This window comes from Lepisma saccharinum, chromosome 5 (genome assembly GCF_977018435.1).
Source record: "Lepisma saccharinum chromosome 5, izLepSacc3.1, whole genome shotgun sequence".
Taxonomy (NCBI): Eukaryota; Metazoa; Arthropoda; class Insecta; order Zygentoma; family Lepismatidae; genus Lepisma; species Lepisma saccharinum.
Window position 1 is genome coordinate 38,379,225 of NC_139233.1, and position 144,179 is coordinate 38,523,403.

Below are 144,179 nucleotides of genomic sequence, written 5' to 3' on the forward strand. Positions count from 1 at the left end.
ATCCAAAAATCTCTCACATCACAAAATCTTGAACTCGAAGTCGTACTACATTCATTGAACATGGCATCATATAGCATCCAGTTGATTTAGTGTGCCTTGTTGTTGCATTTATTCTAGGTACATTAGAAAATATAAGTGCCAAAATGAAAATATAAGTTTACAGATCTACTTAATTATCTTTTTGTGAGAAGTTTTATTAAACTGTCAGAAGATGCAAATATAACCTATTTCAAAGTTGTAATAAACCATGTAATATTTGTGTTAATTTATTTAATGTTTTTCTGAAAGTTAAAAAATAAATAAAATATTATTTTTCACTTCACAAATTATGGTACCTGTGTGTGAAATGCATTGAATGAAACACTTCAAAATTCTATGTACATTAGAAAAAGGTCTCCAAATAGGGCATCATGTAACAAAAAAGGAAACTATTGTGAAAAGACCTTCTTCCTTTGCTTCATTACTAAATTTTACCTTCTACTAAGACAATATATTGGAAGAATATATTTTACAGATTTATGATAAACAATGTCAATTTTTTTCAATTGCCCAATGTTATCACACTGTTCAGTTTATGCTCTTAACTGATACAAAAGAGAAAAATACTTAACCGCAATCACCAATGTAAATATAAGCATTGAAAATAATTGTTGGTAAGAAAAAAGAAAAGTTAGTGTTTGGTAAGAAAAAAGAAAAAATGTTGGAAAGAAAAAGCATTAAAAAAAACTACTTGTTACCACTTCTGCATGGTGCAATAATGAACTGATGTGGTATTATGCAGTGTCAATGCTGGACAAGTATTTAAAAGAGGTTGGTGTGTATGACTCGCATAGCTTCCAACATCAAATGGCACACATAAAGACCATGATCATGTAGAACTATTCTCAGATTCACTGATGAAATCATAGCTTTGATTGATTGATTTTATTTTACTTAGAAATCATAACAGCAACCAGAAAATCAACTTTTACCACAAAATTTAGTGCTGAATTATTCCAAATTCTACATTTAGTATAATTTTCTGGAGAAAAAGTCTCAGATGTTATTCTGTACACCATGCAAGGAGACTGCAATCATGTCAGCATCAGTGATTTGGGGTCTGGTCTTGACTAAATTCTACCTGATATTTTCTGATACTGATACAATAATAACCAGTGGTGCAACAGCTCATTGACGTTGTGGACATACCTACCGACTGCCGGCCTCACTCCCACCTGATCATCCAACCAGTTATGGGGTGACGTGTGGGGTCAGCACGATAAACCACAGTTGTTATCGTAGGTTTTCATGACCGGGTTACGCTACTCTCTAATTTCCTCACGATGGTGGGTGGCCACCGGTCCCATACATAGGCCGAAATCCCAAGAGAAAAACTGTTACTCTTCCCCTAGAAGACTCAGAACTGAGTGTGTCCCGTAGCCGGAGCCCAAAGCTAAAGCATGATGCCTTAGACCACACGGCCACGATGTGGGGCGACACTTTTATCAACTAATAGAAAATTGTCACATATTAATAGGTAATAATAATAATAATCTATGGTGTATCAGGCTGCGAGGACCAGCCTCATTCACACAAGATGTGATAGATCATCTGACCAGTTACAGGATGAAATGTGTCAGCACAAGGAACTCCCAGTCGTCGTCGTATGTTTTCTATGAGCGGGTTATGCTTCTTATTGGTAGCTTCCCAATTTCCTCACGATAATGGGTAGCCACCAGTCCTATATACAGGCTGAAATTTCAGGACAAAAGTTGTTACAGTTGCCCCAGAAGACATGAAGCTGTGCGTGTCCTGTAGCCAGAGTGCAGGAGATATATTAACAGGTGGTTTGATATATCTGCTAACCTAGTTACTGGTTATGTAACTCATGGTAGGTCCAATTTATGTTAACACCAAATTAAACTACAATTCCACTAGAATTAATGCATTTATATTATTCTTTCTTATGTCACTTAACAACAGGAAGTCATCAAAATTAACACATATGTACAAAAGTTCATTTCCGTTGTATTACACAAATGTAATTACAAAGCAAAACACATTTACATTAAAAATCAGCCCTCTACTCATTTCATCACTATAAAATATTTGTAATATACAGAAACCTACTATGATCCACTTTCAACACTTGCATCTTTTTTCCTTCTCCTCTTTGCTTTGGGCACCGGGGAAATACTTTGGGTGACAGTTTGATGTGTTTTGCATTTTTTTGGTGATCTACGTCTTCTGGTATGACGACTGCCCTGGGCCACACGGAATGTGATGCACTGAAAGGGAATTTCATGTCATCAAACTGTAAATGATATAATAATCTACTAGTACTGGCCAATAAAAAATTATCTGTGTATCAGTTTGTTAGTACGATTGACAATAATTTTATCGATCCAATATATATAGAAATACATGATAATTTAGTGCCAAAATCTTCCATTTTGTTACTTTCTACATACCGTATTTACGCGTGTATAATGCGCACCCTGGTTTTTGATGGAAGAAAAGTGACAAACAACTATATCTCGTATATAATGTGCAGTACAATCCAGTTTCAAGAAATGGATTTCTTAGTTGTAGGTTGTAAAGCTGTTGCTATGCCGATCAACAGTGAATGAAATCATACCTATTGAATGAGTCACCTGTTGCTATGTGGACCAAGAGGAGAATATTCTCTTGTGTAAACAATAAGTAACCAACCCACGCCACCTCCCCCCTTTCCCTCCACTGTGTTTAGCATCCCAAATTTTTTACTCTTTAACCACCTGATTTATTCTGTAATAGTCAAAATTAACTTATGGATTTTCAGTGCTCAAATACTTATTTTCTATTATTTCTCACCCAACAAATACAGCTGATGCGCAGCCCATGTGACGGGAGGTGCATTCTCGAATTCTGCCAGAATGATACTGTTTTTCTTGGTGTTGCAGAACATTACATTACAAAGTGAAAAATTGTGGACATGGTTTTGCTCATTTCCTCTTCACTTTTTCTAAAAAGAACTTCAAATTATATGCTTTTTCCATGACTAACGTAACATTTATAGGAGGCACTTTCAGGACCCTCAAACTAGCAGTTAGCAGCACAAGCTTTCTTCCATTAAGGCATTTACACACTCTATATATATAATATTATTTGGCCAGTAATGCATTTTAATTATTGTTTTCTCTTTCCTTATCTTTTCTTTGATCCAAAGTACCATAAAAATCAGAATGTTCCTTCATCTTGTGATGAACTTATTTCTACTGCATTTCACATTAGTGTCACTATCTTGAATGGAATACTGTTGCCATATTTAGTAACTGCAGGATTTAAGCTTTACAACGATATATAACATGATAGGGTTCCATAAACATGAAAAATCAATGCAAGTGTCACAAAATCATGGAATGACACTGTACGGTTTCATGTTGGCTGTCCAAATTATTCCGTGCATGATATGCACCACAGTTTTTGGAGGCAAACATTTTAGAAAAAAGTGTGCATTATACATGAGTAAATATGGTATATAAAGGTATTACTTGTACATGCTGGTGTTGTGACTTAAATGTCTCAATACTCTGAGATTCATTAACTCCAGCTAAACCTACTGCAGTTACATACATTAAGGTAGTCAATGAACCATTTAGGTTATTAATTGGTAGGACTATTGGTAATTGGTATCAGTAGGGACTAAAAATTTCAGCCTGGCGACTGTGATCCTTTGCTGTAATATTGCAGTTTCTTAGGTTAGCATGTACGAAATTTTGAAGATTAAGTTCAAATTGCAGTACAGCATAAGATAACAAATGATTTTTTTTTATCAATGTTGTAAACATTCCATAGAATCAGTAACAATTTCTTACTCTATGTCCTCCAACCCTCCTCCCCCCATTTCGCACTTTTTCACATGATTTAGTGATGTTTTGAATACGGTGATGCTCAGCTTCTTATTGATTGACTGATTTTTGATTAATTTGCTTTATTCTACTTCGCTTTTTGTGCCACTTTTGGCTAATTTGCAAAGATGATGGTGAATGATGAAATTGATGAATGAAAACTCACAAATATCCATGCCCAAGCCGGGATTCGAAACCGGGATCCCTGTAATCGTAGCACGATGTGCTAACCACTCCGCCACAGGTGCCGGCTCAGCTTCTTATAGTATGCACAATTGCTAGTAGGTGGTTTCCTGGCACCTGATTTTCAGAGCTAGTGCCTATTTCTGAAGAAGACTTTTCGAGCATTGGGTATATTTGATATTATTATTATTTACAAAAAATTTCACAACGGCCCATTCCTACTCTCTAGAGTGAATTGATTTTGTTTTTAATAATGCAAAGCTAGTAAGGCTTTAACCTCATAATTATTATCATGTAACCAAATAAGTTTGGAAGATTTTGTTTTGTAATTAAAATTACACATGGGTGAAACAATAGCACAAAAGATTTATTTATTGGATCCTTCACAATCTACAATTCTTTCCTGGTCTGACGGAAGTTTGCACATCCATTTTTATAAAATAATTATCTTTCCTTTCTAGAGATAAAAAGTGAGCCATTTTTACTTCTATTGGAACTGTCTGCTTGTCATATGATTAAGCAATGCCAAAAAAAGGTATGGTAGTCGCACTTAGAGCATTCAGTGAATATAATGAATGAGGTAGTCTCTCACATCCTAATGAATCTGCAGTGTGACGTTTTGCATTGTCATGGAGGATTATCACTTTCTTCCACAAATCCTAGTTAAAATTGATGCAAATGTAACTTTTTAATTATTAAACATTTTGACACAATCTCACAGATCTCTCTATCAAGCATTATATAAAGAATGTAATACAATGTTAATTAGAACAAATGGTTTCATTTTCAATTTGCCTATTAATCCACGATCTGTCAAAGATGAGGGCAATGCTCACTTTAAATTTTAATTAAGTGTAATTTTAACAGTATTTAAAATATTTGCCTGTGGTGCTCACTAGCTGACTTTTAGAGTGCCACAAGTGACCCAATCACATTCTAATGAGACGATTCAAACGGCACTATGAGAGAGATCATTGTTATGGAAGGAGTGCTGTCAGAGTGAGCTCACCCACGACCAATTACATTAATTTACTTTATTTATATTTGTGCATTATTTAGTCAATAAGTCCACGCTGGTTCTAGTGAGTTTTCGTATCTACATGTTTTTGTCGTGTTACTAGAAAATATGAAAATTGTCTAAGTAATTTTATATTGTATTATATTTGAGGAGCACAGACTGAACTGCCCGAGAGTTCTTCAGGGCAACTTTTGTTAATGCCGAGAGATTTTCACTTCAATGATTTAATACTCTGTTTAAAAACAATAAACATTATTGAATAATGTAATAAAAAGCAAGAGAAATAATAAACAGATCCTAAAAGTACAAAAAATTATGAAAAGATTCTCTTAGGCTATCGACCAGGTGATTTGTGGAAAAGATTCCAAGCTTTAGAGAGCTAACGTCACTCTCATCTACCCCAAGCTCTCGAAAGCTTGGAATCTTTACACAGCTCACCTGGTCGATAGCCTGAGAGAATCTTTTCATCATTCGTCGCCAGGAAAGTTTCAAGTCCTACTACAAAAAAAATATTTAAAAAACTAAAATGCCATGAAATATGCCTGAAAAGCAAGAGTAAGCGCCATGCTCACCCTCAACCAACAACATGACTCAAGTGAGTGCGACCAGTCCAGGGTTAACAATAAATGTTCACAAACTATTGCATTGTTACATGTGACTACATAGACAATCTGCAACCATTTAAGGAGAGTTGGCATATTTAAAACATTTAAAACAAAGTGCTCTAAATATGTTTGTTCACACTTATTTAAACACATTTTGATACATGATGTTTGATAGTTTGTGGTTATTTGCATGTTTTGTAACTATGGCCTTTTCATTCAATGCGTGTCATTCTGTTTATTCTGCATAGAAATATGTTCAGTGGCTAAAATGTATATTGAATTAAGAAATATATTGTGATGAATACCTGTGGGTCACGTTCAAAACACCTGGCTACGTTACTTTTATAGGTGTTTAAATTATTTTAAAAATTGAATAACTACATGGATGAAACGGTTTCATTCCTCACTTAACACACTACAAAATGTGCACATTATTGTTAATGTCAATATTTAGTTGCATTCACGTTAAAATGTCATATTAAAAAACAGAAAAAAAACCCACAGTAGCTACCATGTGGACTCAGTGGGGCCTGGCAACTGTGGATTACTTGAAGCTTCTCGAACAGCCTACATGCGAGATTTAAGACTAACATAAATGTGTATTTTAAGAAGTTAGTCAAGCGTTTATTTTATAGTAGGAACACAGCCCATCCTTGGATGATTAACAGATTCCTTATTAATCATTATTCTTAGAAAATAAGTCTTCTTGGCATTATGTCTTAAATGTTTTATTTGTTTGAAACAAAAAAATGTTTGTTTTGCTTCTTTTAAAAAGAAAACAAATTTTGCCAACCCTGCACTTAAGGCGAGGAGGGACAATTTCCCCTAGGTCTTTCTCACTGGGGCAGCTGCCAATCACTGTTGCCAACTTCGCTCTTTTGGAGCCCGATCTGGCTCTTTCATGCTCTCGTTTGACTGTGAACTGTGGCACCCACCCTCTGCCCCACCATGATGCCACCACTGGCTCCGGCCCATAAAGACCAACCTTTGCCATGAGTGTACATTTTGCACGTGATGTGATATTCATATATAGGCTGCATCACCCACCCCCTCTTTCCTCCACAGGTATTTTTATATATAGCGATGTGGCTAAGGTGAAGATGACAATATTATTATCCGGAAATCCCTTATTTTCGATTTCATATGAACATCATTGGATTATTCAGATGGGCGATGTCGCCAAATCTAGGCGGTGAAAACTAAGAATAACTTCCCATCACTTTAAAGCGAACGGTAATAGCAGTGCCCCCACCCCTCTGGCACCTAAAATTACCCTAGGAGGCACTTTATGCAGCCTTTGTTAATCTAGCTCCTTGAAAGTCATCTTTAGCTTTATTAATGGTGAAATGTAGCTCTTTTATGCACATCAGGTTTGGCAACACTGCCAGGATGGCCGTATGAGGCAAGAGAAATGCATTAGGTTTATGGGACCATTATTTTATTCGTTCTCTCAGGAATATCAAATATCCAATGTCGTAGAAAAGTACATGGACAGAAAAGGACACGTTGAACTATGTCATAGTAGAAGGAAAAGTCAAAACTCGCATTTGATTAGCCGTAATTTGAAGTTGAAGTTAATTTCCCATAAGGAATACATGGGATTCTGTAAATACTTATTAATCATATTTTTCAAACATCGTGTCTAGCTTACTAATCAACTTGAGAAACAGTTTCCACTTGCAACATGGAGAGAAATTCATACTCTCTTGCATACTAAACCCTTTTTTAAATAGCAGTGCCCAATCCAACGATATTGAAATAAATGCACAACTAGTGCGTAATTGTCCCTCCTCTTAAGTAAATAAATTACCGTATTTACGCGTGTATAATGCGCACTTTTTTCCAAAATTTTTGCCCTTCAAAACTGGGGTGCGTATTATGCACGGAATAATTCGGACAGCCAAAATGAAATCACGCATTTTTTTTTTTTACTATGTCACTGCGTATAACATGTATATATCTACAGATTGCCTTTCTTTAGCAATAATAATTTTAAAAAATAACTTTTTAATGCGAAATGGCCGTTTTCCATGAGTTGTCACTTAGTAATGGAAAGTTTTGCGACATCGAGAAAAGCAGCACCCGTTCTAGCGGCATTCAAGCACGCGCCTCCCGTCACACGGGAGACGTATCAAGCGGTATTTTTCGCGGGAGAAATAACTTCCACAAAAATTGTTTTCGCCTTAGACATGGTCATGAACAGAGATCGGGCGAAAAATACGTTTTTTGCACTCATTCCCTTCAGAAGCACTCTACCGCTCGCAAGTGGGTCTGATCTAAAAATAAACACCAGACCACGCTTCAGTTATATCCAATAGCACTTGACCTCTGCCCTCCCCTCCCCCCAAGCGTACCAATGTTACCCGCAGCCGACGGCTGCTACCCAACATGCCAGGCTTGTTTTGCCATTGTCATTTCGTTTGCTCTTGGATACATGAGAAGAGATCGAATATGCTTGGATGTTATTTTAAATCGACTTTGTAGCGTACAACTTCCGGTAACCGCTTTCATTCAAAACATATTCTTTGTTCACTGTAACACTTCATAAAGAAGTGAAACTGTTATAGATAATCAAAGCCACATAGGCCAACTAAAGATCGTCAACACTCTTAATGCATTTTCATCCAGGTTTCCGCAAAAGTTCACTTCGATCTTACTTGCATCATAACTCCCGTTTACCACTTTCTACATTTTCATGACTGTGCCGATGTCGTAATATTTGCCAAAACTGTTCCGTCGGCAGAGTGACTTCTCCCGCTTTTCTTCTCATCAAACGTTTATGGGGGGGGGGGGGGGGCAATGCCGATTGTCTTCTTGCTCGTGTGTGCACACAGGCTGATTACAGGCAAGGGTGGAAGTGGACCGCTCTTTCTTTCCTTTGACTTCTAAATTGGTCAACCAGTTCTGGATGCATTCTTGAAAACGAACAAAAACCATAGGACAAGTATAAAAAAAATTATAAAAAAAAATGGCCCCCTACCCAGCTTTCTTCGCCACTGGTCTGCACGGCAATGTAATAATTGCAGAATTCAGGTCCTATTTTTTTCTTTTTTTTTAATGCTATTGTATTGAAATATTGCCCGTATTATTGTCTGTTGCAAGGTAAAACGTAAAGAAAGGGTTTATTCTTTCTTCTTCACACAGCTGATAAAAGTTCAGCCTTCGACAGTTGCGTTATCTTTGAAATACGGAGGATTTTCCTTGACCACCTGTTGTTCGAACTTCCAGCCGGTCGCCTTGTTTTTACGCTGCAACTGGCGCCAGTGTTTTGTCTAGCGTCTGCGAAGTTGTCACTTGTGGATAACAGCAATGACTCATCCAGCGCGAAGGCAAGTCATTGTTTTGTATCTCGCAAAGCTGTTTTGATTTGACGATAACGAAATTCGATCTTCAGAAAGAAAAAGGAGAGTTAAAACAACTTCATGTTCTGCGCCTTTATCTTCAGAATCTCAATGTGTAAGCTGCAAACGATTTTTTTAAAAAATGCTTAATGTATAAGGTGACACAGATTATCGTCGATTAACGTGAGAGTAAATAAAGATCTCCCATTTTGATATCTGAAAATGCGCAGGTTTCATAAAGCTTGTTTTGAGTTCATTTTATGCTTTTGGGCTAATCGGGACTAAATATACAGTTTCACTTTAGTGAAATCTAATTCCAAACCAAAATGATTATCGAGTGCGACACTGTTCAATGTGTCTTAGAATACGCATTGGGTGCAAATAGATCGCAAGTTGCCCGTTTCCTTTTTCAGGCTGGCTTACAATGCAAGTCGAGGAAAAGGAAGGACTGCTCCCTGGAATGGGGGAGGGGGTGAATTAGAAGTTGGTCGAAGGAAGGAAAATTACATTTTTACGACGTATTTTACACAGCCGAACCAAAACGAAATTTACAGCCCCTTTTTTTTGTGCCTAGAAAGGTGAGATCTTATCTTACCAGTTCATCTTGTAACAGACAATGCTCTAGTAGACCCGTATTAAATCCAACGTTCATTCTGCCCGATTATCTCCTAATAATAGTTTTTGGTGCAAATTCCAATAACAACCCCTTCGAAATAACTACCTTTTTCCTGGGAACTATGAAAGGTCGTTGTTTCGAGAGTTGACTGTAACAAATATGAAGGTAAAATAATTACGTCAACACTTACAAATAGAAATAATTACTGTATATTTACTGCGCTATTGCGGCTTGACTCACGTAAATAAATAAATAACGTTTACACTTAATTTCGTCATTCACTCCCAGTTACTAATACAAGCAGTCTGAAATGTCCTCACTTCCATCCATCTTGTTTGATATTCCCGTTACCTTAAAACTTTTGATCATCATTTCAAGTGAGATGGAGTTCCATGCCTAACGAACACATTCACAAACAATCGGCATCGACGCACGTTTCACCCTCCCGCTTGATGCGAGTTCATGCTGACTTGATGTCATCCATCTATTGTAAGCATCACGCACTGCGACCTTGAACGGGTGGTTGATAACTTTGCTCCCTCCTCTCCTATGAAAAGGCCAACATCTGGAAGTTCAAGGTCGCGTGGTGAATGCATCAGCTACGAAAGCAAGGATAAGATTGTTTTTATGATCTACTGATTAATTTTAAATGAAATACGTAAATGTTAGTCTGACGCTAAGAAAGCCATTTCTGGAACCTGAATTGTACTGCGCATTATATACGAGATATATTTTTTTGTTGCTTTTCCCCATCAAAAACGAGGGTGCGTATTATACACGCACGCGCATTATACACGGGTAAATACGGTAGTTCAGTGGTTATTTGAAACCTGTGTGCAAGTGACATGTCATCTTGGAATTGTAGCAAGTCTTTTCTAAGACAGATGCTCTTTCTATGAGGGCAAATCGAAAAGTCTTTGCCCCAATTTTTTTCAGCCAAAATAACAAACATGCAGGGAAATCAAAATATAGGAATTGTTCTGTGTACCTTGCACTATCTTTCCACATAGTCACCACAGCGGTTCAGGCATTTGTCCCATCGCACCACTAGTTTGGAGATGCCACTGTTGTAGAATTTGGTAGGTTGATCGTGGAACCACCGTCGGACAGTGGTCTTCGCTTTGTCGTCGCAAATGAACCTCTGCGCTGCCAGGAACTTCTTCAGTGGACGATATCGTAAACACTGCCATAAGAAATGGCAAACTCCTTAAAAATGTTCTTCAGATGCACACAACGATCCGCTTTCACCATTGCATCCACGTGGGCAATGTTTTCTGTTGTGAGCAAGGAGCTCATTGTCATGAAGGTCTTCTCAGCCATTCGAACTCACAACACCACCACCGCACACTTCTCAAAGTGAGACACTTGTCCCCATACGTCGGCTGAATTTCCCTATGGATCTTGATGCGCATTCGCCCCTTGTTCTATAGAAAATGAATAACACTTCGCTGCTCATACAAAGTGGACGTGTTGAGTACTACAGCCATCTTTGCAAACTGACAGCAGCACCGTGCCATGGAGCAGCCGAGAATTAACGCTGGGCCGTTCCAAGAAAAAAACTATTGCATTGAATGTATATCTCGGTTTCTCAATCACACTAATATTTTGGCTGAAAAAAAAATAGGGTCAAAGACTTTTCGATTTGCCCTTGTACATCTTCTCCATATTTTAAATGGTTCTTTTGCAGCTTTTAAAGAGAGTTCAAATTCATGCAGCAAAAGTATAGATTATGCTAATTTGATGGAACACTTTGAGGGAGTGAAACTCCACTGAAGGAACAGTGCTTATCAAGTCAGATTGTACTGATTGACCGAAAGGTGTTCGTGAATTACTTACTACCACACAACACAATTCATGGGAAAAGTGTATGGAAAAATATTGAACTTTTTTTACCTGGTATAATGAAAATAAATATAAATGTGGACACTTTCTTGCATATAAAATTTCAACTATATCCAAGGCATGATTAAACAAGAATTTGCAATTACAGGCTAAAAGCTTTACCAATAGTTTGTAAACTTATTCCCAAGTACATATTTCTTTATTGAAATTTATCAGACAAGTTATGTTTGTCCTTTCATATATATGCACGATTAATTCCACTGTATATCTTCTGACAGATGACAAAAAAGAATAATAATCATTTTCTGAAGCTATTCATCTCACAATGTTTATGCGACCTATTAACAAAACTACCTAAATATATAATACCTGTTCATCCAGAAAGTCCATCAATTCGTTCATCTTGAACTTCAGTCCATTGGCTTTCAATGTAGCATGAAGTTCTTCTATCCAAATGGGCTCATACTGCAAAACTTTCTTATGAAGGTCTGGATTGGTTTCAATTAACTTCTGCACAACTGTTGGGAGATTTTCTGAAGATGCTGAAACAAGAAGAAGCATGGAAGAGGTGTTTGACTGTTTGCTGCTAAATTCGACAACCAAATTAACTTCAATGTCATGAGGACAGGAAGGTATGCAGTTAATGCAAAACAATGATACTTCATGCCATGTGTTCGCCACACCATTAAAACCAATATGAAATCACAGCATGTACTCTTGTTTTGTAGTCCTCATTTTTTTAAACTCAACCTGATTAAAATACCAGACATAGTAAAAAGTTATAACCCATGGCATAATAGCACATTGAGGGTTCGGGCCTCCCTACCAACTGCCAGCATCACTCCCACCTGATCCTACTCAGTCACTCACCCGAGATAAGATATCATCCAACCAGTTATGGGGTGACGTGTGGTCAGCACAATGAACCCCCAGTCGTTGTAGGTTTCTCCTGACCAGATTATGCTACTCATTTGTAGCTCCCCAATTTCCTCACGATGGTGGGTAGCTTCCGGTCCCATCCATGGGCCAAAATCTCAGGAGAAAAATGTTATGCTTCCCCCAGGAGACTGAAACCTATGGGCGTTCCATAACTGGAGCCCAAAGCATGACACCTTAGACTGCACAGCCATGGTGCGGGAGAATAAAAGGTTATACTATGTAACATTTCACAATTCTTCCTATAGATAAAGATTCTCGTGTAATTTTCACTACTCTCCAATCTCCTGCAGGGTGTCTACAATTTCGTAAAAGCAAAATTCCCTGACTTTTCCAGGTTTTCCAGACCAAGTCATAAGAGCAATTAGTATACATGGACATGTCTGGAAGATCACAATATTTTAGCTAAACAGTCACACTTAGAATACCATTTCACCAAGATTTAGAATATTAACTTCACATGTAAAGGTAACAATGAGAAGAGAAACTCAACAGTAATTGGCTGTTGGATAGAGGTGGAAGTAAGTATTGACTAATGATGGACAAATAATTCTTTTTTGTAAATAATCATAACAATTATAGCATAAATAATACATAATTATGGTACAATTGAGTAATATATGTATTAATCGTAATAACTATGTAAATTCTAATAGCCACTTATTGTTGTAGAGTTCCAGATGAACATAGATCAAAATGTGACAAATTTCCTACATTATAATTTGTCTACAACAAATTAAAAATTTCTTGCTTCTCATTTCTTTCTTTATTCAAGAACCTATTTTTAGTGCACTAATACAGAAACACAAGAAATTTCCCTGACCTTTCCAGGATTTCCAGACTGGTAGACACCCTGTCCTGTTATCCTCTGATATCTAGATTCAACTATAGAAGACAAGGCTTTGAAATCCAACACCTACCTTTCTGTGATATAGTGTTCTCTTCTGAATCTGACATCTCATGATACAAGCTTTCTTCAAGCACCGAACCATGCCCACTCGATGTGCTGCAGGGAGGAAAAGATATGGTTTTATTTTAACTATGACTGGCACATGATTTCTAATAAAATAATAATTATTGAAAAAAAGCACCTGCAGTGTTATATTGTACTACTAGCATATCAATATAATGATTATTGTCCAAAATATTTTGACCACATCAAATGGTTTCCATCAGACGAGTGTCAAAAATATTAAACTGTCAAGTATTAAGCTGATCACAGGTTAAGTTTTTGGTATTTCCTCTCCTGACACATATTTTACAACCATATTATTTTATTTGATGTTTTCTTGTATAGAGCTTTAACTCATGAGTTGTAATCTTATTTTTAACTTTTGATCTTAGTATCTGTTACATGCATCATCATCATTATTACTATTATTATTATTATTACAGTTTCAGGTACTGATATCCTGCATTTTTCTTCTGTGATTTTCCAAAATAATGATTGCCAGACTGGATGTAATGGTTATGAATATTTGTTTAGGTTATACTTTGTGAATAAAATATTTAAAGATTCTTTTATTTTCAATCACTTGGCACTTTTTATAACACATTCCTGATATCTGATTTTAGTTTTAACAAATTAATTGCTAAGAGGAAATCATCATTTATACTAGCATTCTTCATTTTGTATGCAACTCAAACTTAGCATTTGTAAACATGTGGCAATAAAAATTACGAAGTTTTGTATAATTGTTAAAATGCAGCTTTAAAAGCAAGTTATCCAACTCCGGCAGCATCAGAATGGGAATATTTTGTAAGATATATGAAATTAACTGAACCAATGAGCATCTAAGTTTTCACAATGATACACTGTAAATACATTGTGGTCTGTATCCTTAATCCAAATAAATAATTTTCTGTCAATCATAGCAGTGTGTCACTGGAATTGACAGAAAACAAGAATTTTTCCACTAGTAACATGAGATTATTATTATTATTATTATTATATTATACAAGACAGGTATAACTAATTAAATTCCAGCACTACCTACTCTATTTAAGTCACATTAAACAAAAAATTACCTCTCCTGAGAAGATGGCATGGTTTCTGCATCAGAGTCACTCTCCACATTTTGTGCTGTTATTTGCTGGCTTTGTTGAACCTTCTTTAACTTTACAGCATTTTTCTTTGGCAATTTGGAAGTTTTCGCACCATCCATATGTGATGTTTTCCGGGAGCCATCTTTAGCCGATTTATCTTCAGAACTTCCTGAATGAAGTTCACTGTATATGTGCCTCAGTATCAGTTTTGCTTGTCGTCTTTTTAGGGGCTTCAGTCCATATCTCTTTAACTCATTCTGAAATAATAGCAATGAAAAATACAATGAATTTCAAGTTGTTATGAAAAATACAATGAATATCAAGTTGGTATTTCCCTCATAGCTAAAGAGGTTGCTGGTATTATTATTGTGCATCACCAGATTTTCCATTCAATTTTGCAAAACAAATTAACAGACAATTTTAAATAAGATTCCATTCGGTTGTGCTTTATGTGCCAATAACCAAGTTAAGTGTTAAATGCACTTATTATTCAATTCAATACCTCAAGAAGCTGTTTCTGAAACACATGGAATTTATATTCATTCCAGAATATCAAGTACAAAAAAAAAGTATCACCTTTATAAACTTACATTGTACTAACTTGTTATTAAAAATAATTCAAACTCACCTTCAAAACAGGAGTTGGCATGACACTATAATCTGGAAGAGGGGTTATATCCTTGCTGTCCATATCATCTGGGGATGAAACACTACAGTGGCCATTATCTTTGGTGGAAAAATCAAGTCTTGGCTCATTCTCGGCTCTCCAAAACAGGCTGTCATTCAATCCTCTCACCTCAGTGATAGGGGTTGATGTAACTTTGCCTCCTGTTAACATTTTGGGCGATGAATCTAGTTCTTCATTTGAACTATTACTGTTCACGTCAATTGTTTCAAGTTCTAATTCCTTCGGCAATGGATGAGATTTATGCAACTTTGGGCTTCCATACAATAGAGGTGTTGATTTCTTGGGTGTTATCTTTGGACTATTAACAGGAGTCTTCGCAGGGCTAATGGTGGAATGGTGGATCACGATATCAGAATGTGGACTGTTAACTTTCAGGGAAGAGGCAGGAGATGAAAGTGCTTTTGAGGTATCACAATTATTAAAATTTGCTGGATCACAGTCATAATCTTGGAAATCATCCCATACACTACTAATATATACAGAATGTTGTGATATATTATTATTATCTAATTTTTGGATACTTTCATCAGGATTGCAAATACTATTGTTTCTATCTGATATCTTTAGTGAGTTAGCATTCTTCATGCTTCCTTCTTGCGACACATTCGACTCTCTGCTGCTGTCATCCAAAATTATGGGTTCAACTGCATCATTGCAATTACTTTTGATTTCTGAACATAATGATGATTTTAATTTAGGACTACTTTTAGCACTATTATTGCTGTCATCTTGAAATTTGCAAATATCTGTAAGATCATGCTTTGGAAACTTGCCAGTTTCCTCCTCCATGGAAGTCAACAAAGAGTTATCTTTGGAACTGTTCTTAAGCGGCAAATCTAAATGTCCACCTGTTGATTCGCTTACAGTTTTATCCAGGTCATCGCAATATTCTTGCTGGAATGATGAATTGACTTGCTTCTTCTTGATGATGGTGCAATTGGGTGATTCACACTCAGAACGTTTTCTTTTCTGAGCTACAACCTGTTGAGATAGTGGCAACAGTTTGGAAATTTCTTTCAAGTCTGCTTCCTTCTGAGGGGGAGAGTTTGTTTCTGGTGAAGAAATTTTGCTGCTCCGACTGCTTGGTGTGCTATTTTGACTCGTTGTTGGTTCTTCTGGTGATAACAAGGAGATTACTAGATTCTCCAATGAACAAACAGGTAAAGGATTATGACAAGTACTATCTTTTATAGGGGATGCTATTGTATTCCTTTTTGTTGGAGTTGATCTTTGGGGAGTTGAGAAATTAGATTTGCAATTTGGTGATGGTTTTCTATTATTCTCTGGGCTTTCATCTACTAATACTACAAGATTTCTTTCTGCAACTTTGCTCCTTTGAGAAAATAACTTAGATACTGCATCTTTCCTCAATAAAGTAGTGTCATTAGTGTTCAGCTTGCTAACCACATTTCCATCTTCACAATCACGATTCAAATTACTACATTTTGGTGAAACAGAGATTCTATGTGGAGAATGAATATTGTTAACAGACTTTTTCATGTTTCTATCTGGTGAAACTGAGCTTTTATGTGGAGAATGAATATTGTTAAATGACATTTTCATCTTTCCATCTGGTGAAACAGAGTTTTTATGTGAAGAATGAATATTGTTAACTGACTTTTTCATGTTTCTGTCTGGTGAAACGGAGCTTTTATGTGGAGAATGAATATTATTAACTGACTTTTTCATGCTTCCGTTACATTTTGTATCCATGTTGTTCCTTACGTTTATAAGTACCTTAAGATACTGTGTCAGATAATTTACATCGTACTGCTGTGCCAAATGGAGTACTTCCAAAATATCATTCTTGCTCATTTGAAGGAAACGATCTACTACCCCACAATACAAGTACTGGACAAATGCAAGGGCAGACGTAAAAGAAGTTTCAATCCAGTTTAATATATCTACCACTTTCTCATTCTCTTCACTTTCCTCTTTTATCATATCCCGCAAAATCTGCGGGCAGCGGACATACAGTACAAGTTTATGAGCGAATATTGTGTTATCGTCTTTAACATATATGATGACATCGCTCATTGTTTTCTTGTTCACCATTAGCTTCCAGTCGTTTACTAGACCGCTCGCAACGGCTTCACAATTTGTGGTGTTCTTTGTGGGACTGAAAGTTAAACTTCTCTTCACTGTAGATTTTCTTTGCTTTTGCCAAGAATTTGGAGTTTCTGGACTGGACTTCACAAGAGAATTATCTGACCTTGACCCATCTTCGGCTAACTTTTCCAATACAGCTTGTGTACACAGCTCCTGAGACTCAAACTCTTTTCTTGGAGATGATCTGACCTACAAGAAATAACACAATACAAATCTTTAGTATTTGTATTTCGATTACTTTGATTACCAGTATTTTACATTGATATTGATTTGTTGTTTTAAGTCCACTTTATGCACAGTAAGGCTAATCGGGACTGGACCTACAGTTTAAAGTGGGATCCGAAACACTTGTGCCTCCACCGGGCTCCGGTATTTTACATTGCTATAGGGTAATCACAATGACAGGAGCTAAAGTGAATCAGAGCTTCTAACAGTTGGTAACACTTTTACAAGATGGCACATTGATTAAACTTAGATTTTAAATAGCTTTGGCTAATTGCCATGATAAGGATTAGATGCTGAAGCAACGCCCATGTCAAGACTTGAGCCTGAAATTTAATTTAATTTAAGGTGATATTACAGTGCAGAAACAGCTACAGTGAAACCCTCATTTCACATTTTCCACATTATACATTTAATCTTCATGATTCCGATAGAACAAAATATAAAATTTACCAAGATTTTACATTTTCACGGATATTAAGTTTCTTCACCTTGATCCCCTGAAAAGCATACAATAGGGATTCCACTGTATGTATAATTTAATAATAATAATAGTAATAATGATAATAAACAAGCTCTCAACAAATGTCTCTCAGACTACAGAAATGTTAATTTATGAAGTACATATTGCACCCCTTGTAGCAAACACGGCACACCACCTTTAACTCCATTAAGCCTTGTTTCCATGATTATGAAAAACTAAATATGCTGACCAAGGCAGTAATTTATTTTATTAAAAACAACTTTCTAAATAGTCTGGAGGGAGTAATGTTTGTGTATATATATTACCCTTCTTGTTCTATCTGGTTACTTTTGTACTTGATACAGAGTCTGAAGAAGACCTTGCTAGAAGGTTGAAACGTTACGTTAGTTTATGTTTTTAATAAAATAAATTACTGCCTTGGTCAGCATATTTAGTTTTTCACACCACCTGCATCTCCATATTCCAGCAATATGGTGCAGCTGTATCTAATAAATGTATGGAGGTAAAACACCCATATGCAATTGTGTTTCATGCATATGCAATTTCTGTCTTCTCTGCCACTGCATTGTAGCATATTTTCATGAAATAAATATTGCATTGTAATATTGAGCCACCTTATAGATTAATCACAACAATTAAACATCAATGTAAATATTGTCAGTGGTCTAATGAAACGGGCAAGAAAGAAAGAAAGGAAGTTCTTTTTTTATAGGGTTTATTACTCTTATTTAGCTGAGGTAAGTCACAATGTGCATGCATATTGACCACTTGTAATGTGCCAAGTAAACAAACTTTCAGAGCTGCTGTTCAACATGCCATATTTCTTTTTTTTGGGGGGGGGGGGACTGATTTGATTATTAAAATGAATATTGGTGTGTCATCACACTGAGGATATTTGCACCCTTTATCTGACACAGCTCCTTAATAATGACAAAAATAAATTTGAATCAGCAAATTGAAATACGTAAAATTATCAAAATGAACTTGTTAAGCTGCGAAATGCAATTTCCTGGGTGTACTGCATGGAGAAGAGGGCCTTCAAAGATCTTTTGGATAAGGTAATAAATAGTTATAATACTCCAAAAGTGTTCAATTCTTTTGAAATTGCCCTGTATGTAATTTCATGCTATCTACAAGGAATTTAAGAAAAATTATTAAGAAATTAATTGCCATTATGCCACAAAATTCTTCCACCAAACCATAACAGTTTCTTTCAGTTCCATACCAAAAAAATATCTCCACTTTATGTAGTGCTTAATGCACAAGAAATTAAATGGAGAAATTTCTTATGCTATTGAGGGTTATTTTTCAATAAGACTTCAACAAATTTAGATGTATAACTTACTGGTGACTTCTTCCGTCCAGCCACCTGTGAAAGGTGTTTCAGTTTGCTCCCAGCGGGCACTTTGCAGGGGGAAATGAAAGTTGACAAGGAACTCACATAATAATTCGCAGAATTAAAACTTGAAGGGGAGACAGATGCCAAATGCCACAAATTACTTTCCTGCAAAATATACATCTATTAGAGAATAATTTGAAGTCAGAGCACATATTATTTCGTATTAAATTAAACTTCAATAACCATAAAGCATGGTTGCTCCTCAAACATGGTGGTTCTTAGTAGCCTTGCTGCATAAAAAGAGCCATATGATACGATATATGCCTGAGTATGACGTCACAAGGTTTTAACTTTGATCATTAATAAAGTAAAAATGGCATACGATATATATATATATAATTTTTATTATAAAGCTTTGTCCCTACAGAATTTTTTATAATTCTTTATTTACTCAACCCTGGTATAATTAATTAATTCATATCACAAAATAGCATAATTTTTAAACCTGTAAACCAATATGTACAAAAATTATTGCTATATTACAATTTAAAGTTTCACAGCAGGTAGGTGCCACTATACTGTAGTCTGCAGCCAGAGACTGTAACGGTATGAAATATTCAGTGTCGGTAGGTATAATCATTATGTGGACAATATAACTATTTTTAGAGGAATATACCACTGGAGGTCTAAAAATGTGTGTTCTCAGATGCACATGACATTAGGATAAAGTAAACCAAACTCCATGATGCAACACCACTTTGAGAGCCAATGTCTGGAAAGTTGCATTGCATTAGGTGAGGGGTTAGGGTATCAACAAGTATCACCACCACTGTTTTCTGGCTTTCTATTGGGATCACTAAACTAGAACACTAACCATTTGGTAAAAGAGAAGACCTACGATCATACTGTGTAATGATAATTATAATAACTCACTGTCAAACAGACTCTCAATTGAGGTCTCCACTGAAGATAAACAATTACTTTTATTCATAGTATTAATGGGCAATAAACATATTTTATAAAATAAACAAAGTAGTCAAAGAACAGCACACTCAATTCATGTTCTGTATATATACACACAGTGAAACAATCGTCTATAACTTTCTTGCTTTATACATTTTGCATTTCTGGTTCTAATGAGGTAAAATGTTATAAAGTTTCCAGATTGCAGATTTTCTTGCATTATAAATTCTACAGACACAGTCACTTTTAGCTAGCCATCAGTCTCTTAAAATGTCAACTTAATGTACATTTTAAAAATATATGTATATCCAAGCATAGAATAGAAAAAGACTGATTAGAGTTATGTATTTTCATTAACTTTTTCAAAACAAATTTAGTTTTCATTTATTGCTCACAGCTGTGTTAACCTCAAAACTGGTTTAGAATCCCAGAACCTACCTTGTGATAATATCTCTTCAGTCCACTTGATTTAAGTGCAATCGGTTTTGTGGATGAAGATGGAGCTGTTGCCGTATCTAAGTTGTTGATATTGTCATCCTCCTCATCACCCATTAAAATAATTGCTACTTTCTCGGATATAAGCTGTTCTCGCTCCTCTTTTGTTCTGGTCTCAAGAATGTATGTCCTCTTCTTCTTTTTATCTCTGCCTGCCGTTTGCTTAGCTCTTGATGGCGGTACACTATGAGCGACTACATCTTCCCTCGTGGTTGCTTCTTGCTTCTCCTGCTCCAATCTCCTACTCTGTACTTCATCCTCAAGGCCCATCTCGAGCAAGTTGTTCTCTTCCTTGTGCTTCTCTTTCTCGTGAGCATCTTTTAATGATGCAGACAGAGCCAATGCTAACTGCAGATCGTAATCTTTGATCTTGCAGCTTTTACTTCCTGCTGTTGGATCCTATTCAGAATAAACAATGAAAAGTACAGAACTGTCCAAAAACCTGCATACAGAAATATTACAGAAGTACAGCAGTCAGCTCACAATAAGATCCACACACGAGGGGAGAGGGGGCACAGGGGTAAAGGGAAGGACCGGTTCATTTGCAGATTTTAGGGGTAGCAGACAGACTTCCGCTGCAGTCAGTGTCTTTTCGGAAAGTTGATTTGTGTCAATCACACAGAGTGAGTCTGCGGCAACAGGTTGCTGTTCCTTTTTTCCCCAAGTGTGCAGAATAGTTTTGTATTTCTTATCCTGTATATTGTATATTATTTAGACTTATATTTCAAAGAAGTTCAAGAAGAATATACGGCAACAATTTGCGTCGCTGCACCTGTTACAGCAAGGCCTGCATGTGTTTCTGACTCAGGGTTCAGTCCCCTAACTCTAATAGTGGAGTCGCCTGTCACTACGTCACTTATTAATTATAACAGTAGGTTAAAAAAATGTTTATTATATTTTTGTTCTTATGTTTAATAAGTAGAATCTATTACTTCCACCCGGGATCACCTGAGCGGTCAGCTGTAATGGTATGATTTTATTATTTACCAATATCATGGACAGTGTTCCCACTCATTTTGCATACTGAATTTCAAGCTAAGAGCAAAATATGAAGAAGCTGTTTCAATAGAATAACAATATTAAATATGTTAACTCACGGCATTGTGATGGAGTAAATATCACAGACAGACATTTTTTCTGCAGTCAACAGTAGCAAAGAGGGAGACTATTTTCTTTACCCTGAAGAGATAGTATGAGGAGAAGCCATTGGGCCTAATACAAGGAAAGAGTGGAGAAAACCGGGGCAAAGAGTACTACAGAGTTGTTATTCACATGGACATGACTGTTTAGGAATCACAATCCCATTCAGGTCTGGTGATACAGACCAGTGTTGTCATATCAGATCAGCAGAAAAGAGCTGTATCTTGCCTAAAGTGGAGCTGTTTCTCTGAAGAAACTAGATTTATGAAGGCATCATAACCTATCGTTATGCTATGACCATAGCATTGTCCCAGACAGGGATTCTGGATTATATTCTATTATCTAAAGGTGTCCACTCACATGTAAGAAGAGTGAGCTACAATTTGATGTTTTGTATTCACACTCAATGCAAGCAGTTATTGAATGTCCCTTTTGCTTTTCTTGCTGTTTTCAGCCTGTTGTGGTTACCCTAAGATGCTATGAAGCTAGGTATCCTAGGTTCAAATCCTGGTTGTGCTTATTTCAATGCCTCTTGCTCCTTCTATTTAATCAATGCCTCAATTAACCTAGAAGGGGTGAAACAATATGTAAAATACAGCTGTCAGAAATGCATAATCTGCAAAGCCAAGCTGAATTTACGGATACTTGAGAGTGGTCAGGTGCAGTGCCATTTGTGATTTGGGCAAATATTGTTTCAAAATCAGTATAGCTAACCTTCCCTTCGAATTGAGCATTCTCCAATGTGATTGAGCATGCTATAAACAAACCTAACGTCACTGTAAGTGCTGGCTGTTATCTGCTACATTCTGTTCCATCTATTCCACTGGTCAAATCCAGTGAAATACATGGGCTAGGGTCATGATATATGACTACACAAAAGGCAAACTGTGGGGTTCTTGTTCTTCCTCTTTTCACCTCAATTGAAAAACCGAGATGAAGAATTAACAACAGGACTTTTTTTAGTTTGAGGAATTCCTTCTACGGATGTTATGTGGTTCAGTCACTCAGGGTACAGGCCAGTAACAGTTTTGACACTACTGTGTAACTATATGACCTAAAGACAAAAAGGGTGTAGAAAAATATTGCATTGTCCAAAGAATGTCAAGATACAGAAATAAGTTGATAAGGTTCTCACAACTACCTTGGAAAAAGACGGTGTTCTTTATAAATAACAGCTCATACTTTTGGTCTTCGTTACCGTATTTACTCATGTATAATGTGCACATTTTTCCAAAATTTTCACTCCCAAAAGCTGTGGTGCATATTATGCATGGGATAATTCGGACAGCCTCCATGAAACAGTACAGAGTCATTCCATGATTTTGTGCACTTGCATTGACTTTTCATGCTTACAGAACCCTATCATGTTATATATCGTTGTAAAGCTTAAACCCTGCAGTTACTGAATATGGCAACAGTATCCCCCAAGATGGTGACACTACTGTGAAATTGCAGTTGAAATAAGCTTATCACAAAATGAAGGAACGTTCGGATTTCTACGCTACTTTGGATGAAAGAAAAGATAAGGAAAAAGAAAATAATAATTAAAATGTATTACTGGCCAAATAATATTATATATATGGAGTGTGTAAATGCCTTAATGGAAGAAATCTTGTGCTGCTAACTGGTAGATTGAGGGTCCTGAATGTGCCTCATATAAATGTTACATTAGTCATGAAAAAAGTATATACTTTGAAGTTTTTTTAGAAAAAGTAAAGAAGGTATGAGCAAAACCACGTATAAAAGTTTGAAGGCCATTTCCAATGATTTTCCCTTTGTAATGGAATGTTCTGCAACACCAAGAAAAGCAGTGCATGTGCCGTTTTGGTGGAAATTGAGCATGCACCTCCCGTCACATGGGATACGTATCAGCAGTATTTGTTGGGCAAGAAATAATAGAAAATAACTTCCTGAGCACTGCAAATCCATAACGTAATTTTGATCTCGCTTTCTACTATTACAGAATAAATAAGCTGGTTATAGAGTGAAAGCTTTGGAATGCTAAACACAGTAGAAGGAAAGGGTGGGGGGAGGGGCATTGGTTGGTGACTTATTGTTTACACAAGAGGAGTCCACATAGCAACAGCTTTACGACCTACAACTAAAAAAACCATTTCTTGGAAACTGGATTGTACTGTGCTTTATATAAAAGATATAATTTTTTTGTCATTTTTCCCCATCAAAAACCAGGGTGCGCATTATACATGCAAGCGCATCATACACACGTAAATAAAGTAATTCAAGTGGTACAGAAACAAACAAACAAAATAAAAATTAAATATTCATTTCACATTAGAGCTGAACAGATATAAAATTTTTGCCAACATTGATAACCAATATTTTACTAGTCTATATATATATATATAAATGGATGTATGTGCGTGTGTGGGTGTGTATTTTGTTTGTTCCGGCATAACTCTCGAACGTCTGGAGCAATTTCAACCAAACTTGGTACACTTATCACTTGCAATCTGGAAATAATACTTTTGGGGTAAGACACCCGTGGCACCCCTAGGGGTGACATGTAAAAATAATCGAGAACCAATAATATTAAATTCCGTGCGAACAGACATCCGTGACTCTATGAAATCCGCACAACGATAGTGTTGGGTTGTCTAACATTCAGGCTGTGCTGCGAATGGAATCCATAGTTTTCGTGACACTCCCAATGCGGCTCAACTCCAAGTTCATCACCTATCGGCATGGGAGGGGGGGGGGGTGAGAGGGGGTGAAAAATAAAATGCCACAAATGACCTAGATTAGTGTCAAATCCATAGTTTTCGAAGTCTCTAAACTAATTGGTGACGTTCACGATGAAATAAAATTAGTTACATTTTACACTATAGTTAGAATTCATTATTTTCCTGGCTAATAGAAGATTGGAGGAAATAAATACCTGGGCAATGCTGGGTAATCAGCTAGTCTAATATAAAATAAGAACATGAAATGAGTTTTACGTTTCAATAGGAACTGTGAATTTTGACTTTTACTTCACAAAACCAGAGGATACAATTTATATGTTTACATTTATAAAAATTAGGGATGGGATAATATTTTGTTGGGGTGATGGGAAGATAATAGTTAACTCTTTTTATTTAATATTCAATAATAGATTAATTGGTACTCTATCAGTATTGCTCAATATAAGCATATCGGTGTATCTGTAAAATTACCAATTACTTTACCGATCTGATAGCTATATCTATAAATATCTTATAATTTAGTGCAAAATTCTGTCATTTTGCTACAATTTTTACGGACGATCTTCATGCCCTACTTTTAAAAAAAGTAATGTCTAAATATGTAACTTCTTTGCACTGCCGTCAGTTGGAAACAAATTTATTAAGGAAATCAACAAACCATTTAGGTTCTTCAAGGACCATTTGAAATTTTATATCGGATTGGTAGAATATCAGTTATTGATAAATTCTATTTCGGTACTTCATCAGCCAAACTTTCATATTGGCCCATCCCTAATAAAAATAATAACAAAATTGCAGAATTTTTGTACAAAATTACAGGCTATTTTCAGACACATCAGATTGGTAAAATTATTGGTTATTTTACCAAGAAATTAATAAACCAATGCCAATTAATGTATCATATTTGTACTCCATATCCATTTTATAAGATTATTGATTAGTCACCATACACCAATGAGCACTTACCTTTCTCTTCACACTTTTCTTTGCATCTGTTTCCTCTTTCGGTGCCACAGGTAGCCCTAAGGCCCTTCTCTCCTTTGCTTGCTTTTCCTGGAGCTGTACAGCTTCTAATAATTTCCGAGTAGGTACCTTATGTTTAGCAGCACATGCCTTCATGTGGGATATTTTAGATTCACTGGTCTGAAACTTCTTCCAGCATAGTGGACACAGCAAGGTGGAACCTCTTTCTTGGACACCTGAACCTCCCACTTTGTCATTTTCGTTCTCCCTCTCCACTTCATCGTTAAGTGATGAAGATGGCAAAGATATATTTTCTGAAACCTCACTCTTAAGTCTGCTTTTTGCAATTTTCATATGGATAAACTGTTCGAAAAAGCTGCTGCTTGCATGTTCTTTAGTATTTGATGCATCTGCAGTGGAATTACTGGAAGCTGTAGCTGGTAAGCTGGGCTCGTTATCAGAAGTAAACTTACTTTCATCTTTCTTTACTAATTCCTCATTCTTATTAACAAGCTTATCATGCGTAGGTGAAAGTGAAGCTTGACACTGAGGGACAGAAGAATCACTCTTCTTTGGGGAATCCAACTTACTACCCTCATTATCAGCTCTCCCATTTCTTGCAATAACTTGACAACTTTTAATTTGTTCCTTCCTCCCGAACCTGTAGGGATAATAAGAATTAACCACTGGAAAAAGTTAAAGAAAGTTTCTCATAATTGTATTGAGGCATGTGACCACCACATGTCTCTTTGATGTTACCACTTCTTGTAAGTACAACCTTCTCGAAGGGACAGTGGTGGTCAGTGGAAAATTCACTTCTGTACAGACATACAAGCAGAGGTGACTGCAATACAAAAAAATGTAGAAACATCATAAACCTAATTCCGAACTATGTTCCTGCTGTTCACATGATATAAGTAGGGGAAGTACTGTGGACAGTTTTTTTTAACTTTTCCACAAAAAAAAAAACTTTTTCTGTGTGCTTATTTTTATGCTAAACTTTTTTAAACGTGTACATTAGTTGATTTTCACTTACATGGTGAAGGCTCAAAATTATACTATAAAAGTTTGAAAATGGATGGTGAAATGTATCCAGGGACCAACTCCTGAACTAATATTATGGCCCAAGAATGAACCTGTCATTTACTGGGTACCCTGGAGATGAGAGTGACGTTAGCTCTCGAAAGCTTGGAATCTTCTTCAGAACTCCCCTGGTCAATAGCCCGAGAGAATCTTTTCATTATTCGTCCCCAGGAAACTTCAAGACTTACTTACTGTAATTTACTATTGTATTACTGCTATTTTTTAATGTCTTTTACATTCTTTACAGTCAAATTTATAGGAGTTTGGTAAAGCTCAGGTAAAACTTAAAAGAAAATTACTTCCTGGAAAAGATCACAATTTGTCACCTTGTCCTCCTCTCTTATCCTTGAAACCAGGATGTCTACCAGTCAAGAAAGTCAGGGTGGTAAGATAAGCTGGATGAAGGGACAATTTCAAATATATGGAGACGACAACACGAGCCACACATAAGATTATACTGGCTGTGAGTCAGACAGCAGAGCCTCACTAGTTTGCCAAATGCAGTCCAGGATGGATTAGTAAATAAAACAAGTCTATTTTCAGTTCTCATCTTTACTGGCATTTTAGTAGGAGTTTTTCACTGCATAAATATTTATTTTCTTAATTGCTAATGTCTAAGTTTACCTAAGTAGTGGTCGTATAAATAAAGGTTAGAAATACAAAAAATCTCAAGAAAAAGTCAAGAATTTTGGATTTGTTATTTGGTAGACACCTTGTCAACTGTCCTCATGAGCTGCATCAACACCAAAATTTTAGGGCTCCCATCAGCAATAGATCCCAAGACTTCTTCAGGCAGTTAATAAATCATCTACATGGGATCTCTAAAATGATTAAGGTATAAACACAAACAAACACTATGTCCAGGCCTAGGATAAGTATTCTACACCACAGCAAAATATATTAATATTTTCAAAAAATATATATGGGTCATTCCACATGAAATCACCCAATTGAAAGACAAAAAGTTGCTTCACAGTCATGGATTTGCTTCATATTTTTTTTTACTGATAGATACTTGGTCCAATATGACAAATATGTAATATTAGACTAGTCCAACAAATATTTTGAAAGTTACGAATTTTTGAAAATTTGAAGATTTTCAGAAATTGGGTGGATGAACAAACGCACCATGTGACACAAAACATGTCATATCTCAAACTATGTGGAGTATTTTGATGATTTAGGTATTTTAGGAGAGGAGAAGGGAAGTCCTAACAGAAAATTACTATATTACCACACTTACCTACTCATAAAGTAGAAAAATCTTTAAATAAAGTAAAATGTTGTGATGAAAAAACACTCCACTTCAGGTAATTCTTTGATAGGGAGTCTCAGGTTTTACTACAATGAAAATTGCTACACAGCATAATCAATACATGTCAAACATAATATTAAAAAATCAGGAAGGTAATATTTTTCATAGGAAATATATCACAGGTTTCAATACAAACAGGCATTATTTTTCTAAAACTTGACTTTGTTTAAAAATGCTGGCCATTTTTTTGTTTCATGACCGGGTATTTTTGGCCTTTGCAGAATTATGATAGAAAACTGTGGTAAACAACTTTGTCTTCAGTACATTTCAAGCACTATTTTATGTTTCTGTGCATTTTTGCACCCTCTCTAATGAAAATGGCTCAAATTTAAGGCCAAAATTGATATTAAATTTTGAACAAGAGTCAAAGTTTAGATTTTTTTAGTAGGGAAGTAATATATTGTAAGAGCTATATTTTTCTTTTAGATAAAACATATGCATCCAAAGTTTTGGCAGAAAATATTTGAGCTCTGCTTCTGGTTTCTTCTTCTAGTTAAAGCTCTTTGAAATTGCTCGATTTTCTTTTCTTTTTTTAAAAATTTCAGCCCCTATTTCTGATGGAGGAACTAAAGAAAATGATATTTTCAGCATAAAGTGTAAAAAAAATCAATAGTCTATATATTACCACTTTCATAATATAGTCACTTTCTGTTAGGACTGTCCTTCTCCTCTCCAACAATAACCTAATTCATCAAAATACTCCACATAGTTTCAGAGATATTACATGTTTTGTTTCACATGGTGCTCAACTTGCCAGAACGAATCACATAGAACATTTGTGTGCATGCCCGACCTATACGACTCGGTGCTGTCCTTGAAATGGTGACGATCAAATCTTGGGGAGATTTTCTATCAATTGAGCATTTGCCCAACAACATAAAATGTATAGTTCTTTCTTTATAAGCATATATTTTTGTATACCTCTAGCACAGAAACCCTGTATATTCATATATACATTTAAAATTCAGGTTTTTTTTATTTTACTCACAGCACATATTTCTTATTCACCTTTGAATTCAGTGTCTCACTACCATCATGCACAAAAAAGTAGTTTCTTTTGGAGAATCAGTAACAAGGAATTATCTACCACTTCTGCTCTGTAAACAGAATGATCTTTATTAGGGGCATCAGAAGAAGAGTAAAGTTTGTGAATGAGTGGAATTAACATTTGAAGTATGCAGGACATGAATCTGTGAATTTCAAGTCACATGAAGTAATAACTGTTGCAAAATTTTGTATCAAAAAGTAGCTTGCAGAAGTTGCTGGAGGTGTTTTTCCAGTATGAACCAAAATAAAGTTTTATATAATGAAAACAAGGGAACTGTAGAAATAATAACAATGTAACCTGTTCTTCCTAACCAACTCAGCTAAGCATTTTGAAAGGGAATAACATTATCTTCACAAAAATGTTGTACACGCATGAAGAAAACAAAAATGTAGAAATACTTGAATGATATTTTCAACACAAGTATATGGAATACATCAAGAAAACTGAACTCAATTCTGCAAATGGAACTCAACGTATGCCTGTTTAGTATGTGCATTTAGCCAAGCAATCTATTCACGTGATGTCAAACAGGTACATGCAAATGAACAGATTAGCAATGTGAAATTGAGCCAATTATTATTTATATTAATAGCTTACAAAGTAATTGTCTATTCCTGATAAAAACCTGTCACAACTTACCTTGAAATCTGTGATGAACTAAAACGATTTTCACTGTCCTTATCACATTTTAAAGCTGCAATTTGTGAAGAAGCTGATCTGACACCTTGAGTATACGATTTGCTAGACAGTTTACTAAGTTTTAATTTTCTGGACAATCTCAGCTGCCTTTGACTGAGAAAGTCCGAATCATCAGGTTCCATTATGTCATTCTGTTGTAACTTCTCTTAATTATTGTCAGAACAACATTCTACAAACTATGAAAAAATGCACTATGTTCTGCTTTGTACACATCACTTAATGACTGCCACTATCTTCCGCTTCTTTCATTTTCATTTCAATAGTATCTGCTCTTCTCTTGAATTGTAACTGCATCAGCATTTTTCTGTCTATATCGTCTTCTGATGCTGCAAGGAATTTTCCTTCCGCAGCCCTTTGTCTTATTTCCTTAGAGGTTGGTAAAAGGAAACTGGAATAACAGAGGACATTTTGTAATCCATCACATTAAAATACCCACATCTAAAAGAAAATTAAATGAAACTACAGTTACTTAACCCAATATATATTTTGGGGGAGTAAGGGTGATATGTTCCAAACATGTATCGAAATTCATGATATGAAAAATAAACAAACTAAGGTGCTCTGTTAGAACATATACCAGGTTGAGTCAAAAGTTTGTTTGTTTTCTCGCATGGGAAACAGAGAAGCCAAAGAAAAAGCCTGGAAAGCCAAGCGAGCACCTCACGGTGGGTACATGACTTGTACGCCACCTGGTACGTACATTCACACAAGCACAATGGATTTCGACAGTATGCCACGGAGGTCGATAAATTGGCCGTGCATATCTTCTTAAAACATTATTGGAAAAAAAGGGGTGAAAGCTGTGAGAGAAATTTGTGTGGTGGAAGGTGAGGGCACAGTGAACATTAAGACAGCACAGAAATGGAGGTTCTCGTCTGGGGACATGAGTGTGGAATACAAACCCCGATGTAGGAGACCAGGTGCCATGTATGCAGATGCCCTCCTACAGCCGATGCAAGCGTCAGTACACAGCAACTGGCATGACTAGTTAGATCATCCCAAAGCACCGTGGTTCGCTCCCTTCACCAAAAGGGTTTTGTCTCTCAATGGCCTCAACTTGCTCCCCAAGAGTGGTTGCGGTTACGGCCAGAACCAATGCAACTTGTTCAAAGGGGACGGTTTGAAAGGAAGCTCATGTTGTGCATATGGCAAAATATCTATGGTCCAGGGTTCTGGGAACTCATACCAGACAATCGTGCTGTCAATGGGAACCTTTACACTGTACAACTGCAGCGGATCCATGATGCTATGCTCCAGAAGTAACCAACATTGATGCGTAGGAAGAGAGCCTTGTTGCAGGTCGAAAATGCTCAATGTCACCGGTCACAAATTGTTGCCTCAACTCCCGTACAGCCCTGATCTCGTGCCATCTGATTACCATTTGTTTCACTCTCTCTCGCATTTCCTGAAAGGATGACAGTTCGACACATTGGATGATGTGGAAACATGGGTGTGTGAGTATTTGGCCTCGAAACTAGCCGAATGGTATCATCGTAGGATCGTGGCTTTCACGGAATGTTGACAGAAGAACATACTACAGAATGGCCTATGCTTTGCCGAATAAGTCCGATGCCATGCCTTGTGTTTCCAGTCTCAACGTCCATGTACAAAAACGAACAAACTTTTGACTCACCCCGGTATGTGCATAGTTAACCAGTTTTTACTTGGTAGAGCATATTTTAACAATTTTAATCATATTCCAGCATATTTTCACTCTTGCAAGGTATACTTAACTATATCCAACATGAACTAAATTTGGTTCTCTTGTGTCATTTGAGGTAGAAACAACCATTTCTAAGTGCAAGGCTATGTTGGCTGACAATCGGATGTCAATTGAACAAGGAAGATTTAAATCAGGTGATTTTCTTTAATCACTGATTTAAATCACTTTAATGAAATACATTTCTAGATTGATTGATTGATTTGGTGTTTTAAGTCCACTCTATGCACAGTAAGGCTAATCGGGACTGGACCTACAGTTTAAAGTGGGATCCGGACCACTATGTGCCTCCAAAATAATTTATAGAATAATGTATACGGATTTTGTATGTATCAAAATCACTTTTGGTGAAAGTACACTAATCTTGCAATCATTTTATGGTGTTTATTAGGCACTAAGAAAGGAAAAGTAAGGAAACAAAATATATGTACTGATGGGATGAAGATCATACAAAAGGAAATGTAATATGTAAACTGTAAACATGCTTAAATTTATCTTGATTTAAAATTCAATATTTTTTATGGGCAAAATATGGCTAACATTTTCAGTAGAATAATGTACAAAATACAGCTGACCCCTCAGGAGCAGATCCCTGACGGAAGTAAAGTAACGTAGTGGGAGGTGACTCCACTATTAGGGTCGAGGTTGTGCACCCTGAGTGAAAAACACATGTGGGCTCGCTGTAACCGGTGCAGCGACGCAAGTCGTTTAGGGTTACCAGAAGTTCTCTTTTAGCTGGACAAATCCTGTTTTTCGGGTACAAAAAATGCTCCCGGCAGGTTTTTAAGAAAATTTGGAAATACCCAATTTTTTGGTGTGTAGACAACTGATTAACTTCAAGATTAGTAAAAAAATGTTATTTGTAAATAATTGTTAATATTGTTTAAGTTTTCAATTTCAAAGTAAAGAAATACAACACTCTCAGTTGCAAGCGCAAAGAAAATAAACTTTTCTTGCAACAAAGAAAAATTGTTGGACCTTCGCGTCTCTTCTGTTGTCACCGTCGCGCCACGTGTTTTTGATTTGAAAGCATTTGTGTTAAATAGTGTCATTATCAATAAACTCTAAATAAATATGGCAGCTGATATTTTACAAACTACCATTAAATGTTTTTAAAAAATCAAATGGAAAGACTGTAAAAAATATTTTAAGTTACAATTATCAATCCAGAATGTTTTATTTTCACTGGAAGAAAAGTTACTGAAATCATTATAGTTTCATTAACACACTCAATAAACATTTCCATAGTAGGTTCATATACACAGTATCAGAAACAGAAAAATGTATATTTATATGTAATTTTTTATTTGTTTTAATCAATCTGTTCAAACATATATTCTATGCAATCACAAGTATCCAGACAGACTGCGAAACGTGTGTTTATCATAGAGGGAGACACAGTACTGCAATCTACCGCATGGAACACATGGTCAGCGATTTCAGTAGTCTGCAGACAACGCGAGACAGCAGTATGGGACAGTCTGAGGAACTAACGGACTTTCAACATGTCAGGTGCCACTTGCGTAAGAAGTCTGTGCACGAGATTTCCATCCTCCTAAACATCCCCAGGTCCACTGTTTCCGATGTTATAGTGAAGTGGAAACGTAAAAGGACGTGTACAACCCAAACACATGCAAGCTGACCTCCTTTCCCTGCCGTCGAAGACCTGTTTGGGGATGACCATTGTGCCTTTCAACACGACCATACTGCAGGGCTTGTGGGGGAATGGTTTGACGAGAACGTCTCACTTATGGACTGGCCTGCACTGAGTCCTGATTTGTATTCTGTAGAACATCTCTGGGATGTTTTGGAATGCTGACTTCGTGCTAGACCACACCGACACCTCTTCTAATTTTCGCTCTCCATGAGGAATGGACTGCCATTCCCCAGGAAACCTTCCGCCACCTGATTGAATGTATGTCTGTGAGAGTGATCGCTGTCATCAAGGCTAAGGGTCGTATTGACTGCCAGTGTTCCCAATGGAGAGCGGCCCAAACTTGTACTTTATTTTCAGGTGGGTGTCCGGATATTTCTGATCACATAGAGTATGTATGTTATCAGAAAACTCACAAGCAATTTTACAAGTTTTTTTTTAAAAAAAATCCAAAAAAATCATGATTTTTTATCCACCCTGTTTTATGGAAATGTTAGGTTACAGTCAATATTTTATTTTGCATATTTTGCCCTGTTCATAAAATTTTATCAGGGTATTGCATATACATACACTTGTGATCCAACCATTTTGTAAACTGCTAGATATGGTTCTTTCTTACAACATAATCTGACAATTTCAAACAGTCTTAACATTTCTATTGAAACTCACCAGATGTGGATTCTTCGAACATTCAAATATTGTGTAAGAAACAAATATGTGCCAGAAACACTGACAAAACACAATGTTACGCATATTTTTTACTTATTATAAATTATGTTGGTTTAACTAAATCCAGATATTCATATTAGGTTATCTGGATTGGTGTTTGGATAATTTTGAAATCCAGATATTATCATTCAGAACTTCTGCCCTTCTTTACAAATGGCATATACTAACGTAAATCTACACTTGAATGAAAGCATATCACTTACATGTTAATAAAAGGACAACTGGGATTTTTATAATGATTACTATTAGTAATAAAATCAAATCTCAAATGCTGAAAAATGCTGTGGCTACATTTTTGGCACAAAGCGATCACATTAGGATATATTTTCATCTCCAGCACTGTTCTGATTCAATCCAATCTAGAATGAGCCATTCTGTTGCACTATATACCATATCAGCAATTACAAATGAAAAAATATATGGTCACTAAAACTTTGGGGGCCATTGACCCACTGCACCTCCTCGAGAATTATGTCTATTTTCTATCAACAGATTTCAATGTTTTATGTAATATAAAAGTGTTTCCAGCTCTAGGAAAGCACAAATAACGGAGATATTTGATCCCAAAGTGTGGCCCACATAAGTACAAACCTGCAATTTCAGAGTACTTTTGCAGATTTTGCTAGTAATAACAGTTTGTATGCACATTACAATAGCAAAAGAACATGTCGAAAATAACTATCAGCACAAAACCTAACAATCCTAACCTAACTACATAAAATTATAGCTGCTGTTGTGGAATGTAGTTTTGGGTGGTATATTCACTTGCATGAAGCACTTGGGCTGTTCTGCTTGACTGTAAAGTAACATGCTAAGGTAACAGACATACTTTACTTCACAATAACACATTTCTGCGAGTTAAAAATAACTGAAAACATTCATAAACAACAAAATCTTCATAAATCATGCAAATATTGGCTTTCTCAAGGAGGTACAGAGGGTCAAGAGTACCAAATTTTGACAAAGAACATGCTAGCATCTGTAGTGATCTAGTTGTGAATGTTTTTCCGACAATGTCCCTGTAAAAATTCTTCCGGGAATTCAGATGCAGAGATCTATAAATCCCAGTAGCTACTTATCAATTCAGTTCTGGTTCTCAAGTTGGAACCTTTCCACCACATAAGGTAAGTATTGCACATTCCAAAACAGCAGCAGATCTAAGCATTAAACAATAGTGAAGTAATGAGTGATTTTATGTTTTATATAATACAATTTACGTCAATGAATCATTCCCAACTTCATTTGATACGAACTACATGTGGAGAATTAAGTATGTGCATTGTTATTTGGAATGCAGATTATTATACTTTATTGGTTTTGTACACCATGCCTTAGAAAAGAATACAGAATTTATTGGAAACCAAGTTGCAAGTGGTAACTTTATGGCTCTGTTTATGTTATGAAAGGATGATCATGAGTAACAGGTATTCACAGGTGGCAAGGCTGCTCTATCATGAGCATTACTCTACTTTGGTGCACATCCTGCTGTTACTCCTGCAGGTGAAAATTCGTATGTGCTTATAGTGGAGAACTGGTTTAGTCTGATCACTTTATACACAGATCGGCATAAAGTGGAATTCAAACTATTACATGCCTTTGCCAAGGATCAATTGCAGAACACTTTGATTATAAGACTGCAACGTCATCACTACACCATCCATAAGATGATGGAGAATTGGGAGGTGCACTGTGGCCTGCAGATTGAAGACCACTGCTTTAAATGAACAACGAATGGTTGTGTGGGAACCAGAGGAATGTAACTCCAAAAATATGATTTTTGGTTGTGTTTGACGTTTCCCCTCTGAAGAGCTCTATTTGGAGTCACACTGACATATCTTCATCCTTTTTCTGTAGTAGTAGTGTCACAACTTCAACTTACTGATTTTTTTTAGAGCCAGACATATTCTTCACTTATTGTGTTTTCTGGAGAACAATTTTCCCTTCCCCATATTCCAATATAATTTTTTGTGTTGTCTTGGATAAGGACTACTGCCGCAATTTATATGTGTGGAGTGCAAAGGGGTATTACGTCCCTAACTGCTTTTGTTGTTGGGATAGGTGGGTTGGGTTTGGTGCTCTTAGCATTAATAAAACATCCCTCAATAGTTTCAATATCTACATGTATGCTCGTGTAAGCTACGTTTCAAATCAAACTTTATCTGGTAAGTAATACTTAGTGAGGCACAAGTTCCTTTTCTTTTATTGCGATTTCATCATGCTACGAATGCAATTTTAACATGGTTCGATTTCGATTTACTTCTGTTACCACATACTGCAGAGTTTAAGCTATTACTTAAGATTATGTTCAATATATGCTTTCATGGTATAATTACAGAATACCGGGAGTATCTCCGATTGCTTTCAAATTTGGTATACTAACTAATTTTGACCTCAAATTCACGAATCTGCTGTTGAAAATTGGCGGTCATGTCTAGAAAATGTGAAATAACATGCATACATTACCGCTATGATTGTCGATACTAATGGTCGCCATGTTTGATGATGTGAACAAGTGAAGTTTGCTATCTGTTCCATGGAGCATTGCTTTACATGTGACAATATTTATTTATTTATTGAGAAAATTTCAGATACAGCACAGGTGGCCATTTTACACTGAAATTGTCAACAATGAGAAAGCAATAATTATAATAAGCATAAAAATAAAAAAATAGAAAATAATGTGTATAACTCTCAAACTTTCTTTATTTCATTGCCACTATAGAACACTATATATACTAATGTAAATTCATCACATTTTCCTTAGATGTAGCTTTTGCATATTTTTTTTTTACTATATAGGGCATCAAGTCATTATTTGTATTAATTTTGTTCAAAATGAAATGTTGTATGGCTTAATTGTAACCCTATGGAAATAATAAATAATAATAATAATAAATAAAAAATAAATAAGAAATAATTAAGAGTAACAAAACAACATAAAAGTGAATAGCAAATGAACAAAAAAATAAGTAAGAGATGGCACTATGTGATATTAATTACAAGTATTTCTTCTGATAGAAGACAGAAAGGCAAACTCGAAGGAAAATATATCAGTACTTGAGGGGAGATCATTGTATTGTGCTGCAAGTCTATAAAAGAGAGATTTTTTTTGAATTTCTAGTCTAGGTTTTTTTGTATAAAATAACCTTGTATTGCGAGTTGTGCGCATAGGTACTCTAAAGTGGAATTCCTCAAGGAGTGTGTTGCAGCAGACTTTGCCATTCACAATTTTGTATAAGTAACTGAAATCATTCTGCAAACGTCGCTGATAAGCAGTTTGTAAGTTTAGAAAAGACAAGAGATGCGGAGATGAAAAATTGCATAATGAGGGAACCCTGTGACGGACTATAGCTAAGAAGAAGTGAAAGACTGAATCGATTCTGGAGAGGTGAGTGGGACTTGCCATGGACCAGACGGGAGAGCAGTATTCTATTATTGGGGAGATGAATGATTTGAAGTACAAAGTGAGGGCTGAGATGTCACTAATTTCAGTGAAAGGGTAGAGTAAACCTAAGACACGCATGGCCTTTTTTGTGGTGCATAAAATATGTTCTTCAAATGTGAGCTTTTGGTCGAAAACAATGCCTAGGTCTTTGTGAGAGGATACTGCTTTGATGTTATTGCCAGAGATGGAGTAAGATGACTTTAACAGATTCTTCTTGAGAGAGATAGTGAGAGTAGTACACTTGTCAGGATGTAATGTAAGGTCCCATGTCAGGCACCAGGAAGTAAATGTTGCTATGTCATTCTGAAGAAGATGAGTATCGTCGGAAGTGGAGATTTCCCTGAAAATTTTACAGTCACCTGCGAAAAGAAGGTAATTGCTAGAGGGAGCTGTGAGATGGTCTGCAAGGTCATCGACGAATAATATGAACAAGAGAGGTCCTAGAACACTACCCTGTGGAACTCCAGAGAGGACAGGAAGAAAGTTAGAAACAGTTCCTGGAAGAACGACACGTTGTTGGCGATCGCTAAGGTAATCTGTGAGAAGGGTGAGAAATTTGCCATGAATGTTGAATCTATTGCATAATTTGTGAATCAGAAGACGATGACTAACAGTATCAAAGGCTTTGGCCAGATCAAAGTATATTACATCTAATTGTGAATTATTTGAAATGCATTTCATAGCATGTGAGAGTAAAACAGACAGGTTTGTAAGACAGGAGCTACCAGGAAGGAAACCATGTTGCTTAGAGCTTAAGTACGGAGAAACAAATTTGTACAGTCTGTCTTTGATTACTTTTTCACAGATGATGAACAGAGGAGAGAGTAAGGAGATTGGTCTGTAAGATGAAACAAAATTTTTGTTACCACTTTTGTGAATCGGTGTGATGTTAGCTTGTTTCCAAGCGTGAGGAAAGATGCCTTCCGAAAAACATCTGTTCAAGAGAATGGAAAGGGGATAGCACAGTTTTCCTGAAGAACATGGTGTTGATATCATCCGGTCCTAGGGCACGGTGAACTGAAAGAGAAAGTATATATGTCATCTTCAGTAAATTTGGAAAACATACTTAAAATTCAGGGTATTCATAAACATAGTTTTTGAACGCTAATCATTGCAAAAAATTGTTGTTTCCTTCATAAATCACCTGTGTTTACTTCGTTCACGGACCCCCTTATTTTGTGATTAGGATGCCAAAATTAATGAGTATGCCGAATTTGAAAGCAATCCGATATACTCCCGGTATTCTGTAATTGCTCCATTTTTTCATGAGCAACTGGATAGACGCTAATGCAATTTGAATGAACAATGTAATGGTAACAGTTCGTTATATCGGAAACCCATTTCGGACCAAGTTTCTTTTGTTTTATTGCGATTTCATCATGCTATGAATGCAATTTTTACATGGCTCGATTTCGATGTGCGTCTGTTCACACATACTGTGGAGTTTTAGCGATTACTTAAGATTTTGTTCAACATATGCTTTCGTGGTTAGGTTAGGCAAATTAGGTTTGGTTCCCTTATTCCTCCGATATAACAGACATTTACCACTACATGTTTTATTACAGCGAAAGCAATTGGAAAATAGTACTCTATTTTGATTACAATATAAGCCATGTACAAAAACCCATTTTATAGCTCTGTGATGCATTATGAGTGGACATTGAGTTTGTTTTCGTGTAAAAAGCATAATGGCACCTTGAACTATGTTCCGCAATACACAATTCGTAAGTACGAACCATGAGAAACCCAAAATATCAGATTTTAATGTGTGTCCGATATAACGAACTGTTACCCAATGTAATTATACAAGTAGTAAATTGGCGAAAACACTTACTGAAAAACTAAGCCGCACGCTAGTCCGAAGGCAATTCCTCCAAGTGCAACATAATTTCGAAATCTATATGTATATGTTCCCTTCGATCGTCTTGGTTTCGGAATTTCCCGGAAAGCCATCAAACAAACAATGAAAAAAATTACAAATCAAGCGATTAGTGATTAATTACTAATATTTATAACAGTAGCAAGAAATACACATACAGTTCAGTAAGTCTGTATTCTGTGCTCTTCTTTCTTTTTGGTTGAGTCTGTGATTGGCTGGGTGATGGGTCTCCCTTGTTGCACTACACTCTTGCAGCCTTGTGTTCTGACGTCAGACGGAAAAGGCGTACATTATGTTAGATCTGTTAGGTTTGGTTCTATTAGCATAAATATACTGCAGATTTATTATTTATGCCAAGAGAATAAAACATAGCTAGCCTAACCTAACAACGTGGGCACTAGCCTAAAAATATGATTATTTTCTAGTGACGTCAGAACGTGAGGTTGCTAAAATGTCGTGCGATAAGTAAGACCCTATGGTGAAGGCTTCGCTTCGCAGGAGAAAATGTATTTCTTTTTTGCCATACGTTGGTTATTCTATGGTTATCCGTGTGTCCTCGATCTGCCTGAAGAAAAACAATAAAAATACATGAATTACAGAAGTCTTGATCAGGGATGTGTGGATAGCGAAAAATCCGTACCAGAAATAAAATTCTACCTCCGTCCCAGTGATGTAGGCATAAAGAAAGGGGGGATGATATTTAAGGGGCCGTAGGCAGTCCTGTATTTTGTCATGTTTTCCAAAATTTGATGTTCGCTTGTTTTTTTTGTTTTTTTTTTGCCAGATAAAAGTCAAGCTTTATGTCAGCAGAAACCTTCCCTATTTACGCCACTGTATTTGTGTAAGATCATGTTTAGGGGGTAAAGGTATATTTAGAGCCAAAATGGCAATAAATTGGGCCTTTGTAAAACATTCAAGGGGATTGAGGAAATTTTAGGGTCAGGTGTGGATATATCACTGGTGTCGGTGTGAATGTCCTGCCAAAAATTGTTGGTGTTTATCAACTTTTCACAAGCATCCAAAAGTGGTTAAATACATAAATCTAGCACTGACTACTGTAAGAAAGTTATATCTTGTTTAGGATCATATTTCTGCTTACAAAATTTCAGGCCAGATCACTGTTGAATTTATTTATGTCATTTGCGATTCATTGTGACGTTTTTATTTGCCCATTACACATCTTGGTGCATTCTCAGTCCTCCATCCATGACTGATTATATGTCACTATTTTTTTTTTTTTGGTGAATTTCCAACGGAAATGTTGAGCAAAATTATCCCCTATGTGGTAGCACCTTACTGTATAAATCTTGGTAGTACTAGAGATTGGAGAACAATCTGGAAAAAAAAACTAGCATAACTAATAACTTTTTATTCCCAGCATGCACGCACACACACACACACACACTTTAGGTACAGTGGGATCCAAGAGTATTACTTGCATTGGCATACTAAGCAAAGAGTTGACTTTTTTATATCCCTCTTCACTTTGGCCTTCGATTTTATTAGGGTGAAATCCACATCTTGATGGTTAAGCTTGTTTTAAGATAGGACTTGGAAACTGAAAGCAGGTCAACCTCTGAAAAATGTCCCAAGTATAAGGTGCCATCAAATGAAAAGGTCCATTTCCATGTACAGAGTTTATTACTGACATTGACTACACATATTCGTCATATGAGATAAGGTACTTATCCCACTTGGGTACCAACTGATGAATGCCTTGGTAGAAGAAATCCTGGGTTGTGAGGCAAACCATTCTGTCACTGCAACCTGCAGGTCTGCGTCCGAAGCATAGCAGCATCTTCGGAGGTGTTTCTTCATTGGGCCGAAAATGTGGAAATCACATGGACTCAAGTCAGGACTGTGAGCAGGGTGGTTGAGCACTTCCCAACCGAAGGAATTCAACAGGTTATGTGTTTGAATGAGGACGAGCATTATCGTGCAGTAAAATGATGCCTGTGCTGAGCTTGCCGGGTCACTTATGCTTTATTGCTGTCGGTATGACACGTGCACTTGGTCACTAATAGCTGCCAGGGAAATTCGTCTGTCTTCTTGAATGAGAGTGTCACTAGCATTCACTTTCACATCAGGAATGCACTTTGTCAATTGTCCTGGCCGCGAATCGTCCTTCAATATGTTGCATCCAGCACGAAACCATCGACACCATTTCCTCACTGTTTTGTCCGATACACATTTACCACCATGTACAGCCGCATTTTAGATTAGTTTTATTTCATCCATGAATCACATTTGCATTTTTATGCTGTGATATTGGACATGTCAGTCAAACATTACAATATAATACAATGAAATATAATAATGTAATATATAATGAAATTATACCTTAGCCTATTACAGTTTTATGCTTGGAGGTGTGTACTCATATTAGTTATACTGGCTATACATAAAAGTAACACCAGTAAGACATGTTAAAGTTACAATATAAGTATACTATTCTGTATAGTTATTAAATGTATTAAAACATTAAATATTGAGAGATAATATAAAGGGAGGACAAATAAAATCATACTAAAACTGCACTCATGTAATATAACAGGTACAATATGTGAGATTGGTCCAAAACTCTTGTGGATGAATCCATGAACCTCCAATCCATCAACCTAGGGTGACCAGACACATACATTCAAAAAAGAGGACAGAGCATGGCGAAAAAGGAGGACAAAGTCATGAAAAAGAGGACACCGCAAAAAATGGCATTATTCATAATTTAATCAATATAAAAAAAAATCTTACCAACATTTTGCCCACAGATACTTTTCAGGTCTTTCAATAACTTCCCCTTACCTTTAAGCAAAGAAAGCAATATCCTAATCTGTTGTTTAACAAACGACAAAGAATAACTACAATCTAATTCTTGGATATTAGAATGAAATATCCCCACACGTGAATACAAATGTAACAAGTAAGATTCGCTTTAAGTTATTTCCAAAAACCAAATTAAAATTTTAGTAGCTTACATTGGGGTAAAGGTGGTCAGGGGCGTGATGCTCATCACATCACCCCCACTCAAGACCGGATCAAGAAAGTGTGGGGCGTTACCCCCACACCCCTATAGGCCTTCATGGCATGGTGCTATGCACAGGGGAGCACTTTACTTTTTTTTAGATTGGGTATGGAAATATGATTTTAATGCCACGAACATTCCAGCACTCTTTGAACAGCAGGGAAAAGTGACAGCCACCTTACACTTAACCTCATATTCGTTTCTTCCATCCTTGAAAAGCTGGATATTTTCTTGGAAGATAATTGTTGAATTTACACTTCCGCTTCGTTATTTCATGAAAGTAAATATTACTTAACAATCAAAATTCTCACTACGCATTTGTGTATCGCGAATGTATAACTCGAAAAGGAACTGGCCGACCTCCGTGGTGGAGTGGTTAACACACCGCGCCACAACGCCAGCGATCTCGGATTCGAATCCCGGCCTGGGCATGGGTGTTCTTTCTGAGTGTCCCTTCATCAAAATCATCATATCATCGCTCATACCCATCTTCGCAATTAGCCGAAAGTGGCAGAAAAGCGAAGTAAAAGAAACCAAATCAATCAATCGTAAAGGAAATGCCAGACTACATGCGTTCTAGCAGTCTCAGAGGGCATAGCAAAGAGTTAGAATAATACTAATGACTAGGGTGCAAAATTTTGCCTTTTTTATGCCTTTGTAGTAAACCATAGGGCCTAGCGTTTAAGGATAGTTTCATGGTGTTTCTAGTCCGAAAACACATTTTGATAATGCCTCTAAATGCCTATTTTGAGGGTTAGTGCCTATTTTGCTTAATGGTGTCAAAAAATGTTCATTCTGCAATTTTTGCAAACTTCAGCTTTCTTTACGTGCCTTTGGCTTTCTCTACATTGAAAGATGTAAGGCTTTGTTGATGTTGTACTGACTGAAATCTGGTTTTCGCCAGATTTGAGGATCTCAATTGGAACATTGTTTTAATTATTATTTAGCTTTTGTTACAATGGTGCAAATTGTTTTTCATCATTTGTTCAAATTCGCGCAGTCGTTAGCGCAAGGTCTATTTATGAGAATTACTTTAACTGACGATTCCCCGCAAATGTGAATTTCCATCAAAAGAGTATTAATAGTTTGTTAACCGTTAGCGCACTTTTATGTATAAACTGAAGTCCTAATACAGAATAACTGTGCATTGTAAGAAGAAAATTGAAATAAGTTCACATTCAGTGGCTATTTTAATGTCTTTTTTTTAAAAATTTTAGGGTGCCTTTTCAGTGCCTTTTCTTAGTTTATAGTACCTTTTTAAGTGCCCATTCTCATCCTTTTGGTGCCTATTTGACTGCCTATTTCAGAGGTTTTTAGTGCCTATAAATCCGCCCCCTACTAATGACTCAGTCGGGAAAGTGATCGTGTTCAGTTCCCAGATGCTAGGTGAGCATTGCTCGAATACTTAACGCGCCCCAAGTCATATGATGATCGTTATGTGTGGAAGCATTCTCTATGTAGCACATTTGCTATGGTTGATGCTATACTCTTTCCAAAAAAGGAGGACATTTAGCGATTTCTAAAAAATCCGCCCGGACGCCGGACAGAAACTTAAAAAGGAGGACATGTCCGGATAAAAGAGGACGTCTGGTCACCCTACATCAACCCATAAGTGAGTTGATGGATTAGATGTTCAGAGTAAAAACAATGGTACAACAGATGATTTCTTAATTTCTTTTTGAATTTGGCTATTGGTTCAATAGTTTTTATCTGATCTGGTAACTTGCCTGTGGATTTTGGACCTTTTTCAAATAGTGTTGTGTTATGCATTGGAACTGCAAGATTGGAGTTATTCCTTGTCTTGTAATGATGCACTTCCTTGTTGCATTTGGAGAATGTCAGATCCATTTTTACATGCCATAATAAATTAATTCCATTTCTTTCCCATCATAATTCTTAATACTTTTTTCTGAAGATTAAATATTTTTGTGCTTTTTGCTGCATTTCCCCAGAATATAATGCCATATGTGAGTTGTGCTTGGAACAGACTAAAATATAGGGTTTTTATTGTGCTCTTTTCTGTTATATCTTTCATGATTCTTATGCCATATATGATTTTACTTAATTTTCCTGCTAGATAGTTAATATAGGTATCCCAATTGAGGTTTTCTTGTATCCATATGCACAGAAATTTTGTGGAATTTTCAAATGTAATGTTTTCTATGTTTACAGTTGATATGTTGTTGCTTCTATTTCTTGGGTGGTGGAATTTTATTGCTACTCATAAATTTTTAAAAAAACTGAAAATGTTGGGAAGGGGGCAGGTGCCCCCTGCCAAGTTACACCTATGCTCACAAATAAAATACGATTTCAGAAATAGATGAGCTTCGAATAAAGATCCTGGAGTAGTACAACGATGGCTTGAGACATTCTGATAATGCAAAATGGTTTACGTAGCAGTAAATATCAAGAAAGGCTCAAGGAGGCTGAGATGGCATAGAAGAGCTCATGTAGCTAGGCTGTTCTAATTACTATCTACTGTGACTGTATTCTATATCTTTGTATTTTTGTAGTTAACTGCAATAGAAAACAAATTATTTACACAAACTATCAATCATCACTCTATTTTACCAGGTATCTTGGTTTATAGATGAAGCCATGACAAATCCAAAATCTGGCCTTAAAAATGATGTATTAAAATACTTTGATCAAATAGACTGCCTGTCAGCATTAAAGGATGCTTGCCAGAAATATAATCTGAAGATAAAGAAGTACTATAACAGTAAAGTTCAACTTATTCCTCTTCGGCTAATACTTTTACATGATTTTGTTCAGTTAGCTGATATTTCAGGTATGTAATCCAAAAAAATAGTGGATATTCTTTACTCCAACAACTCTCTGTGTAATTTGATTACAAAACTTTGTGCATGAAAATGATTATCAACATCAGATTTTATGAATTTAAAAATTTTGAATATATAAATACAGGAATCAAACTCTATGCTAATTTGTAACATTACTAGAGGGTGGATTTTTGCATATTTTTTTTCTCATGAGGATAATTCATATGCTTTCAAGGGAATTATTAATTTGATTTGATTGGGAACCATCTGGCCAAGTTTTAATTTTATTTATTTATTTCCCTTTCAGAGCCACTTGCTTCTTTGGTTTTGTCCGATCCAAGAGGAGCTCAGCAAGTTTTTGAGGAAGCAGCATATCATCTCATCGTAGAGCACATCTTGGTACCAGGTGTGAGACAAGATCAAGTGCAGGTACCTCTCAGAATAAAGTCGATACCTCCCATTCCGGGTCTTACTCTCTGGAATGATGACGAGCCTTGTTCACCGTTGAGAAACTGGAGTGGACTTCTTCACTTGACAGGAATTCTGATTGCAAAGACAAAGCCTTCAAAGTACATGTGAGATTCACATAATATTTGTGTGTGTGTGTGTGTGTGTTTTTTTGTTTGTTTGTTTTGAGGGAGGAAGGTGATACAAAGGCCAGAATTTTGACTTCTAGTTATTAACCTTCACTCTAGGAAATGTTCAACTAGTTTAATTTTACTGCTTAACAAAAATAAAGGTCTTAGGGGCCTTATATTTATGAACTGTTTTTTTTTCTACTAAAAATATAGAAGGAAGTAGACTCGCAGTTCATGCTATTGAAAATAGTAGAATATACATGAGAAGCACAGATCAGTATTTCAAATTATTAAATTGTGGACATATGCTTGAATTTAGTAACATTAGAGTATAGCATAAAACACTTACTATGATATATTTTATCATAATGTACCGATTACAATTCGTAAGATATTTTTTTCATATATTATCTCATCACAATATTGTAAAACATATAACTACACACTGGCAGTGCTATAGTTGTAAAAGGATGCCACCCCAGTACTTGTTTATGTAACCAGGGTGTGCCCTGCATCACAAAATAACAGTAAATATTTTCAGTTTTTAAATTTGCTTTATTTAACATTAACTTGTTGGGTATGAATGCCTGAATTTTGTTCTTTAAATCTATTTTATGCACAGATTAGTTAATAGGGAATGGACCTACAGTTTAAAGTGGGATCTGAACCACTGTGCAATGTAGCTCCACCAGGTATCGAACCTGGGACCTCTTGATTAATTTGTTACATGTCTGTCTTAACACAACCTAACATAGCACAATGACTCCTTTGTTCTTTGTTGTAAAACATCAAGATAATAATTACTTTGTTGGGAGACACCTGAGATGAAACTATGCTAGCACACAGCTTCATTTTTCTCAAATTTCATCTTCCTGGAGATTAATAATCAACTGAGGCATCTATTAGTCATTGTTGTGTTAACTGTGTGTAAGCACTTTGGTATGATAAAAATAATCAGTGCTTTTTACTGGCGATACACAATGGAATGCCATACCGGCACCTTTTTTTATATGTAACAATAAAACTAATAACATTTTATTTTAACAAAATAAATGTGTGTTTCGTACCGTGGACATGCGGACTAAGGCATCATGCTTTGGGCTCTGGTTACAGCACATGCACAGGTTCGAGTCTCCAGGGGAAGCATAACAACTTTTCTCCTGAGATTTCGGCTTGTGTATGGGATCGGTGGCCACTCACCATTGTGAGGAAATTGGGGAGCTACGAATGTGTTGCGTTACCTGGTCATGAAAAAGTTATGACGACGACTGGGGGTTCGTAGTGCTGGCCACATGTGACCCCGTTAACTGGTTGGATGATCATCCACCTCGGGTGAGTGAGTAGGATCAGGTGGGAGTTCTTTCTTTTTTTTTCTCTTTCCATCTTTCTTTCTCTCTTTAAAAAGGAAGGGAGAAAGTAAGGACAGAAAAAAGTAAAGGAGGGAGAGGCAACAGAAAAAAGAGGATGGAGGGTGAATGCTTTCTTTCCTTCTTCCTCTTCTTCTTTCCTTCTTTCTTTCTTTCTTTCCTTCTTTCGCTAGAGAGAGAGATTCTTTCTTTCTTTCTTTTCTTTCCACAAGGAGAAGAAAGAAGGAAAAGAGAAGGATCTTTCTTCTTCCTGCCTTTCCTTCTCTCCTTCTTTCTCTCTGTTCTCTCTCCCTCTCTTTCACGAAAGAAGAAGAAGGAGAGAGAGAGAGAGAAAGAAGGAAAGAAAGAGAGAGAGAGAGAGAGTGTGTGGTGTCCCTCTCTTTCTCTCTCTGGAGGGAGAGAGAGAGAGATAAAGATTTCTTTCCTTCTTTCTTTTCTTTCCCCTGAGGCCAGCAGTCGGTATCTAGGCCCGGGCCTTCAATGGGCTGTTGCATAATGGGTTAAGTTTAATAAATGAGTGCCTGCAGCACAGGGATGCCCAATCAATCATTCATTGAACATGCTACAAAATGTTATGTATTCTTATGATGAACACAATAACATACCAACTTCAACAGTATCAGAGCCTTTCTTCCTAGAAAAGAAAGCACTGATAACAATAATTTTATGCATTTTTGTTATTAACTATGATGCCATATTGTGCATGAAGTAAGTCTTGAAGCTTTCCTGGTGACAAATGACATTTTGGGCTATTGACCATCTAATTCTGGAACAGTTTCCAAGCTTTCGAGAGCTAATGTCACTCTCATCTTCTGGGTGGAAGTGCCATGCTGAGCATCAGCCCAGTTTATATGTATCTGGAGATGGATGTTCCTGGTGCAGATGACAGACCAATAAAAAGCCATGTCTGCTGCATTCGTGCTGCCGGCTGACTATCGCTAGCCAGGCCAGATCCAGTTCAAGACCTGTCGTCAGGATTGAGATTTTCCTTTTCCGTGACACATTATTTCCCGAAAGCTCGGAAACTCTTCCAGAATTGACCTGGTCGATGGTTCAAGAGAATGTATTCACCACATTGTGAAGCTTAACGTATTTATTACTGTCATTTTATGTCACTGTGTTTCAGTTTAGAAAGTGCCTTGATTATTTTACAACTACACCACTGCATACAGGATATCTCAAAATATACCTACCAAGAAAATTAGTAATGAAGACAAATAGTATTCAAAATGTGCTTGAATCTTTGTTGGAGGTAATTTACATGTCATGTTCAATGTGTCTGTGATCTACCAAAGTAATATTCCATAACTTTAAAAGAAAAGTCAAAATGTTCAGTTGAACTTCATGCATTTGGTGCCTTTCAGGCGAAGTGCACTTTACAAATGCAAGACCAACGACTGTCCAGGATCGAATGGTAGAAGAGTAGTGGGCTATGCTTATCATTCACGTCAATGTAAGGACTGTGCACAGGAAGTACATGAAGCCCCTGGGGCTCGAGACCTTGGAGATAAACTTACCGGCATCATAATTGATCTCAAATCCTTGGAATCGCTAACTCCACACTTCAAGCGTAATCAGGGAATGCTTGTACATTTCCGAGGTATGAATTTAGTACACTGATTACATTGGTGTTCAAAATGTTTGTTTGTTCTATCATTGTCTTCATATACAGCACCCATCATGTTACAGCACTGGAACTGATATAACTGTACAGTGTTACATCAGTCACTTGCTGACATGCAATATTTACCCAATAATACTACATTTTAACAAAAATTATGGGATTTTTTTTTAGGGAGATTCATAAAAAGTTGCCAATTCATAGAATAAGGATTTTTTTATTATCTCTATTAATTTCTGCAGCACTTTAATGAAGTTGATTTAGATTTATTTCAACATTCCCACTCATTTTGCAAAATAAAATTCACTAGTTTCTATAGGCACTTTTAAATTAATTTCCATTTCATTCTGTAATGATCTAATATACAAATAAATAAGTGAATGTCTTTAAATTTGCATGTTGGTTAAATAAATCACGTTTAATCTTCATTGTTGAAACTACATGATGAAAAAAGAACATTTTTTACACGAAAATATTTAATAAGTTGATTTCCTTTTTTTCCTTTGACTTCCAGGTCAGTGGGAACTTTTGGCCACTGTGGCAGAGTGGTTAGCACATCACGCTACGATGTCAGGGGTCCCGGGTTCGAATCCCAGCCTGGGTATAGATGTTCGTGAGTGTCCTTTCATCAATTTCATCGCGTCATCACCCATCCCCATCTTTGCAAATTAGCCAAAAGTGGCATAAAAAGCAAAGTTAAATAAAGCAAATCAATCAATCAGTGGGAACTTTGTGATTGAATCAAGTTATTTGACTATGTGTTGTATTTGCAGTGAAGTTTTAGGCTTCATGATATTCACCATAAAAATAGTATACATAGAATGCCCACCAGATGTCCATATCTATCGTGAAAGTGTACTTCATGTAACCTACATTCGGTATTCTTTTTAAAATATTATATTAGGAAGAGTTTGAGTTCGTGTTTAAGTCCACTTTTATGCACAGATAGGTTAATTGGGACTGGACGTATAGTTTAGTATCTGAAACACTATTTGCCTCCACCAGATATTGAACCTGGGACCCCTTGATTACAAGATGATGATGTTACCACTACGCTCTTACATTAGGAAAAAATACTATTATTCAGGGACTCCATATACTGTACTCTTCTGTGCTTTTTCTGTGCTTCTAGAACACCTGACATTTTTTTCTATTAATGTTGACATTGGTTTAGTTTTGTTTTGTTTAGTTTCATTTGAAGAATGGCTCTTTTTTTATAAATGTTGAATAGATTTAAAATAATTCTGTTGTATTTCTCACAGATGAACTTAGTGGAGACTTGCAATTAGGCGAAATTTATTCACTAGCAACTGCAGCAGTGCAACAAATAAGAAATGGAAGCCAACATTTTGAACTGGACTGTTTCTCCATAAATACCTGGCAGCCAGGACCGGTGGTGGAAGCAAGGACCTTTGGGTATATTCCACCTGCAAGCCTACATTCACTTTTCAGCCGACTTCAAACCTCGCCTTGGGGTTTTGTGGTTGCACTGGCCTCTCAGCTATGTTCTGATACTGTACCTGCACATGCATTTCTTCATTTGAAATTAGGATTGCTCCTGAGCCTGGCTTCTCAAGTAAGACTTTAGCAGTGTTTCGAAGTAACGAGTTACTTGTATGGTAACTATGACTGGTTGCTTTTTTTTTTGGAAATGACAGGGTTTCAGTTTATTTTAAATTATTATTATTCAGTTATACTTTAAATTCACTTACCTGTATATGTATTTTGACATTTAAACACATGATGCTTATCATAATTAACAAAAACTAATGTAAATTCCAGATGGTTATCAGTCAAGAAAGAACAGCCCACTTGCAGTTATTCTATATAACATATTATACAAGCAATGTCTTCCAAAAACAAAGCAACTGTGAGAGTAATCATGAGTGAGTTAAATTTCAAAATGAGTTATTGTAACCAAGTTACTTTTTAACTGTTCAACTTACTTTTTAGCCAAGTAACTGTAACTCAGTCCGCCAACAAAACTTTACTCATCATTGTTGGAGCACAAAAAGTAACTATAAATATCGCTGTTAACAGTAATCTCCAGTTACATGCAAATTCAACTTTTTCAGGGCTGCCATCCAATACCCATACTGGCAGTGGGACCAGAGTTCCAGTTTGCTCATCAATTGATGAGTCGCTGCTCCTCGTTAGCCAGGAGGCACGTAACGCATGGTTCCTCAAGCTCTGTACCAGGAAATATCAAGCGAGAAGATGGAGTCACGTGGCATGAAGCAGGTTCTCTTCTGTTAGCTTCGGGTGGTATCTGTTACATGGGTGACTGGGCAAAATACAAGAAGGATGTCCACAGCATACTACTTACAGGTAAATTTAGTTGTTTAGTTTAGCTTTATTTATTTTTGATGTTTTACTTTCTGCACTTGCATTTCTAAATTAAATGTAAATATAAATTGTAATTCACAATATACGTATGTATATATTTATAAACAGGACTTTCATTTATTAACAGGTGATGTTTCACAATCTTCTTGTTTGCATCATCAGACACAATAAAGTTGATTGCATTGTACGAGGACCTGTCAATAATTATATGCACTTATGCTGTAATTTTCTTTTGGTTGGTCATAATGCTTTCTGTGCACACATGTCTTTTCTTGTTGTTGCAGGGTAAGGTTTCTAAAATAAAAAAACGGGACGTACAGATTATATAGACATGGATACATGGGCATTCGGGAGGGGGCAAGGGGGGGGCGTGGCCCCCCTGGAAAATGAAAGTCAACAAAAAATTAGGTATTTCACACATACACTTTCATTTTAGCCAAAATAATATGTGTCAATTATTGCATGAACACCATAAATTCAAATTTGAACATTTTTTTAGAGAACAACACACTTTTGAGGGAAAATGTGACTTGATTGCCCCCCCTGGAAAAAAATACCTTCCTTGCACCTCCCTGGAAAAAATCCTACGGATATAGTTAAATTTATTTTTTATAATATTTTTAAACATTACAAAATCAATTGCTGTTTAAAAGCATTGTTAATCCCTAATTTTTAACATTTTGGCAAAATATATCAACATTTGAGTGAACTCTTGGCATCCTTTAAAAGGACATTTTTTCCAATGCGTTACTATAAAATTCAGAACATGACTTATTCTCATTCACTAGAACTTGCAATATACTTTCCACTGTCGTTAAGTCCAGCCGATTTAGTTCTTTGGTCCACTGAACAGTCATCATAGAACATATGATGTATAAAATGATTTTGAAATTTGAATTTGTTATTTCTTTAGCTAAATACAGGACAAATGGGCACCCCGAGAACATTTTCCGGGATACCGGGACATTTCCTTAAGAAAGGGGACAATCCCGTATATACTGGACGTCTGGCAACCCTATTGCAGGGTAAACATGGTCGTGCCACTCTCTTGATCTGTTTTAGTGGTCTGAAGGTGTACCAGGGGCCGAATCCACTGAAGGTTTGAATCACAACATGCAGATGATTTGGCACTTAATAGATAGTCTCCCTTCGGTTTGTCAGAATCATGGCATGAACTTGCTTGATACTGTCATCGGTAGTGAATGTGAATAGACATCCTGCTTCTCCTTAGTACTTAACACTCATCCGACATGTTTTTGAACTTCTCACCATTCGAACACACTTCACCATGGTGTATTGATTGATTGATTGATTAGGTGTTTTTAAGTCCACTTTATGGAAATATAGGCTAATCAGGACTGGACCTACAGTTTAAAGTGGGATCCGAACCACTATGTGCCTCCACCGGGCATCGAACCTAGGACCCCCTTGGTCACAAGGCGACGACGCTACCACTGCGCCATCGTGGAAGCCTCACCATAGTGAAGCAGGTCTCCATCTTCATATTGTGATGCAAGCCTTAGGTGAATTTCAGCCCCTGGTACATCTTCAGACCACAAAGAACAAATCACTGCTTCCTGCTCTTCTTTGGAGCAAACAGGGAATGGTGCAGCCATGTGTACCCTGCAACAACAAGAAAGGAAAAATGAATAATGAAGGTCAAATATGCACAAAACCAATGACAAATGCACACACTGTTAGCATGCAGGAGAACAAAGCAGTATGGTCAGCCTCAAGAAAATTACAGCAGAAGTGTGGATAATTATTTCCCGAGCCTAATGTATTACAGAGTTTGTTGAATCATATCCAAAATGATCAATTATTTTTTGTAATTATTATTTATTCTTATAGTAAAAATAAACAATTAACAAACCTGGGAATGATTCAACAAGCTATGTAATATACCGCGGTGGCTCAGTCGGTAACGCGTCTGACTACCATGCTCAAGGTCCCGGGTTCGATCCCCGGCCGGTTCAAATCCGGGAACTTTTCTAACGGTGGAAGCGGCCCCGGCGCCTACCCAGCGTCGAATAACATGGGTACCTGGGGGAAACCCTGGGGGGTAAAGGCGGTCAGGGGCGTGATGCTGATCACATCACCCCCACTCACGACCGGATCAAGAAAGTGTGGGGCGTTACCCCCACACCCCCTATACGCCTTCATGGCGTGGTGCTATGCACAGGGGAACACTTTACCTTTACCTTTATGTAATATACAAGTGTATTCTTCCAAATCCATTGGGTCTGATGATGCAAAAAAAAAGTTTGTGAAACATCACCTGTTAAAAAATAATCTATGTGCTGTTTACAAAAACATACACAGTGAAGTACAATGCATTTTCGAGAAAAATAGGATAACATAGTTTCTATTATAAACATATTTAAGGTCAGTGACGTGCGGTGACGTCGACACTTGGGGTAGCAATCAGTGGAATGCTCAAGGGGGGAGGTTGGTGTGGTTCATACCCCTCCCCCTTTAAGGCTCAGTATACCTAAAAATAGAACGTCAATAACAGGAAAAGATTGCAAAATGATGAATGAGTACTAAAAAAAGTACAAGTAACTCCCACCCCCATTTGAAAAGAAAAAGGTAGTGTCTGCTGCCACGTTCTTTTTCTGCTGGAACCTCAAAAGAGATGCGCGTGGCAGCAGACTCAGTCTTTGTTTTATCGTGATTTCATCATGCTATGTATGCAATTACATCTGTAACACATACTGTGAAGTTGTAGCGATTACTTTCACAAAAATGGAAGATTAGGTCCCTTAGCATTCTTCTAATAATAAAACTAAATGATCTCGTAGTTAGGTTAGGTTCTGTTAGCATTAAAATAATATCGCTAAACGCTTTCTAAAGAAAAAAGTTCTAAATTACCTGTACATTCATTCCCACTAATCATGAACTTGCGTTTTTATCGTCTTCATCTGTTCTTAAGATTTGTAACATCCTCTTAGCAGACGAATTACGTGGCAGGAGCAAATTTGACACATATTCTTACTGTTGACACGTGCGTGGCAGCAGACTCGGCCAAATAAAAAAGATTTGATTTGACTACTAAGCCAAAGATCCTGGGTTCGAATCTCGGCTTGGCCATGGGTATTCTTTGTGTGTGTCCCTTCATCAATTATATTGTATCATCTTCGCAGTTAGCCAAAAGTGGCGGAAAAGCGAAGTAAAATAAACCATATCAAGCAATCAATCAATGATTTGACTTGATTTTTGTTATTTAGCGTCGCTTTTTTCTCACATTTGGTTAATTGCGAAGATTACTTTACTTCCTCTAGTCCCCTTCTGCCATCATAGCGTAGGGTTGGTTGCCTCGATCCATCTCCTCCATTCCTGTCTGTTTCTCATCATTCTCTTCATCATATTTATTGTCTTATTCCTTTCTCTTCCAATCTTTTCCATTCTGTCTTCAAACATTATCCTTGGTCTTCCTTTACCTCTCCTACCTTGCACCTTTACTGATAGAATTTGCTTTACCTTTTTGTCTTCATTCATTCTAAATACATGTCCCCACCATTTTAGCTGTCTCTTTTCAATTGTTTTCTCTAGCGAATCCTGTTCCACTTCTCTTTTTATTCTTTCATTCCTCACTTTATCTCTCCTAGTCTTATTAACAGCTCTTCTCAGGTATTTCATTTCACTAGCCTGAATTTTACTCAGATGTTTATCTTGAAGTGGTAAACTTTTCATTCCATATGTTAATGTAGGGACCAATACTGATTTGGATAGCTGCATTTTTGTCTTTACTGCCACTTCCTTCTTTCCCATTATTGTTTTACTGAACTGATAATATACTGTATTTGCTTTTCTTTTCTTATTTAGGATTTCTTCATCAAACCTACCATCACTTGTTATGATGGTTCCTAAATATTCATATTCATCTACTTCTTCCAATTTCTCGTTTCCATATCTAACTGCTATTTCATGATCTTTTTCTCCTTTTGCCACCTGCATAACTTTACTTTTCTTAACATTAATCTTCATCCCTTGTCTCGCAAGTTCTTCTCCCCATTCTATTACGCTCCTCTGTAAATTCTCTTCACTGCTAGCAATTAAGACTATATCATCAGCATATAGCAGTACTTGCAGTTGTACTACTCTCATATTCCAATATCCTATTTGTACTCTTGGGGTTCTTCTTTTGCAAATTTTAGTTATTTCTTCCATTACATTAATGAAAAGTAAAGGACTGAGACTATCTCCCTGTTTAATTCCTTTTTCTATTTGAAATTCCTTAGACTGTTTCCTTCTATTCTTACTATTCCTTTTACATCCTTATATACACTTCTTATTGCTTTAATAAGTTCCTTAGGTACTTCCTTACTTTCTAATGCCTCCCATAGATATTTTCTAGGTACCGAGTCAAATGCCGCTTTCAAGTCTAGAAATGCTAAGTATATTATTTTATTTTTGTCCAGCATTTTCCTCATCATTGTTCTTAATATAAAAATGTGATCTTGAGTCTGTCTCCCAGGTCTAAATCCAGCTTGTTCCTCTTCAAGTTTTCCCTCTATGATTTTTCTCAGCCTCCTTTCCAATATATTCGTATACATCTTATATACCATTGATGATAGACATATTGCTCTATAATTATCACATTCCTTATTACTCCCTTTCTTGTGTACTGGCACAATTATGTTCCTTTTCCACTCTTCTGGTATAGTCTTAGTTCTCCATACTTCCCTTAATATATTCAGTAGGGGACCCTGACCTCTACCAGGCGCATCCCTCGGGTGGCGGATGAGGGATCCCACCAGATATGGTGGGGTGGTCCGAATATAGAATAGAATAAGGACCCATGGACCAACAGGGAGCCCAGTGCCTGGGGGCTTAATACTGGGCCACCCTCTCTCTAGGGGTTAAAATATAGAGAGCCGGCCCGGAGGGCAAAGACCAACGGTTCCAGAGGCGGAAGAGGATCATGGAGAAAATCCCAACGGCAATGGAAGCCACTAAGAAGTGGATTGGATATCTCCGTCAAATATCCAAAACCAACTGCTGCCTTGCAGGGGTGTGGGAGCACCAAAGGATATGGGAGAAAACCCTGAAAAAATCAGCCTGGTCGTTGGGCTAATCCCCCACACCAGACTAAAACTAGCGGATTTAGAGAAATAAAGGTAGCCTCGGAAAGGATGGATTTAGTAGAAGACGACAAGCAAGGAAATGGAATATCCGAATTGGAACTTGGAATATTAAAACAATTAATGGAAAAGAAGTGGAGATTGTAGGAGAAATGGAAAAGTATAAACTACCAGTACTAGGACTAAGTGAAGTAAGGAAGAAAGGCAGTGGTATAATGGGCCTTGAAAGAGGATATGTGCTGAGATATGCTGGAGTAGGTAGAGGAAGAAGAGCTAAGGAGGGAGTTGGAATAATAGTTAATGAGCAAATGGAAGAAAGGGTGGAATCATGGGAACCAGTGAATTCAAGGATAATAGTAGAATTGCGAAGATGATACGATAAATTAGTGAAGGGACAAACACAAAGAACACCCATGCCCAAGTCAGAGTTTGAACCCGGAACTCCTGGTGTCCTAGCACGCTGTGATAACCACTCCTCCACGGTTGGTTGATTTGGTGTTTTAAGTCCACTTTATGCACAGAAACAAAACAGGTAACAAAACACACTTTTTTGTAGTTTCTTCAATAACATTCATTTGGTTTTTTGAGTTCTGAGATACATTTTTCATTTCAAATTATTTCATTATTCACTGCAGAGTACAACACAGGAACAAGAATGCACGCTCATCATGGGTTCGAATCCCGGCGTGGATTGTTCGAGGTCCCTTCATTAATTTCATCACATGATCACATCATCTTCATTTTTGCGATAACCAAATGTGGCAGAAAAGCTAAGTAAAATAAACCAAACCAACAACAGTATGAATGTGCGTTCTCTTATTCAAATAAATACATCTGTTGGAGGCCAAGAGATTAGTATATTTTTTTAAAAAAAAAACCTACTAAAACGAGAGCGAGAGAGAGCCTGAGCAAATATTTGTAATTTAATCATTATATATTCCATATTTGAAAAACAAAAAATAAAGAAAGCATAACATTATTGTCTGCACATAACACGTTCCCATTTCATAAATAATAAAACTACATCCCATATTATACATACATATTGTACAACATGTAAGAGGTTGTGTAAATACAGAGAACATAAGTACTGCAGAAAATTTTCCCTTGAGTTCCTTAGAGCATTTACAAAGGAATCAAATGGAAACCAATCCCCTATCTGTCCTATAGGAGATAGACTGAGGGACCTGAAAGCATGGGCTTTCAACCATTGCTGCAGGGTGAGGGGGCAAGGGAGGTAGAGGCAGAAATCTTCCCTTTCCCTTCGGAAACCCGTTTCTACCTGGAACTGCTAAGGCGGAAGAAGAGCGAGCTAGGCCAGTTTTGTCCGCGGATCACACCGAGCGACGAGAAGCACTTGAAAAAGAAAGTGTTGCATATGAACTGTGGCTTTAACAAGACATCTGCTAGACTAGCTACTCCTCACTGCACGTCACTGTTTAAGGTAGTTTCTAGTATAAGCTGAGATCTCTGGTTCATCTCTTGGCTAAAAAATATAATTATTAAATTATTATTCACTCTTTTAATTTGTACTACAACCATGATGATCCAATCAGTATGGCATCTTGCTGCCATGTAGGACAGCTAGGTTCGAATTCCACTGTTGTCACTAATGATAGAATTGGTACATCATATCAGTTGCGGCCGGCTGCTACTATGATGGGTAGTGCCAATGCGATCCTCCTTGTGGTTACACCACTGGCCAAGATGATTAACTTTTAATTTATCCTCATTTGGTAACATGGAAAACAGTGTGTGTAATAAGTAAAAACGCACTAATCAGATTAATTTCCACTCACTAGCCTATCTTTCATACACTACAGCACACTTCCCAAAAATCACAACAATTACAGGAGAAAGGGAAAAACAAATCCTCTCACCTTCTCCTCCCCCAATGCACACGTATTCCAACTGGACGTCGAAAATATCCTAGACATTTGTTGTAAAAGAAATGTCAAAGGAAACTCGCATCACCATATGATTTTTTACTTTATAAAAAATATAAAAGTCTGGATTGCCCTTCGGATGCATCTATCTTATATCTAAATGTTCATTTGACTTTGGATAAATACTACGTTCGTTTTTTCAAAAGTAGGCAGAACAGTAGATAGTACCTTTCTCACGAATTACTTCCCAACAGGTCTTGCAAATCAGTCATATTTAGCAATTTATCTCTAAAGATGGCAGCCATGTCCCTCGTCGTGCCAAGTGAAAATGGGCTCTGCTGGTGTCTTATGGCTTCCCCCTTCCCCTCCCACCACCTTGTTCTGCTGAGACTTCTTCAACGCTCTGCACATGTGCCAACTTGGTTAGGCCAGCTCTTGGATGGTTCGGACTGTTACCTTGCGAGGGTACGAAACAGTTAGCGATGCCACGTGAAGGTTGGGGTTGGGGTGGTCGTCAGCTTGATCGATTGCAAGATTCAAATCTCCTCGTATGTAAATTTTAAATGTATTAATTTCACAATACTTTGGCGAGGTATGAGTTTCTTCTGAGGGTAGTGCCATGGCACAGTGGTTCTCCCCTTCAAGCCACCGCTGCATCATATTACTGATTATTTATAGGTATAATTATTAGGTCAGTGCTATTATTGGCAATTTTAAATTTAATACACATTACCTACTGATTTATCACAACTTTCTTACAGATTTGTATCAAATTGGTTTAAATATTGGATTGTTTCAGGTTTTGTTTGTGTACGTTTGCCTACATTCAGTATTACACATGCACTTTGCCACATATGTATGTATATTTTGTTTCAGCCATTGAGAGTGGACAAATCACATTGGAGTCGAGCATAGCAGAAGATAAGCCTGGTCCCATTCCTGTATCATTACAATACCCATTGAAATGTGCAGTGTGGACATACTGGGATCCTAATTGTTCAAATCGTCAAAAACTTGACAAAGATAAGTTGCTGTCCCAGCTCAGACCAGTTATCAAGTAAGAAAAAATTATATTAACTTATTCTTATTTTTTAAAACAAAGCACAAAATATGAGATGAAGCCCTGTAATGGTCATTTTATTTTTAGAAAATCGGCAAGGTACATTTTCCATACCATATTTTGTTATGAAAAAACAAGGTCACAGTGTAAAATAAAGTTTTAAATATGAAATTTAGACTTTATTTCCAGAGTTTGAATATTCTGCAAGTTATGCAAGATCCTGTAGTGTTCATTAATTCTGGAGCATAACCTGGGATGGAGAAATTGACTTTTAACAAGCAGGAATAAAATGAATAAAACTCCCAATAATTTCACAAATGAATCTAAATATATTTTGCAGCAAAAGTATTATATATTGGTATAGTAAAGCAACGGCGCAGAAATATTTCTAATTTGGGTGTTTTCTCCTCCATTGAATGTAGTATAGTGCCATGTTCTAGCATATATACCTACTGAGCTTGATTTAAAATTGTGAGAAATGTTCAAGTATACACATTGTCAGGAATCTAAAACTGTTGATAAACATCAGCATCGTGAAGGCAATTGGGGAACTACTTGAAAAGCAGCAGCAGACTTCAGTCTAAAAAGCCAGGTAATGATGGCAAGGGTTGTTGCATCATGGAGTTAGTTTAACTTTTGAAGAGGCTATTTATAACTCTCCCTGTTAAAAAAAAAAGGGGGGCATAGAGTGAACAGAATGAATGCAATAAAATTAACTGATCATAATTAACACATTCAAGACATGCATCCAATAAGACAGATAATGGGCACAGCCCAACCTTTGTTATACACTTGTATTGTGAAAAACGGCAGGCTATAATCGCTCAGCATCTCTTGTGCACGTGTGTTGTAACCACCTCTTTCAAATTCCAAACCACTAGATGTTGCATTTTCTATGTGGCTGAATTTTACTTGTATTCATGTCAAATTATGTTGTGCTTTTGCTTATACTCTTGAGAATAAGATAAAGTTCCTTGTGCATATAGCACCATGCCATAAAGGCACATTTAGGAGATGTGAGGATAGGGTGATGTAAAATGCTTGAGAATAGCATTAAACAATTTTTATGCACATTGTGAAAATTTTTACAAGGATTTCACAGTTAGTGATGATTTCAAATCCAAAAAGGAAGTTCTAGGTTAATTTTCATTAATTATTTCTATGTTACGTATTGAAAATATGTTTTCGGTAACTTTTATTAAATATTTAATTGTTTTCTTTCAAAAACTTGTTGCAGAAAAACATTCATAAATGTGATATTATGTAAATATATCTGTGGAAAGAGGATGTCTTATAGATTTCAGAGCAACATATTTTACATGATTTTCTGTAAAGCAACAAAAACACCCAGCCCCCATGGAAAAAAGCATGGTATTTTCATGCCAGTCTGCAAAGTGTTAAATGTATACGTTATTTTCTTTCAGTGTTTTTGGAATGCCCTATCTTGCTGATACTAACGAAATATCTGCTGTGGAGACACTGATTTTACAGGAAGCCATCCATGGAAAGAAAGACCGAAAACAGTCTCAGCTTTTTTCTGATTCTGAACTCAGGGAGGTAACTAATTTATTTTTTTTCAAAATTATAGAATTAAAAATAACAAGTGTATTTTACAAGCTAGAAAATTAATTCCGGTATGATATATCTATTCACAGCCTGTAATTTACTGCAAAATTATGCTAATTTGTTGTTTTCATAAACATAAAATTCACATGGCCCGGTTTTGTAAAGCAAATGTTTGAATATGCAGTCTCCATTTCCAAAGCAAAATCCATTACAGTCACTTGATCACATACATTAATTAAGCAAGTTAATTAACTAATCAGGTTCTTAAAAAGAACATTTGTAAATTTATATCAGATCAGTAGAATAAGAGGGTCACTATTTATATTTTGAGCCTTGGCAACACTGACTGAAGTTAGGCGCAATTTGACATTTGCACGGAATCGTCTGGCATTATTGACCATAACGTACTTCAAATGTTTTGTCAATAGCTTGATTTGTGTTGTTTATGTTGCCTTGGAGATTGCGCGACAATAAAATGGAATTAACTCGTGAACATTTTCATGCGATGATTTTTTACGATTTTCGACGTGGATTATCAAGACAAGAGTGCATCGATCAACTTACTTCCACATTTGTCGATGAAGCCCCATCCTTTGCCACTGTGAAACGCTGGTATAACGAATTTTATCGTGGCCGCCATTCGCTCACCGATTCGCGAAGGTCGTCCAAAATCAGTTGTTGTTCAAGAAAACATTGATGCTGTGCAAAACCTAATACTGCAAGATCGTCATGTGACATACTGTGAGATTGAGGCAACCATAGGCATTAGTTCCATCAGCATATATAAAATATTACATGATCATTTACCTGTGAGAAAGGTATGTTCTCGTTGGATCCCACACAATTTGACAAAAACTCAAAAAGACGCTCGCGTCAATTGGTGCAAACAAATGCTCAATAAATACAATCGTGGTGCTTCAAAAGACGTATATAAGATTGTAACAGGTGACGAATCATGGATATATGCATATGAGCCGGAACGTAAACAGCAGTTAACTGTATGGGTGTTTCAAGATGAACCCAATCCAACAAAAGTTGTTCGCGCTCGAAGCACATCGAAACAAATGGTCGCCTGTTTTTTCGGGAAAACTGGTCATGTGGCAACTGTGCCTTTAGAGGAACGTAGAACGGTCAACTCTGAATGGTACACAACAATTTGTTTGCCAGAGGTCTTCGGTCAAATACGGAAAACAAACAAACGCCGTCGGATCATTCTTCATCAAGACAATGCCAGCTGTCACACATCTCGTCTAACAACCGACTTTATGAACAGTCAAAAAATCGAATTGATGGGTCATCCACCGTACAGTCCTGATTTGGCACCCAATGACTTCTTCTTGTTCCCGAATGTCAAGAATAAATTGCGTGGACAACGATTTTCGTCAGCGGAAGACGCCGTTGATGCGTTCAAAAACCATATTATGGAGGTGTCTCAAGAAGATTGGAAAAACTGCTTTGACAAATGGTTCGAACGAATGCAAAAGTGTATTGACCATAAAGGAGAATACTTCGAAAAACAATAAAGCAGTTTTCAATGCCAAATTCCTGTTTTTTCATTGTTAGGCTCAAAATATAAATAGTGACCCTCGTATTGGTTATATCAGCAGCACCCGAATTGGAAAATGTAAGCTGACGGGATGCTCTTATGGTTTAACATAGTGACATTGAGACAACTTGGGGCATGCTTAGTGAACATTTTCTAATTGGTGGAGTACCTTTGAGCACTGAGTTAACAGTTAATTTTATGTCAGTGACATTCAATGTAGATGCATTCATATTTAATATAGCCCCACTTTTTGCTACTTTTGCCCCTGCTTTATGTTAAACCTTATGTATAAAGAGAAAGTAAACTGTCCTTGCCCACAAGATTTGGAACCCAATCGCCGCCACTGCAAACCACATATGGATGAACATTTTCACATGAGCAATGGTCAGTTTCGGTTTCTCTAGCTTTCAGCACATAATGTGGCTTCATTTGGAGGCTGCAGAAGAGTTGGTATTCAAACAAGATAACAAGTAAAATGATAATTGAAAAACTTAAAAAGATAGCAAATAAAGTGAATTTATTTTATTCAGTACTGACAAACATTTCGCCAGTCCATTCCCATAAAATACACTACAGTTTTCAGTTACAAATGGTTTTCACCTTCTGCAAGAATAATAAATTTGAATCCTGATTTGTCTATTTGTGCATAAATTACTTAATGCAAACTGCCACTGAATTTAGCCAGAAGTGCAATGTAGAAATACAAATAATATGAGGTGTTGCGGATAAGAAGGGCAAACTCAAGAAACATACATTTTGAGGAAAAGCATTTCAAGTTGTGAGGCACAGGGTGAACTTAACAAAAACGCCCTAGATTTATGTCCAAAGTTTTGACATAAATATTTTCATGATACATATTTCCTCCCTGCATATTTCATGAAACAAGCTACTACATTGACTGCAAAACATACATAAACAGTAGCGAAATCACTACCAGTTAATACATTTGTAATAAATGAACACAATTACACAGCCAGTTAATACATTTGTAATAAATGAACACAATTACACAGCAAAAGAAAACCATTCGAGAATTGATTTAAATTCTCAATATAACACAAAAAGAAACTGAAGGTTAGTACAAAACAACTTCAAACTAAACCAGTATGTGTTTGTGTGCATATCCTGGCATGTGTACATTGTTTATGATTTAAACAAACTCATTATGCACTACAGGTTACTGTATTGCGTACCACGAGTCCAACTAAAACTACCATATATTGCATCATCCACAATGCTGAGCAGTATGGTGAGTTGTTACATCACGTGGTGCATTATGTTGAGTTCGCCCTTCATATCCCTCAACTTTATCGTGCTTAGTCGACTGTTGCTGTCATTCAGGTCTTACTTTTCTGTGGTTCAGAAGGGTGCATACAACAAGACACTCTACCAGCATCCTCTGTGAGGTCAGGAAAGCAGAAAGGCAAATTTTTTTTGGCCACATGTTGAGTTTACTCTTCATATCTGCAACACCTTGTATATAAGCACCTACTGCTTCCAAATATTATCTAACGTGACAAGATGGACAATGGATGTAAGAAATTTCAGACCAAATTATGCTTTCCAGTTCCTGATGGTGATCCGCACAAGAGATGTTGTGTTGGGAAGGAAAGCAGAGAAACTGATCAGAGAATACTTTGTTGCAAGCCGCAGGGCTCAAACTGTATCTGGAGGTGAAGACTGTCTCCCTATAGGACAAATCCAAACCTTGTGAGTATTTTTAGCTGCACTTTCTCATATTCACTTACAGCTGCCAGTTTGTTCTAAAAGAATTGCAATGGTTCTTTGGAAATTGATGTCCCAAAGTCTGCAAATGTTGCATGACCTACCGGTAGTCACTTGCAATTTCACTGATTGTATTGCAAGTTGTGCGAGTGTGAACACATGTGTTGCGATAAAATATATTGTCAAGTGCAATATTAATGGAGCAATTCATTTTTTAATGCTGAAGGACACAGTGCATTCAAAGTTCATTGATGAATTGAATGACTTCTGTGTACCAAACTCGATGAATTACAAACGTGGTATGGCTTGGTGTAGCAGTTGAGATGATATTGCATAGTGAAAAACATTACCTTTAGTAAAGGTATGCCAATATCCATTGGAAAGCTAAACAATTCTTCCGTTTAACTCTGAAATTAATTGCTAACAAAATGGCCTAAATATTAGCAAAATTTCATTAACAGAGGGGGAGGGCATTACACCCCCTTCCAAAAAAGAAAAAAAACAAGTGTCAGGAAAGGAAAGAGATAGTGCATGTATTTTTTTAGGCAACAAGTACAACAGCTGATGGCGTAATGTAAGGCACAGAGAGAGAGGGAGACAGAGCTATAGTTATTGTTTACTTTCAGGCAGGTATCTAGAAATATATTTCAAGAGGGTTCCTTGCATGCTATGTTGTCTCACATACAACAATAAATATTATTAATAATAATGGGTATGCTATTGTTTGTAATATTTTATTGCTATTAATGATTATTTATTACTATTATTGTAATTATTATCATGATATGAAAAAGTAAAAAGATGACATAAAACAGAGATATAATGGGATACATTCATTATGTAGATTATTTCTAGGTACGATCACATAAAAACTACAAAGAAAAATAACTGCACTTATATATGACATATGTTTGAGCTTTCCGATTCTTTCTGAGAGAGTGCACATTTGTAGTTAAATATACTGCTATAGTTATTCTTCCTTAATTGTATTTCTTAGGTAATCTGAAGGAGAAATACACTTGCAAAGAGTAACAAATTAATCATCAATCACAAACCAAGCATAAAATTTTCATTGTTTGTAAATTATTGGAAAAAATGCTAAAATTTCTAGAAGTCTCATCATAACCTGAAAAACCACCTTGCATTGTGTAATCTCGCTTAATATTTACCCATTACCTGACTTGTCTATCAAAAGAGACTTTCAATTATAATTGTAGGGTTCGTTTTATTGATTCCATATCAGCATCAATTTTCTCATTGCTACAACTTCAAACTAATAAGCATATGCATACACATCCACAGTGTATGTATACACTTTTTTATAAATTTAAAAGTGAGAAGCAACAATGAATGTGAACTGTTATGATCTGCTGCTTATTTAGTGCAAATCTATTATTGTTTGTGCAATTTCAGAACTGCTCTATCAGAGGCTCATGCTCGCCTATCAATGAGAACTGAAGTGACATATGAAGATGCCCTGGCTGTTGTGTGTCTTTGTGAACAGGCTGTCAGCAGTTTATTCAGCAATACATTCCTTTCATCACCTCCTGCTTTGTCGTTGCAAGATGGTGGACCACCATTATCCATTCAGGTATAATAATAATATGTCCTTCTGTGTACTGGTGTGTTTGTTTCACACTAGGTATTTGTTATTTTATTTCACTTTCCAGACATTTTACGGCAAATTGTGATCATGAGGATGAATGTTAGATAGGTGAAATTGACAAAGAGGCATTTGCATAGCAAAGCCCATGTCACATCTTGCTTGTCATCTGCTGTGTGTTGCTTCAGTTTAAAAGCTGTCAAACAAGTAAAAACACAGACTTATGGTAAAAATTAGGGATGGACACATATGAAATTTTGGCTGATACCGATAAAGTACCGTTACAAAATTTACCGATAACCAATATTCAATCTGATATAAAATCTTGAATGGTTCATTGACCTTCTTAATAAATGTTTCCAGGCGACTGCAGTGCAAAAGAAGTTGCATATTTAGACATTTACTTTTTTAAAAAGTAGGATATGGGGATTATCCATAAGAATTATAACAAAATGGCAGAATTTTGCACAAATTACAAGATATTTATAGATATATCGGATTGGTAAAATAATCTGTAATTTTACCCATAAACTGATACGCCGATATGCCTATCTTGGCCGATATCGATAGTGTCGATTAATCTGTCCCATCCCTAGTAAAAATCAACAGTGTAGGTCTTTATCCTGTGTACAGGAAGGTCAATCAGAATATAATTAGAGGTAAAGAACAATCAGAATATAATCAGAGGTAAAGAAAAAAGAATAATAATATCAGCTAAGATTGGGTTTTGGTGTGATGTAAAGTACACAGTATTTTTTTCATTCTGAATAGCCTGATCCATGTTCAAAGTATGTTGCATCAAAGAGGCAACCAACAATCATCTGTGAAGTATGTCACATTATCAACAGTGCGTGAACCAGAGTGACCCTCACTTCATCACACTTGCAACTGCATGTCTACATTATTTTGAGACACCCTGTAGTTAGTTTTCAACCCAACTTATTGAATCTTTGTTTCATCTACCTAGGTAGGACAAATAAAAATTTATCTAGGGAGTGGTTAGCACAATACTCTAGGGTGCCAGTGGTCCCAGGTTCGAATCCCAGCCTGGGCATGGGTATTCTTTGCAAGTGTTCTTTCATCATATCACTCATACTCACCTTCACAATCGGACCTCCCTGATGGCATAGTGGTAATGCTGTTGCTTTTTAATCAAGGGGTCTCGGGTTCGATATCTGGTGGAGGCACATGGCACAGTGGTTCGGACCTCACTTTAAACTGTAGGTTTAGCCTTTCTGTGCATAAAGTGAACTTGAAACAACAATTCGTTCATTCATTTATCTTCACAATTAGCCAAAAGTGGCAGAAAAGTGAAGTAAAATAAATAAAATGAAATAAAATTTTTATCTAAAACTAACCTAAACTAACAGCTCTTTGTGGCCCTGCTAAGCAGATTTTCGTTACATAACATATGGCCAGTGAATCAAGTCCAATCACTGTTGTTTCCGAATTTCCAAAATGATTTTCTTTTGCAGGTACAAGCATATATGAAGGAATTTGAGGCATGGCTGAGCAACTACATAACAACATTCATCGGTGAAAAGGTAGAAGATTTTAAGAGAGAAGAATAATGAATATTTGTCAAAGGGATTCATTTATATGTATATTTTCATTTCAATTTTAAGATTATGAAAGAAGATATTCCATATTCCTCATTATTATAAATTGTTGATTTAATGTAATTTAGAATAATACCTTTCTGCAGTATTCATTTACTGTACATAAAAAAGTGTGATGTTATTTATTTATTTAAAATTTAATCATTGTTTTCACATATGTTAACTTGTATTAAGTAATTTAGTTATAAGGAAAAGATCATGTACAACTTTAAAATGCATACAACCAGATTATGAAAATATGTTCTCTTGACAAACCAATCACAGTTTGTGATCATCTATTTACTAAATTTGTCTCAATTCTGTTCATCCTCTTGTTACTTCTGAAATGTGTCAAAAAAGTTTTCATACTTGAGAAAACCACATGATACTAGATCCAGCAAGTAGGGTGGGTGTATCATTAATTACGTTTCACAATATTCAATGGGGGCTGATGTTACCCACAGGTATGATCCTGGCTCCACATATTTCAAACTATGATATGCAACACACTTATGTGAAGCTAATTTATTTAGAAGTTATTTCACATACAACTCAAACATGTAGGCATGCTTACACATGCAACTAATTGGAAGTAACATATTTATTCCATTCACTTTTGTATCGCCATAATACTATACCATGTAGTTTCTCATTAATGTGTTTTATATAATAACAGACATGTTTTTACCTACACTTGAATACAAGATACGTGTATAACAATGTTTTATTCAGATGTGTGTTATACAACTTCTGCAAAAATAATTTTACTTCTTGTGGATTACATAATTATTTTATCCATTTCCTTGTTGAAAATCAAATAAATTTAATTAAGTTATTCAGTCTTATTTATTTCTATTCTACAAAAAAGTTTTATATCCACAGCATTCACTAGGGATTAAACAAATTAATAGTATGCAGTAATTATTTCAGTAAAGACAGTAAAGATATAAGTATGAGGGAAGTGAATAAAATAAATACATCACAAATGGTTATAAAACAAATTCAAATATAAATCAGCACAAAAGTGATGCACTTGCACCATGTGCTGCATAAAAAATCCATTGCTCTGCTGTCTCAGCCAAATTTGAAGCTCATGTTCAACCACTTCAATGGGATCCTGCATAATCAAATGGTTAGTGCTCTCGCCTTTGGTGTAAGTGGTCCAGGGTTCAATTCCTGGTGGGAGCCCCAAAATTTCGGCACTGACCCAGCATCATAAGGACAATTTGGGGAGCTACTTGAAAAAGAAGTAATACTGGGCTTCGGTCTCGAAAGCCAAGAAACAGCGGCAATAGGACTTGATGCACTGATCACTTGCCACTCAACGAAAAAGCCACTCCTCTTAGAGGGCTGTAGCTCAATCTTTTTTTTCAATCTTATCAGCATCCTGGCATAATTCAATATCGATTGCTGACTTTTGTTTGCCCCCCACCCCTTTCTGCCATAGGTAGACTTAATAATTGATGTTGTGGTCTACGTCTTCGATTGTAGAAAATTTCAATCTTTGCATTTGCCAGTTTCTGAGATACTGAGAAGACTATTTTGATTGACTGTTGTCTATCAGGACCAGAATGATCAAGTTGTTTTATGTTGAATTTAGCTATTATGTATTTAGTAACTCATCAAATTTTGTCTTTATGGCTCTGGTAATTTCTGATATGCCGATAGTTACACAGACAGTCAAATGCACATGGGTATTTATTTTATCTGTGTTTTTTTTTTCACTGATCAATGTTCTAAAACTGGAGAAATAGATTAAGAATATATCATGAAGAAATATCAAAGCCTTATACTAAAATCAAACTCAGAATCAAGAATTTCATGGCACATGATTCCATTATGGCCACTACACCACAAAACTTAATTAAAGAAAAACTAATTTTAAACAACTGACCATACCATACTCTAAGAAATAATGAAGGAAATTGCCACCCATCATATGTTTATTTTCTTTAACGATCACACACATAAGTACAAAACTTGTTATTTATCTCATTAACAGCAGTACGCATTACAGTTCTGCAAAGGAAGCATTATGAGTTAATAACAAATTATTGTACTAACTAAACACCTTCTTGCTCCACAAGGAGCAATGGAACTAAAAAAAATATTTCTGAGTTACATATATATGAACATTAATAACTACTCTTGAACACTGAACTTCTAGTTCACAAATATTCAGTCAAGCTGGAATGTCTTACAAGATATACAATGTATACATCACCACTTAAACATGACAATTTACATTTTAACAAAAACACAAATGTACATTTCTACACAAAATAAAAATTTGTAATATGAGTATCTTTCTTGCAAAATATTTCAACAATTAGTAACTACAGTCAACTCTCGATACAACGACCTTTCACAGTTCCCAGGAAAAGGGTCGTTATTTCGAAGGGGTCGTTATTGGAATTTGCACCAACTTTCAGCTTAAATGGAGCTCAAACGGACACAAAGATGCCTAGGAGACGGTAACACCATTTATCCTGGTAGTTATACAACCTGTTATGCATATGACGTGTGTTGTGAGAAGGAAAATAGAACATGAAAACGTTTTAACAAAAAAGGATTTAAAATAATGTTACTTTCTTTTAATTGTGCAGTCGTTGCTCTTCCAGAAAATTCTTACAATTCTAGATCATGAGAAACCCGTTTGCACTGAGACCTATGTAAAGGAAAACAATCTCTCGCTTATTGGAAGCGAAACTCAAAGAATCTTGACACCAGTCACACTGGCACCAGCAAAAGTCGGGAGATAATCGGGCAGAATGAATGTTGGATTTTATACGGGTCTACTGGAGCATTGTCTGTTGCAAGATTAACTGGTAATATAAGATCTCTCTGGAGAAACAACACACCCTTTCTAGGCACCAGACAAAAGAAAAAAAAATTCGGGGCTATAAATTTCGTTCTGGTTCTGCTGTGTAAAATACATCGTAAGGAAAAAAAAAGTCACATTTTCTTTGCTTCAACCAACTTCATAGTCACCCCCCTCCCCATTCAAGGGAGCAGTCCAAACTCCTTCCTTGACTTGCATTGTAATCCAGCGTGAAAAAGGAAACATGCAACTTGCAATCTGTTTTCACCCAATGCGTATTCTAGGACACGTCATTAAACAGTGTCGCAGTTGATAATAATTCGGGTTTGGAATTGGATTTCACTTTAAACTGTATATGTAGTCCCGATTAGCCCATCAGCATAAAATGAACTCAAAACAAGCTTTATGAAACCTGCGCATTTTTAGATATCAAAATGGGAGATCGTTATTTACTCTCACGTTAATCGACGATTTAATGTTGGATTTAGGAGTATTCTCGATGTCAAACATCCTCTCCTTCAAACGTTTTCCCCTTGAATAATGTTTCTTTAAATCGGACTCAGCATCCATTCCTACATTGAGCACTTTTTTTACTTCCACATGAATGGTTCTGAAGAAAAGCGGCGATTATATTGTGTGCATTTCCTTCGAACACGCTCCGAGTGTTGAGGAAGTTTATTCTTGTCAGATGCAAAATAAAATTTATCAGAAGGAGCAGAATATGAAGTTGTTTTAACTGTTGTTTTTCTTTCTGGAGATCGACTTTCCTTATCTTCATATCAAAACAGCTTTGCAAGATTCAAAACAATGACTTTTTGCTTCGTGCTGGATGAGTCATTGCTGTTATCGGCAAGGAACAGCCTTCAGATGCTTAACAAAACAATGGCGCCAGCTGCAGTGTAAAAACAAGGAGACCAGCTGGAAGTTCGAGCAACAATCCTCAGCATTGTAAGATAACGCAACTGTCGAAGACGGAACTTTTATCAGCAGTGTGAAGAAGAAAGAAATGACCCTTTCTTTACGTTTCACTATGCAACAGCATTTACGGGCAATATTTCCTATGCAGTAAATAGCATTACAAGAAAAACCTGAATTCGGCAATTCACATTGCCTTGCACACGAGTAGCGGAGAATAAGCTGGGGGGGGGGGCTTTTTTTTTTCTCCTCAAGAATGTATCCAGAACTGGTTGCCCTATTTTAGACGTCAAAGGAAAGGAAGCGCAGTCCACTTCCACCCTTGCTTGAAATCACCCCGTGTGCACACACGAGCAAGAAAATCGTGGCTGAAACAATCGTCATCGCTGGGCCCCTACCCTACACGTTTGCTGAGAGGAATAAAGAGAGAAGTCACTCAGCCAATGGAACGCTTTTTTTGGCAAATATTACATTGGCACAGTTAGGAAAATGTATTAAGTGGGGCACGGGAGTTATGATGCACGTAAGATCGAAATAAACTTTTGCGGAAGCTTGGATGACAAATCACTAAGCAGGTTGACGATCTTTAGTTAGCCTATGTGGCTTTGATTATCTCTAACAGTTACGCTTTTTTATGAAGTGTTAAAGAATGTGTTTTGAATGAAAGCGGTTACTGGAAGTTGTCGGCTACAAGGCCAAGAGTCGCTCACTCATGGGGACCTGCTGAAATCTAGGTCAGAGCTGGACAGACAGTCCAGCACCACGCATCTGTCAAGGTCGATTTAAAATAACATCCAAGCACATTTGATCTTCTCTTCTCCAAGAGCAAGCGAAATCAGAATGGCAAAACAACCCTAGCATGTGTAACCGCGATGACGTGAATCTGTCATTTGTAGTCCCGCTTTACGTCATCCCATTACATTAGGTGAAAATTTCCCACCGGGGAAATTTCGCATTCTTAAAATTCCCTTAGAGGTTATTTTCCTCATTGCCAATTTATACCGATAGATGTCCCCCCAGTCACTTTTTCACCTTTTCCTTCTTCGCAAGCAAGGGAAGTATTGCAAACACAGTTCGTCATATTTCACTCAAGGTTCAACATCGTATTGGTATTTCGTTCTCAACTGGGTCAAGCTTTATAATGAATCGTGTGCAACCTTATAATCGTAAGTTGAGACTTTGTGAACTTTTTGGCATGCATTATAAAAGTTACGTGTTGCTATTATGAACTTAGATTGTTTCTTGCAACAAGGAATCATGCCGCGAAAACATTAGTAAGGAAATTGTGCATTGGATCTATTTTTCGAGAACCAACTTTCATTTTATAAAAAATCTCGTGATAGACATTTTTGTTGTAATTGTCACGCCCAGTTGTTTTAATTTCGTGGCATCATTTTTATATATATATATATATTTGCATGACCAGTATTTATTTCGAAAATAATTAAGTGAGAAGTATTTGATGTCAGTACGAACTGGAGATTGAACTTTGGCATTGAACCTTGAAACAATCTTGATCCGATACGCTTGCTAGAGTTTCCGCACGAGCACGTGTCTACAAGGAAGTAACGACGAAATCTATTACGTAACTGCGATGCTTGAAATTGACCGTATCCTTTTGACGACTTGAATATTACGAGCAGTTTGGCTAATTCACAACTAGAACTTTTAAAGGTATGTAAGAATACGTGTGTCGATGGTGAATTGAACTTAAGTAACAAACTCAAATTCATACGTGTCTATTTACCACAAAAAAGGAGGTTTTCAAATAGTACATACTTTTACTATTCATGTGGATTCTTGATACTCGTGCTCAATTATCGCTGTTAAAAATTGTGAACTTTAATATACCGGTGATTTGCGGAAAGATTTTTGCACTACTAAAAGATGTGATAACTGATGGGGATTTTGAACGTACCATATGTATAAATAAATATCACGAGTGAGAAATAGATATGTACTTGTGCATGTACTACGTAATAGTGTAGAAGTTCGTTACTATAGCAAGCAAAGTGTACCGATCCACGTTTAACCTAGATTGCAATTCTGTGAATAATCATTCAACCTCAAAAACGTCGTAAGCAAAGTCTTTTTACTTGCAACAACAAAACGAGATGAATAATTACCAACAGTGTATCTAGAATTTCATGAGCATCTAATTCTCTTTAAAAAACAGGCAGAAATTTAAATTTTAAATAATTACAATTTATGTATTTTAATAAATTAGTAAAAATTGTGCGTTGAACGTTAATACGTTAAAACTCTTAAAATGAAGTAAATTTTATCTGCAATATTGCCGAAGGTAAAAAAGACGTATTTTTAATTGGATTGTGATTTTGATTATAATTTATTTCGGGCAAAAATACCAAAAATAAGAATTGTCTGAATGAACATAAACTGGAATTTTTATTGTGAAAGTTTATTAAAATAGAATAAAATATTGAATGAATGTTGCTACAACTAAATTGTTAAATAAACGTGTATAGTTGAACGTGATACTTTTTATTGGTGTGAGGCATGATTGGCGAGGGAACAGATATAAAGGTTTGTTGTATAACTTACTGAATTTTGGAAGGGCAAAAAAGGGTGCGGATATATGCATGTATTTTCAAACTGTTGTTATTGTGGGAATTATTCCGTATATATATCGGCGAACCCCGTAACAAGCTGGAATTGTAATTGTGGTGCCTCGATTTTATAATTTGTCCACGTTAACTATTCATCTGTGCCTATTGGTCTCTTCGTTTCATGCTTCCATTTTTAGCGACATCGAGGAACGGCGTTACACATGTTGGGTAGCAGCCATCGGGTGCGGGCTAACATTGGCACGCTTGGGGAAGGGGAAGGTAGAGGTCAAGTGCTATTGGATATCACTAAAGCTTGGTGTGGTGGTGTCTAATTTTAGATCAGACCCAAGGTCCGTTGACCTGTGTTTGCCGCCTGCTTTGGAAGGTCCGTTCATAACGCGCCTTTCGAGCAAGCCGAGGTGGTTGTAAAACTGTGACGTCATAGACATGACAGATCGCTGGGGAAAGTTTAGTATCCGCTAGTTTTAGCAGGGAAAACGTGTTTCTGTGTTCTTTCCTTGCTCTTGTATTCGTGTATTCGCGTGTACTTTTAGTCATTTTGTTGTGTTTTTCATATTGTAGTGTGAGTGATAATAATAATGTCTAACTGTGCTGTGAGCACATGTCGAAACTATCTCAGGAAAACTAAAAATTTTGATATTGTTTACCATAAATTTCCTCCCAACAAGAAGTTCCGAAAAATCTGGGAGAGCAAATGTTATCGAAAAGACAAATTTCAGGTCACATTTTTCACCAGAATGTTACGAACGCGATTTAAAATCGGAATTATTAGGAATTACACCAAAGAAGAGACCTACATTGTTACTTCCAGTCACACATGTGCAGGTCAGTGACGACAACAGCGTTCGTGCAAGATGTGTAAAGGCAAGATGTGCTAGGAAAAGGGTTTTCTCTAAGGTAAGTGAACAATTATTTGTGAACAGCAGCGTGCCACCTCAAGAACAAAAGCCTTCATCTGTGTTGTCATTCCTTTGTTAATAGAAAGTGAAAAAATCGAAAACACAAAACAACTGGAAGTGCTTCGTTGGGAAAATGAAAAGCTAAAGACAGATATAAATAATTGTCATGAGGAAATCAAAAACCTTAAAATCAATTTACAAAAATGGCAAGCAAGGTATAAGAAGGTATTGCAGTCAAAAGTGGCTTTAAAAACAAGGGAGCGGAAGAAAGTGAAAACTATCGTGAACAAAAAAGTGAGACAAATTTTGAGCAAAACCTTTACTCCAGGGCAAATCAACTAGTGGCGTGCCCAGTATTTTCGAAAGGGAGGGGTTATGTATACTTTTTCTTGGTAGTCAGCTCTCATTTTGTCATATTTTGCTACCTTTGACGTTCTTTTTTTTTAGGAATACTGGTTGAAAGGGGGGTTATAACCCCCATTGGGCACGCTACTGAAATCAACATGTTAATTAAGGGGAAAAGAAAGCAGAGGTGGAAACAGGAAGATATAATTCCTGCATTAACACAAAGGGCGATCAGTGAACGATTTCATACCCACATGAGATCAGAGGTCGGAATTCCATTACCCAGCATTGCAACACTTCGTCGCTGGGCACAGAAATTGAGACTCTCACCGGGAATTCTTGCACCAGTTTTGAATATTATGAAACAGCAGGGACAGTGTTTGACTGAAGTGGAAAAACTGAGTGTCCTGTTGTTTGATGAAATGAATGTTAACGGACGAGTGTGCTACGACAGTGAAAAATGACAGAGTTTTGGGTCCCCATAGAAATGTTCAGGTTGCAATGCTTCGAGGTTTGACAGGTGAATGGAAACAGCCAGTATACTATAACTTTGATACGGCTATGACCAAGGCTTTGTTGTTTGATATTATATCAATGGTTGGGGTAGCTGGGTATAAAATAGTCACTATAGTTTCGGATCTAGGTGGAAGTAATAGAAAACAAATGAAACAAAAACAATGGACCCAGAGCTGCTGCTCTTCAAGTTCTTTCCAGCACTAGCCGTGGGTAAGTTTATGCTGTTACGTACTTATAATTCTTCTATACACCATTACTTTCATGTATTCTGTGTAAGTTGTTTTGCGATGCTCTTCAGTATGCGTTTTTCCTCTTAAAAACAAGAGCGTTGCATGCTTTACAGTGCTGAAAATAGCAGACACGCAGAGAGTATCATGCTGATGACGTCACAGAACCCTGCCGAGGTCGTAAACACGAGGATTGACAGAAAGGCGGGTTATGACCAGACCTTCTAGAGCGGGGGAAAGTGGGCTTCGACGGACCTTGGATCAGACCCACTTGCGAGTGGTAGAGCGCTCGTGAAGGTAATGGGTGCAAATAAAACAAGTGCAAGAAACGTATTTTTCGGCAGATTTCCTTCAATTTCTCAACTTTTTTCCAAATTTTTCACAGTTCCCGGGAAAAGGATCATTACTTCGAGAGGGTCGTTATATCAGGGGTCGTAGAATTGAGAGTTGACTGTATGTTTAATATGCAAAAAGATATTTTCCTTTGGTTACATATTGTACCTGGGTTTAAATATAAAAAGTTTCATCACAAATTTTCACAAAACAAATAAGAACTAAAACACAAAGCTACTTTTGACCCTCCCACCTAAAATCAAAATCACTGGAAGCTTAGAAACTTAGGAAAAAGGTGTATGATGCTAAATAATCAATTTCTTTCTTATGGCACACACTGCATTAAAATAGGAGAGGAAGAGGGGAGGGGGTGTTTGAACACAACTATAACCAGTAGGATTACACTGGGCTTTAAAGTTACAACCAATTCTCTAGTTTCATGTAAAAATCAAAAAAGTACAATAAATGCTTAATTGCAATTTGTTGATTCAATTTGGAAAAAATTTAAAGTTTAAAAGCAGGACTGAGCCACTTAACCAATCAGTTTCTCTTACCAGTTTCTGTCAGTACACTGTTGCAAATTAAAAATTATTATGAAGATAAAAATTAAATTTCAACTATCACAATTTTGCTTTAATACACATAAACTGTAATGTTAAACCTGACAAAATTCACAGCAAGTGCCTTATTGACTTGCATCTTTTTTCAAGGTTGTAAAAGACATCTTCTCAAGACATTAAATTAGGATCAAACATGGCTAAAAGGTAACAAAATTCCCTCACATTTAGCTAAACTAATTTCCAGACTTTTCTGGTTTTTTCCAGGCAAATTAAAATAAATTTCTAGGCCATTCTATGCTGCCAACAGCCTAATATGTGGAATGTATTTTCATTCCCAAATCTTGGAAACAAAATGTGGAATGTATTTTAATTCCCAAATCTTGATAACAAAAGACACTAGATTTTCCTGACTGATCCAGGTGAAAGGAACCCTGAGTATGGAAAGATACATAGCAGATAAAAATCCAGGTTAATGTGGCTGGGAAGACATGGTAGACCAGTGGGGCCTAACTTTTCACAGGGTGGAGAAGTAAGTGCCCCCCTTGCCCCACCAAGTTACGCCTATGTGGTTGGCCACTGAGACAGAGACTGGCCTGAGTTTCTATCCCCAGTGTATCTTACCTTACCATTTACCCTTTATCCAAACTTAATAGTTTGCTAAGAAGCAGGGACGGGACAGATTAATCATTAGTCTATTATTGGTGCCAGACAAAAATATAAAACTGGCAATAATTTTAGTGATCGCATATTTCCATACGTAACATATAATTGTGTACAAAATTATGCCATTTTGTTATTACTTTTATGAGTGCAAAGGTATAATTCAGAAGCCCTTGTTTTGTTTCATTTTCCATGGCAAAAAAATCTACTGTTCTCACCCATGGATAACACAAGAAATTTTCATAAGTTGAGTCAAACTGTGGATATAAAACTGAATGATAGGTATAATAAATACCAAATGAATTATGATTATAAACTAATAATAAGAAATTTATTTTATTAGCTTGTATTCTTGATGAGAGATTGCTACTCAATAAATTGGATGATCATATAATATTTTTTCATTTGGTTATTCTGCTGGAATACAAATGAACTGAACTTTATTTATCGAGTATCAAAATAATAAAACTATTTGCTATTATTCTAATTTCAAATAGTTGATGTGAATATCCAGCGGAATCAACTGACCTGTTTGACTCACTTCCCTGGTTACTTAACGAAAATAGTAAATTAGCCATTTATGTTTTTCATGGAGCATTTGCAATTTTATAATGCACTATTGGCTATCGGTATTGGTAAATTGCATGAAGGTACTTCATCAACATAAGCAACCATTTCATACAGGTTCACTCTTACCAAAAAAACTTTTCCATCCTTGAAAAAAGGACCCAGGGTGCTGACATTTCTAACTTTTATCAAGTCTAATGTTACGATGTTAATGGTATGAAATATCAATTTCTTTTCACATTACGTTGTCCCAATAATAATATAAAAATTTGTTATTTTCAAAGAAAGCTGTTTTTCACACAAGCAATTTATAATGGAATTATTTACATTTTCAAAATATTACATATCTTTCGGAACAGTAAGACTGCAAAATAGTACTGACATTATTGACTGGTAATCTGCTTAGCCCTAATAAAAAAGAAATATTATTTATAAATAAATAAAATTCAACAAGAGAATCAACAATTAATAAACGGAACCACGAAGAAAACATAAAAAAAGCAAAACGAATTCCTAGGTAAACTTTAAGTATTTCTTTCACTGTATTTACTTACTCCACGACTAGAGTTACAAGCATTCACATCCAGTTATCACATTATTTCAGCCACTCATAATACTTCCTAGTAATAAAACACATGCTTGCACTATTCACCACGTGCTCCAAGATTATTTAGCTTCGGTTGCAGAAATTCTTCCACTAATGCAGCTACCATTTCATCCAGAGTCTTACGTAGAACTTCAACTTCCCTGCAATTTTAATTTACTTATTAACAGGTTGCTCATTACAATTATTATTCACACATGACTTCATTCTCTTACTGGCCAGCTTTAAGACGAAGACAAATAATGACAGTAGAGACGAAATGCTTCCGTAGGATAGTTGGTAAAACAAGAATGCATAGAGTGCATAATGAAAGAATCAGAATACAATAGAAGAGAAACTGACGCAAAGACAATTAAAATGGTTCAGACATGTGATAAGAATGGATGAAGATACAAAAACAAAACAATTAATGGAAGCTAGAACAGAGGGAAGGAGAACAAGAGGTAGACCCTGGAAGACATTCAAAAAAGGACAAAGGAAAAGGAATAAAAGAAATGAAGAGGAAGGCAAAGGAACGAGAGAGAAGGAAGCAGTTCATAGAGGCAACCCTGACACTATGAGGCAAAAGGGGAAAGAGGAAGAAGAAGAATAATTTCAATCTCAATACTCGAAGGCCGTTTTGAAGGAATGTGGATACAATCAACTTCTAATGTGAATCTCCATTCCCTGACAAATTTGTAAAATGGAAACAATTTGTTTCAGTTTTTGAGCTTTGTATACCAATATTATGTAAATAACTCATATTTTAGAGATTGAGCAGAGTAATCAGTATTCTATCGGCAGAATAATCAATATTCTATCAGTACCGGCCAGTACAGATAAATTGGTAAAATTATGGATAATTTTAACAATCTCATATGTAAATAGCCTGTAATTTTAGACCAAAATGCTGCCATTTTGTTATTACTTTTATGAATATAAACATATAACACATATGCCCTAGTTTTGTAAAGTAAATGTCTAAATACAGTCCGACAATTAAGTAATGAGACAGTCATTATCAAGTGAAAATGAAATAAAATATTTGAGCATTGCCTGTGTATTACTCAAAGTACATCCCTCCTGCATCAATACAACAATTGGCATGGTTGGCCAATGATTGAAACGGCATCTGCAAATTTTCTCATGTGATATGACTTGAAGATTAGATGTCACAACCTGTTGGATGTTTCTGTGTTAATTGAAAGTGCATAAGTTTTTCAGCTGTCTCACTTTCGGGAACAAGAAATAATCACGGGGATAAATCTGAAGAGTTAAGAGGATGATTCAACACTCCCTTCTTTTTGGACTAGGAATACTAGACAACCACTGCTCACTAGCACAGTGTATTATCATGGAGCAGGAACAAACTTCCAGGTTCAGGATACTGAGGTCTGACTCGGTCATTTCTCTTTCTTAATCATTCAGAGCACTATGATAGTAACACCCAATTACAGTTTCCCATCCGCAGAGAGTTTACCCTTCTACAAGGCTCTGTCCATTAAAGGTTAATGGACCATTCAAGGATCATTTGAAATTTTAAATCAAATCAGTGGAATATCGCTTGTTAGTACTGGCAAATTTATATCTGTTCATACAAGCTTTTAATGCAGCATGAATTCACGCTTAAGTTTTACACATATCCCTACTTAGCGTACAATTAAACACATTTATACTTACTGTCCAGGTGATCCACAAAGTTCAGTGTAATATTTAATTTTGGGTTCAGTTCCACTGGTACGTAATGTTGCTACAAGGCCATTGCCAAACGAAAATGTTACCATCTGAGTGGACTCAGACACTGGGAGGACTGCTCTCTTATCAGGTTGTGACGTGTCGTAGCCAGTCGTGAGATCACGAACGTCCACAATTTTGTACTTGCCATTCATAATTGAAGGTGGGTACTGAAAGGAAAGAAAGAAAAAATACATTTTTTAAACATCTCCACTTTTCTTAATGCTTTGTGTCAAAATATTTGTATTCCTATTCTTTCTTACTTTATGTTGCTTTAAGCCTCTTTAGCCTATTCATGAAAATGAGGAACAATAATAATTACCGTATTTGCCGGCATATATGACACACCCTTTTTTGTACACATTTTTGAGGAAAAAGCTTTATCATTGAATTTATAATTTATTTACAGTATTTCAAATGTAAAGTAATATATAGGTCTACTTTCAACAAACAACTTACCTAATCTAAGTAGGAAAGAATACATTTTAAACTTCTTCGTCATACACACCGATAGGAAACAAGAAAAACTCAGAAAGAGAAAAATTTTCAGAAATGGAGTTAACCAAAAACTGAGTACTGTCGTATAAGACGCATCCTGTTTTTCATGCCTATTTTTAAAGGAAAAAGTTAATCTTATACAGTGGCAAATACGGTAGATTTGAGACTTATGCAAAGGGACTCCCACAGGCTGGGACTCGAACCAGGTGCATTCAATAGTGAGATTATGAGTCAAAATTCTCAGCCACTGAGGCAGCTGATATAAATATTTTAAAGTGAATCTCTGGATGACTGGAAACATAGTTGCACTGCATTAACACTAATAGTTATTTTGAACAATGTTACAAATGCAACAACATTCAGGCATTGATACCGCCATAAATTGGTAAGAATAAGACCGCTATTGGTTCAATATGGTATCAACTTAGCTGTAATTCTTATATTTATTGTACTCACAGAGTTTGGAGCACCATCGAATAGCCTTAGCCTGTCAAATATCTTCTTTATCACAGCAGTGTCATAACACAGGAAGTAGGAATTCTTACTAATATGGTGACCATACCTTAAAAGAAAAAGGAAACTAATCTCTTAACAATTCACACACAACACTTTTAACCTTATTGTTAGTTTTAAATATTCTAAACTCCTTGGGAAGCCTAAAAAGGTCCATTTTCAGTGGTTTCCCAAGGTTTTCCCAGAGTTTAAAACAATAAAAAAAAATCTTACCAAATCAGTTAAAAGATGAAATGTTTAAAAAGGTTTAACCCTCAATCGGTCACGCTGTATTTGTGAGATACATGCGACTAAAATTGTTTATTTTCTGCAAAACAACTGCACATGCGGATCTGAGCTTTTTAGTAGCTTCCTCTCTCTTTGTCTGAATACAGATGACCACAGTCTTCACCTGATGCCCCTTCATGTCTGAGCTTAGTAGACTACTTGTATCTGTGAGACAGTGATGTGCCAAGGGGGGAGAGGGTTGGTGGGGGGTCATACCCCACCCCCCTTAGCCCAATATTCCTAATAAAAAAGAACGTCGAAGGTAGGAAAAGATGGCAAAATGAGCGGCAACTACCAGAAAAAGTGTACGTAACCTCTCCCTTTCGAAAATCCTAGGCATTCCACTGCTGTCAAATACAGAGCAACTGATTTCATTCAAGTGAATCAGTAGAACAGTCGACTTGCAGACTGTTAAGATCCAGAAAAATGCTGAATTCATTCATTCCATGCTCTGCATGAATGCAATGAATACCATATCATCAGTGATAAGGGTCTGTCAGCGATTATGATAATGCCGATGTACGAGAAGGTGATTCGGAGACTGGACTGGAATGTGATGACGATTGCCAAGAAGAGTGACAAATTTAAATAAATGTTTGTAAGGTGACAATAAATAGCATATGTAGTGCTAACAAAATGTTTTTAAGGTGCTTACAAATTATAATATGTATATAGTATGAAATAAAATAAGGTAAATATTGAAAAGTAATCATGAATATGTTAGTAAAACCATACTCACAGATACAGCACGACCAATCTTGTTACTGTTCCAGGTGCAACTGATAGAGGGTTAAACAGGAAGGTTGAGGGTTTGCAGCTAACCTTAATGTCTTAGTGTTTTAAACTCCTCAGAAATACTGAGAAAGGCCTTGAAATCTAAACATCACTGATTGATTTGCTTAATTTTACTTCAGATTTCTGCTACTTTTGGCTAATTACAAAGTTGAGAATGAATGGACAATCACAAATACATACAAATTAACATAACATAACAAAAGTGTGTTGAGGCCAAGGCCTCGTTAGTCTACAAAATACAGTCCAGGGTGTACTATGTGGAAGAGAGGTTGACATTTAGGTGTCTTCAGAAACAGTCACCCCTCACACACCATAATGTTTAAACAAGAACCATTCTTATTTGTTTTATTTTTTCATACGAAATGGGAGGTTACATGAACATTCAAGAAATTCTTAAGAAGGACAATAGTAAATTATACTGTCAGTTGCATCCAAAGAAAACAAAACAAACATTTGTTCAATTACTTACATCTTAAACAAATCAGCCAGTTTATCGGACAAAGTCATCTTTTGGGTTTCCAGGTATGCTGCCATTTCTGCACACTTAACAGCTGCAGATATTCCATCCTTGTCCAATACTGCTGTGCCGTTCATGAAGCCAATGGCCTCTTCGAAGGCAAACAGCACGGTCTTTCCATCGTTCATCAAATCGCAGGCTTTGTTTCCCATCCACTTGAACCCAGTAAGAGTCTCCTGTGAGACAAAAAAGAACAAGTTTGTAAAACTTCAATGGAGACCAGATGTTACAAGAGGAAAATCAAACATTTAGGCCATGGATTTGCATAGGAGCTGGAATGAAGTGGAGGTGTGACAAGTGCATGCTTCAACTCACTGTAAAGCTACACTCAGCAGCCATGTTTCAAATCTTACATGTTCATTGAGTAGACAATCTAAAACTCTGTGATACCTATAACATTGCATTCAGAAGAACTATGAAGGAAGAAATCACATGCCATAATATTAATGTAGGCAGTAAATAGGAGTAAACTGCAATAATTACCGTGGAATTTCTCTACTCTCAACAACATACAAAATATTGTCTAACATTCTTTTAACAAGACTACCACCATATGCTAATGAAATTATAGGTGATTATCAATGTGGATTTAAACGTAACAGATCAACTACAGATCAAATTTTTCACATCAGGCAGACACTTGAAAAAAGTGGGAATATAATCAAAATGTCCATCAGCTATTCATTGATTTCAAAAAAGCATATGATTTGGAATAGAGTTTGGAATACCTAAGAAGCTTGTTAGTATGATAAAAGTATGCACCAGTGAAACAGAAAGTAAAATTCGTGTGGATTTTAATGTGTCTGACAAATTTACAATTCATGATGGGTTAAAACAAGGAGAGGCATTATCTCCATTGCTCTTTAATTTTGCCTTAGAATATGCTGTTAGGAAGGTAAAAGAAACTAAAGAAGAACTAAAATTAAATGGTATGACTCAGTTGTTAGCATATGCAGATGATGTAGACTTATTAGGGGATGATATAAATATAATTAAGAATAATGCTAAAATATTTTTCAAAACTGCTAAAGAGATAGGTTTGGAAGTTAACAAAGAGAAAACTAAATATATGCTTACAGGCCGAAAACAAGTGTTAGGTAATAATCAAAATCTAATTATTGATAACAACTCGTTTGAACCAGTTTCCAAATTCAAATACTTAGGAGTAATATTAACAAATGAAAATTATATTAAAGAGGAAATAAAAAGTAGGCTTAATTCAGGAAATGCATGTTACTTCTCGCTTCATAAACTTTTGTCTTCTCGTTTAATATCTAAGAAACTAAAAGTTAAAATATACAAAACAGTAATTTTGCCTGTAGTATTATATGGATGTGAAACTTGGTCCCTTACATTGAAAGAGGAACATAAATTGAGAGTATTTGAAAATAAGATCCTTAGGAAAATCTTTGGTCGTAAAAGGGATGAGGAGACAGGTGAGTGGAGAAGGTTACATAATTTAGAACTACATAATTTGTATTCATGTCCAGATATTATTAGAATAATTAAATCAAGAAGACTTAGGTGGGCAGGCCATGTGGCACGAATGGGAGAGGAAAGAGGAGTTTGCAGGATTCTTGTTGGGAAACCTGATGGTAAGAGACCTGTAGGAAGGCCAAGACGAAGATGGAGGGACAACGTTGAGATGGACCCAAGGGAAATCGGTAAGGATGAAAAAGAGTATATAGAACTTGCTCAAGATAGGGAAAGATGGAAGGCCTGTGTTGCTGCAGCCATGAACCTTTGGGTTTAAGAAGGCTAGAGAGTTAGTTAGTTAGTAAATAGGAGTAAAACATTATGATGTTTGGTTGACATCTGCCTTCTGCTTGTGTACTGTGTGCACCTGTATTCTAATGCACAAGTTGATGTTCAAAGTAACATCTGGTAGGAAAAGTGTCAACAGAGCTACTCTGCAGCTGTCCAATCCAGTTGTACTGAATGGTAGAGGAAAGAGATGAGGAAAAATACAACTGCATTCTTGCAGATTCAGACACTGTCTTCAGAAGGGTGGATAATTGATTGATTGATTTGGTGTTTGTCCACTTTATGCACAGTAAGGCTAATCGGGACTGGACCTACAGTTTAAAGGGGGATCCGAACCACTATGAGCCTCCACCGGGTATCGAACCCGGGACCCCTTGATTACAAGGCGACTACGCTAACACTGCATCATCCACAGGCCTAGAAGGGTGGATAAATAAAAATGGAAGGCAACTAAATACTTACCACACAAAATGATGGCTGCATATTCAATGAAGATAAAAGATGACATTGTAGTTCAGTGATCCAGATAATGAAAGAAGATAGCAATAAGCATTAGACAGAAAGGCACTTTGATCAGCGTTTAAACTGTTTGCTAGATAGTGGGTGGGTGGAATGGAAAATGTCAGAAATCTGTGGCTGCGATTAGCAGAGGAGGGGGGGATGGTACCTGAGCAGGTAGAGGTGGAATCTGGGGACTACGACTGTGTGCGTCACTGGAATGCAGATTCTTTAACATCATTTCCAAAGGAACGTGTTTGTTGATGGAAGTAGTCGGTGGATAACAGTTACTCAGAAACAGTCGTTGATCAGATTTTTGGTGGATGAGCATGATTGTTGATTCCGAGGTTCAGTGAATGAGGGTTGAGGTTACCCCAGGTAAAAGCCACCACAGATCTGGCAATGAGAATATAATCAGGTTTGAGAAGTAGCAAGAAAAAAGTAGACCGTGGCAGTGTGAATATGAAGGGTGGATGAAGTGATGAAAACTGGGCAAGTCTTGCACCTTGGTTTGCTTCATTTATGGACTGAGAATGCATGGTGTAGATGGGAATATTTTGGACCAAGATATTTCTGAGGTTGCATGGGCAATGGAAAACGACTATAGGTCTATTTGGGAAGGCATCCCTAGTGTCAGAATCAGTGGGGAGTGGGGAAGAGGGTGTGTAATTTTGTTAAGCTCTGAGTGTCAGGTTCTTTGTGGAAGGCATGGGATGAATGGGAAGCTACTCTGGTTATTTGTTTGTTTACAAGAGTGGAGGGGTAGCAATGGTTGACTAAAGCTCAATGTACAGTAGGTGTTGGGATGTGGTGGAGGAGTTGAGGCACTGTCCTCTGAGAAGGTGACTTGGCTTGTGGAATAGGACCGGGTGAATTTGAAGTTGCTAAACTGACTGAGTTGGTTCAGGAGAGCGGACAGAGAAGGTTCCCCACTGTGTCCAAAGCATGAAGATGTCATCTATGAATCTGATCCAGAGGAGTGTTTTCAAGGGTTGGGTGCCCAGGAACTCTTGTTCAAGTCTGCCCACGAAAAGGTTGGCATATGAGGGAGCAATTCTGGTACCTATGGCTGTGCCTTGTATTTGAAGGAAGTGCCTGTCTTCAAAGCGGAAGTTGCTGCAGGTGAGTATACAAGGTGGACCATGAATCAGGTAATAGTGCTGGGACTGTGAGATTTGGGTCTACTGTTGAGGTGGAATTGATGCCATGGGCATGAGGAATGTTGATGTCAATGGTGGCAAGGATAGTGTTGGGTGGCAATAGAGGTAAGCTACTCATTACGTCCAGGAAATGGTTGGTCTCTGAGATAGAAGGGCAGTGCATTTACAAGGTGGTGTAGATGAGAATCAATAAAGGCTGATATACATTCAGTGGATGAATTGTAGCTGGACACTACAAAACTCCCTGGGTTGTTCAGTTTGTGGATCTCGGGAAGTAGTTAGAAGCTTGGGATGCAGGCTGGTCAGGAACGAGGGTGGAGATGGCTGAGTGAGTTAGACTTTCATGGGAGCCTCTGGAGAGGACAGTCTCTGATCTTCTTAAGATGGAAGGAGAATAGGTCAGCCGTGTAGGTGGATGAGCCGGAAATAGAAGAGAGGCTTCAGCCACACAGTCAAGAGGTGTTCATAATTACTGTAGTGGACCCCTTGTCAGCTGAGATGATTTTGATCTCATATCTGTTTGATTTGATTTGGTTTGGTTAGGTAACATTGTGTTCAAGATAACACAAGAATGTTTTGTGCTCCAACTCTTCAGTCTCACTACCACAATTAACCAAAAGAGGTTAAATATTAACAGAAGGTAACTCAAGTTGCAAGCATAGTGGTTTCAAAGAATACACACACAATATTTTTCAATATGATTTACCATCTAAGAGTACCTAGACTTGTAATTGCCTGTATCCACCCTGTACAAAGTATCTTGCCTTGCAGCTCACATTCATCTCACAACCCCAACCCTCAGTATTAGTAACCCAATATCAGTCAGAATTCACTAAAGACAAACACACCCTCCTCCCCCACCTTCATGACACTAATCCCCGCCACAGGTTAAGTTTACAGCAGGTTTTATGTATTAATCCACGCGGAAGTGACGTTCAGAATCTCCCGTGCCAGTCTTACCTCAACCGACGAGCTGTTCATATCATAGACAGTGAAAAAATCGGCAGTATTGCAGTGGAACTACAGTCTCCGTGCACGTTTGGCTCTATATATGTTAAAAGTTGCTGCAAACTTAACCTGTCACGGGGCTTAGAAATATCTTCCCGGATAGTGTCATTTTCTGTTGCATACACAACCCTGGAAACATATTGGTCCAAAATACACCCATCCACAACCTGCATCCTTCTGCCCATAAATGCAACTAACCAAGGTGCAAGACCTGCTTGTTTTCATCACTTTGTCCACCCCTCATAGTCACACAACAGCCGTCAACTTTTGCCTCTACTGTAAAGGCACTTGCCACTCTTCGAACCTAATACAATATTATTTTCTGGCAGATCTACCAATGATTAGTTGAAATTAATGAAGGGACACTCACAGAACACCCACGTCCAGGCTGGAACCTGAACCTAGGAACTTCAGTGTTGGGAACAAAAGTTGATCACTTAACAATCACATCAGGGTGGATAAAAATAATGATTATTATTAAAAATATAATTTTTGATGATTTTTTTAAAATTTAAATTGGATTGTTTTAAAAACTCACTTAAAATTGCTTGTATGGTTTTTGGCACCATACATATAGATATGTTTTTTTTCTTGTAGGGATGCGTTTTCTGGCAACGGTCTTGTAAAATATTTGAACAGTTTGATTAAAGCAAATAAAAAATATATGTAAATATACATTTTTCTGTTTCTCACACTGTATACATGTATGGAAATGTTTCTTGAGTGTGTTAATGAAACTATAATAATTTCTTCAGTAACTTTTCTTCCAGTAAAAATAAAGCATTCTGGATGTACTATATAATTGTAACTTAAAATATTTTTATAGTCTTGTGTAACTGAATTTTGGCATTTTCTTTTAATGATAGTTTGCAAAATATCAGCTGCCATGTTCATTTACAGTTTAATGATATCTACACTATTTACAGTTTAACATGATTAGTATTTTGTATAATTATTGATAATACTAAAGATGATTTTTATACAGAGTTAGAAAAGGTCTTTGATAAATTTTCTCAGTATGATATGAAAATTCTGTTACGTGACTGTAATGCACAGATTGGTAAAGAAGAGACATTTAAACCCACGATTGGTAAAGAAAGTCTTCACGAATTAAGTAATGATAATGGTATAAGATTGATTACTTTTGCAACCTCAAAGAATTTAATTGTGAAAAGTACCACTTTTAAACATAAAGATATTCATAAATATACCTGGTCTTCTCCAGATGGTAAAACTCATAATCAGATAGATCACATTCTCATTGATAAGAGAAGGCATACTAGTATAATTGACGTTCATACACATAGAGGTGCTGACTGTGCAAGTGACCATTATTTAGTAATTGCTAAATTAAGAGAAAGACTCGCAGTGATAAATCATAAGCAACAAAATCTAAAAGTTCTAAAATTTAATACAGGAAAATTTGCTGATGAAAGAATTAAGAAAGATTACCAAATTAAACTGTCAAATAGATTTGATGTTTTGCAGGATTTAAATGATGATGAAAATATAAATGAAACAGACGTAAATAAACAAAGAAAAACTAAGCAATGGTTTGATAATGAATGTCATAATCTAATAGAAATAAGAAATCAGGCTAGACTTAGGTGGTTAAATAACTCTGATGATACAAATCTAAGTAATTATAATAGAATAAAGCGAGAAGTTAACCACACGTTTAGAAGTAAAAAAAGAGATTACTTGAAAAGCAAAATTAACGAAATTGAAAAAAACAGCAAAAACAAAAATATCAGAGATTTATATAAAGGTGTAATTGAATTTACAAAGGGGTGGCAACCTAAAGTAAACTTGATAAAAGATAAAGATGGTGATTTTCTAGCTGACCCAAGCGATATTCTAAATAGATGGAAGAACTACTTTAATGACCTTTTAAATGTCCATGTAGGAGATAAATCAGAAGTAAATGAAGTACACACAGCAGAACCTTTAGTTCCAGAACCTAACTTGACTGAAGTTAAAGATGCTATTAAAAGGCTAAAGAATAACTAAGCACCTGGAATTGATTTAATACCAGCTGAGTTAATTAAATATGGTGGAAATTCGTTAATATGTCAAATTCATAAATTAATTTGTTTAATATGGAATAAAGAAGAAATCCCTCAACAGTGGAAAGAATCCATAATTGTTCCTGTGTTTAAAAGAGGTGATAAAATGAACTGCAATAATTACCGTGGAATTTCTCTACTCTCAACAACATATAAAATATTATCTAACATTCTTTTAACAAGACTAACACCATATGCTAATGAAATTATAGGTGATTATCAATGTGGATTTAAACATAACAGATCAACTACAGATCAAATTTTTCACATCAGACAGACAGAAAAAAGTGGGAATATAATCAAAACGTCCATCAGCTATTCATTGATTTCAAAAAAGCATATGATTCGGTCAAAAGAGATAAATTATATAATATATTAATAGAGTTTGGAATACCTAAGAAGCTTGTTAGTATGATAAAAATATGCACCAGTGAAACAGAAAGTAAAATTCGTGTGGGTATTAATGTGTCTGACAAATTTACAATTCATGATGGGTTAAAACAAGGAGAGGCATTATCTCCATTGCTCTTTAATTTTGCCTTAGAATATGCTGTTAGGAAGGTAAAAGAAACTAAAGAAGGACTAAAATTAAATGGTATGACTCAGTTGTTAGCATATGCAGATGATGTAGACTTATTAGGGGATGATATAAATATAATTAAGAATAATGCTAAAATATTTTTCAAAACTGCTAAAGAGATAGGTTTGGAAGTTAACAAAGAGAAAACTAAATATATGCTTACAGGCCGAAAACAAGTGTTAGGTAATAATCAAAATCTAATTATTGATAACAACTCGTTTGAACCAGTTTCCAAATTCAAATACTTAGGAGTAATATTAACAAATGAAAATTATATTAAAGAGGAAATAAAAAGTAGGCTTAATTCAGGAATTGCATGTTACTTCTCTCTTCATAAACTTTTGTCTTCTCGTTTAATATCTAAGAAACTAAAAGTTAAAATATACAAAACAGTAATTTTGCCTGTAGTATTATATGGATGTGAAACTTGGTCCCTTACATTGAAAGAGGAACATAAAATGAGAGTATTTGAAAATAAGATCCTTAGGAAAATATTTGGACCCAAAAGGGATGAGGAGACAGGTGAGTGGAGAAGGTTACATAATTTAGAACTACATAATTTGTATTCATGTCCAGATATTATTAGAATAATTAAATCAAGAAGACTTAGGTGGGCAGGCCATGTGGCACGAATGGGAGAGGAATGAGGAGTTCACAGGATTCTTGTTGGGAAACCTGATGGTAAGAGACCTGTAGGAAAGCCAAGACGAAGATGGAGGGACAACGTTGAGATGGACCTAAAGGAAATCGGTATGGATGGAAAAGAGTATATAGATCTTGCTCAAGATAGGGACAGATGGAAGGCCTGTGTTGCTGCAGCCATGAACCTTCGGGTTTAGTTAGTATTATGTATAATTTTCTACACAAAATGTTTTCTATTTTTACCTATAAAAATTAATGAATTTTAAATCAAGATAAATTTAAATGTGTTTACAGTTTACATATTACATTTCCTTCCATATGAGCCTCAAGCCATCAGTGCGTATATTGTTTTCCTTTCTTAGAGCCTAATAAACACCACTAGATGATTATGAGATTAATGTGTTTGCACCAAAAGTTATTCTGATATCTACAAAATCTTTTATGTACATTATTCTACAATTATTTCTTTAAAGTGACTAATCCACCTTGTTGCCCATAGTGCTGGTAGACTCAAAGAGCAACTCATCTCTGTTTTCAGCAATAATGTACTTCACTGCACCCTGTGTTTTCAGTCCAAAATTTGGTTTATAACTTTCTATCACTTAATCATCACATCGACGCACCAGGTAATGAAACCAATGATAGCGGTGCAGAATCTTCGGACACAGAAGACTGAATTTTGTAAGTCCATTCTTTGCAACAATGTAGTAAATTTTCTCAAGTGTAATATTTCAGCTATACTGCACAAATTAATAACAACTAATGTATTCGCTAAACTCTCACAAAGAAATTATGTGTGACAATTGGGACTATTCAATTTTAATGTACATTCACAAATAATCTGTGCATCGTAATTTTGCACCAAAGACAGTTGACCTACTAATACATGATTATGAAGTACCAGTAGAACAAGTACAATTAAAAAAAAAAAAGCTTTACATAATGGCATAAAACGTGCGATGATTATGTGGTGAAATAGGGTAAATAATTAAATTAATTAACCTTTAGTCCCCCGCAGTTCCATATGTGGATATGTGGAACAAAAAAAGTATGTCCCTGTCAGCCACGGTTGCATATATGGAACAAACAGCTTTAGATACAATTATCAAGGGTTTGCCACAATTATATTTGTATATTGAGGTTGAAACACTGGCAGTTCGTTCGGGAACAGGTTTTGCAATCGTGTTTATGAAAATTCCAAATCCCCCCCCCTCCTTTCTCGGAATATGTCACGTGTTTGGGCTCACCCAAACACGTGTTGGCTCGACCCTTGACAGACACAATGAATGCTTGGTATTTACGATGCTGTTTTCCTCCAAGCTTCCAACGCTGTGATTTAGTACTGATAAGGCACACATTCTTCTTTGTGTTTAGACCTGTTGATCCAGCTGAAGTAGTGGCCGGGGGGGGGGGGGGGGGGGGCAAGGAGAGAGGGGATTGGATAAGGTTTGGCAGTGTCAGCGTTCTGTCGCCTCTGTGTTAGAAATTCAATGAGGCTTGACGATAGCCAGAGGCGCCAGAAGCGTGAGTCTATCCAGAAGTAGAGACAAAACAAACGATTGCAAAGGCTCCCTTCCGTCCCTCCTCTGTTAGGAGAGGCCTCAACATAAACAGTTCGTATCATATAACAGCTCATCGATTTCCCTAACGCACAATCGTTTCCTTCCGGACATATTTCCACAAAGAGCCGGGAAATAGATTCACAGTAGCTACACAAGATGCAAGTGCGAACGAAAAAAAGCAAAAGTTCGGGTTTTCTCCCCAAAGTAGCTGGAGAAGAGGGGGCAAACTCCACATTTTTATGATTTTTTCATTGAAATTCGGGGGATGCAGCCCCCGCCCGTAACCCCACCCCCCCCATGGTTGGGGCATCCAAATTTTACATGGTTGCATGCACCGATGTATTACCTGCAAAACAAAAGTTATCCGAAGTAGATTGGTCCCATAGTGTCAGTTATAACAATTTTATGAATAATATGCAAATTGGCTAAAATTCGCTAGAGTTTTACGTTTTGCCTTATTATTCAAATTGTATTGCACCCACGAACATGAATCAAGTTTCATTTTGTTGCGGAAGGTCCATTCTTTAAAGAAAAAGTAAAAGTTCCGGTTTTCTCCCCAAAGTAGCTGGAGTAGAGGGGGCAAACTCCACATTTTCATGCTTTTTTCATTGAAATTCGGGGGATGCAGCCCCCGCCTGTAACCCCCCCCTGTGGTTGGGCATCCAAATTTTACATGGTTGCATGCACTGATGTTCTGCCTGCAAAATAAAAGTTATCCGAAGTAGATTGGTCACATAGTGTCAGTTATAACAATTTTATGAATAATATGCAAATTGGCTAAAATTCGCTAGAGTTTTACGTTTTGCCTTATTATTCAAATTGTATTGCACCCACGAACATGAATCAAGTTTCATTTTGTTGCGGAAGGTCCATTCTTTAAAGAAAAAGCAAAAGTTCCGGTTTTCTCCCCAAAGTAGCTGGAGAAGAGGGTGCAAACTCCACATTTTTATGTTTTTTCATTGAAATTCGGGGGATGCAGCCCCCGCCCGTAACCCCCCCCCCCCCCCCACGGTTGGGGCATCCAAATTTTACATGGTCACATGCACCGATGTATTACCTGCAAAACAAAAGTTATCCGAAGTAGATTGGTCCCATAGTGCCAGAGTTATTACGATTTTTCTCCATTATGTATACGAATTCAAATTTCCCGCTCAAAGCCTCGGTGACACTGGGCTTACTTTCGTCGGACCGCGCGGCGTACTAAGGGTTAAAAACAATATTAAATATAGAGTCCATGGACATACCACAAAATTAAATCCTTCAGCTTTGGCAACACTCCTGAGCATTTTGGAAGAGACTGTGCTAGCAATCATGTACACGTCACTCATATTTGCTTTTGGATGTCTTTCCTTGTAACAGAATAAACTCCACCATCCTAGCAAGGTCCCTAGTTCGTTCCCTGAGAATATCAGCCATTTTCCACTGAAATGAATATTAAGTGTGAATAAACCTATTAGTATATAACAGACATGTAGGCAGAGCAACAGCAAATTTTATGTCACAATTTAAGAAATTACTGCCATGACTGATAATACATAAAATTTTCCAATATCATTAATTGATATTAGACAGGGCACCTTTAAAAAATAACGGAATTATGCACAAAACTGTAGACTATTCATAGAAATATAAGAAATGTTATTTGTAAACCAATATGCCTACTTTGGCCAATACTGATTACACAGGCCCATGAAGATTTTGCGGCACAAAATATTTAATGTGATATAAGTCAAATCAAGTGCCCTGATGTCAGATATATGAAGAGTGGAAATGAAAACAGGGCTAAGTGCCAAATCATCAAACCTTCAGTTATGTGTTGAAAGGTGTGCTATGTGCCAAGCCCAATATGCTGTGCAGTGGGCTATCTGTAATGTGTATTGTTCGTAGTGCACAATATGGCCAGTAGAATGCACATGGGTCAAGTTCCACTAGCTGTGGAAAGAAACCAGGGCTAAGTGCAGAGTGCCACCGAATGTGTTCGGAGGTTGTGTGTCATTGTGTACTGCGATATTGAGAAGTGTGCTCCTGATCTATGATGTAAAATGGGTCATACAGAGGTGTTGGATTGTAATGAGAGAAAAAGGTGTAAAGGTGGAGAAGGAAGTGAGAAGAACATCCAGAAGAAATTGCGATGGGAAGGTAAATCCCATGTTAACAACAAGAAACAATGTGTGTTGGCGAAGCAGCCGCCACCAGACGAGGTAGGCCTATAACCCAGTTATTAAATAACTAATAAGTAATTCAATAATAAGTAATTACATGAAAACCATAATAAGGTATGACATGTGAATGTAGTCGATTAGCAATAAGATGTAATAAGTTTATTATTAAGATTATTACAGAATTAGTAAACAAGATGGTTGTTATTTGCATAAATGAATATAGATACTAATTGAAACTTTTTGTGTTTTGTAGGTCCCCTGCAAATGCACATACCAATGCAAGAATATAACGTATGAGCAAAAACGGAAAATATTTACAGAACATTATGATATGGGTGACTAAATTCAACAATATTCTTACCTTATGGGCCTACTTAATATTACTAATATCAACAGACGAAGGCATGGTACCTACGATGAACCAGAATCAAGCTGTCGGCAAGCCACAATATATTACACTTTGCCAAATGGAAAGGGTGACATTGTTCAAGTATGCAAAAAAAAACCTTCTTGGAAACACACAGAATTACCAAAAGGACTGTTGAAACCTTGGTGAAAGCTAAAAAGGGGGGTGGGGGAAGTTGTTTATGTGGAAAAGAGAGGGAACAAAAAGAACAATAGGAAATATTCTCCTAATGATGAGAAAGCTGTTATTGATCATGTAAATAGTTTTCCAAAACAAACAATACATTACACAAGGGCCAAAAATGACAGAGAGTACTTAAGGGGGCCATGTTAAGGCATAGGCCCAAATTTCAATGGATAACCGTACAACTAATATAGATTCGGTACGGAAGCAATCTTCCGATATAAAAGATTGTTTTATTCACTAGAACTTGTGATCCATATAATTTTGTTACGATTGAAGGTATATCAGTAAATAACAGAAAATGAAAGGTCTCCATCATTTTCAAACTTCTGCATACAGATGGTGCTGAAGTGGTTGTTTTGTCAATACTGGTGCATTTTTTTTTCTTTTATGACTAGTATGGAAGATTTCGTGGTGAAACAAAGGTCACATGTTCTTCCCGCAAGCATCTGAAATACTATGTTAAAAAATGACAACATTTCGTACCTTCAGAGAGTAGTGCTTATCATTAAAATTTTTGAAGTGGCATTTCGTCGCAATATACTCCGTGGTGCACATTTTAGCCAATACTGTTGCCGAGATTTCACTCAGTTTTCTAACAATATGATCAATGCAAGTGCTTCGAAATCGTGAAAGTTAAACCAAGTTACCAGAGAATACCGAATCCAGTAAATGTTGGAAGAAGGAAACATCGGAAAGAACTGAAAGGTAAGTCTTATATTTAAATGCTTGTTGCTTAATCCATCAAAAGCAAAAGTTTGCAATATGCAAGAGTGATGCAGAATGTATGATATATTTATATGTTGAGGAAATACCTTCCGATATGATTTCTGTGAGAATATCGCTTCAATGTGTCTACCTTTTCAATGCAGCATGCATTTTTCCTTACAAACGAAGTTGATAATTCTTGAAATTGTAAAATCAGAAGAGAATGTTATTTTAAATTAGGCATAATGCAGATATTATTTTGTGATTATTACTAGAGCATGATATATATATTATATTCTGGCATTAAATCGATATTGCACAAAATGCTCTACTTTCATTGCTATGAGACTATTTTAGTATTTCACTGGTGTTATTCAAATGTATGTACATTGGAATTTGTATTACAAATCAGTTTTTTCTTTCATTACGAACTAAATAGTGGTTCTGTTATTGCTACAATTAGGTTTGGTTCGCCCCATGACTATGTCATTTGCTCACATGAGTTTGTATGTATTTAGCATATTTTAAAATAAAATTAGGCGATCAGGACAAAACGTGGGCTCCACATGTGTGTAAAGAGTGATATATATTATAAAATACATTATTGTATGTGGTGAACTAGCAGTTATGGCCAACGTACATAGTCTGTGCATAGCAACGATTATGCATCTTGTTGATGTGTCTTATGGATGATTTAAGTTTTAATCATGTAATCCACCTTGTTACAAGTTTGAATATATTTATTATGAAGTTCCAATCTTGAGATGTTTATTTTGGTTTATGTCATAAATATTAGGAGATAACAAAATGTAGTACTCCAACATGAGATAATACGCACAAATAAAAATAAAGTCAATCAAAATGCATTTTTGGTAGGTGAAAATAAACAAATACGAGACTCACGTAGATTCGGTACAAACAATTCGTTTGCTAAAGCTCATTTTTCAAAGAATCAACAAGATACAAGAGAATCAAGATTCGGAACAAATAATGCATACAAAGGCATGTCACAATCTAAACCCCATACTGCATTTAGCCAAAAATTTGTATCACGGCAAAATCAGGCAAATTATATAAAATGTAAGCGCTGTGCAAGGTTAGGTTGTACATTCAAAGAGAACTGTCCTGCATTAAATGCTATTTGCAGTTTCTGTAAGAAGAAAGGACATTTCTTGGCTGCATGTTTCGAAATAAATAAACAATGGAAGGAACCTGCAGTCAATTTATCTAGTATTTATAAAGGAAATTGTGAAATGAGAAACAGTAATTTGGATTCCAAAGGTAATGGTTATGGAGAACGCAATTCTCAACTTAGCTTATTCTCTGCGCAAGAAGATAATGCATATAACTTTTTAACTACAAACACGCAACAAATGTACAATAAAAAAGCAAACGAATCTATTTCTAATTTGCAACACGCATCTGATCAGATTTCATTGAGAAATGAACGTTTACCTTTGTACATTGATATTATAATACAAGACCAATCGTTAGAAGCTATTGTCGATTCTGGTAGTTTTGCTAATTTCATTTCAAAAGATTTGTTGACTAATCTTATTGGCAACTTCACACTGAGTCCGTTATTAAATTCATATACGTCGATATCAGGTGAAAGATTGTGTTTATTAGGCCAATTAAACTTAAAACTTTACTATCATGGCAAAATGTACATGATGCCTTTTGTTGTTGGCAATAAGATTAATACAAATATATTAATTGGCAGAGTTGGAATGAACATATTATTTGGTGATTGGCGCAGCAAACTTCGAAATGAGTTTCCTGAAACTGATTACATTCAAAATGAAGATTCTACACTTGCTTGCTTAGGTCTGGAATCAAAAGATTCGCTACCAGATGCTTGTTCGAAAATTCAGCGTTCAGGCATAATGGATACTCCAAAGGTACATGTACAGAAGATTGATGACGTGGGTGAATGTTCACGAACCCCAAATGTGCAAGGGCAAACTAGCAAAGTCATGATTCTGAACAAACATAACACCGACGTACATAATTCAAGTAATGTAAAACAAATGAACATTGAAGACTGTTGTTCACAATTACTGACATCTTTTGCAGAATTGTTTAATGAAGATATTAGTACACCCATTAAAGATTTCAAGGTATCAATACCTTTACAGAAGAATGCTAGGCCTGTGTTCAGGAAAGCGTACAGAATAGCATATTCATTACGAGATCAAATAAAAGAAGAAATAGATAATATGTGTAAGCAGAATATTATAGCTCCTATAGAACATTCAGAATGGGCAAGTCCTATTGTGCCAGTTAAGAAATCAAATAATTCTATACGTATCTGTGTAGATTACTCGAAAACGGTCAATTTTCAAACCGATGGTTTGGTGTATCCTCTACCAGATTTTCCTGATATTTTACAAAAAGTTAAAATAGGAAAGTACTACACCAGACTTGATTTACGTTCAGCATTTTTACAAGTTAGTTTGCATCCAGACTCACAAAACATATTATGTTTAAATTATGATTCTCACTTGTACAGAATGCAACGTTTACCATTTGATACAAATGTTTCGTCTCAGCTTTTCCAACAGGTAATTGATTCAATTTTAACAGGATTGGAAAGAGTTGCAGCATTTATTGATGAAGTTATCATTTCTGGAAATAGTCTACAAGAATGTTTCCTAAGAACAAAACATGTTCTGGAACACTTTAAAGATTATAATGTTAAAGTCAATTTAAGTAAATCTGAATTCCTAGTGCAAGAAGTGATTTACTTAGGAAGACGTTTCACGGCAAATGGAATCACACCAACTGAAAAGCATGTGCGTGCTATTTTAGAAAGTCCAGAGCCAAAGGATAAGGTTCAACTACAAAGTTTTTTAGGGATGGTTGCATTTCAAAGCCATTTTCTACACAACTTGTCGTCTACAATACCACACCTATATCGACTTCTGAGGAAAGGCGAAAAATTGTTGTGGTCTAATCAATATATATCGGAATTTAAGGCTGTTAAAGATAAGATTGTTCAGACACCTGCTATAATTCCTTTCGATCCTTCAAAAGAAATAATCCTAGAAACAGATAGTTCTTGCTACGGTGTTGGAGGACAATTAGGGCACAAGATAAATGGCGAACATCGAACAGTGGCGTGTTTTTCAGCTACACTTTCACCTGCTCAGAAGAATTACTGTCAGGGAGAAAGAAAGGCATTAGCCATTGTTTCGTCTGTGAAACATTTTTACTTATATCTGGCAGGTCAAAAATTTACAATATACACTGATTCAACGACTGCGAAATCATTGCTTGATTCGAATACACCAGTGCCAATGCAACACAATGAACGTTGGCAGAGATGGAAAATATTCATGGCATCTCTGAATTACGAAATAGTGTATTCTAAGAAGGTTCCAATAGCAGACGCTTTGTCAAGATTACCACTACCTGAAGAATTGCAGGAAGTAATTAGACATTTAAAAAGGCAATTTTACATACTTGGTTCTCCAAAAGAGTTAGTCTCAGATAATGGACAACCCTTTGCAAGTGAACAATTTAAGATGTTCTGCCAAAAGTTAGGCATTGAACTAAAGCATTCCTGCCCATATAAACCTTCGGGAAACGGGTTGGCTGAGAGAACAGTCAATACCGTGAAAAGGTATCTAACCCTCATAGGAGATTTTCCAAAAGGGGATGTAAGAAAATTAAATACTGAAGTAGAATCACTACTGTGTACAGTAATACACTGGCATAACAACACTCCATTGCCATCAACTGGAACATCTCCAAGTTCATTAATGTTTTCTTACAACACTGCAAGTAATATAATCATTAAAGATGACACTGAAAATGTTCATTATGAATGTGAGAAATTTTAAATTGGAAATAAAGTATATTATTACTGTCCTGAAAGAAAGATATATCGGAAAGGAGAGATTATTGAAAGATGCAGTTTTGCTGTGTATAAAGTAAGAGATGTAGAAAGTGGCAGATACAGAAATGTACACTATTCATTTTTAAAGATTCTTCATGAAACAGGAGGAGATTCAAATCAGTCAGAAATACCCAAGGAATATGATGATAGTGCATACCATGCATATTATATCCTCCAATTAAAAATGAAATGCATCGGCAGGAACTAAGCGACAGTGAAGAACACAATGCTCACAGTTCGTCTCCGAAGCAAGAAAGTAGATCATATTCGAAGGAAGTGAGCAGACTTGGTCCAGGAACCAGTTCGTCTTCGAAGGGAGGAAGTGATTTTGTAAGAAGGAAATCTCAAAGAGTAAAAAGGCCAAGAGTGTTTTACCCCTCATAAGTTTGTTTTCTCTGGAAGGGGAGAAGATTGATATATTATAAAATACATTATTGTTATGTGGTGAACTAGCAGTTATGGCCAATGTACATAGTCTGTGCATAGCAACGATTATGCATCTTGTTGATGTGTCTTATGGATGATTTAAGTTTTAATCATGTAATCCACCTTGTTACAAGTTTGAATATATTTATTATGAAGTTCCAATCTTGAGATGTTTATTTCGGTTTATGTCATAAATATTAGGACATAACAAAGTGTGTGTAGAAAATCTCAGACAGAGGTACGTTGGTGTTCCTTCATCCATGCCTTTTAGTATTCCAGGGTTTTGGCGTGAGAATAATGACTGTTATTTTTGTTTGTAATGTATCTGAGTTTAATATGAAAAACAATAAAAACATTGAATACCCAAATCTACCATCATCAATACGACCTGTTCCACATGGACCACATGTTCCAATTCAACATCATTAGAAGAGAATGAAACTTCATCCACCTCAAGTACTGAAGAAAAAGAAGATCTAAGTTTTTCACCAGAACATTTATCTCAGTCAGAACTGTATGATTAAGAAGAATTATTTAAAAAAAATTGTTAAGGAAGGGAAACTTTTGTACTGTTGTGATATACCTGGCTTGATTGGCTGTCTAGAACCGTTTTTGAACCAAAGGACTGGCACCTAAAGGGTGTTCTTCTTCACAATGACAATCAGCTGGCATCAGTGCCAATTCAAGTGCTCATTCAACATCACTTAAAGATACCTATGAACCTGTATCCATTGTATAAGGAAAAAATAAATACAATGAACATAAGTGGTACATGTGCTGTGATCTTAAGATGTGTGTATTTTATTGGGACAGCAAGGAGGGTACACTAAATTCCCATGCTTTTTGTGCGAATGGGAAAGTAGAGCCAAAGACAAACACTGGGCAGTTTCCAATTGGCCCAAAAGGAAAGACTGTGCCGGGTACAAAAAATGTCGCCAAGTTCCCATTAATTGACCAACAGAACATTTTGTTACCTCCTTTACACATTAAGTTAGGGATAATGAAGCAGTTTGTCAAAGCCTTGGACAAAACTAGTCCTTCTTTCCAATACCTTGTTCAGAAATGTCCATTGTTGTCCCAGGTAAAGATTAACGAGGAAATTTCCGATGGACCAGAGATTCACCAGCTCATTAAAGATTCTGCATTCAGAAATGCCATGAATGACTTGGAGCTTCAGGCATAAGACCTACAGTTTCAAGTGGGATCCGAACCACTATGTGCCTCCACCGGGTATCGAACCTGGGACCCCTTGATTACAAGGCAACAACACTACCACTGCGCCATCGAAGGCTCTCTCTATTGATAGATACATGCATTTGTATGGCCAGGGAAACACTAACATTTTCTTTTCTGCTGTTGAGAAATTAAAACATCTTCAACGTTTGTTTCTGTATTTCTGTGCTGTTCAAATATAGAGAGCTTGCTAAAATTATCCTACAGGTAGCAGCATGCCTCGAAGGATAAGATACTGAGTGCTTTCAAATTTATTGAGAATTTTCCAAAATTTGGAGGTGGTGGTTTTGGTTCCAAATACTTCACGGTTAAATCTGAGCAGCTGCTGATTCAAGGTTTCAATCACAACCAAATTAACCTCTGTGGGATGGAGCCTCAAGTGCCTGAAAAGCCTCTTTAGACAGGACCTTTTCAAGCACATGCTTTTCGCAATTGCTGCGAAGTACAAAAGCAATCATAGCTTGAGAACAAATTGTTGTGTAAGTCTTGTTTTCTTTCTTACAGACAGGGTGTTAAGCGAAGGTAAATTTTAGACATAGTGCCTCCAAATAATTAGTGTTAAAGGAAGAAGAAAATTGATTTTTTTTAATAATTGGCCCCTGTGCCCCCCCCCCCCACAATATACTGAAGTGATGAAAAAAATTTAGTATGTAGCAGTGGTACATTCCTACAACCATGAAAAGTTTTGTTAAAAACAGACTGATACTTCTTGGCTAAAAAATAATAACAATGTATAAGAGGGGCAGTGGTGGTAGCGTGCGGAACAATATTCGGAAACCAAACTTGGAGGGAAGCATAGTTTTCATGAAATGGCATGTTAATTGCTACCTTGTGGTGCTGGTCGATATATCAATCGTGTTGTAGTGCATTGTGATAACCACTCTGCCACGGAGGAAGACAAATGACAAAGACTGACCAGGACAGTTAGCTTCAGGTAAAATATCAGCAATTGAAAAACATTACAATCAGCACTATAATTTGGGCTTGCAAACCTCTTCTGTTTCTCAGCAACAGCCAGTCTGTCTGCGTCTGGGTCATTTGCCAAGATGACTGTGCTCGAATGGGCATCTGCTGTCTTTATAGACAAATCCAGGGTGCTCTTTCCCTCTTCTGGGTTGGGGAACTTCACAGTGGGGAATTCTGGATCGGGATCCTTCTGTTCCTCAACAACAATGAAGGGCTGCAAGGGAAGTAACTCAGATTACTATATGATAATCAGAATTGGAATGACATGTAAACATAAGTATAAGGAACATTACAGAAAAAAAACTAAATTATTACCACTTTGAATATATTTATTTTTGGGATGGGACAAATTAATCATGTTTTTTCCCATTGAAATTCGAGGGTCGCGGCCCCCAAACCCAACTTCCTCAGTTCGGCATTCTGAATTGTACACGGTTGCATGCTCTGATGTTTTAGCTGCAAAACGAAACTTATCCGAAGTAGACTGCTCCCATAGTGCCAGAGTTATAACAATTTTCTGAGCAATATGCAAATTACCTATTTTTCGTAAAAAACAGTTTCACATGGATTATTACTCAACTTGTATGGCACCCAGGAACATGAAACATGTTTCATTCTCTTTGGAAACGTCCATTCTTTGAGAAGAATACCAAAGTTTGCACCCTCTCCCCAAAATAGCAGAAGAGGGGGCAAACTCCAGATTTTTATGTATTTTTTCCATTGAAATTCGGGGTCATGCCCCCTCCCCCCCCCCCCCCCAAGCACCTCCTCCTTGGTCTGGTGTTCTAAATTGTACACGGTTGCATGCGCTGATGTTTTAGATGAAAAACAAAAGTTATCCGAAGTAGATTGCTCCCATAGTGCCAGAGTTATAACAATTTTCCTCCAAAGAGTGTTCGAATTTAAAATTCCCGCCAAGAAGCCTGGCCATCTAAAGGTTAAGTTTTTCAGCTTGGTCCCCTGAAAAATGTAAAATCCAGGTTCCACTGTAGTTTCCATATCAAAGTAAAACCCACTGCATTCAGGTGACTACATACATTAATTAAGGACGTTAATCAACCATTCATGTTCTTCAAGAAATATTTGCAATTTTATATCGAGTTGCAGTATCAGCACAATTTTCGTATCGATTCACGAATCAAAAAAGTAGGCACTGCTATTGTAGGTGAATTTTTAGGGCAATATAGAATTATATTTACAAGTGTTGTTATTTTCCTGTAGCTTAAGGTTATTACAAGCATAAGAAAACAGTTTTTCTTTGTGACGTTTCAGGAGAACACACGCTCCTTTCATCAGACATTTATTTTCATTTTGACTAAATATACAGTTATAACAATGGTTAGTAATTTTTTTTAAACAACAAGAATCCCTTATATAATGGATGTTGTCAATGTTACATTGTTGTAATATAGCAACTTAACAGTGAAAAAAGCAGTCTGTTTTATTTTTATTTCAGTGTTTTCTTATGCTTGTAATAACCGTAAACTACAGGAAAATAATTCAATAATGCAAGCAATGCGTACATACAAGAAAAACCAAGTGTTGCTAGTCCCTTGAAATCGGACGCAGTGCAACATTTTTTGTTTTGTACCGTGAGATAGGACCCTGTCGGACTGGTGGGAGTTGACAGTTGCACTGTAGATAGTGTGCAGTTTTAACCATGTTAGTCAGTATAATTCAAACTCAGTATCAGCACAATAGGTAGCTATGGTGCTATATTGAAAAGGAAATTTCAATTTACATATGCTGATGAATTGTGTTTATATTCAAACAATAATAAATACCTTTATTATTATTATATTGATAAAAAAAAACTAGAAACAACAAAAATTACAAGAGCATTTATAACATATCAATGCTATACATAAGAAGAAAATATCACTTTGTTATCTCCTTCCAGGATAAAGCAAGTCTTTGTATCCACAATTCTGAGCTTCAGTTTTCAAAATTCATCATCTGACCAAACCACATCCAAACGTAGAACATATAAGTGTCACTCTATGCAACCTTCCTCCAAGCACTCATTTGAGGAACTGTAACATTTACAAGCCTGCCCGTTCAGGAAGATGAAAACAGATACCTATTCACTGCTTCAAATTCAACATGGCATCTTTTATACATATCAGTGTCATTCCACAACTTTCGAATCTTTATAAGATTATATCATGATCAAAGTTCATTCAAGTCATAAAAGGCTTCTATATAACTTAAACATCCAAGTTATTATAACATTAACAAGTTTAATGCTTTAAAAGCAACAATTCTTGTAGAAATATATCACCATCCCATATTGCTATATCTGTCCTTATCCTTGTTCCATCTTCAGCTCCTTTTCAAAGTCACAGACAACTAGTATTAGAGCAACTAGTTCAAGCCAGATTTTTTAGTATGTGTTATCTTCAATTGTTTTTGTTTTATATTTTTGTCCATAAGTGCTTAACAGCTTGAATGTTTGTGTTGTAAATGTACATATTTGCTCTGTTACAGCTATTTTACTATGTATATTACAATATACTTATCTAATGATTACAGTAACCATTTTTTGAATGTTGATACAAAATACCAAGTATGACATCATATTATACATTGAACAATTTTAAAGAGTTGACCTTTGTATATAAACCTTGATGCCAATGCAAATGTACACAATTTCAATAAATTTAACTATAAATTTGAATGTATCATATCTTTCTTGTCTGAAAGAACACATATGATTGAAGATATTTGTTTTTCATATTGCCAGTCAAAAATAACTGTTATGACTAAATTATTATAAATATTGCACACATGTGTAACTTTGAACCATTTTCAAATGTTGTTATGACAATGTATTATTTTTATTGTCATACAGTGCAGTTGATACTGAATCATGTCAGAGCTGACATTGTTTCAAAGAGGACAAATTGTTGGTGCACTCCTTGCAGAGGCCTCTGTTACCAAAGTAGCCATGTTATTTGGTGTATCGAGAGGGACTCTATCCAAGATCATGATGAGATAATAGTGTGTTCAGAAAGACATCATCAGATAAACACCAGCGTGGACAAAAATGTACACTACATGACAGAGACAGATGGACACTGAGAAGGATTGTGACCATGTTTTGCATGAAGAATGGTGCAAGATCCCATTATTCACCATCCAGGACTTGTATTTGTCCATTCCTCGGAGACTGCAGGCCATTTTGGAAGTTAAAGGCAGTCCTGCACCTTATTAGCTACAGCATTCCAGCTTCTCTTCGCAGGTGTTTCCATATTCTTGTCCATCCCCTGTATGTACTTCATAGAAGTTTAAGTGAAAATGGGCCAAATTTTAAGGTAACAGTTGGGCTGAAAAGTTCGTAGGCTGCCTCATAGATGGCGTTACTAGAATTAAATCCATGTGATTTTTACTTAGTACTAACCTTCAAAAGATACGTGTATAAATTTCACAGCTGCCGGATAATTAGTTCGTGAGATATAGCATTGTGAGTGAAGCAGCTTTTGTTATTGTGAAAAAATGGATAAAAAAAGAATTTCGTGTGTTAATAAAGCATTGCTTTTTGGCGAAAAAAAATACTGTTGAAGCCAAGGCTTGGCTTGATAAGCATTATTTGGACTCTGCACCAGAAAAATCAACCGTTGAGAAGTGGTTTGCTAAATTTAAACGAGGCGAAATGAGCATCGACGATGATGCACGCAGTGGACGCCCCAAAGAGGCTGTTACCGACGAAAACATCAAAAAAGTCCACAAAATAATTTTAAATGATCGTAAAGTGAAGTTGCTCGAGATAGCTGAGATTATTACATAGCGTTGTTGGAGCGTTTAAAGGATGAAATCACGAAAAAACGGCCCCATTTGAAGAAGAAAAAAGTGCTGTTTCATCAAGACAATGCACCGTGTCACAAATCAATGAAAACGATGGCAAAATTATATGAATTAGACTACAAATTGCTTCCCCATCCACCATATTCTCCAGATCTGGCCCCCAGTGACTTTTTCCTGTTTGCAGACCTTAAAAGAATGCTCGCTGGAAAGAAATTTAGCACTGATGAAGAGGTAATCGCCGAAACTGAGGCCTATTTTGAGGCTAAAGAGAAATCGTACTATAAAAATGGCATCGAAAAATTGTATGACCGCTATAATCGTTGTATCGCCCTCAAAGGCAACTATATTGAATAATAAAATCGAATTTTGTCCAAAAAATATTTCTTACTATGTAAGCCTACGAACTTTTCAGCCCACTGTTAATAAGTAGCTCCATGCTGTGTTATCAGTTGTTTCAAAGACAACAGATCCATCCCATTTCATTATGACTAACAGAAACAATTCCACACAGGTAATACAGCAGAAGTGTAAAATCAGGCACAACCCAGACTGGCTTGGTAGCTCAGTTAGTAGAGCAATAACATGGTATGGCCAAGATAGAGGTTTGAATTCTGGTTGAGACTAAGTGGTAGTATAGCATTTGTAGTACAATTTAGGGATTTACCAGCCATAATGAGTTACAAAAAGCAACTGGCCTACAACAATACACATTCAATTAAGATTAACTCAATCATTACAGACCAAAGTATATATATATACACGTACATAGCAATAACTTACATTGAAATTGGTAACTTTGAATGCCTCCACCATGTAATTATACCCCACTCCATGAAGCGATGTATATGTAAACTTTAATGGTGTGTTCACATTCACATTAGGAAAAAGCACATTTTTCCGTAGGGGGTCGTAGTAGGTCTTCATGACCGTGGGAAGAGGATCAATGCAACATGTGCTCTTTTCCGTTATCGAGATATCCCATGAAGTTTTCAATGGAGTTAAGTTTTTCAAGATACTTTCCTGGATTCCTGAATCATGTGGTGGGATTATCTGTAATGGTAGAAAAGGAATATTTCATAATGTTAAGAAATGCACCTGCAACCTTGATCATGCATGTGGAATGATTCAAAACATCTCGACCATCAAAGATTCTGAAGCATTAGATCTGTTCAGAATTCTTTGCAGAAAACTAAAGAAAATGTATGTATGGATTGCTATTTGTTAGTTTTGTTGCACTGTATGCCTATTATCTAACACCAAAATTCAGGCATATGGGAATTCAAACAAAATGTAACTAACTTCAAATTTCTTCTAGAGCATTCAAGTGAATCTTCACATGGTTTGAATTCACAGTTGAATTTGTGATAGTTTCATGGTACTGTAAGCAAACCACATGCAGAATCACTTGAACGTTCCAGAAGAGATTCTAAACAGATGTAATTTTTCACAATTTGTAAAATCATACCAGCTTTCTAAAAGGAGAGGAACTTTTGAAAATGACTTTAGCTTAGTGCCATCTTAAAATTATTTTTATAACTAATTCAAGAGTCATGGAACATTTGAAATTTTATATCAGATCAATCTACCTGATGGCATAGTGGTACGTCGCCACCTTATAATCAAAGGAGTCCTGGGTTCAATACCTGGTATAGGCACACAGTGGTTCGAATACCAACTTTAAAATGTAGGTTCAGTCTCAATAAAGTAGACTTAAAGGAAAAGCTCAAACTCAGCAGGATGGCTACTCTAGGACCATGATAAAATTCAAGTATAATTCCCGGTTTTCAAGGCGAACTTTCCAAAAATTCAAGCAGATGTTTTCTCTATTTCTATGGGGATGTGTGATATGATGAAATTGATGAATGGACACTCACAAACATCCATGCCCAAGCTGGGATTTGAACCCAGGACCAACATCGTTATTATTTTTATTATTAGTAGTAGTACAACACGTTCAATTTCACATTAATAATGGAAAACGAGCACACAAACTACTTTTGAGATTGAAAATGCTTGATAAATGCATTCCAAATATAATTATTTTTTACATTAACATGTATAGCTTTCATGCACGATATACATTTCAAATATATGCAACATGGAGCGACGTGGACACTAAATTTTATTCAAAGTTTCTTTAATACATATTATTTAAATACATTAAACAAGCAATTCATCCATCTCTCAATAAACCAACAGCAAAAATTACATAAACTGTCTCTCAAATGTGCACGTTCCCTTTCCTCAAAACAATTGTTAATGCATTTCAAACAAAATCAATTAAGACAAGTGTTATTTCTCTGTCTGAAAATTTACAATACAATGCATTACGGATAACAATGAAAGAATGCGAGCGAAGCGAGTAAGAACATTTTTGGATCTAATTTTTTGCAATCAATATTGATTTAATAGGGTGCAAATGCATTATCTCTTTTACAACTTTTCGGCCTCCCCGATGGTGTAGTGGTAATGTGCATAAAGTGGACTTAAAACCACAAATCAATCAATCAATTTTACAAATTTAGATCGTTCGGCACCCAGGGCAGACTCCCGCCGCACTCTAGATATGGTTATAATCTTGGTAAGAGTAAAAAATGAACGAATTGCGAGCGAAACGAGCAAGAAAATTTTATGTTTTTTTTTTCTTCATAAAATGTGAAGTTGTGGGTGGTAATTGCACCCTGCAGGTACACTTGACCGTCAATTCTTGGCCCCCTTGCCCCCTAGAACTCATTTCCATACAAGGTTGGGGGGAGGGGGGCAATGCTCCCTACCCCTCTGTGGTTGCGCCACTGTTTACAATTTCACATAATCAGACTCGAAAACTCAACTTTCAAAAACTTGCCTCAGGGCATTTATAAATACATGTATAATTTGAATAGGATTTGGATTAATAAAAGTTGTAATTTTTCACGTCTAAGGAGAAAAATTCAAATTGAATTCACGCATAATTCTCTGAGCCAATAATTCACGCATAATTCCCAGGATTCAAGGAATTCCTGGTGAGTAGCCACCCTGCTCAGTTTAAAGTAGTTCAGAATATTTATACAGTTTAATATGTAACAATTGTGCCGCACCGTGACTGAGCAGTCTAAGGGATCATGCTTTGAGCTTCAGCTACAGGATGTGCACAGATTCGTCTCCTGGTAAAAGCGTAACAACTTTTCTTCTGAGATTTCAGCCTTTGCATGGGACAGGTGGCCTCTCACCATGATGAGTGAATTGAGGAGCTACGAATGAGTAGCATAACCAGTCATGGAAACCTACGACGGACGACTGGCGGTTTATCATGCTGACCACACGTCACCCCGTAACTGGCTGGATGATCTCGCACATCAACAGGTGGGGGTGAGGTAGGTCCTGGGCTTCGCAGGCTTTTGCGCCACAGGTTATTATTTATACGTAACAATTGCATTTGAATAATAACACTAAAATTATATTTTTTGGAATAGGTGTGCTACAGCCTCAAGGACCACTTTTACAACAAACCACTTTTACAACAAACCCTTTACAGTCTTAATACAAAACAGAAAAGGCAAAGGCAGCCAGAGCATACTGCTGATCACATCACCTCCATAAATGGCATGGATTGTTAATATGTGGGGGCCTACCTTCACATCCCCCTCCCCTGTCCTCCAATATGCATGTTGCAGTGGGCAACATTTTAAGAAAAGTATCAGCTGGTATTAGCGATTAAATCTGAACCAAAACTTTCTGATATCTGTATAGGCTCTGATATTAAAATTTCAAACTGGTCCATGCCTAACATAAAGGTATAATAGTTCTGTCTAAATAAAGATTTCTGTAAGGGAAAAATTGTTGAAAACACTTGGTTTGATACATTAATTATCAAGGAGGTAAATGAGACATTCATACAACATTCACCTCTTAATTTCTAATCAGTAGAATATTAGTTATTGGTATCCGTAAATTTCATATGAAATTGACAACTTTTATCAGAAAATGATTAAGAAAAAAAAGTTTCAAATCTATAAAATATACTTGTAAAAACTTTTAAGTATCAAACAGTCCCATTTATTGGTCATCGATATAGTTTGTAACTGTTGGGGAAGGAGCAAAGAAACACTGCACATGAAATTACTAATTTACTTGTCACTCATCTGTTCTCTTCATTTTCTTTCATGAAACCAAATACTGCAAGACATTTGACTGTACTTCCTCTGCCTAACAATGGAATCATAACAATGCTTACATCTTTCAGCAGAAAAGCATAATGTTCTAGAATTGGCTTGGATCTCCAGTGATTGGTATCCATAATAAAGTAACACCAAACAGTCCAACACACAATACAATTTGTCAAAAACAATAAAAACACATAGGAACTCCTAAAGTGTTGTTTTATCATGCTAGTTGTGTGTTTCTTATTGCTTTTAACAAATATGTTGCCAGCACGTGACGTAAGAAGTTTTTTTTACTGTCACGTAATACTATTGTTCTTCAAGTGCACTATTTTATTTTATAACCCACAAGAATATATCTTGTAAGCAGACACATGATTAATGGTGAAGATAATGCTTGAATTTCAAAACATCCTAATTCCAAAACTTCAATCTTGATTTGCCTAATGGATATCATTTCTAAATATTACATTTCATTTTTAATACCAGGTAATAAAAAAAGAAAGTACCCCTGCATATAGCACCGTGTAATGAAGGCACATGTAGGGGATGTGGGGGTAGGACCACACCCATTCTCGATTTCGACAATTTTGGAGGTGATGTGATCAGAACCACATTCTGACTGCCATTACCCCCACGTGCCCATTAACTTGAGGCTGGGTGAGGCTTGCTTTATGGAGGGACAAGGCTGAAAAAATTCCAACCTTAGTCACGCACCTTGGGAATCAAACCTGGGTCTCCCACGTCGCAGTCATTCACCCTACACCGACTAGACAACCATGGCCTTATAATACCAGGTACAGTCTGAAAATAAAGTGTCCCTAGACTGCCAACAGCAAGGAGTTTCATTCAACCAATACAAAAGAGTATGTACAAAGAGAGGTATTCATTGATTGATTTGCTTCATTTTACTTTGCTCTTTGTGCAACTTTTGGCTAATTTGTGAAGATTGGGATGAGTGATGAAATTGATGAATTGAACCAGGGACCCCTGGTGTCGTAGCACGATGTACTAACCACTCCACCACGGGGGCCGGCACAAAGAGAAGTATGCTTACACTATTTTTCAATGCAGTCATCACAGACATGGCAGGATGTGTTATACTGCTTCAGACAGTTGAACAACTTGGTGATAATAAATCCAAGTGTCCTGCGTACTTGACGAGCAACCCACCATGGTAATTTTAACTTTATGGTACTGTACTTACATGGCAAATTCTACTACAGCAGCCAGGTTTGTCACACTTTCATGCCTGGCTCTTGCACCATTTGCTTTGACATTACGTCAGGACCGTACATCCGTACATTTACACCCGCCGGTTATGAATTTCAGCTTGGACATTCCACGTGTCAATACATATCAAACCATATTGATCCACAGTCTACATTTGAAAACTAACTTCCTTTGAAATTTTGTTCAGGCATACACTGTTCAGTCCTCCTATTATTCACAACACTACTAAGCTGGAGTCATCTGCATAATAAAGAACACAGATCAATAATAGATGGGGGAAAGAGGAGGATACCTGTATAGCCACATTCCACTATGTTCTCTACAATGGACAAATAGGGGAACTTATTATCAGATGGTCTCTTGTACTTAGTACTCTTGTTTTTGTTCACTTTCTTTCCTATTTTGGTAATTTTCATATTACTTTTGTGACTCTGGTTAGCCACGACACTGAAGAACGATCCATCATACCTTAAACAGGGTTCAAACCCAGGACTTTTGACTTTGTAACATGTTACACTGAACACTTCCCCATGAAAGGTTGGCATCTTCCCCATTTCTTAATAATGCAAGAAGGAAGATTGGGTAACCAATTTACAAACTTATTAGCACAAAACTAGAGAATAAGTATGCTACTTCTCAAGAAATAAAGTAAACCTTTGCATACCTGTGCACCATTTGCCCAGTAGACTTTGTACCCGTTATCATCCTTAGGATTGTGAGATGCAGTCACCATAATTCCAGCTGCACATTTGAACTGCAAAATGGTAAAAGGAACAAATGGTGTCGGGCAAACAGTTGAAAACAAATACACAGGGATATTTTCATTCAGAAATATTGCAGCTGTGAGTTTAGCCCACCTAAAAATAGGAAACAAGTAAAAAAAAAGAAGCAATATTCAATCCATATGATAAGCTGTCAATGATAAAAAAAAGACAGATTCAACAAGATGCCTAATAATTATGAATTAACACAAAATATTACAGGATAATTCGTGTTCTTTCCTAATTTATGTTGCTTTTCTGCCTCTTTGATAATTGTGATCAGATGAAATTTACAAAGGGAAAATGGCGAAGAAACATACATGTCCAGGTGAGGTCTCAAACCCGTAACCTTCAGTAGCGGGCTTTTTGAATCAATCACTCAACATGGATAGTTAACGAAGTGTAGATAATATGATTAAATAATTCTCTCATTTGAAATTATGAATACTTTAAAGCATTGGTTCTTCAACTGTGGTCTGCAAAACCCTCCCAGTGTTCCACAAAGGTTCGGAAAAATACTACGACAGAGGAAAAACCTAAAAAAATTATGAAAAACTTTGAAACTTTGTGTTAAATGAGATCTAATGATGCAACGGACTCAAAAACAGTTCTTAATTCGTGGTAACCGAAATTTGCATTAACCGATAAAACTTTCTATAAGATATAATACATCCCGGGACCAACATTTTGTTCATGTTAACCGAGTGTTCGTCTTAAGCAAGTTTGTGTTAACGAGGGTTTACTGTATGTATATTATGAAGTAAAAGAAACTAAAGAAGGACTAAAATTAAATGGTGTGACTCAGTTGTTAGCATATGCAGATGATGTAGACTTACTGGGGGATGATGTGAATACCATTAAGAATAATGCTAAAATATTTTTCAAAACTGCTAAAGAGATAGGTTTGGAAGTTAACAAAGAGAAAACTAAATATATGCTTACAGGCCGAAACCAAGTGTTATGTAATAATCAAAATCTAATTATTGATAACAACTCGTTTGAACCAGTTTCCAAATTCAAATACTTAGGAGTAATATTAACAAATGAAAATTATATTAAAGAGGAAATAAAAAGTAGGCTTAATTCAGGAAATGCATGTTACTTCTCGCTTTATAAACTTTTGTCTTCTCGTTTAATATCTAAGAAACTAAAAGTTAAAATATACAAAACAGTAATTTTGCCTGCAGTATTATATGGATGTGAAACTTGGTCTCTTACATTGAAAGAGGAACATAAATTGAGAGTATTTGAAAATAAGATCCTTAGGAAAATATTTGGACCTAAAAGGGATGAGGAGACACGTGAGTGGAGAAGGTTACGTAATTTAGAACTACATAATTTGTATTCATGTCCAGATATTATTAGAATAATTAAATCAAGAAGACTTAGGTGGGCAGGCCATGTGGTACGAATGGGAGAGGAAAGAGGAGTTCACAGGATTCTTGTTGGGAAACCTGATGGTAAGAGACCTGTAGGAAGGCCAAGACGAAGATGGAGGGACAACGTTGAGATGGACCTAAGGGAAATCGGTAGGGATGGAAAAGAGTATATAGAACTTGCTCAAGATAGGGAAAGATGGAAGGCCTGTGTTGCTGCAGCCATGAACCTTCGGGTTTAAGAAGGCTAGAGAGTTAGAGTTAGTTAGTTAGTTATATTATGAAGTGAACATTCTTAAAATGAAGAAGTGTTCTCTTACAAAATTTACCACTACACTAAAATTCTTGAAAATCCTACTATGTAATTTTAATATTATGCACTGCAAATTTCTGTAATGTGCTACAGCATATTGTGAAATGACACAATTCAGCTTTAAAAATGGAACCTTCAAAGAAGAGTTGAAACCATACCTTTCAAAAAAAAAAATCAAACACATAAGTCTACAAAAACTATTGAAGAGTCAGTCATCACGCAACTGAAATAGATTCCAAGTATCTAGCCATTATATCACAAGGTTGGTACTTAAAGAATCTTCATCTACTAAAAACTTGTTCTTACCACCAAAGCTCCTGGGTTTGAGTCCGAGCCTAGGCATGGGTGTGTTTGCAGCTGTTCCTTCATCAATTTCATCTATCATCACACTCGGTCAAAAGTGGCAGGAAAGCAGAAATACAAATATAATAAACACTTTTTTATTCAGAACCTTACCTGAAACAACTTTTAGTAAATTTTAAAAGCATACAAAAGCATTTCCTATCGCTATAAGCAATAATAAATAGTGTGCACAAGTGATTTCACAAGATATAATATTGTACATAATTATAATATGTACTAGTTTATTGTGCAAGTTTTACTATATTCCTTTTTAATATTTACGTTCCATGTTGAACACATGACAGTTCTACAGGAGAATTTCAGTAGTGAAACCTATAATTTACAATGATGTGAATATTATATATTATTGTGTCATATTCACTGCTCATGTTCACTTTCTTAATGTGATACAGTGGTCCAGTCAGCAAAGTATATGACCTATGGGGGACCTAGGTTCAATTTCCGAAGAGACTGATCTCATGTTAGAAATTTTTTGACAGTATTCTGCACAGAGCTTCTATTCATTGGTTACCTGAAGCCAACCGTTAGGGTAAAGGCAGCCACAGCATGGTGCTAATCACATCATCCATGTGCCTTCATGGCATGGTGCAATGTGCAGGGACTACCTTTACCTATTTACAGTATATTCTTAATAAAATAAATTCTGGATATAAAATTTCATGTATCGAAAATTATCATGATTCCATCAACTTCAAATAGTTATTAGTGTTTTCAAAATGTGCCACCAAATATCAATGTGAAATTGCAAAATCACCTATTCCAAGTCTTAGAAACCGTCGCACCAGGTAATACCAATGACATGTAAAGGCATTTTGTACAATTAAAATTCGTCAGAAGATCCAAGATCCATGAAGGCATGTTCCCTCAATGTATTGGGTTGATGCATAAGTTAGTAGTGTTTTTCTTCACCGTGTCAAAAGTATTTTTATTTGATACTAATTTGAGATGAACAAAAGGCATAAATTAATAAGTAATATATTTTCCTTCATTGTCTATAACTGTCGTCCAATTCTAGGGCAGTTTTTAAATTCAACGCCTGAAGAAATCAGCTGATTCAGGGCTAAAAGCGTCGTCAAGCCAAGTTTGAAGAGCATTGGATGGATGGATTGAGAGCTGAAGAGGTAGCAATCTGAGGGCACAAGATCGATGGGAGTAAGAAGGATGTGGAATAACTACCCAACCAAGCTCCTGGATATAAGCTTTTGTCATGTTAGCGGAGTGTGGGTGTGCATTATCGTGTCACAGCACTTGATGCTCTCTTCCTGGCCTACAAGAGTTAATCATTATCTTCCCATCACCCCAACGAAATATTACCTAATAATATATACAATTACCTACTCGCTGATTTAAAGCGTGTGGTATACTGAACCTTACCCATGGGATGCAAATGTCGCACAATGGTTTAATGGTCACAGTTCAACACATTTGCTAATTCTCAAGTCGAATTATGTGGAACCTTGCAGATTAAAGCGATTACAATTTTCCTCATTAAAGGTCTTCCTGAACATGGAGAAACGTTTAAGTCAAAAATACCCTCTTTGTAATGACAAAACCATTTTCTTTCCCTGCTTTCCTCATTGACATTTTGAGCCACCTCCGCTGCCTTGCTCTTATGTTAAACTCAGACAGAATAATACTTTTCTGTCAAAAAAGTACCGGGAAATTGTAATTTAAAAGGCACACGCTAATGATTTTTTAAAAATATTTTTTTCCGTAAGTTGGTAGCACTGTACTTAATTACTATGCCAAACATGAGCGCGATCTGTCAACCAGTTTGTTTACAACAGCTGGTTTAATCAGGCCACTTCAGTAGTGCATCACGACTTTTACAATGAACGAAATTATTGAAGAAAGAGTTTGCCTTACATTTTGTGTTGCGAACGGAATTTTGTGTGCTGACTCGCTAAAAATATTAGAAAAGACTTATGGTGAATCAGTTTTATCAAAAACATGGGCTTACGAGTGGTACAAAGCGTTCAAGGAGGGCCGAGAGATCGTAGAAGACATGCCTAGTTCTGGACAACCTTCGACCTCTTCAACCGATGAAAACATCGAAAAAGTGAAGGTAATTGTGCTTGATAATCGCCATTCCAGCTTAAGAGATATAGCTAGAGTCTGTTCGTTCGATGGATATTTTGGGCATGAGACGCGTCGCCGCACCGCTTGTTCCAAAAGAGATGAATTTTCTTCAAAAACAGTACCGTGAGCAGGTCTCTTTAGACATGTTAGATCGTGCCAATTCTGATCCCACATTCATGGAACGCATCATAACTGGTGACGAGACATGGGTCTACGAGTTTGACATGCAAACAGTCATCAGAATGGAGGACAAAAGATGAGCCGAAACCGAAAAAGTCAGTGATGCTCATTGTTTTCTTCGATATTCGTGGTTTGGTGCATCATGAATTCGTTCCAGAGGGACAGATGGTCAATAAAGAATACTATTTGGCCGTATTGAAGCGTTTGCATGAGGAAATCCGTCAGAAACGGTCAGATTTGTGGAAGAACAATTTGTGGATTTTACACGACGATAATGCGCCATCGCATAGAGCGACAGTTGTGACCGAATTTAAGGCCAAAAACACAATAAATACCATTGATCAACCACCATATTCACCAGATCTGGCCTCGTATGACTTCTTTATGTTCCCGAAACTACAATTGCCACTCCGGGGTACCCGTTTTGACTCAATTGAAGCCATAAAGCAAAATTCGTGGAAAGAGCTGAAGGCCATACCGGAAAGAGCCTATAAAACGTGTTTCGAAGACTGGAAAAAATGATGGCATATGTGTGTTGCATCAAATGGGGCCTACTTTGAAGGCGACAAAATAAATATTGATGAATAAATTAAAATTGTGCATTTTATTTAACAATTCCTGGTACTTTTTTGACAGAATGTATATCGGAAATGTTTTCTTTTCCGCACTGGACACTTATTGTTCTTTAGCCCATAAATAACAGTCTTTCTTCAAATCTGTAAAATTCAATGCGTATTCACAAGCACAACAATGCTACACCAATTGATGAGCATTAAACAATAAACAAACTCCTAATACTGCAGTGTTGCCATACTAAACACAAATGCTACGAACTTATGCATCAACCCAATACATACACAAGTACACAAACCTATCATACACACATGAATACAAACCTTTGGCTATTATAACGCCCATCATACCCAATAACTACTCCTTGCTTCTTTACATTTGGGTTAACATACAGGAGGTAAGATGCAAATCCCTGGCTCGTCTGAATAATAACTAAATCATTCATCTGGGAGTATCCCGAACCCATACGTCCTCTGAGGCCAGCCGTGCCGAACTCCAGCCGGGACAGCAGTAATTTGGACAAGTGCTCCACTTTCTTTGTGCATATGAGTGATATGATTTCATTCCGAGAAGACTCATTCTGAAATTAGGGATTTTGCTCTCAGAAGGATAAATAATTTAATACAACACGAACATTAATATCATCACCTTGATTATATACTCTTCAGGAAGGTTGTGGTTAGAAGGCTTTAAATTATGGCTGAACCGATACCCTGTACCAATGCTCATACTCTTTAAGGATTGACACTGATACTTGTAAATAAACACAATTAAAAATTGTTCAAAATACTCATTAATATTTATATGTAAGTATTTCACTGCATCAGAGTTAAATGATAAGGACACTACTAAAGGTTTAACATGATTAGTATTTTGCACATTTTTCTACACAAAATGTTTGCTATTTTTGCGTATAAAAATATTGAATTTTGAATCAAGAAAAAAATAAGTGTTTTTACAGTTTGCACATTACATTTCCTTTTGTCAATGCCTATATGTATTTGGTTTCCTTTCTTAGAGCCAAATAAACATGATTAAATGATTACGAGATTAATGTACTTTCACCAAAAGTGATTCTGATATATACAAAATCCTTATGTACATTATTCTACAAATTATTTGTATAAAGTGATTTAAATCAGTGATTTTTTTTTAAAAAAATCACCTGATTAAAATCAATCCACCTTGTTACATAAGGTACTTTCGACAGAGGTTGTTCACTTTACATCTGACCATTTTCGATTCGGTGCTGCCACCTGGCATATCATGCTGGAACTATGGGTCTGCTGGCGAAAGCAGTGTTGTGTCTGACCTTGTAGGTGTGCGAGTGTTGGTAGTGAATGTTATCAAATGGCGCCGAAAATCAACCGGTATTGGGAGGGTTACGTAATGGCCCTTTTCCATGCTAAGTTTTCATACATGATGATTTTCATATGTATGATTCGGATATGAAGGTAAGTTGATGAAACGAAAGGTGGACAAAAACGTGAAGATGAATGCCAGATACTTCCAAGACTCCATTCTGACACCTATCTGTCGGAGAGACATCCCACAATTGTATGGAATGGACGCGAACCAGGTGATGATCCATATGGACAAGGCTTCGAGTCATAACTCCAGAACATCACTACGTTTTTATCAGGAAATGGCAGAGGAATTAGGAATTTGTGTCCTTCCGTTTGAAGACATTCCTGTGAAAAGCCCAGATGCCAGTCGATTGGATTTTTGCGCATTTGGACTGTTGAAACGTCGTCTTCAACATCGCCGCCTGCGCACCCTGGATGGTCTATGGAAAGCTTGGAGGGAGGAGTGGGACAGAATTCCCATGCCTGTCCTGCACTGGAGCTTGCTTCAATGGAAACTGCGATGCCGGGCAATAGCCCACAATGCCAGGGGTCCAATAGAACATGATCGGTGGTGGCAGCACGGTATCTCTTAGGGTGAGTACCCGTCAAAAATGGTCGGATATAAAGCGAATAACCTTCTGTACATACTCTCTTTGATAATAAATAGGATATTTCGGAAATCTAAACAGCTTCAAATTTACATTCACAATCATTTACACCATTCTGCAATGCTTTAGTCTTCCTCCTATGAACAAAGAATGCTTTGTGTCGATGGAAAGCACACATGCCTATGAAACTTGCAAAAATCAGTAAACATTCGGAATCCTTATTACCTGTAAATATTTGAATTTAGAAACTGATTCACACTAGTAACTATTTATAATTAAGTTTGGGTACTAATCAATAAACTAAAAATAAATATCTGATGAAGGAAGTATGTACTCTCCCAAAACATTAACAGCAAAAATGGTTTTTACATGCTTGTAAGAACCGTAAACAAATAATACTGAACCAGGGATTGCGACTGAAATTAATTTCAGTTAGAGTCAGAATGAATCACTCCCCGCTTTATCAGTTCTGGTTCGGTTTTTCAGACTGAAATCGGATAGGTAATTCGGACTCGAACTCGAATTGACGCTGGCAATTTCTACTCTGGTCCAGACAAACAAACTCGAAGCTCCTCATAAAAGCATTCTGGTTCGCACCACTTCAGAAACCAGTTTCGGGGAAAACAGTTCGACATATCGGTTTGATATAACAGTCCACGCCATGGTGGAGGTGAGTTTTGGTCCAGAATAATGGTTCGAGCCATTGAAATTGGCCAAACTACTGCAGAGAATTGGTTCAACCTTCGGAATACCAGAAAGCTGTAAGATGCACAAAGGAAAAGTAATTCAATGTGTACAGAGGGTAAAAGACCAAGCCGATTCATTCGAAACACTCGCTGGTGCCATGGTTGCCATATCTTTTTTTAAATTTATTTATTATTTTCAAGATAGAAATTTGAAAATCAATATGCTGGTCATGTGTGCTACTTTCAATATAGTTAATGGGTAGAGTTTAAAGTAATTGGAAATGCAGGGTGCCAATTTTTACCTTTCAGTTCTTGAAGACAGAAATTTGAAGATCGGAAGGCTGGTTATTTATGCTGCTGTGAATACAGCAATATAGGAAAGTTTTTAATACACTGGAAATGCTGGGTTGTCATATCTAACCTTATCATTTTTAAATAAGTAAGTTGAAAATCTGTATGCTGGATATTAATGCTACTGCATATATGACTAAATAGGGATGTTTTACAACACCAAAAATGCAGGGCTGACAAATTTTGTTTTAATTCTTAAGTAACTAACTAACTCTCTAGCCTTCTTAAACCCGAAGGTTCATGGCTGCAGCAACACAGGCCTTCCATCTGTCCCTATCTTGAGCAAGTTCTATATACTCTTTTCCATCCCTACCGATTTCCCTTGGGTCCATCTCAACGTTGTCCCTCCATCTTTGTCTTGGCCTTCCTACAGGTCTCTTACCATCAGGTTTCCCAACAAGAATCCTGTAAACTCCTCTTTCCTCTCCCATTCGTGCCACATGGCCTGCCCACCTAAGTCTTCTTGATTTAATCATTCTAATAATATCTGGACATGAATACAAATTATGTAGTTCTAAATTATGTAACCTTCTCCACTCACCTGTCTCCTCATCCCTTTTAGGTCCAAAGATTTTCCTAAGGATCTTATTTTCAAATACTCTCAATTTATGTTCCTCTTTCAATGTAAGGGACCAAGTTTCACATCCATATAATACTACAGGCAAAATTACTGTTTTGTATATTTTAACTTTTAGTTTCTTAGATATTAAACGAGAAGACAAAAGTTTATGAAGAGAGAAGTAACATGCATTTCCTGAATTAAGCCTACTTTTTATTTCCTCTTTAATATAATTTTCATTTGTTAATATTACTCCTAAGTATTTGAATTTGGAAACTGGTTTAAACGAGTTGTTATCAATAATTAGATTTTGATTATTACCTAACACTTGGTTTCGGCCTGTAAGCATATATTTAGTTTTATCTTTGTTAACTTCCAAACCTATCTCTTTAGCAGTTTTGAAAAATATTTTAGCATTATTCTTAATTGTATTCACATCATCCCCCAGTAAATCTACATCATCTGCATATGCTAACAACTGAGTCACACCATTTAATTTTAGTCCTTCTTTAGTTTCTTTTACCTTCCTTACAGCATATTCTAAGGCAAAATTAAAGAGCAATGGAGATAATGCATCTCCTTGTTTTAACCCATCATGAATTGTAAATTTGTCAGACATATTAATACCCACACGAATTTTACTTTCTGTTTCACTGGTGCATATTTTTATCATGCTAACAAGCTTCTTAGGTATTCCAAACTCTACTAATATATTATATAATTTATCTTTTTTGACCGAATCATATGCTTTTTTGAAATCAATGAATAGCTGATGGACATTTTGATTATATTCCCACTTTTTTTCTTGATGGAATAAATTTGAAAAGGGGTATGCTCCTAATTGGAATACAGCCGATTTTGATAATTTTAAATGATAAGACCTACATCGTGTTATTTTTATATTTTTAAAGCTATAAAGTAAAATGAGTATTTAATGGTTATATATGCTTCTGTGGAAACAATTAATACATTTGATTCATTCATTGTTGTTATTTTGCGTCGTTTTTCTGCCACTTGTGGCTAATCGGGACGATGAGGATGTGTAATGATATGATGAAGGAAATATTACAAAGAATATCCATGCCCAGGCCAGGATTTAAACCTGGGACCCCTAACGTTATAGCATGCTGTGATATCCACTCCGCAACGGAGACGAAAGCAATGAAATAGCAAAGCTAAAAATACAGAAATACTTGGTTGCCATATTTAAAATTTTAATATTTGAAGCAGAAACCTGGAAATCGAAATGCTGCTTATTTATGGTAATGTGGTTTTAAGAAAATTGGGGCAATTTGGAAAAGAGAAATACAATGTTAACTTTCTGAATCTAGGACCTGGAAACAGCGTACTGCTTAGCTCTCAGAAACCTAACCATATTGTGAAATATTAAAAAAGAAAATTGGTATGGTGGTTACGACTAACTTACTTGAAAAGTAGAAAGCCGAAATGTGCATGCTGCAAGAATATGGCCTCCCTGATAGTGAAGTGGTAAGGTCGCCACCTTGTAATCAAGGGGTCACGGGTTTGATACCCGATTGAGGGACAGTGGTTTGGATTCAACTTAAAACTGTAGGTTCAGTACTGATTAGCCTAGCTGTGCATAAAGTGGACTTTTAACAAAAACTCAAACATGAACAGGAAAAGTGAAATTGAAAGGTATACTTAGATGAACGGACAATTGATCAATGTTAATTCCAATTACACACAGAAACGAAATATTTGATTTTGTTTTACACATATTTTTTTAAATTTTTTTTCTGTACTTCTCCATTCTCTTCTTGAAGAGGTTTAAATAAAAATTATTTCCTTCGCTTAATTATTTCTACTATAAGCCTTCCATGATTTCCAACGTTTCTGATACATGGAACTAACGATAAGCAGTTTATGTACTTGTATTGTTTGAAATAATTCTAGACAGCTTGTAATTAAGATTAACCGAGAGTGGTTCGAAATTATTTCTCCATTCATTCCCTTTTTTTCAAATCTTTGAATTCTCATGTGTCACAGCTCACAAACACGCACAATACGGATATATTTATGTAAGAGAATACATCTTTTAAAATGCTTCTTGTTATGACAGAAAGAACGGAACAGCACGCATAAGTTTAAAAATGAACACCCTAGACAGAGTTGATATACCATAATTCGAATACAATTGGCAACACTGGATCTGACTGAAAATGTGACGATTTGACCTGTGCAGATGAGAGATCATGACGGGGTGTAATACACATTGCCACACAGCGAACCTTGCTTGCGATTGCCAGACATTCCACTGTAGTTTCCTCCCCTTCCCTTTTGCAAGCAGCACAACACCAATCTGCAAGCTGAAAGCACTGACGTCAGTAACCTACAAGCAACAGATCACAAAACAAAACAGCAATCGTGTGGGGGAGGTAGAAAAACCTTCAACATCGTCAAGCAGGAAAACTGATTTCTTGAACTGGTTCACATTCTATTCCATGCCCATCAAACCCGAACTAAATGTGTTGTGTTTAATTACATGAAGACTGAAACTATAACATGAACCAAAACATTTCGGTCCTCCCAAACTGAATCATCCTCTCAAAAATTTCATTTCAGTGAACTGTTAATGTGTCTTGCAATAAATCAGTTTGGGTTACCGAAACTGAAATTATGTAGAAGCCAAATCCAGTTCGAACCGAAACTTGCCTCTGCCATTTTAGTTCAGGCTCAGGGAAACTGAAAGTACATCGGAATAAGTTTCCTTTTATTTCGGTTCGATTTCAGTCGTGATCCCTGTACTGAACTGCACAATCTAAACTCATTCCCTGATATTATTAGAGTAATTAAATCAAGAAGACTTCAGTAGACAGGCTATGTAACAAGCATAAGAGGGAATAGAAATGTTCACAGAATCCTTATTGGAAAACTTGATGGTAAAAGACCCGTGGGAAAGCCAAGACGAAGATAGAATGACAATATTATGATGCACCGAATAGGGAGAGGTGGAAAATATATGATGCTGATGCAATGAACCTTCAGATTTAGGAAAACCGGAGTGTTAGTTCTTTAGTTTAAAAAAAAATTGACAAAATGCTTGGTTAATGAATTACTCTGAGTGAAGAAACTACTTTTTAAAAGTAACTTTTCAAAAGACTGTGTATCACCGATTCAAACTTACCTTGTCCCAAGCCAACCACTCTTCAATTTTGTCATCAAGTTTCTTGCTGCCGCTGTCTATGACCAATTCCACAGTTATTTTCTTGCCTGTAAAGAAAGCAAAGCTTTAGATGACAACTTGTAATGGCTATATCACATTTATCTCATTTGTCTTAATCCTACACAACTTCCCAAACTCTTCAAAATGCATCAATTAACAGAGCTATTCCTAGCGCATGCAGCTCTTTGATAAATAAAGTGCAATTCATGTATCTGCATGGTTGAGATTCAGAATGTGTGGCTGGCCCATTTCCATGCCCCATGGCAAAAAACACAGGGGTCCAAACTAACCATTATGCACAGACACTTTTAACAAGATTCAATTTCTGTTCATGTCTGTAAATATATACCTCATAGTCACTGTCATCGAATTTTGGACTGTACACGAGAGAAGAGAGCATGGGCAATGTAACCATCTGCTTGCCATGCAATTCTGCTCCTGTGCTGCCACAACAAGCTGCACTTTTCAACACAACAGGGACAAGTTTTTGTATCACAATGAAGGGGCAAACCATACCCAGCAAAAGCAGAGATTTATATTTTAAATGTTGTTGAATTCTTTTACAACAAAGCAAGGAAGGGAACTTAGAAATATGGCAACATGGGGACACTTGGGCACAAGTGAAAACAAAGCAAGAGGGAAACAAATATTTCAGTTCATCAGTTTGCCAAGGTTTTCTTATTTTTGGTAAAGCTGTACTGCGTGTTTACTGGAGAATGATTTATTCCTCCGTATACTGCCATACATGCATACCTCTTTAAGAGCAGGCATTCATTTAATGTCATTTTGGATATGGACTGCTGCTGTGATCATATGAGAATGGGTTCTGCATTAAAATTATCCCTAAATACTTTCGTAGTTAGGTTAGGCACGTCAGATTTACAGCTCTCAGCACTAAAATAGCATTCCTAAATGGGGCATTCTACAAAACATGGTCCTACTCCACGTAAATACCAAACAATCAATCTGGAAATCATTAAGGTTTAAATGTTTGTGGATGCATACAATTTGCATATTTCATGAACAAAACAAAAATCTGCAGCCTATATAATTTATAGACGAATGAAGTTGAACTTTGCTACAGTTTTAAATGCTTACACATGTAACACATTTTCATTAATGTACTATGTTATGGCTATGTTACCAAACTCAAGTTTTTTCCATTTGTTAGCCGACACCACAAAGTACTCCATAATTCTATCAAATCAGTTCATTGCAAATATTTTAATCCAACTGCATGTCTAGAACCTTACATTATATGTGTGAATGTCATGCTGACATGCACTAAATGTTTTGAGTCTCCCATGCCAAAGACAACAGTATACAAAGAACGGTTGCTTGCTGAGAAGCACAGAATCTTCCATAAGCTACTTTTTATATCATATTCTCTCCAATGACTAGTACTTTGTGAAACTTTAACTGTGCTTATTCCTTTCTTGAAAGCTTCAAACTTACTTCCACAATCATTTCTAGTATACTACAAGACTTCCTAATGCTCCCATCAAACTTGCAAACATCATTAAACATTTGGAACCATTACATGGAATAGCTTTACCTTTGATAAAGTTTCTGAATCGTTTTCCCTCTCATTATGTATCATGTGAAGGGAAAAAGGAAAAAAGTTTTCAGAAAACTATGAACATTCTCTCTTTTTAGTTGCACCACACACATCATCTACCACTGCAAAATCAATCATTTGAAGATGCAACAAAACTGAAAAGTTAAGTGAATAAGTCAACATACGAACCTACTCCGATTTCCAATAAATACTGCTAACTGTTAGCTCATATAACAAATAATAGCATGATAAAACTTCCAGGACCAATTAAGAACACTATGAATTATATAATTAACCTGAATTTCATTTGTGCCAAATTGCCATATTCAGTTAAATAATCCAATGTAAATACATACACTAATTATATTGAGCCTTGCTTACACATAAACAAGCTATTTTCAAAAACAGATGCACATTGTGATCACATTAACAATTTTTAAATCATAAAATTGAAATCCATCAAGTCAGTGGCAGCGATTGGGGGGGGGGTGCCACTTTTACCGTCGCACTATGCTAAATCCTGGTTTTGGGGCCAAATCGCCGCCACTGCATCAAGTTATTAATCTTAAAAGTGCACAGTTGTTCACACGAGTAAAACTTGAATTGACAGACTAGCCTAATTTACTTAGAAGTCTATTAAGAAAACAAATCACCATTACGTTAAATTTACATCATGAGATCCTTAAAAAGTGCTGAAGAAATACACAATTGTAATTATACTATTAATTGAATCACTCACCTCCCATGCCTGCTATTCTGTCCAGAACTGTTCCCAATCACAAGTATTTGCTCATCAACTTACTTTCATGTGCAGCTGTTAAGTATACAAATGCATCAAGTTACAAGTATGAATTTCAATCCCATCACAGAGAAATACGATACAATTTGATTATTATTTAACTGTAACTAAGATATAGGAGACATCATTTGCCAGGACTATTGTAAACAACGGTATTTATATACATATGGAATAAAAATACTTTATCTCCAAACAGATATGTAAGTTTACACGATGAAAACTTGTACTTTGTATTTAAAAAAAACTGTTAACAATTTTTTTAGTTCTAAATTAAGATTAATCAGAAATAATATATTGAGATTAGATAAAAAAAAATTGCAGATAGTTCTTCACATTTTCGATTACTGTGACGTTGTTTATGGTGTTAATTTAACAAAAAAAAAAAATGCTAAATTTGCACACAAGTGCAGAATTTTTGTATACATTTTGCATTTAGCTTGAAACGAAGGGATCACATACTGCCTTACTTAAATGACCTTAATTGGCTGAATATGACACGACGCAGAAAACTACATCTGGCCTGCACAATATTCAAAATTCTGCAAACACCGACACACTTATACAACAGACTCCAATTTAGACACAACATACACAACTACACGACTTGACACTCTAAGAAACTTCATCTGGACAGATTCTCAAAATCCATATTCCTGTCATCCTTCAAAGCTGCTTCTGCATTTTGTTGGAATGCGCTGCCACCAGATGCTACCTCGTGTGCGACATACAACAGCTTTAAAAGGGCAGTAACAAAAGTATTTGTACATGTGCAAGGACAGAGCCTCAGCACACATGACTAGATTCAGCATGCTTACGTTGAAATCAAAACAAAAAAAATGAGCAGATTTGAACCCAAGATGAACATTTTGATGTGTGTGAATGAGTAAAATTGTCTTTATCTTTTTAGTGTTAATTACTGAATGCATAATATAATTCATTCATTATAATTTATAATTACTTTGATGTCTGAGAATGAGTAAAATTGTCTTTATCTTTCTAGTGTGTTAATTACTGAAATATTTAGAAGTGAAAATGTAATGGAATTCTTACATTATAGTAGTAATTGTATTTTGTTTGTTTTATTGTACTAGATTTTGCAGGTTAAGAGGTAGAGCAGCTACAGGCTGAACTTCGCCTATGAATAAAGAAATTCTAATTCTAATTTAAATACTTAACACTGCATCTCTGAGGTGTTAACTTTATTTTGAATAACCTTTACATTGTAAACATGAAGGAAAAAGTGAAAGGACATACATAATTAAATGCCTGAGCAATTACAAATAATCTGAGTCCTTAACCTCTTTTACTTTTTTTATTTCTTCAGGTTCACCAGCGTTTGTTGATCATAGCTGCAACGTCTATTCGTTTAAGGCCCCACATTGTGAGTGCCACTTATTTACGTTACCTCCCTTGGGTGTAGTTCTTTATATTTATGCCACGGCTAGTATTTACAGGGGTAGGGTTCTTGTTAGAAATGAAACCAGACAGTAAACCTACCAATGGAGACAGTTAATCGATTATATTATATTTTTCTTTGTACATGAAGATTATAGTTGAGAACATATGAGAATATATTCATATAGAAGTAATCGGAATTTTACAGAAATTTCAATTGCTATAGTTCTTATTTGCTTGTAGTCATTTTCACATTCACTTGTGTGGGCTTCCTACGGGATCAGAGTCTTGACTTGGACTTCCTTCTGGACTTGAGCTGGGACTTCCTTCTGGACTCGAAATTATCTTCTTATATCACAGATCTTTTGCTTTATTAATTGCCCTTTTCGAGTCAACTAAATCCCAGAAAGTTTTGCCTTTTCTTTTCCCAATACTAATATCAAGTCCAATCCAGTAACCCACCTTGGGGCATCAATTGGAATGCACCACCAACTATACTATTCTCGACCACAAGTGTAAACTTGGTGCAGCGATCGCGACATGCAGCCAAAAAGTGCTGTGGGTCACAATTGGAACATGCCACCATTGATGTAATCAAAAATTCCACAAAGGGGATTGTAGTAAGCCTACAGATCAGAGATCTGTTAGGAGACACATTTATATTGGTATTTTCACTTCTTTAAATTTCTTATCTATTTACATATGAGTACATTGTTAATTTCACAAGTATCTTTATTAATTAGTCATCTTTATATCTTTTCTCTTACATTGTATTTTATTATTGTTTATCTTTCTATTAACTTTTACGTCTATTTACACTACCATTTATTTATAATACAGCAATCTTCTTGTTTACATGCCTAGTGTTGCCATCTCTGTTTCACTTTAGCAACTAGTTACAAGTATTAAGCCTGAATATAGAAAAGGAAAGTTAAAAATTGTACTTACGTATGTGAGTATAGTGCTCTTATTGTAGAACGACGTTTCAGAGATTGACTATCTCTTTCCTCAGGTTCGTATAAAAACTAAGTACTTGGCATAGTACTGCGTCAAAAATGTAATATGAGGATTGTGGTTAAGGGTTGGTTAGGGTACATTTAAAATATTAAGTTTTTGCTATTAGAAGTACGTAAAAAACCAAGCCGTTCCCTAATAAAACTTGTACAGTAGACCTATTCACACTATACTCACATACGTAAGTACAATTTTTAACTTTCCTTTTCTATATTCTGGATTTGTGAGTAACACGCGACAAACCTATAAAATGCTAGTATTAAGCCTATTGGGTATGTAACATAGCCTGTCCTGCACAAAATTTTCCATTTCAATCCGTTACTGGAAAATACTGCAGTGTTTCAAGCAGAGCAACTCTACATATTTATTTAAACAAAAAGACAATGACTGCCTTCACAAAGTGGTGAACCTAGCATTTGTGCTATTTCACCAGGTCTTATCATTTCTTACCCTCTGGGTATGTACTTTATCATACATACATGTGCTCTTGCAAAATATGTTGCGCTACTTGTTAGGTTAAGCAGTTAGGTCTTATGTGTGCCTAAAAAATAATTATCCATTATGGCATATTTAGGTTAAATGCTCTAATAACAATAATTTATTTTCTGTGTTATGATTAGCAGGAGTGGTTTACCTTACAAACATTAACAATATGTGAAAACACAAGTACTAATAAAAAAATGATGATAAATGTCTGCTAGTCTCACCATTTGACTGTAATCGCTCCCAGAAAACATAAGGGTACCAGTTTCATAGATTGGAAACATATTAAAATCGCATATTTTGTGTTTCGCATGGTTCATACTTACCAATTGTGTATTGCAGAACATAGTTCACGGTGCCATTATGCTTTTTACATGAAAACAAATGCAATTTTTCACATTCTGAGTGCTTTTATTTTATTCCTTTCTTCGCTTCCGGAACACACACTATGGTGAGCACATCTTGTCTCATGTTGTGGGTATGCAGTGTTTCAACCTTCTTCACCAAAAAATACCTACTATCGTGTTCGTCACCAGTGGAAATTATACATTATGCACAGGTAGCTGACGGATAGCTAGGGTAGCTGATGGATAGCCCCACAAACCATACACGGATAGCCCCACAAACCATTCACGGATAGCTCCACGAACCATTATGGACGGTAGCTGACCGATAGCCCCACGATCCATTTCCGATAAGGTTATGTTAGGTTACGTTAGGCAAGCATAGTAAAAAAAAGGGGGGGTTTGAAACACTGACAGGGGCTTACGTCAACAAACGTACGGAGCATCCGGTTGTCGTAGAGCAAGCAAATGAAAGCAATGGCAATTGTGCGTCGGTGAGATATTTCTCTTGAAAAATACATGATTTCGCCATCAAATATATTCCACGATGAAAGAAAATACCTCGACAAACATTGTAAACCTTGGAGAAACTCATTTTCGTAAGTAGTTGCTTGTGTAAAATTGAAGAAATGTGTCTCCGATGTATGAAACTGTTACCAACATAAACACTCTTCAATATATATTCCTTTGCCAGCAAGCAACTATTCTTTCATAAACAAGCTTCAGCAGGCTGGAAGATATCGAGTTGCCAATAAATGTCCAACCTACTGTGTGGTAACGGTTCTGATTGTTTTATGATTTTTTTCAAATTCTCCTAGCAGAAAGACTAATTATCGTATAAATTTTTAAATCATTGTCACATGAAATTTGAACCTTCCTTAAAGTAATGAGCACTGTTTTGATTTTAAAAAAAATAAAAATTATATTACGCAAGCATGCGTGCTTCCCATGTACAATGTATTTTCGGTAAAAATTTACTATTCCACAAATACATGTAACTTCTTTGTTTCGTCATTTTTAACATTCGTACTTACCTATCTGCTTTACGGAACATTCTTTAAGGTGTATTCATGCTTTTTTCATGAAAGCAATTTCAATTTTTCACATTACGAGTACTTCTTTCTTTTTTTTTTTTTGTTTTTTTGCTTCCGTAAGACACAATATGGCGCGTACACCTTCGTAGATCATCGTGTGCCGTGCTCTTGTTTTGTCGATTTTCATTGGGTATGCAGTGTTTCCAACCTTCTTAACATAAAAAAACAAATGTAAAATTCGTTGAACCATTGACGATAGTCCCAAGACACATTACGTAAGGTTAGGTTAGGTTAGGCAAACATAGTTAAAATTTGTGTAACTAGTTAGGTTAGGTTTAGTTAGGATAGGCAAACATAGTAAAAATTCATTTAACTATGTTTGCCTAACCTAACTAAACCTAACCTACCCTTACATAATGTTTCTTGGGACTATCGTGAATGGTTCAATGGATTTTAACTATGTTTGTATTTTTGGTTGGAAACACTGCATACCCAATGAACATCGACAAAACACAAGCACGACGCACAATGATCTACCAAGGTGTACGCGCCAAAGGCTATTGTGCGTCGGAGAATTAATTTCCAACAAAAAACATGAATTTCTGCTATGATACATTCCCACATGACAGAAAACGCCTTCCAGATGTTAGACAATGCTTAAGGGACTTATGACCGTAAGTAGTTTCTTCTGTAAAAATGAAGACATCTGTATTTACTGTGAATTGCATTTAGGGACTTTATTTTAATGCTTAGAGAACCAAACCTAACCTGCCTAACCTAACACGAAAACATATAGGCTATTGAACAAAATCTTAAGTAATCGTTAAAACTCCGGAGTATGTTTTAACAGACGTAACTCGAAATCATACCATGTAAAAGTTGCATTCATTACATGATGAAATCGCAATAAAACAAGGAACAATAAACAATAAAATAAAAGGAACTTGGGCCCAACAACGTTACAAAAATTCAACTCCAGGTGAAATATGAGCTTTTTGATCTAGCTACTTCATACATGAATGTATCAATTTCATGTTAATTTTTCAAAACAAAACTGACCTATCATAACAACACTCTGGAGTAAAACGTACAGTAACTGTCTATTATAGCCCAAACGGATTTCTTCAAATTTACAGGAGAAACTACTTACTGAAATCACTTTCTGTATCATTGTCGAGGTTCTTGAAGGTATTTTCTTTCATGGAAACTAAAAACTTCACCATAGAATGCTGCAGAACAATAAATAATCAATTGTTACGTAAGGAACTTGCATCTTCTGTAACATTAGGCCATTGTTTCCATTATGTACGTGCAGATGGCGCGAGCGTCGAAAGTCACGCGGTCTCGGCAGTGTTTCCAAACGTGCCTTGGTAAATTTCTCGTATCGGACAAACGGCTGAAATTTGCTACTTCATTTAATTTGAATGTTCGTACTTATGTATTCTGCATTGAGAAATATTGCTGAAGGTGGCATTTTGCTTATTTCACGGAAATAAGCTCTATTTGCGACATATAGAGTAAGTTTTCTTCGTTTCTTTTTGCCTTCAGTAACACGCAAAGTGGCGGTAACAGTTTCACTACTGTACTCGGCATGCAGTATTTCCACCCCACTGCACCCAAAAATACCTACGTAACCCCACAAATCATTGATGCATAGCCCCACGAACCATTCATACATAGTCCCACGAACCATTTCCGGTAAGGTTAGGTTAGGTAGGGTCACTATAGGTTACAATAGTGAAAAATTGGTTTCGAAAAAAATATTCGTAGCCCCACACACCATTCTCGCATAGCCCCACGAACCATTGACACATAGCCCCACGAACCATTGACACATAGCCCCAAGAACCATTGACACATAGCCCCAAGAACCATTGACACATAGCCGCACAAACCATTTGTGGAAATGTACCTTCTTCAGTTACAAAAACATGTGTTTGGAAACACTGACCGGGATTACGTCATCAGACATAGGTTACATCCACATGGAAGTAAATGGATGCAAGAGCTTTCGTGCATCGGCCACACATTTATATCGAAAATTAGATGATTTACCAGGAAAATTCAATGAACGATGCAAGAAAACACTTCCCCAAACTTCCACAAGTCTAAAGAAACTGCATTCGGTAAGTAATTTCTCATGTAAATTTGAAGAAATCCGTTTGTCCGATACTAGAAATTTACCCGTGCCTTTTTTTACGAGAATTTTTTTTTTAACTATGCTTACCTAACCTAACCTTGCTGGAAACCGTCCGCCGTGGGGCTATAGTGAATGATTTTTGGGGCTATCCGTCAATGGTTTATGATGCCATAATAAACACGAAAGTAGGTATTTTTCGGTTAAGAAGGTTAAAACACTGAATCCCACTCCAAATCGCACGACGCGCAATGATCCATGGCGAGTGCACGCCATATTGTCTGTTACCCAAGCATAACAAGGAAGACTTGTAATACGAAAAGTTGACACTATTTTATGGAAAAAGGCATAACCTCACCTTGAAGAATCTTCCGCGATGCAGAATAGGTAAGTATCAATGCTAAAAGTAAGGAAATAAACGAGTGACAGATGTTCGGGCTTTACTAGACAAGTACCAAACGTACAACCCGTGTTTAAACAATTGTTTACACAAATCGTCAGATATGAATTGTAAACACGATATGACACCGGCAAAGGTAAACACAATAGTTTACCGGCTGCATATTCATTCATAGCGCATACACGTTATCGACATGCGAACAATTACAAAAACGTACTTCGTTCCTTCCTTATGTCATCGAAGTTGCCGACCACAGTTCGAAATTGGCTGTGTCCTAAGCTCGCGTGTGTCCAACTTTGTTTATTTCCATCGACATGCCATTATTGCCATTCGCCACAGATTATATCAGATCATATTCCCCCTTTCGCCATCGCCATCCTCGCGTCGCATCGCTGCGCACTTCGCAGCAATTCTTTATCGATGATTATTTTGATGATGATCAGTGGCGGCTGGTAGCTAGTATGATGGGTAGTGCCAACGTGATCAAGAAATCGAAAAATTTTCGGGCCGAGTCTGCTGCCACGCACGTGTCAGCAGTAAGCATAAGCATCAAATTTGCTGCTGCCACGTAATTCGTCTGCTAAGAGGATGTTACAAATCCTAAGAACAGATTAAGACGAGAGAAATGCAAGTTTATGGTTAGTGGGAATGAATGTACAGGTAATTTAGAACCTTTTTCTTTAGAAAGCATTTAACGATATTATTTTAATGCTAATAGAACTTAACCTAACTAGGAGAGCATTTAGGTTTATTATTAGAAGAATGCTGAGGGACCTAATCTTAAAACATTTTTGTGAAAGTAATCGCTACAACTTTACAGTATGTGTTACATACGTAATTGCGTACATAGCATGATGAAATCACGATAAAACAAAGACCGAGTCAACTGCCACGCGCATCTTTTTTGAGGTTCCAGCAGAAAAAGAACGTGGCAGCAGACACTGCCAAATTTTCGCTAGCATATGTCATAGAAATCTAATGAAAGAGGTAATTGTAATGGAACTTTGTTTACTAAAATTGCAGACAAAAATTCAGAGTTTCTAAGATTGGTTTATTTTACTTCGCATTTGTGCTACTTTTGGCTAATCGCGAAGATAAAGATGAGTGAACACTCACAAAGAATACCGATGCCCAGGCCGAGATTCGAACCCGCAATCCCTGGCGTCGTAGCATGCTGTGCGGAGGTCGGCCAGAGTTTCTAGGAAGTAAATGCGACTATTAAAATTTCGACGCCTGTCACCTTTACCATTTTTTTGATATTTTTAAATAGAATTGATGTTTAGATCTGGCGTGGGACAGCCATGTTGTTTAACTTTTAATTTAATATCGTATAGTACCTTGGGATCTCGGTATTCTCGCCTTGCTTTGTTTATAATTTGCAACCCCAGCACGGCAGACGGTACATCAACAATCGGTGTTACTAACAACTGAAATATGATTATCTGCTAAATGAACTGTAGATCTACAATTTTTAGAATTCAATGCAAGAAATTGAATTATATCTCCAAGTGAAATTCTTATACTGATAGATTTTCGGTGTGATTTTTTACAAATATTAAAGTAAAAAATCCCCTGGTGATGCGAATTCCCTTTGATATTTAGGCAATTCTTTTGTACAGAAAATGTCTTCAATGTTGTCAACGTCAGTTGCAACACGTGAGTGTCTGTGTGCGTGAGAGCAAGGGATATATCTTTTCTTAAGGAAGAAATCGATAACAAAAAAGTCTGGATGGCTCTTTAGACCCATCTATCAAAATGGTTATATAAATTTGGGGAAGATATTACGTTCGTTCTTGCCAAGTATGCAGGAAAGTATCTTTCTCGCAAATTACTTCTCCAACGAGTATTACAAATCGGTCAGGATTAGTCTCTTCCCTGTGAAGTTTGCAACTATGTCAACACAATGCGAAAGGTCTCGCGTCGTGCCAGCCGAAAAGGGGCACGGCTGGTTGTCTTATGGCTACCACCTCCTCGCTCGTTAACTGCGGAGACTTTTTCATGCCTCCGCGCATGCCTCTGCTATGCTGCTTTGCTGCTATGCTGGCCCAGAGCAAGTGAGAGAACAGCTGGGGAATTGAGGCGGCCGTAAGCTCGAACGTTTACGAGATTCGAATCTCCTCGTTCGTAAATGTATTAATTTAACTATATTTTTGCAAAGCAAGTGCTTTTTCTTTTTCTGAGGGTAGAGCCATGGCATGGCGGCTCTCCCCTTAGAGCCGCCGCTGCATAGAAATACTTCGCCTCCTTGGCTTCTTTCAGGATGGAGTCCTGCACCTTTCGTCCCATGAGCTTCACCAGTTCATCGCATATTGTGGATGACAAATAGGACAACCCTTCCCGTGGTTGGCATAGTTTCTAATATGGCTAGCCAGCAGAGTATCATACTTCGCCATCAGCTCAATGATGCCAAGGTAGTTACCATTATGAGCGGAACCTATGATCTCATCTGCGCCCCTTATAGCAAGACCACGCTCAGCTAGGGATATCAGTGTGTCGATGAGCCGCTTCACAATTGCTAGTGTCGTAGAGGCTTGAGCATTTTACATTATACTCAGTAAATCACTGTTCTACTTCACAGCAAATTATGAAATAACAATAATATATATATATAGTTCAAAATCACAACACTGTTCTCTGATGAGTATACTTATTATTTGCACTGAATAAATACATTAATTATGCACCAATTACTATGATTCGAACTATATGCAAAAAACGTTCTTGTTATCTCTTTTCACTTGTTTCTTACAACTGGTTGCTACGCAACAAAACAGTATGCTATGACATTTCTTTCTTTTTCTTTTACACAAGAAGTGATTATATATTTTACAATTTGAAAACAGTCACAACATTCTCCCTCCTTCGGAGAAAAATTTTAGAACATTGGTTTTAAAATTTTTAGATAACATGAAAAATTACAAAGAAGACAAACTTTCTCATGACATACATATTGTCATTAATTAACACAGAAAATATTTAAAACATATCATAATTATTTAAAACATATTAACATTTCTTAATAAAAGGCTGTTGAAATCTTTTGAAATTACTTAAGTTTACATAATTCGTCCTTCCTTTCCTGACTACAATTGAATTTCTTTAAATTGGATACATTATGTGTTTGTACAGTTCCCTTTCCATCCAACGATAACAGTTCACAACAGTTACCATTGGCTTCTTTAACTAAATATGGACCAAGCCACAAGTCCATAAATTTGTGTATTCGTTTACACTCAGCACTGCTTTGTCCATGGTTTTTGACTAATACTATATCATTTGTCTCTATCCTTGTGTATCTATCACTAGTTTCCTTAGGCTTGATTTTATATTTTTCCTTCAAACGAGATTTGGCAATTAAACATTTATATTTCCAAGGAACTGCTTTCAATGTCTCAGGCCAATCAATTTGGTTTAAAACAGGATCTCTTATTTCATAATGCAAAAATAATTCATTTGGAGTGTATCCCGTTACTTCAGATACAAAATTATTTAAAAGTCCTAAAACAAAACTTAAATATTTTGACCAATGTTCATGATTTTTGCTTATGTACAGTCGTAATAATCTAATTAACTCCTTGTTGTATCGTTAAATAGGATTGGCAAACGGAGAATAAACTGAAGTTGTGATATGCCTTATTTTAAATTCTTCCACAAAAGTTTTCCATTCTTGTGACTTGAATTGCGAACCATTATCAGACAGTAGACTATTACATACAGGATAATGATAAAATATTGCAGTTTAAATTTATTAATTACTTCTCTAGATGTTGCTTTCCTTAAAGGATATGCCATAAGAAACTTAGACATTACATCTATTACAGTCAATATAAATGTGTAACCTTGAGATTTCGGAAGTGGTCCTATCAAATCAACTGAAATCAAATAATGTGGACTGGTAGAATAAACGTGTAAATCATCCTTTTCATTTTTCAAAACAGCTTGTTTAGTTTTGGCACAAGTTAAACAATTATTCAAATACTGTTTAATACTGAAGTTCATCTTTGGCCAATAATATAATTTCTTACATTTACTGAAAACCTTTCTATATCCAAAATGTCCTTGCAAATCATGCAGTTTATGTAAGATTTTCGGTCTTAATGAAACTGGCACAACTAATCTCCAATTACCTTCAGAAACACATTTTAAAAATAAAATGCTATCTTGGAAAGTGTAGCGTGGAGAGGGGCTAAGTGAGATTTCACGCGATAAATTGTCTGGAAGCGCACGCGGCAACTCACCTTCAAAAAAAAGAAATCCAAGACCCACTCTTCACGTACAAAAAGTAATTCCACCTCCTCCTGCGTCGTACTTCCCCCACAGTGACGCGAGAGTTTACGGGCGACAAGTGCAGGAAGCACGAGACAAGAAGGGGAGGAAGGTGACCCAAAAAAAAAAAAAAAAAAAAAGAAACTCACGTTTAGGACGTGCCGTGCTTCAAGGTTTCAAAAAAGGGGTCCGACAGCGAATAGCAACATTAACCTTCTCCGCTGTAACAAAAAAATAAAAAAAAGTATAGTATTCCTCCAACGTAACTACTTTTCTCACTTCTCCGTGCAATGTAAATTACATGAAAAAATTGAATACGTGTACACACTCCTTTTTTTTTGTCAAGTTAATTTTAGGATTCTACGTAACGTTACTAACGGGCAACTCTTACTGTTCAAACGTTTCACCAATAATTAAGACGCTACTCAATTCAATTAACAAATATAATTGCATTCAAGATTGTTCTCCATTTTTACATTATTTGAATATTACAACAAATCCCCACGTATTGCACTGGGTGTGATTTCAATAACACGTTCAATGATTAACAAACCGAGCGACCAGCGCTCTATTCCACTACGTTACATAAACTCATGTTCAATTTTAACAAACCAGCAAAAACACGAAGCAAAAAAGCTTCCACTTAACAATCTTGTCGTGTTATCAATTGATCCTACGTAATAATTTTACTTGCCAAAACATTCCTCTCTCTTATACAGTATACGTAGCATATCCAAAAATAAGAACGTGACGTTCTTCCTTTGCCCAATCCAACAAAAGGACCTAGATGGCCTCAATCTTTAACGTAACTCGTACGTACTTATGTATACATTAATATATCACTTGTCCCCTATTCTTTACGCATCAACTAGTGCTACCTTTACATATACAGGATCGCTATTAGGACAAAGGAGAAAAAAAGGGGGGAGATTGCGATTAGCGCAAGTCCTTTTTGTTTCATTTAATTCTGGCGCGAACACGCACGCCTTTGTCGTAGCACGAACAAGGTAGTGCTTCTTACAACCACGAGTTTCGCCGTAAAGCTTCAAAATTTCTATTTTTGCCCAATTGTAGATTACCAAGAGATTATAAGCAATTCCCCACACTTCTTCTTGCGTTTATTTTACAAAGCCAAATTCAACCGAAAAGATCGGTTCGTGAAGTTATGCCACACTAACACAAACGTACGCGATTTGCGTCGTTACAAAAAGTTCGCCGTGCTACAACAGGGTAGCGAGATAGTAAATCACAGGTCCAACACGTAAAAGCAGAAACGTATATATATTAGTTTTCTCGCAATTTCACTTATTCAATTGGGTTATGTCAAAGCTACGGGGTTCCCAATACTTATGCGACGAACGGCAAGGAATTAACCTTGTTCCCACTTTTCACGGTCTAGTTAAAGTTTGTACGTACCTCACCACGATTGTAAACGTCCCATGGAACTGCAACGCCTTCCTTTCACAAAAGTCCAAGTGATCACTCCATTTGCCTTCTTCCCATTTAGCTGTCAGCGCAGCAGGCGTGGTTCGGCAGGTACTCTCTAGCCGGTTGGGACTGGATGACGAAGCACCTGGCTGGTGCGTGCCGTTCGAAGCGAGCGAGAAAGACCGAGGTCGGAGGACGAACTGAACTGCAATCGCAGCAGGATTTTCAAGCGGGCGTAAGCCGCAAAAATATGCCACCAGGAGGCAGCAGCAGAGAGCGATCGTGAGGCGAAACGCCCTCGATGGCGAAAAATTGAACTTGCAATTTTTTTTTGTTTTAACAATGTAAGGATTGTAAACCGCAAGGGACAAACGTTACAAAAGCATACTGAGTCTTACAAGACTTGGAAAGATTTCCGTTCTTAATCTTCTGAATTAAAGCACTACAATATGCGTCCCGATGTTGAGACTCCTTCCAGAATTCCAAAGTATCTTCTTCAATAATATCTAATTTTAAGTTATTAATAAACAACTCGGATAAAGAAATATTTCCTGTAGTAGTATCGGGATATCGACTTAATGTGTCAGCAGCTTGATTGTTTACCCCCGAAACATGGTGGATATCATAATCAAAACCTTGCAGTTTTAAACACCATCTATTTAAACGTGGATTTAAAGTTCTTGCTGACTCCAGCCAAGAAAGAGATTTATGATCTGTGAACAAATTAATTTTAGTTCCGGCTACATAAATATAAAATTTCTCAAAAGCAAAAATAATTGCTAAACATTCGATTTCATGTGTACTGTAAGACAACTCATTACCACGAAGAACTCTACTTGCATATTGAATAATCCTGGGATTATTTTCTGGTGTCTCTCCATTTTGCCATAAAACACCTCCAATACCTTTCTTTGAACCATCTACATTTATGTTAAAAGGTTTAGAAAAATTAGGCTGTGCTAAAGCTTCTGGAGATATAACCATTCACGTAACCTTTCAAAAGCTTCTACATGCACTTCCTTCCACGTCCAGAGAATATTCGACTTTAGAAGTTCATAAAGCGGATGGGCAACTTCTGCAAATTTATTCACGAATTTTCTTCTCCAGTTAACTAAACCCAAGAATTTTCGAAGTGACCTTTTGTTATTTGGTGTTGGAAAATTTATTATAGCAGAATTCTTGCTACTATCTACCTTAATTTCATTTCCAGAAACAATATGTCCAAGAAAAGCAATTTCTTTAGAAGCAAATTTGCACTTTGAAAACTTGATGGACATATTAACATCTTTAAATTTTTGCAGAACAGCTTCCAGGTGTGTTAAATGCTCCTGCCAAGTTTTACTAAAGATCAAGAGATCATCTAAATAGCAAACAACAAAGTTGTTGAATTCTCTCGTGAAAATTTTGTTCATCCTGTCTTGAAAAATGGACACAGCAGATCGTATGCCGAAGGGAAGATATCGAAATAAATATTGTCTACCACGATATGAGAAAGCAGTATAAAGATGTGATTCTGGAGTTAATGGGATCTGGAAATAGCCACACGATAAATCAATAGAAGAGAAATATTTTGATCCCAAAAATCGTTGTAACATTTCATGAATTGGTTCAACTCTAACTTGAGGACTGATGACATGCTTATTCAAATTTCTAAAATCCACTACTGGTCTCCATAAACCACCTTGTTTTGGCACAATGTGTAGAGGATTTAAATATGGGGAAGATTCTTGATATATTATATCCCAACTTTCCCATTTGGCGAGTTCTTCTTCTAAATTCTTTCTCCTAGAAATTGGTATAGGATAAGGTGCCGTGGCAATAGGTACGTCACTGCCTAACTGTATCTTATATGGGTCTACCTTAGCATGTCTTGGTTTGTCAGAAAATTGTTCGTGATAATTCCATAAGAGCGAAAATAAATCACGTTTCTGTGAGTCACCGATATCTTCAATTGCGAATACTTTCTCGTGAATATCCCTCTGGGAAGGCATATAATTTGTTTCAATATCTAACATTTGTACATATTTTAACATTCTACATGACTGGAATTTATTCTCAGTTATGTCAGTATCGTGCTTGACATCAGATACAAGCTTGTCAGATTCAACACTTATCGTACTAGAGTTCTTATTATCTAATGTTGTACACACTTGCTTTCCTGATGAAGTTATTAAACTTATATTCTGATTCCTAAAATCCACAATTGCCTTGCACTTTCGTAAGAAAGGAACACCTAAAATAATGTCTGCATTAAGTTCTTTTAAAAATGAAAAATTCCATTGGAAAGTATTCGCAGTCAATCTGAATATACAACCGACAATTTTGCACTTTTTATTTCCAGCAAATCCAGATAGTCTAATGTCATCCACCTTGTCCAACGTAAGATTACCAATACATGATGATATCTTGCACCAAACCTCATAATTCATAACATTTGCTTGGCTACCACAATCTACTTATACAAATGATAGGCAATTGACATATAATTCCATGTACAATTGGAACTTCTGTTAAAGGTACAGGAATATCTTCATCGTTAATAACCCAGTCAGGTTCTTCCTCAAACCATTCTAACAAAAAATTAATTTGCAAGTTACTTAATGCATTTTCATTCGAAAATTGCATAGCATCACAAACATTAAATAAATCATTTGACTCTTCCTTGTGCCTCTTATAGGTAGTGCAGAGGGAAAGAGGCTCTTCCGACTGCCACTTTAATTTAAAGTAGACTGCCTTTCCAACTGCTGTTGCCTAGCATCATTAAATTGTAAAGACTGGACACCACAAGTTGGATTTTGAGTCAAATTAGGATTTACACCAGTATTAGATGTACTCGTCATTATATTACTTTGCATATTGCTGGGCTGATTCCTCATTGTATCACTCACCACTGGCACATCTCGATTTTGTGGTGGACAGTTTTCGTAAACAGAGGGAAACAAAGATATGTTACTATTATAGTAACCATTTCTAGAAAATCTGTAATTAGGCTGCAAGCAACAATAATCAATTCCACATTTGAGTTTACCTATATCGTCTTTTGCACCTTGTAAAGAACCTTCAATGTCATTTATTTGTTTCTCACGAAGATCTTGTATACTAAGAATGTCTGATATTTTACAGTCATAATTTTGCATGCTTTCTTGCAACTTCTGGTTTAATTCTGCATTTGAACTTACACACGTTTCTGCTAAGGATTCGATTCTCGTTGTTACATCAGAAGCCAACATGTCTATACGGTTATTAACCTGCTTAAAATCAAAATTCATAGATTCAATTTTGGACTGTAATTCGACATTGGAAGCTTCAATTTTGGATTTCAACTCTTCGTTAGAAGCTTCAAGCTGAGATTTTAATTCCTCGCTGGAAGATTTCAATTCTCTATTGGAAGCTTCAAGCTAATATTTTAATTCTTTGTTGGAATCTTCAAGCTGAGATTTTAATTCTTTGTTTGAATCCTCAAGCTGAGATTTTAATTCTTTACTAGAATTAACTACAACGAACTGAATGCTCTTGATTGTTTCTAGCAGATCGTTAAAATTAGGACTAATACTCTCTTTGTAAGCTGACAATTCATATGGATTATAGCTAGATTTACAAGATTTACAAAAGTAATTCTCTACCGTAGTAGAATAAATAGACCAATGAACAAGTGACAACTTAAGACAAGAAAAGTGAAACCATGAAAGACATTTATAGCACTGAACAAATCTGATGTCAGCTTTCGTATCACCACAACATTCCACCTTGCGAGTACTGGTATCAGTCTTATCATCAGAATTAACTTCTTGACCTTGAACGTTTGTAAACGTTGCTACATGTGTGCCCTCGTATTGCATAGCAGTCTTCTTTCTGCTACGAGATTTAGATGAATCTCTGGAAGACATTTTTCATTAACGAAAAAACTTACACACACTTAAATACTTGAATATCAATCAAATGCAGTTAGAATTCGCTTCAATCCCAGACCTACTGAGATTATATTTCACATCATTTATCCGAAGAACTACTTAACTTCAGAGTCCTGTCACACGGTCGCCACTTTTTGCTAGTGTCGTAGAGGCTTGAGCATTTTACATTATACTCAGTAAATCACTGTTCTACTTCACAGCAAATTATGAAATAACAATAATATATATATAGTTCAAAATCACAACACTGTTCTCTGATGAGTATACTTATTATTTGCACTGAATAAATACATTAATTATGCACCAATTACTATGATTCGAACTATATGAAAAAAACGTTCTTGTTATCTCTTTTCACTTGTTTCTTACAACTGGTTGCTACGCAACAAAACAGTATGCTATGACATTTCTTTCTTTTTCTTTTACACAAGAAGTGATTATATATTTTACAATTTGAAAACAGTCACACAATCTGGCGCCAGTAATACCGCTCTTCCTCGACCTGTTTAGCGGCTAGGTAGTCAACACGACCGGCTTCCCTCTGTCGGGTCACAAAGGACAACATAGCCTCGCGATGACAATCGCTGCTTTCATGCATTTTTATTCTTGATTCGCCTGCCCTCCAGTTGTCAAAACCGCCAGAAACGAACTTGGTCGCTTGAACAGCACTGCCGCCGAACAATTTGCATGCAAAGCAGAACATCTTCCCTGTCGAAGGCGAGTAGCACAACCAATGTCTGTAGGATTTTTCGCCATTGAGCGGATGCGTACGCATGAAGAAAGTCTTTGTGCATCGACGTTGGAACGACTCGCCTGGGTATCGTCTGGCACTTTCTTCAAACGTCGATTCAGTTGTCTTTTGGACCTTTCTTTGGCCCAATATTTTTGAGTGTCATCGTTGATTTCACCCCACTGTCCAAAATCATTGGTGAAATCCTCCAGCGTCGGTGCTAGTGCTTCAGCGATAGCGTCTCCTTTCACCTCTTCTCTCTTCCCTGAACTTTCTCGCTCTTTATTCTCTCTTGCCTCGACAGGTCCATCTTGCTTGGCCTGGCCTTCAGGAGCACTCGAACTCGCAATCGCATCCGACGCAGACAATTGAGACGAAGATGTTCGTACTCCGAAGTAACTCAATTTTGGAATTTTCGCCAAAGCTTTTCTTGTTCTGCTGCTTGTTTCCTTTTCTTTTTCACTTTATCCCACCCACTGAGTTGAGACGCCATAGTGAGCTTGCGTGAAACAGTATGAACAATATCGCAATGTGAGGTTACGTCAAAACCTAATAATGAAATACCGTCGATTTTTTTCTACAACTAACTTTCAAGGGGAAAATTTTACTACGTCGCACTTACCGAACAATAATAAAGTGGCAACAATTCGCCAAGATATTGCAAAAAACGCAGCTAAATTACTAAGTAAACTGTTTAACGTAAAATTGATAGCATTAACTTGGAATCTTTCGGTGAACAATAAACACAGCGACGTTATAGTTACATCACAGCACAAAGAATAATAGTAACTGTATACTAAGTAAAATCTGTGTCTAGGCGTCCGAAATTGGGGCTCCAAATTTCATTCTAAGATTTATTTTCAGGTTAATGTAGCAAAAGAAAACTGTTCAGCTTTCGGAAAATTCTCGTCTGTTTTCATCTGGGCCTATTTCAGGAATGAGCCTAATGCTGCAGCATCAATAGCACCCACTTTAATCCGACCCTGATCAGAATCCTTTATTTTATTGCTTGCTATATGTCAGGCTATAATCTCGCACCAAGCGATTACGATCTGTTCCTGTACATAAAGAAACATCTTGGTGGAAAACACTTTGACAATGACGATGAGGCCAGGGAAGAAGTCACAGCTTGGTTCCAGATGCAGGCGGCGGATTTGTACGATTCGGAGATACAAAAAATTGTTCTGCCTTTGAACAAATGTTTGGACAATGGTGGCAGTTATGAGGAGAAATAGCCTCTGTACCAGTGTATCCAATGTAGCTTTAGTTGCATGCAATACATTTCTTGTATATCTTATTTTTCGTTTGTATCTTTACTTTCCTGACAAGCCTCATATGTTACATAGCCCTTGATTTAACCAATTGCCTTCTTAGGGACAGTTGTCAGCACTACTTTTTTATCTTATGCATTTTCATTGTTTTTTTAATTATAAACAATGGGATAACTATACTTTGCCTGATTGCAAGCACCACTTTGGTTTAGCCTTTAGTGGACAAGAACCTCTTCTGCATATTAGCCTCTCCAGGCAGGAACTTTTCACATGCGCACATTTCAAACTTGTTATAATGTACACTCCTTGTCAGAAAAAGTGACACATACTTCA

At 36.4% G+C, this 144,179-nt stretch overlaps 3 protein-coding genes across 7 annotated transcripts in view; 1 reads left to right on the forward strand and 2 right to left on the reverse strand.

Annotated features, from left to right (window-relative positions):
* Window positions 1-1,920: 1,920 nt before the first annotated feature.
* mus312 (mutagen-sensitive 312) lies at window positions 1,921-39,329 on the reverse strand. 2 transcript variants are annotated; one of them, XM_083122443.1, is made up of 10 exons: window positions 39,089-39,329; window positions 29,647-30,094; window positions 25,565-26,222; window positions 20,700-21,155; window positions 19,305-19,463; window positions 15,085-17,442; window positions 14,439-14,713; window positions 13,331-13,416; window positions 11,844-12,016; window positions 1,921-2,267 (listed from the first exon to the last, which is right to left on the reverse strand). In XM_083122443.1, the coding sequence occupies exons 2-10, from the start codon at window positions 29,826-29,828 to the stop codon at window positions 2,109-2,111; spliced, it is 4,506 nt and encodes a 1,501-aa protein (XP_082978569.1). In that variant the 5' UTR covers window positions 29,829-30,094; window positions 39,089-39,329; the 3' UTR covers window positions 1,921-2,108. The 2 variants fall into 2 exon arrangements, with proteins under 2 accessions (XP_082978569.1, XP_082978570.1); XM_083122444.1 differs by lacking the exon at window positions 19,305-19,463.
* Window positions 39,330-40,472: 1,143 nt separating this feature from the next.
* Window positions 40,473-67,730, forward strand: LOC145987768 (minichromosome maintenance domain-containing protein 2-like). 2 transcript variants are annotated; one of them, XM_083122446.1, is made up of 10 exons: window positions 40,473-40,543; window positions 45,246-45,513; window positions 48,248-48,483; window positions 49,767-50,080; window positions 50,580-50,832; window positions 58,697-58,877; window positions 60,305-60,437; window positions 63,560-63,702; window positions 65,131-65,308; window positions 66,796-67,730. In XM_083122446.1, the coding sequence occupies exons 1-10, from the start codon at window positions 40,513-40,515 to the stop codon at window positions 66,889-66,891; spliced, it is 1,833 nt and encodes a 610-aa protein (XP_082978572.1). In that variant the 5' UTR covers window positions 40,473-40,512; the 3' UTR covers window positions 66,892-67,730. The 2 variants fall into 2 exon arrangements, with proteins under 2 accessions (XP_082978572.1, XP_082978571.1); XM_083122445.1 differs by lacking the exon at window positions 40,473-40,543 and adding an exon at window positions 44,736-44,946.
* A 9,910-nt stretch (window positions 67,731-77,640) lies between these two features.
* Pgm2a (phosphoglucomutase 2) overlaps window positions 77,641-144,179 on the reverse strand; it is a 134,036-nt gene continuing 67,497 nt past the window's right edge. Inside the window, exons 1-12 of one of the 3 annotated variants that reach the window (XM_083122448.1) lie at window positions 132,495-132,617; window positions 125,374-125,448; window positions 123,038-123,123; window positions 116,666-116,922; window positions 111,362-111,554; window positions 106,106-106,375; window positions 101,548-101,735; window positions 92,781-92,958; window positions 82,209-82,432; window positions 80,621-80,726; window positions 79,613-79,836; window positions 77,641-78,096 (exon numbers count right to left, since the gene is read on the reverse strand). In XM_083122448.1, the coding sequence (XP_082978574.1) occupies window positions 77,994-78,096; window positions 79,613-79,836; window positions 80,621-80,726; window positions 82,209-82,432; window positions 92,781-92,958; window positions 101,548-101,735; window positions 106,106-106,375; window positions 111,362-111,554; window positions 116,666-116,922; window positions 123,038-123,123; window positions 125,374-125,380 (1,836 nt within the window). In that variant the 5' untranslated portion in view covers window positions 125,381-125,448; window positions 132,495-132,617 and the 3' untranslated portion in view covers window positions 77,641-77,993. Of the gene's footprint in view, window positions 78,097-79,612; window positions 79,837-80,620; window positions 80,727-82,208; window positions 82,433-92,780; window positions 92,959-101,547; window positions 101,736-106,105; window positions 106,376-111,361; window positions 111,555-116,665; window positions 116,923-123,037; window positions 123,124-125,373; window positions 125,449-132,457; window positions 132,618-144,179 lie in introns of those variants that run through there. The other 2 variants (XM_083122447.1, XM_083122449.1) reach the window with 2 other exon arrangements.

Excerpts from the sequence above, each read along its gene's own strand:
- mus312 (XM_083122443.1), bottom strand. The coding sequence starts at position 29,828 with ATGGAACCTGATGATTCGGACTTTCTCAGTCAAAGGCAGCTGAGATTG. Across the intron at positions 17,443-19,304 it reads CTGGACGGAAGAAGTCACCA|GTCAGATCATCTCCAAGAAA; the intron begins GTAAGTTATACA and ends TATTTCTTGTAG. Across the intron at positions 2,268-11,843 it reads TGGACTTTCTGGATGAACAG|TGCATCACATTCCGTGTGGC; the intron begins GTATTATATATT and ends ATTCCCTTTCAG.
- LOC145987768 (XM_083122445.1), top strand. The coding sequence starts at position 44,754 with ATGACAAATCCAAAATCTGGCCTTAAAAATGATGTATTAAAATACTTT. Across the intron at positions 44,947-45,245 it reads TCAGTTAGCTGATATTTCAG|AGCCACTTGCTTCTTTGGTT; the intron begins GTATGTAATCCA and ends TTTCCCTTTCAG. Across the intron at positions 58,878-60,304 it reads CAGCTCAGACCAGTTATCAA|TGTTTTTGGAATGCCCTATC; the intron begins GTAAGAAAAAAT and ends ATTTTCTTTCAG.